This window comes from Polyodon spathula, chromosome 25 (assembly GCF_017654505.1).
Source record: "Polyodon spathula isolate WHYD16114869_AA chromosome 25, ASM1765450v1, whole genome shotgun sequence".
NCBI lineage: Eukaryota > Metazoa > Chordata > Actinopteri > Acipenseriformes > Polyodontidae > Polyodon > Polyodon spathula.
The window spans coordinates 22,126,916-22,269,430 of record NC_054558.1 but is presented as its reverse complement, the minus strand read 5'-3'; the positions used below and the strand labels follow the sequence as shown (position 1 = coordinate 22,269,430).

The window sequence follows — 142,515 nt, the reverse complement described above, 5'->3', positions numbered from 1 at the left end:
TTTTCAGATACTCTGCTGAGGAGTTGCATGCTAAAAAAAACCCATCATCTTTTCATTAAGATTTGCTCCGAGAAATGAAGCTGACTGTAGCTAAAGAAATGTATGTCACAGCAGGGGACTGAAGAGTGAATTGAGGTACCGACTAAACCATTGCTGTAATAATCCAACCTTCTGAAGCGCTTTTTAAAAGGTCACTTGAAACATGCTTTTTAATGCCTGTCTTATTTTCGGGTGAATATTTGCTTCATTTTCTTTTTTTTTTTTTTTCAGGTTGTGAATTTTATATATTGTTTTTTTCAGTTATATTTGAACTCCTTTTGTTTCTTCAGCTAATACCTGGGTGCTAGGCATTTAAAGAGATTCCCTTCTGATTAAAATTCAGAGAGATTTGCCACATTGCTGTGTTTCTGTGTATGATCTGCTCTCTTCCTAATTTTACTATCAGGTATGCCCATGCACCTGGGGGATGTTTCCTAATTCTGCAGTTTCACGCTTGAATTATATGCAGTGCAGTACATGGATTTATGCAGATTTCAAAACTAGGATTTTGTGTGTCTGTGTGTTGGACAAAACCTGTGTCTACCCCTTCTGTTAAGCCCCCTGTTTCTGTGATATCTCTGTAGTCACACCAATTTGACACCTGTACTGCGGTATAAACTAAATTTTAATAAGGATCTTAGCATGCAGTGCCACAGCGCCCCCTATTGAGTGAAATGTACCGTGTTGCTCTATATTAGTAGGTCCATCTATATGTTATAGGGCATTACAGTCTATCAGTATTTCATGAGCTGTTTTGTGTAGGAGGCATTGCTAATCACGGACTAGTAATCAGAACAGCACCTGACTGCAAATCTGTCATGTTTAAAACACCCTGAACTGCAAAGCATGCAACTTGTTTTGAACATCTATATCAATGTAATGCAGAAGAGAGAGAGAGAGAGAGAGAGAGAGAGAGAGAGAGAGAGAGACTCATTTATTATCATCTACAGGTAGAGTAAGTGGTGTGGTTAATGTTTGACACATATACACCTTTAATCTTACGCATTTTCATTACTTTTTCTCCATGGAAATGTTGCTGATTTCCAATATACACTGTTTATTGTCACTGAGTTATACATGCAGTAATCTAATTCTGTGTGGTTACCGGATCCAAATGTCACAGTGTCAGCAGGGCAAGCTCCAGATATCATATTTGAGACGTACCTCCTTTAATGTATTCTTGCATTTGACATTCAGTAGCTGCAGAGGTCCTTTTGGTGTGCTCTGAACCAAATATTGGTACTGCATGAATAGAATAGCTCATACCTGCTCACAACACATCTGTCTCCTTCTGTCAGTCTTTGCATGTGTGTGGTCTTTGCAAAGCTTTTAAAGATGGATAGGAATTACAGCACGTTGTCAGCAGAACAGCTCCTCAGTGCAGTGTTTTACAATCGGTGCTAAACGGAAACAGGACTCAATAACCAGTGATTGACCCAGATATCGCAAAGAAGCAGATTATTGTAGATAATGTTAATGTGCTCCAGCGCTATGTAAGCACAGGTCATTAAAAACAAGGCTGCTTTTATGAAGATAGTAATGCAGAAAATCTTCACAAGGCACTGTATTATTAATGGAACCTGTAGCTTATCTGTAGGACAAGCGCAACCACCAATAATCTGCAATACCTTGCAAATCCCCATTGAGAATGAAGCATTAGGTTGTAATGCTCCACATCAAATTTACAAAGCATGAAACATGAAGTCATGGAAACACTTTAATGTTTGATGTGGTATTTCTTACCACTGCATGTCTTGCATCCAGTGTTGCAGGCAGGTGAATGATTGCACTGTGGTGTACCAGCTGTACTTAGAGATTAGGCATAGGTTGAGAACTCAAAACACAGAGGTGCTTCCCACACTCACCAGGATGAGAAACACAAGAGAAAGAAGAACAGGAATGCATGTGTTAAGAGAAGTGACCTGCACAGAGGTGAGACCCTCCTACAATACAGCGTGTGATTCCTACACTGTACACACTGAAGGGGTGCTTACACTGAGAATCAGCCATTGTCTCCCAGAACTTGACTCTCTCCACAAGCCCTGTGAAGGGCAGAACGAGAAATCCAAGACCCTGGGCACACCCTCCATGAGAAGAAGCCCACCACTGATTAAAGGGAAGTTTCTAATCAAAGCTGACAATGCTGTGGCATTGTGATTACTGACTGGCACAGGGACCCTTTCACCCTCTCCATTGTGCTGTAGGCTTCTTTGCATCTAAATTGAAATTTCACATCAAAGGGCTGAGCGCACATGGATTTGGATCCACTTCAAACGTGTCTATCTGTTCAAAAAAGAAATTCACTTTTAAACTTTTACTCTCCTATGACTTGAATACTTAATGTTTTATTTTCCTGTAAATGGGTTGTTCTCTCTCTCTCTCTGTCTCTCTCTGTAGCAGCTTATTATTTGCTTTTTCCATTTTTTTAAATTCTTGCAACATTCATTTTTAGGGCAAGACGCTGAATATAACGCATTGCAGGACAAGTAAATGATGGAATGGTGAATCACGATCTCAGCGGAAACAACAGCAGAGAATGATGGAGAACCCATGTAATGCAAAATTAAACAGGAGAAACCATCCACTGAAAAACAGACGGGTAATGTTACAGAACTAGCAAGAAACAACTGAGGTGTCAATCACAGTCCTGGAGGGCCATTCCACTCCAGGTTTAACTCCAGGTCTAGATGGAGGTTTCATTGGTTCAATTAAACAATGTAGGGTTGGAACAAAGACCAGGAGAGCAGTACCTTGAGTGAAAAACCAATTGGGCATTCTAAATTTAAAAAACTATTGTGTCAAGCTAGCAAGCTTTGTGAAGATGGCCCCACATATTCTGAAAATGCAGATGACATCCTTCTAAGGCAGTGGTACTCAACTCCGGACCTCGAGATCTATTCCAGTCCTGGTCTTTATTCCATCCAGCTCCTAAATGAGTTAATTGACTCTTAAACAGCTTCAATTAACTACATTAGATCATGTAAAGACCTGGACTGGATTTGATCTTGAGGGTCAGAGTTGAGTTCCACTGTTCTAAGGCAGGACTTCCCAGCCCTGGTCCTGGAGACCCCCCCTGTGGCTGCTGGTTTTCATTGTCAGCTCTCAATTACTAATTATTTTCTTAATGACATCTTTTTACTTGCTTTCAGCTCTTAAACAATTACAGATGTCAAGTTAGCTATAACATTTTATAAGTAAGTTGAGCTCTAAGGGTTACTCCTGGCACAGAGCTGAGCACAGATTTTAGATGCCTCTTCCTATCATGGCATGCTTTGTCTGGCACTGGGGGTGTTAGATGTTATTGAGTTAAGGAGGGTCTCACTAATCCTCTCTGAGCTCTGGGTTGGGGGGTGGGGGGGATGTAGTCCTACTACAACTTTGTGATAGAAAAACAACAACAGCAAACCAATTGGGATTGTGTCTTGAATAATCTCATCCCAGCACAGGCTCAAAAATTGACAATTTCACTGAAATGTGATGCTTGCGATCAAAAGCCGGACAACAAATGAATATATTTACGGTTTAAATGTAATTCCTTTCTCATCTATTGAATGCTCAAGGTCGTAATAACAGAGTGACCACATGCTATAGCAGGATCAACTATTAAGCTAACAGCACTTCATATAATAGGCTTGAAATACATTCCCTGCTGTCTAGAATGCATCAATCGCAAATGGGTTCACTTTTAGGTGGGCTGGACAGTTTAGTAGGCAGCTGACATCTTGGAAGCCATTTCCCTTAATTGTCTTCACTTTAATTGCTACTTTTCTTAATGCAGTATTTCTGTACCTGCAGTGCTTTGTAACATCGCTTTCCATCTTTAACTATTGATTTGTCCAGCCCCGGTGGGAATCAATTCAGCATTCTTTTCAGTTTCTCTCTCTCTCTCTTTTTTTTTAAAATGTTATCCAAAATGCCAATCAGCATTTAAAAAAAAAAAAAGATAAATTCCAGAATGGTTAATGTCCTGCAAGCCTTTTATGAAAACCACACGCATAAACAAAGGCTCTTGAGCCTGAACTCTGGAAATTAAAGAAAAGGCTCTCTCCGATTAAAGCTGCTTCTTTCTAGATCTCAGACTGTAAAAGAGTTGGCCTCTGGAATTGTTCAGACAGATACAAATTGTAAGTGACGCTCATGCTGTGTTCAAGAGGAGTGATTGTGAGAAGGTTGCGATCATTCCTTAGTGAGTTAAGGCAGTAGAGTGTGAAATGGTATAGTCCATTATTAATTCCCCCGCCCCCCCCCCCCCCCCAGGTACAAGAGGCTCCATTGGGCTACTGCAGCTCTGGCTTTGTTTCTAATAGTGTTAATAAGAATTCTTTTGACCTGTTGCATGGTGAGTAAACGCCCATTGGGTGCAGTAGCTGAGGGCATGCACAATGCCAGCCCTCGAGCCCCAGAGCCCTCCTGCTCTGTGCTCCGCCTGTACCCTAAATCAATGAACTGAACCAATTGTACTGGCTTGCAGGTCTTATACAGGTCATTGCTTAATGACAGCTCTGAGTTTGTGCCCCCCTGCAGCAGACAGGAAGAGAACACTTTACATGGTGTCTCTAATCACTGTGCATTTACACAGTAGTTTCAATGAACTTAATGTGCACTTTTTTTTTTCCATGATATATCTAAGTACACAATTGTGACAGAAAAGGGTTAGGGTAACATTGTGCAAAACTATTTACACATCAAGCACATTGAAACTCTGCACAATAACATTGTGACTATGTGTAAGTACACCTGTATTTACTAAGTAACTACACAGTGATTAGAGACACTTCATGTAAAGTGTTACTGAAAGGAATAACACTGTACTGCACCCCCTCACACACACACACACTCGTCCCCTAGGAGGATTAAAACATATCTCCAGAATAATATTGACTTGATTTTTTGCTGGGTAACGCAGTAATTAGAGGCTGCTTGTGACCTTGCCAGTGTGTAAACAGGAATTTCTCAGGGTGCACTGGTATGAAACTGAGTCGGTTTTCAAAGTAATTAGGTGAAGAGGGGCTTCTGCAAAACAGCATCAACACAGTGCTAAGTCCAAGCAATTAAAAATAAGAAGACTAAGGATATGCCGCGGTACCAGGATGCAGCCTTTTACCTTCTGCATTGCTCTGTAATTTAAATAATTCAATATCCTGAATGCATGTGCAGAACCAATTGCCACTTTACCCCAGGAGCTCGAGAGTGGCTGTCGTGAGGACCAGGGCCAGCCGTGCAGGTATCCCTCGGTTGCCATCAGGTTCCGCTCAATCACAGTTCAGAGAAACAGCCCCTGCTGATTTGGCCTCCTTTACCTGTGATTATATGAGCTTGGACACCACGTGACTGTATCTTTAACAGTGGAGCGCTATGAGGGCTGTGACCAGCACTCCTTTAACACAAATAAAATACAGCTAATTACAAGACAAAAAACGAAGAATTGTACAGATCACGCACAAGTAAGAAATCAAATTCTGAAGTCAAGTCTTACTGGCTAGATTGCTGCAGGTACAGTCAGGTGCTTTATATTAGCCACATGGCTGGACACCTAGCTTAATGACAAGAACTGAGCTGCAAATCCTGTTTACGTAAGACACATCGCCTCCTAGCAGCAGTGGCTTCCCATAATCCCTCACAGCTAACCCAGGAGCGTGAGTCAGGGGGAAAGATTCACATTCATAGTTTTCTGGAAGAGCTGGTTTAGAAAGGATGGATGTCCAAGGTCACTGAGTCGTTCACCTGAGCTGGCTGGCTCGCTCTGAGCTCGGCAACTTTAGAAAAGAGGAGGAAAAATGAATTTAGAATTAAATGAACTTCCTAGTCAAGCGTAAACCATCCAAATTTATTTTTTTATTTTTTTTATCAGTCAACAATTTTTTTTTTTTCTAACTCCAAATTACTTCTGTAAAAAATCTGAGATATTAACACGAGCAATCAGAATGTATTATTCGATTAGCTGAGCTGTGTGAACTGTGGAGTCAATTATCACCTGGTTGTTTGGATTTGCAAACACCTCAGAATAAATAACCAAATAACCAATATATATATATATATATATATATATATATATATATATATATATATATATATATAATCATTAACAGTATCTGGCTAGTTGGAATAAATATACACAGATCACATGCAAATACTGTTATAACAAAAACCCAAACTCTTCTTTATTTAAATGTACAAACAGTGAAATGCACTAAGCTGGCACTATTAATGAGGATGTAGATTTATGCTGAACAATCCTGAATTGCAGGAAGGATCTGAAAGAGCAGCTCATAGCCACGTTCTCAGCACACCATTAGAGCTGACATTCATTTACAATAAGGTGAAGACACAAGTAAAACTGCATGGCGTCTCTTGTTAATTACTGATCCGATCCCTGTGCTCGATGTTTTACAGGGGCAAGAGTACCTTGTGTAACGAAGATTTGACTCGGGTCATGTAATGGAAGCTGCGATTCTGAATCTGCCTCTCTGCGCCCCTCTTCTATAAAGAGTGACCTGGTAAAGGCACGGCCGCGTGGCGTGCAGGGTGAGGCATGCAGTCAGGTAATGGAAGCTGCGATTCTGAATCTGCCTCTCTGCGCCCCTCTTCTATAAAGAGTGACCTGGTAAAGGCACGGCCGCGTGGCATGCAGGGTGAGGCATGCAGTCAGGTAATGGAAGCTGCGATTCTGAATCTGCCTCTCTACGCCCCTCTTCTATAAAGAGTGACGTGGTAAAGGCACGGCCGCGTGGCGTGCAGGGTGAGGCATGCAGTCAAGAGGGACTGGTGTGTGAATGAAGAGGATGGTCTTCGCTGGGGATTTCACACTGAGCGTTGTTTATGGAGATTCGAGGTAATGAAACAAGTCCTCGTTTTGCTGCTCTGCTTGAGGCTGTGTGTGTGGAGGTGGGAGGAAAGAGGGAAAGAGCTGCCACCTTCTTATCATTTCATCTCCTTATCAGGGACATGAAATGAATTCATTTATTAACGTCAGGCAGCAGCGTGTGGAGAGGAGAACGAGATGCTGCAGTCTGTGAATCATGGCTGCTGAATCCTGATGAGAAGGTGGCAGCTCTTCTCTCCCGTCACCACCACACGCAACCGCAAGCAGAGCAGCAAAACAAGGACTTGTTTTATTACCTCGAATCGCCATGAAAAGAGCTCACTAAGTCTTAAAGGGTCTGCTTTACAGACAAGCCTTCTGATCTGGATGTATTTCAAGCCATTTTTTTTCACAGTGAAAGGTTTAGGATTATTTCCTGACATTGCCAAGCCTTATAGCTAGAAAGAGAATTTTAGTTTCTATTACTTGTTTGAGATCCAGTCCCAAATCCCTGCTAAATGTAGGCTATAAAACTATTACAGAACTCCTGGCTACATGCCTGGAAGCAGCAACGAAATATGCAATCTGCTATTAGGTTTCATTACAAGCCGACCAACACAAAATATTGAAAGCATGGAATGGATCAGGTTTGAAGAGCTAGGAATAAAATTCAAATCTCAGTGCTCTGCTGGGTACAGGGGGATCAGAGTCAGGAAAAGCAATGACGCCTGTTTTGGCAGAAGCTGTTTACTGGTCTTTTTACAAGTAAATCATAAAAACCTGGGAGCATTCCAAGAAAAACCAGCACTTTTATATGATATTCATAGTAATCTTGACAAGAGGTCTCTGTGTAACCTTTTTATCCTTGGTGGCTGCATAGAGAAGGCTTCCGAAATACTACTAAATATGGACTACCTTACTTTTTTTCTTGTTAGAAACAAAACAGAAAAAAGACTTGAGACAGTTATTGTGCTGTGTTAACATAAACTTCCAATGAAAAACCGCTTCCATCCAGGGCTCAGATTTATTTCTTTACAGCCGTATTGTAAGCATTTTAAATGGCCCTTGTGGAGCTGTTGAGATGCAAGAGATGCAAAATATCTCTACATAAACCAACTCATAAAAGCTGTGGGAAAATCAATACAAGAGCTCATATTAATGATTCAAAAGCTTTGCTCGAGGAATCCGACTCCAGGTAATGAAGACCTCAAGGGTGCAATTTAATATTTCAAACACATAAAGAAGAAATGTTCTCATTTTAATATCAATGCCGTTTTGATTATCCCTTAGCTTTTCTGACTGCTTTGCTGCAAAAACAATATTGGGTTTTAAATGTACTTTGATAACAGTTCCACAGGCTCCAGTTTTGAAGCAGCATGTTGTAACCCACTGACCTCAGAGATACGGCTGGTCATTTAATAAGCAACAGCTGCGAGTTAGTGAAAATGTACGCCTGTCTTAACTACCCAGAAAAAAAACAACTAAAAATACCCTGCTTCTTACCCAGATCCATTAGAGAGCAGCAAATAGTTACACTTCATTTTGAACCGAGATTTGAAGCGGAATTGGAGAGATTGGTCGTGCAGGGATGTTACAGAGGGGATCATCTGTGTTACCTTGCAGAAAAACTAAAAGCATTTATAGGAGCTTTCATGACATGATCAATACTAGAAGAGGCCAGTCTTGGAAGTGGGTTTAGTGAAAGGAGTCTGTGTGTCACTGCATGCCATGAAGTGTCGCCAGCGCTTCAGTATTGTCACCATCAATCTTATTAAGATGCAGAAATGAAACACTGTTCTGTTAAGAAGGGAACTCATATATTGCTATTTGAAAAGTGGTCCTGGTGTAATGTAAAGCACCCAATAACAGTTTGTTTGTTTGTTTGTTTATATGAGATTTTGTTTTCAATCCCCAAACCATAAAAACATTACACACTCATAAGAGCAAACCGCTGGTCTCTAAGGTGTCAGAATTTGAATTTGTTCCTTGCTCTCACAAGCTGTGCCGGTGAAAAGCTTCCAAACCTCTTTCAATCTACCCTTGCCACAGTTTGTACTGTGCCTAGCCAATCCCTGCTCAGACCAAATGACTGGAAAGTGCTCTGTAAGTGTGTTGCAGTGCTGGGTATTTCAATTAGGTCTCCATGTTTACAAGCAAAGCTGACACCCAGCCTTGAATATTCATGGGAAGCTGTTCTGCTTGTGGTTCAGAGCCCAAGATAGGAGGCAGATTGGTATGCAAACAGAAGCCAGTGGAATCAGGCTGAGTAGGGTCTTTAGAGCCGTTAGTCAGACTGCAGCTAAAGCCAACAGACATTATAACTGAGTACTCTTTAAATTCTAAGTTTCAGAGACGCATTTGGCAGATTGTGCCAGCTTATTTCACAAACTATAATGGCTTAACAGTTTCTCAAGTCTTAGCTGGGCAAGCTGTGATGTGAGTTCGGACACCCTTAACAGGAACATTTCAGAAGTGATCTCTCTCTCTCTCTCTCTCTCTCTCTCTCTCTCTCTCTCTCTCTCTCTATCAAATTCAAATTCAAATGAGATTTATTGGCATGACACTCTAGTGAAGCCAAAGCTTTTAAAATATTGCAAACAGAAATGATCAAATAAGTAAGCAATATTACAAACTATCTCTATCTCCCTCTCTCATTCTCTCTCCCTCTCTCTCTCCCTCTGTATCTCCCTCTCTCCTTCTCTCTGTCTCTCTCTGCCACACACCTTTTTTCCTCTGCCAGTTTTACAGTCTTCAATCAATTTAGGGCCTGTTTATGTGTGCATTTACCTTGGTGGTTTAGGTATTAAATGTGACAAACGATTATGACTTCAAGACATGCTGAGCATAATCAGTGTTTGGAACTGAGCCGAAAACAATGTTGGGAACAGCACTTGTGATCCTGGCTCTGTAAGTTTGGTTAGGTTAATCAAGAGATGCTAGGTCTGGGGGATGTATTAACGTTTAATGTGCTGGCAGTATTATTCATGGTTGATCTAGAGCACTGAACTGTCTGGAAATACACCAGCTTGTCTAAGAAAGAGATCAGGTCTGTCTGCCTGCCTTGAGGTTTTTTTTTTATGGTGCATTTTGACTGGGAAATATTGTTTAATTAATGTAACACCTCAGTTTAACTGTTTGCAAATTGAAGATAGCACACGACACTTAGAAACACGATTAGATATCACAATATTTTAATTCACAAGTCTCAGTGTTAAGGTAAAGACTTTAATAATTTGACTAGCTTAATAACACATGCGTTTGGGTCCACACATTAGTCCTGCTGATGTGTTGTTCCAGACCAGAGCATCTTAGACAATGTAAGATACATTTCCAAGGGAACCCCAGTGGCTCACCTTATAAAAGGGTTTGGATTGCAGAGTGAATCATGCAGACCGGAGCTTGCTGGATTGAATCCTGGTCACGCCAAGTTGCATGCATTGACAGCAAACACCTGCCTTTTCCCTTGCATATTAAATGTGTAGCAGCTACTGACACAAACTCACCTGGGTCAAAGGTCAAAGACAAATGTGGTGGTGGCAGTGTTTGTGGAAGACTTGCATCCAGATGCCAGCGGTGCTTGGTGCTGGAGGGGTGTCTGGGAAGAGGTTCAATAGAAGCGTGTTGCAGAGGAATGCAGATTCAACACTTCCATACCCCAGCAATGGAAAAGCTTTCTTTTTTTCATATAGAACTGAATTGTTTGGGGGAATAAAAGGTTTTTCAGAGTTGTGGGAAGCAGTCAAGGTCTTTCTTGTTGTTTTTCTGATTTGAAGAAGGCTGTTCGAGACTCAGTGGGCAGGGTGGCACTGGAGTTGATCAGCTCCCTATGCCCCTGAGGAATACTCCTCTAGTGGGGTCTGTGATACCTGGAGCCCTTTAGGAGTGTGCATTTTCTGGCTGCTCCAGAGAAACTGGAATTAGACTTAAAGGGGTACATCATATTATCTGATTTTCCCTAATCTTTCATTTCTTAACTGCTTAAACTAATAACCCTAATAACCCTTCCTAAAACAGTTGAACAAGGGTTTCGTCAACTGCAAGCTTGACTGAATTAATTAACCGTTCTTTACAAAATGTTTCTTAAAACGGTCTTTAAAATGTAGTGAGTATTTGTAATTGTGTCAAAAAAGTATTAAAAAAAACTGGGCATCTCTATACATTAAGTGTTTTTGATTAGTGGGTATTTACATAATAGTTACTTAGTGAATATATGTGTTCTTACACATAATCACAATGTTATTATTATGCATAGTTACAATGTGCTTAATGTGTAAATCTTCGTGGCATGATATATGTAAGTATATAATTGTATCAGAAAAGGGAAGGGTTAGGGTTTGGGTTTGGGTTAGGAATAGGGTTAGAGCATACCATGCACAAAATGTACATATTAAGTACATTTTAACTATGCATAACAACATTGTAATTACTTACACACAATTACAATGTTATTGTGCAGAGTTTCAATGTATTTAATGTGTAAATCTTTTTGCACAATATTACACTTACCCTTTTCTGACACAATTATGTGCTTACATGTATCATGCAAAAGAATTACACATTAGGCACATTACAGCTATGCATAATAACATTGCAACCCTGCACAGAGTACACATGCATTTACTAAGTAACTACTATGTAAAAGCACAGTAATTAGAGACACTTGATGTAAAGTGTTACCATAAGCGATTATAAAACTGAAAAAACAGTGTGCTTAAGAAAATCAGCAAGCGCAACCTTTCCCATGCCTCCTCAGAGCTTCCAATTCTCTTCAGAGTGGGGTGCTGAAAACTGCTGTGTGAGAAAAACAGTGAAGACAAAATGGTGCACACAACCAATACCATACAAACACCAGCGGGATCAGAGTGGCGCTCAGGAAACAGAATTGGTTCAGCATTTGTATTTGAAAGCCACAGTGCTGGCAATTTCACGCTCCTTGAAATTGGAGCGGGACGAGTGACAGCACATCGAATCAGCCATAACCGGTGCGCTCCAGCCACGGGAGAGACTCCTATTGGGATGGTTTGGCAAATAGGGAAGTTTTAGGATTAACACAGAGAAAAGGGAGGTTGTTTCTCAGTGAAAGATTTAAATGAGAGCTCTCTCTCGTTCAGAAAAAGTTATGTTTTAACACATCAATAACCATTTCACTGGTAGGAAATAATCTAAATGATATTGTAATAAACTGCTACCCCTCCCGGGAAAGCTGTTGTAATCCGTATCATACTGTATTTGCAATCTGAATTACTGTTTCTGTTTGTAACCTTTCCAGAACTAAATCCACAGGCTACTGTCTGTTGACTCTCAAAACACTGAACGCTAAAAATTGAGGGAACAAAATAAATACCACTTATTAGAAAATCATGACTAATACTGTACCTACTTTTAACAAAGTGTGTTATTATTAGACAGGACTGTAGCGCTTTGATTCATTTACTGCAAAGATTCCTGCAAGGTCTTAAAAGTACATGTACCCTCAGTCCTGATCATAAATTGTTAGGCTGCCTGCCATATCCTGGACTGTGCACTGTAGGAAGAACCTGCATGAACACATTCTGGGGAAAGAGATTTTAATGGAAGAGCAAGTCATACTGACAGTAACAACTTCCATCAGACAATGAATCTGTAAAGATACCCAGGGTCCCTCAACAAGATCGCTTTCTTTAAAATGGAAAACTATTGATTCAGAAACGCTCCATGTGACGACCCTTTGCTGTGAGATTCATTTTCATGACTTCGTTGGCTCTAGCAGACGCACTGATTGTTTTCACTCACTGTTGTGTTCTGGGGCTCAACGTGTTTTCATGCTGAATGTTTTGCATGCTCAGTATTGACTGTGTAATTCCTCAGATATTATAGGTGATATACAGTGTGTGTGCAAATGTATCAGAACATCTGAAAATGTGTCATTTCTATCCTTTATATACCTCCCTGCATGAAAACCTCTGGGGTGAGAACTGTCCAAGATTTTCAGGTCCTGTCTTTTGATTTTATATGCACAACAAATCAAATCAACAGAAGCAATGGGGTGTTGTAATAAATGTGTACAGTACTCAGGCTGATGTGAACGTGTGTTGCACATATAGTGAGGCCGTAGTCCACGTCTCTAACTAAATGAGCATGTGGTTATTTTCCTCCTGCAATTCTTCAATGTTTCAATAATCCAGATAGGCCACTCCGCTCACCTACTGTTTTTGTGGAGTACACACGGAAATGTTCTGTAACAGTTTTCAGAATCTTCTTGCACAGATACCCGACATGTTATAGTCTTTGGCCGTTTGTTATCATTTCCAGTTAATTCATAAATTAAGCCTGGCTATGCTTGATGTTGGATAACTGAGACTCAAAATTGCTTTGAGTGCCCTCACACACTGTGTTTGCATGCATAATACTCCCTCCCACTGCCTCCTCAGCGCCAGCCTGGGGTGGGTACGTAGCCTGCTGACTACCCCTGCTCAGACACCCAGTTAATAGTTACTTTAACAGCCACCATCTGCCCGTGTGCTGGGATAGAGACACAGCTCCAGATGGCACCGCCAGCAACAGCTGATCGCTCAGCGAGTTCGTGAATACAAAGCTCGTTCCCCACTAATGATGGCGCTCTGTAAAGTGAACATCTGGATGGGATGGAGGTGTCTTGTTAGCAGTGTGCTCTGTGCGCAATGCCTATGGTTCCCTCACACTCCTGTCAGCGGCTCACAGTTGCCTAGCATTTGGAGCTCGGGACTGGGTGCCAGGAGAGCCTGGTGTAAGATGCCAAGAAAAGTCGCCTTGGCCTTGTGTTAATGAGCACCTTGCTGTCCAGAAATAATACTCTAAAGCTGAGACTAGCAGACCCGTTCAGGAGGTCCCACGGTCCTTTAAAAGCTCTCTGCCTTTACTGTTACAAAATGAATCAAGGTTAAAGGAGACGTGGAGATCTGGAGGACTTTAATTGCTTATTTTAATACATTTTTATTAAGGGGCCTTTTCGTCAATGCCCATTGCTTTCTAAAGTCTAAAATCCATCAGTTTCTTTTAATGACAGATGGAAAGCAAGCACCTGATAAACTGGAGGAACTCCAGTGAAATAATGTGGATCTCAGGGAGAGCGGGCAGCACATTCATACTCATCAGAGGGTGAGGGAAGCACTCTGTTTAAAAAATCCACAAGAGTTGAGCGTCCGGCTCTTTAACTTCAAAGTTTTCTTGGATTATAGTTGTAAAAGCTTGTAAAGACCCACTTTTATTTCAATAAATCAGGTCCCAGAATCGTGTCTAGTGAGAGGTCAGCGTTTCTTGTCTCTGCAGCAGTTCCTAGTCTCATATCTTGCTGGAACTTCATTCCCACTTGAATCGGTGACAAAGACTCTCTAATGGGTGCAACTTTCTTTTGCCACTGGAGGTCTGCGGGTTTCAGAACTCATTATCGAAACACGCACTCTTTCCAAATGCTTTTGATGAGTAATTCCTGGCTTTTTTGCTCGTCTCGTTTAATGCGTTTTTACACGCTTTTCGGTAGTTTTCACAGGGGGTTCAAAGGGCACGTCATAAGACACAGCTGTAGATAATTACTTGACTACCTTACCTGGAATGTGCAGTGGCTGTGATCATTAGACATTGCATTGCTTTTATTGGATCATTTTACAGCACTGTGGAAACACCCTGGATTGCATAACAGCGACCCCCCCCCCCCCCCCCCCCCCCCCCCCCCCCCCGGAAAAGTGACAGAGAGTAAAGGGGAGCTTCTGAGTTCTGTTTTTAAAGTATAGCCTATTCTTTTGTTGTTTGTTTTTCCCTGCCTGATCGCTCAGACACAGGTTTCTTTGAAGTGTAAACAAACTCTTTCTGAAGATAATTCTTACACATTAGCTGCTATTGTGTTTATATTTCAAAAGACTGACCGGCTGTCAGACACACTGGGGGGTGGGAGGGATTCTTTTAAATGTTAATACTTACATTTAAACGCGCACGCACACACGCACACGCACACGCACACGCACACGCACACGTACAAGCACATTGCAGATTAGGGCACTACTTAATAGTTCTACTATCGAAAGAAAGATATTTTTAAAAGCTTGTTGTGGGTTTTGTGCGAATGTGCCAACTTTTATCCATTTCAAAAGCAAAAAAAAAAAAAATCGGATTTCAACCTTTCATTTCCCCCTGTTCTTTGCTCAGTGAAGCTCTGTTGTTGAAGTGAATATGCAGACATGTGATTTGTAATTTATTTTAGTTTCAGGGCTTGACATATACTCAACATAAATTAGCCAGCTTTTAAAACAAGGTGTGAAAATGGGCGTTTAACAAATACATGCATTAACACTGTTAATAACAGTGCTGTCAAACTGCACCAAATTCAGCAACTGTAATCCTTTCTTATATAGTATAGTACGTAAATATAAAGAGAGATCTGCACCGGCACATTTACAGAAATGCTCAGAAAGAAGCAGGTTACTTGCGCTGCAACGGTTTTCGATACTTTTGAGGATTTTGCTGTTAACAGATAAGCTCTAATACAGTACGTGTTTGATTAGGTGCTGTGCTGTCAAGTCAATTATCCTGAAATGTAACTACGCGAGGCAGCCCTTCAACTAGACACAGCTGTACCTTCAATTACAATGAAAAACAAATTGCTGTTTAATTACAGAACATGGTTTTTTTCGGTTGAGGTGCCAGTGCAACGTGATCTTTACTGCACCGCTGAGCAAGAACAAAAGGTTAGAATAATTGCGTGTGTTATTAGGAAATCTCATTTATTTCTACTGTATGTATAAACTATCACTGAATTATGCACGGCAACACTCGTCTTGAGGGAATCAGATCATCTCAATGACAAAAAACAATTATTCTTCATCAGTTTTATTAAAGGGTTCGGCATCCAGTAACCCAATTAAGCGTCTTACTACACAGCAGAATGACACTTTTGCTTTTAGGAAGATAAAAACACCCTTTTGCTTTTAGGAAGACGGGCCACCAGACCAGCTCGGTGAGTCATGAGAGTCCGGCTGAAACATTTTACTCCAAAACCATTGATGTAATTTTAAATGTGGCTCTGAGTCCCCCTCGGTTAAAGCTTGAGTCGTCGTGATTGTTTCCCCCTATAGATGTATAGCACTGTGATATAGTAATATAATATTAGTAGAGGAGCTGTAGCTCAGGTCATGGATGGCTAAGGTCTCATGTATTATTCTTCACTCTCCAGACAGTTTTCTGTTGTGGGGGTTGGTGCTGGTAGAAGTCATATTGTAAATATCTGGTGGTGCGATCTGTGATTTTAAACAAAGGTCTTGTGTGTGTGTAAAGCCACAAGGGCAGCTGATGTAGTCACTTTTAAGTCTGCTATCTAATTAGAGCAGTCCAGTCCCTGTGCCAATGCAATTAGCCTAATTCACTGTGTTTTATTATCCGCTACATGAACACAGCACGAAGGCTCTGGAGTTTCAATCACTGCATGGCAGGCTGAGCCGTGGTCGCGCGTCCAAGTGTGTTCAAGTCGAGAAATTTAAGCTGATATGCAAACAACCACAGTTACGCCTCCCTCATTTGGCAAAACAAGATCTCAGTGAATATTTGTATCTATCATAATGACAATCTCTGATCTTTATGCAGACAACGTGGTCATGTCATCACCCCCCTGGGTAATTTAATTGCAAAGAGGATGTTTGTTTGGTTACCTGTTGCTTGAGAAATGTGCTGCATTATTATTTCATGTTGTTTATACAGCACACATAAGGACCCGGACAAAGCAAGTACAGGGACATTGATTTAATGGAAAGAGTAGTCTCTTGTTTCAGTAGTTTGGATTAGTCCATTCATTTTTCATATTTTACCTTAATTAAATGAATCCATCCATCCTACAGTACCTCCTATAGAAACACCACTGTTGCAAACCACAGCAACACTACAGCACTTCCACTGTAGTTTAGCATCTTCTTTCCAGCACTCCCTTGCACGTGTTTCCTGAGGCTAACTGCATCCTCAGTGTGTTACAGTCAGGATTGGGCCACAGTAACGACTGGCAGGCAATAGGATGGGAGAGGGATGTGTGGGTGCAGAGATGGGATTAATATTGCAGTTTCATGTGTGCATCAAATATGAAGCTGCATTCTTGCTACTGGGACTATTCACTTAAATTAAAGCTGTACTTTTTCTCTGTTGTTGGGGCCACCACCACAAGTCCATTTTGTATGGAATTATGTACAAGAAAATAGCTATTTTGTATTGCATTGTATTGTATTGCAGAACTTTGAATGCTTAAATCAGATCACTGCATCGTCTTCTTTGTTCAAGACTGAATAGATTAAATTATTTTAGCCTGTCTGCATATGACATGACATCAGGGAAATAAAGACTGAAAAGTCTCATGCAGTGGGAAAGGGCATTACTCTACCTGTCTTCATATACCATGTCTAAATGAGCTCTTCATTGGTTCTACTGCAATTCCACCCTAACCCTTTGCACTTTGAACCCCGGAGGGCATTGTAAGCCCTTTTGACTGTAGTTCAAAATATATTTGAATGTTTTTGACCATTTGTAATTGTCAATGCATTCAAACATATATTGATATAATATTGATATATTGCCCAAACTTCTTTCACCCCCTTGACCTGCATAAGCAATGCTCTCCAGCACTGAAGTTTCACAGAGCTCAGGCAGAGCGGTTGTTCTTTAGTTGTCCGCATTTTCCCTTCTAACAGTGCTACAAAGAAAAGGTCAATACAGTGTATTCAGGACAGGGATGAGGTGTCAGAATAATTAGTCCTGTTTTTGACTCCATTTGATTTAAATTCATGGGGTCCTAACTCCTGCTCCTATCCATTGTGTGGCTGTGTCATCTGCCAGCAGGACTGAGGGTGAGGGTGCATTTGGTTGCCAGCTTAGTGACTCCAGAGTAGGGCAGAGTTTCCTTGGAAAAAGAAGATACCAAATCTGGAATCTGAGTTGAGTTGACATGCAAATGTAATGGAGCACAGTAAACAATACGGTGCTTTGAAAATTAAGGCACTGGACACATCTTAGAAAAGCAGACCCTTTTCTATATTTGTATTGGAAGGTACTGCAAAACTGACTGTGTCCATTTGCAACGTTAAGGTAACATACTTGCAGGTGCATTTATTACACTGGAGTTACTCTGTACTTACACTGTTGTTACTTGATTTAATAGTAGTACAAACAACACAGTTATATGAGTAGGACAATCACATCCTCACAAACACAGATTTTGCAAACTAATCATGACTAGAGCATGCAATGAACTTACTAGATGGTAACTACAGTGTAACTATGTGCAGTTAATTGAAGTGTGTCCCGTATCCTTTTTGATGCATGTGTGCAGGGTGTCATTGTTATAGGAGGGCTGGTCTGGTAGGGAAGCTGCTCCATACATGCGATGCCATGAAATGTGTAGAACCATTTGAACACATTCTTAACGATGACTGGTTGATTTCTCATACCTTGATTTATAACACACAAAGTTTGTCAAGAACCGTATGTGAGAGACATTTGAATCCTCTTTCTGCCCTTTTAGTAAAGGAAATGAACCAAACCTTTCTCCCAAATCCCAGAGGCAAGCTGCTGAATTAAAGGGAAAAGAAGGCACGGCAGGGGTCTGGGATTGAAGACAGCTATTGTAGTGACTGGAGGAGAAGCAATGAGATTAGTTCTACCCCCTGCTTCTGAAGTAAATAACAGGATATGCGACAGCTGGGGACTGCTGAACCTCGCAGCTCCAGAGGGGTAGCGAGACACAGCACCATGCTGGCAATATTAAAACCATGCCCTTTATTATCAAAGGGAGTGGCTTCTCTCCTCCAGTACATTTTCATTTTACCAGATATAATTTATCACAGTCATGTTACTGTTCATTTTTTATAGAAAAGTTTCACTTCTTAACATGATGCATATTAGACCAAATAAATCCATCCTGCCAAGAGGCATGTGCGTGTTGTACCTGTCAGTGAACGATAACCACAGCGTACAGTAACTACATGACTACTGCATAAGTGCACCAAGAGTTCTTTGAAGCAATCATGGCATCATACAGAAATTTAGTGTACAAAAGCTCTATTACTTTATGATGGAAAGGGCAGGTAAACACATAGTGCCAGGCTCAGACAATGTGGAAATCTAATTCCGTACTGGAGATGTAAGAATTATAGCCCTTTGCACTGCTGTGCCATTTGTGAAATATACTCCGTTTGGAATTCATTAGATAGGTTCAGGTCAAGGCCAAATAGATATCAAATGACTTAAATTAGCCCCACTAGTGCCCATTGATTTATACTCAACAGTAAATTGCATCTGCAGAGTTGAAGCCTTGAACAATGGCTTTGGAGTGTAATGGAACGTCACTTCTGCACCATCATTAAGACAGCGTGGGCCACAGAGGGAAATATGGTGGTTATCAGAACAATGAGGTTTTCCAGAAGAAAAAGAAAGAAAAGAGGGTTTAATAAAATGACTCCACATGGGTCCGATCACTTGAGAACCCTTCACTGGGCTGTTTGCAGTGACAGCCCCTCACAGCCACAGCAACAGCAGTTCTGCTCTCAATAGCAACGGCAGCTCTGCTCTCAACAGCAATGGCAGCTCTGCTCTCAATAGCAACGGCAGCTCTGCTCTCAACAGCAACGGCAGCTCTGCTCTCAACAGCGGCAGCTCTGCTCTCTATAGCAACGGCAGCTCTGCTCTCAACAGCAACGGCAGCTCTGCTCTCAACAGCAACGGCAGCTCTGCTCTCTATAGCAACGGCAGCTCTGCTCTCAACAGCAACGGCAGCTCTGCTCTCAACAGCAACGGCAGCTCTGCTCTCAACAGCAACGGCAGCTCTGCTCTCAACAGCAACGGCAGCTCTGCTCTCAACAGCAACGGCAGCTCTGCTCTCAACAGCAACGGCAGCTCTGCTCTCAACAGCAACGGCAGCTCTGCTCTCAATAGCAACGGCAGCTCTGCTCTCAACAGCAACGGCAGCTCTGCTCTCAACAGCAACGGCAGCTCTGCTCTCAACAGCAACGGCAGCTCTGCTCTCAACAGCAACGGCAGCTCTGCTCTCCATAGCAACGGCAGCTCTGCTCTCAATAGCAACGGCAGCTCTGCTCTCAACAGCAACGGCAGCTCTGCTCTCAACAGCAACGGCAGCTCTGCTCTCAACAGCAACGGCAGCTCTGCTCTCAACAGCAACGGCAGCTCTGCTCTCAACAGCAACGGCAGCTCTGCTCTCTATAGCAACGGCAGCTCTGCTCTCAATAGCAACGGCAGCTCTGCTCTCAATAGCAACGGCAGCTCTGCTCTCAACAGCAACGGCAGCTCTGCTCTCAACAGCAACGGCAGCTCTGCTCTCAACAGCAATGGCTTGTTTTCTATCCAGCCAGTTGAACAGACTGAACATACAGATTGGTGTGAAGAAGGAGATCTTTGACAGCCTCCCCCCAGAGCAGGTCTACGGTTTCCCGGTGTGGCCGGCTGACTTCATTTAAAAACAATAGGATCTATTCAACTGATCCTGGTAGCAGAGATCTGAATACCTTCTGGAGAGTCAAACATTTAACAGTAACAGATATCATACAGAATGTGCATTACTCCCATCCGCAGTGTTGCGGGGGGACAGGTTAATGGATACCTTGTGGGGTACCTTCTGGACCTAGAGAGAAGACATGTTTGGGAGCTCTTTTGAGACCGCAGGGTAGATTTAAAGGGTACATAAGGCCCTTTTTATTTTATTGTGTTCCCATGTGCCGCTACAACTGTTTACATAAGGTGTGTGTATTGTTTAAATTATTATTATTATTATTATTATTATTATTATTATTATTATTATTATTATTATTATTATTTTTTTACATTTTGACCACTTTTTTAAACTTTTAAATTACATTCCCTGCCTCAAGATGGCTTCACATGTACCTGTATGGACCTCTCAGAACTACATTTCCCATCACCCTCCTGCTCACTGGGAAATCCATGTGTTACATACAGTATATGCGAGAGAGTAGAATACTTAAGATAACAGTGAGAGTTTAGTGGCTCTTTGTAGGACTTTATATAGCGCATCAAGATTTGGAAACGGAAAAAGTTGAAATCAAGACCTGACATTGACCGGCTTCAGAGGAAGGACATTTCTCAGCGGTGTCCTGTGACAAAGCTCTTTACGGTATAAATTTCATTCCATCCGGTTTTTCAGAACCCTTGACTTTATAAAGTGACGGTTCCCGGATCCCTTTATATTAAACTATTTTTATGCCAGCTATAGCAACTGGATAAAGTCAGTAGCGTTTAGAAGACTGATTTTAAAGAAAGATCCTATAATACGTCCTATGCCTTTTTAATATTGAAACCCGTACGCACACTCTGTATTTGCACTGTTTAAATGCCATGTATTCCTGAGATGGCACCTAACTGGATTGATGTTTATTTTATATTGTATCAGATTAGCGTCTCTCTCTCTTCGGATCACAGCAGGACATCTACACTGAAGAACACTGTGCGCACACAGAGACAAGCGGGATTCAATGACTCTAGACGTCTCAGCAAACACTGCTGACTGTCTGTACAGGCTGCGGCTCTGCACCGTGCAATGCGTGTGATCTGTGCGACTTTGAATGCTACTTACAGAACAGTAATGAAACCCAAAGAGTGTCCAAGCATTCACCTCCATGTTACCGAAGTCTGAATTTGGGAGCATCATGCTTTTAAAATGGTTTTATTTTAAAAATATATATATTTTAGCTTTTTTTTTTTTTTTTTTTTTTTTTTAGCATTTTTTTAAATAATTTTAAATAGTTCATCCAACAATAACTTATTCAACAAAAATACACAGTGAGTGTGTGTGCGCAAGAAACAAATGAAACCGCAAACATATAGACCTGTGTAAAGCTGAGGGAACACGAAGCCTCTGTGGTTTGGAGGGGAAGGGGAGACCTGGGCTTTGATGCCGCACCTGCTTCAAACCCAGCTCTGGAATTATACACAAACCTTATGCAACATAGCAGAACTTCGTTTAAGAATTCATATACTGTACTGTAATGCTTGCCTTGGTTAATACTTGGTGTACTCGTGTGAGTCTAAAGCATAGGCTAAAATAATTCAAATTAACACCGTTTAGAATCCTTACACATTTTATTTCTAAGCAAAAAATGACAACAGCAAGCCCAGCTCTAGACCAGCTATTACTTCCACCAGTTTACACCAGACTAAATGACGTAATTAACCCTTAATCCCGATCTTAACCGAGTTAATTACAGAACCTATCAAACGTGCAGCGAGATGGCCCTGGAACGCCTTTGCCCGTCTTTATTGCTAGACGTCTTGAATCTGTTCAGCTCGGACACCGTCACTTTTCATAATGGGAAGCGGCTCAGTAGAGCACACGGCCCTAGAGACAGGGGAACTCGGGTGGTTCATTTGTATAACCCTCTTGAAGTGTAGCATTTTCCACTGAAACAGGCACGGATTAGCTCTGAGTTGTAACAGGCAGCCTACATTCTCCCAGCGGTAATGCTGCTTAAAACGACCCCGCCATTCAAATCAGAGAAAGAAAAGGCAGATTTTTATTTCTTTCTTTCTTTATTTTACACCCACTATATTTTCGTTTCAAACAATCCTTACAGTTCGTGTTGCTTTATTAACAATTTCAGAATCTGTCTTTTAATGCTCTTCGGAGGCTTGAAAATGTGCCATTTCCGCTAATGGCCACTAGGGGACACTAGCAAACTGTGAAGTTGTTTCATTATACATTAAATCAAAATTCCAGAGAGGTTTTTTTAAGATTGAATGCTTTACAATTGAATATCGGGTTTTATGTGGTCAGGGAGTAATAAAAATGACAAGTCCAATACATTCTAAGTATAAATATGTGAAACAATAACTTTCTGTTGTCCATTTCTGAATACGAATAACTCAATAGTTGTAATAGTTCAACATGGTTATAAAAAACAAAACAAAACAAAACAAAACAAAAAAAAACACGCATGCATGCACACACACAGCGGCTGGTATTACTGAAAAACTGGACATCTGTTGACATGACGTCACTGAGGACGTCACCGAGGAATTCCTCCCTTCATATCGTTGCAATAATGCTTTCCTACAAACGGGCAAGCTGAGGAGGTTGTCGTGGCTGTGAGGGGCTACCCCACTGCAAACATCCTTAATCATAACTAGAGTGAACAGTTTACCTGAGCCCACCTTGCAGCTTCACTGCACACTGTTTACCTTCAGGAACCGCGTGTAGCCAGGCAGGACCGTTGCCTGCTCCAGTGAGAGTCAAAGTGGTTAGAGGTAATTAGATTAGGAAGGTTATGTTAACAGCGCATTAACCTCAAGGGATGAGCAAACAGTGCAATCAACAGCCAGTCCTTAACAAGACTCGTGACGCGCAGCACTAAAACCAGGCTACAGTAATCACAGGTGGAAACGCAATACACCCTAACCCTAATCACAGCTAGAGTGAACACTGGCCTGAACGCTGCTAGCGGCTGAGGGTTTGTTTTGTATCGGCGAGGCAGTACTCTTCCTCAATAAAAAACCTGCTTTACCTTTTGATTGGCTGCTATTATTTAACCCCTCCATGAAAGATCAAAAACTAAAAACGCCCCCAGCCCTCCTTGTATATTTTCGATTGGTCTTTTGACACGTCAACATAGCCCTCCTCCGCTGCTTTTTTTTTTTTCTCATCGAGAAGTCCTTGCCTAAATTTGTACTCGGAATCAGATATCTGAGATAAAACAGCGCTGGGAGTTGGAGTGGAGGAGCGGTGCTGATGCGACTGGAGAAAGTGACAGCTTCTGCGCTCGTCTCGGTGCGGTTATTCATTCCAGACGGGGCTGCTTAATTTACTGGTGTGCACAGACTACTGATGATGGAGTAATTGATTACAGTTTAAGACGACAACTGGACACGAACTGCACTAGACATTTATTCTGCATTCAACTTTGGTTAGTCGGAGAAGGACGGGCACTCGGGTGACTACCCTGCCAGAGTCTGCCGGCTCCTCACTTCACAATGTTCGCATTTGGAATAGAACTCCACACACGGGGTACTGCACTGTAGAGGGGTTCCAAACAGCACCGATGAGCGATTTTGCTCAGAGTTGGATTATGTAACGCAAGTTCGATATTGCCAGCTTTAAAGTAAGCCCATACAGCTCCAGACAGTAGTTTCCTTGTCGTGTGCTGGTTGAAGATGATCACGGTACGGTTTGCAAACAGGGTCCAGCAGCAGCAGCACCCCTGTCCTGCTTGGAGACTGATCCTCGTAGCGGTGCTCTGGGAAGGTAAGAAGCAAACTCAGTACTGCCTGGATGCAGAATGATACATCTCCTAGTGTACAGGGCGACTTGTTGCGCGAACTCCGGGAAGAGTGAGCAAAACGTTTCGCAATTTGACTTTAACATAAAACGCATGTATGCATAATGGGAAAATACTTTAACTTTTAATTACAAGTTATAATTTTACCAATACTTTTAAGAAACTATCTATCTATCTATCTATCTATCTATCTATCTATCTATCTATCTATCTATCTATCTATCTGTATGTATGTATATGTGTGTCAAACAGCAACCTCTGCATTCATATTAACATTGCTTCCTTGAGTATTTAATCGCTCTGTTAGTTCATTATCCGCGGCATCACAATACATTTTAAATGCACAAGACGCGTTCCCGTCTCCTCTGGCCGGTTAACTCAGTGCACGGGTTAGTATGGCGAAGCCGGGGTAACTGGGTATTCCAGTACGCCTCATGCAGCAGCTTCGTCCATGCCTTCCTGGAAGGGTGTGCTGTTATTCAAACTCAAAAGCGCTCCGGCAAGCAGCTATATAAGAGGCGGAGTAACCTTTTAAACTGGCTCATTTAATACAAGACACTTAAACTGCTGATTTCAGTAATACAAAAAAGATATTGTATTTTAAATAACTTTTATTATTATTATTATTATTATTATTATTATTATTATTATTATTATTATTATTATTATTATTATTATTATTATTATTGTTGTTGTTGTTCTTTGTCTTCTTCTTCTTCTTCTTCTTCTTCTTCTTATTATTATTATCAGATGCCCTTATTCAGGATGACTTACAGTGATATAATATAATAATAATAATAATAATAATAATAATAATAATAATAAATAATAATAGTAATAATAATGATGTAATGGTCCATTGTAAAACTATTCATTGCATTTCGTGTTCTACACTGTACTACATGTGGGTGTCACATGAATAGATAAATTGTTCTCTGTTTCAATCAAGGCTATAGGATGATAGAGAGCTGTGTGCTTCACACTGGATGTTAAAAGCTAATACAATGATAAATGATCTGGTGATTAAACTGAAGCAAGCTTTAAGGTTTGTGCTAAAAAGAACCGGACGGCAATTTTTATAAATCAATAATGTGCAATTAATTATATTGAAAGCCTATAAATCTACAGGGATACTAATGCTTTATGAATACAGAGCTTTGTTGTTTCATTTGCAGCTGGGAGTATGTCTGTTAATGAGTATAAAATGGACATGCTGAGATGGTCTGTGGTTTACACGTCATTCTTGTGTAGTTTTTACATTGATGGGCACCAGCTCCTTTTTGTGTTCACATATTTCCTTTCAACGCATGTGTGCTTCTAAAATAGCCAGAGTGACCTCAGCAGTGTGCACTCTTATTAAAATAGCTGGCATAATGATACCGCTGCCATGTCAACAAAGCCCACTCCTTCACCCTCGGCGCTCAGGAATACGAAGGACCGCATCTGTTCATCAATTAAAACATGCAAGAATTCTTCACTGATTGTGGTCTTACAGGAAGACCATTAAGCAATGGAGAAAAAAACAAACAATTAGCATGTAACAAAAACAAGCTGTTTTAACCATTAAACACCCAATTACTGTACCAGTCAGACCTGTCAAGTAGCAAGCTGGCACACAGTGTCGCTGAAGCGCTGGAGACGAGGCTGACAGCCATGTCAGCAACCGACTTTTCACACAGGCTGCAACTGCCTGCAAAGCTCTGAAAGCAGCTGATAAACAATCCTCAACAGTAGTCTATTTTAAATGATCACAGGTTGACTCCTCATGATAGCGTCGAAGGCGTACTTATTGGGGTGCATGTGATTGCAGAGGTGACAGGTGTAATTATTGGGATGCATATGATTGCAGAGGTGACAGGTGTACTTACTGGGGTCCATGTGATTGCAGAGGTGACAGGTGTACTTACTGGGGTGCATGTGATTGCAGAGGTGACAGGTGTAATTATTGGGGTGCATGTGATTGCAGAGGTGACAGGTGTAATTATTGGGGTGCATGTGATTGCAGAGGTGACAGGTGTAATTATTGGGGTGCATGTGATTGCAGAGGTGACAGGTGTAATTACTGGGGTCCATGTGATTGCAGAGGTGACAGGTGTAATTATTGGGGTGCATGTGATTGCAGAGGTGACAGGTGTAATTATTGGGGTCCATGTGATTGCAGAGGTGACAGGTGTAATTATTGGGGTTCATGTGATTGCAGAGGTGACAGGTGTAATTACTGGGGTGCATGTGATTGCAGAGGTGACAGGTGTAATTATTGGGGTGCATGTGATTGCAGAGGTGACAGGTGTAATTATTGGGGTGCATGTGATTGCAGAGGTGACAGGTGTAATTATTGGGGTTCATGTGATTGCAGAGGTGACAGGTGTAATTATTGGGGTTCATGTGATTGCAGAGGTGACAGGTGTAATTATTGGGGTTCATGTGATTGCAGAGGTGACAGGTGTAATTATTGGGGTGCATGTGATTGCAGAGGTGACAGGTGTAATTATTGGGGTCCATGTGATTGCAGAGGTGACAGGTGTAATTATTGGGGTTCATGTGATTGCAGAGGTGACAGGTGTAATTATTGGGGTCCATGTGATTGCAGAGGTGACAGGTGTAATTATTGGGGTGCATGTGATTGCAGAGGTGACAGGTGTAATTATTGGGGTCCATGTGATTGCAGAGGTGACAGGTGTAATTATTGGGGTTCATGTGATTGCAGAGGTGACAGGTGTAATTATTGGGGTCCATGTGATTGCAAAGGTGACAGGTGTAATTATTGGGGTCCATGTGATTGCAGAGGTGACAGGTGTAATTATTGGGGTGCATGTGATTGCAGAGGTGACAGGTGTAATTATTGGGGTGCATGTGATTGCAGAAGTGACAGGTGTAATTACTGGGGTGCATGTGATTGCAGAGGTGACAGATGTCACAATAGGAACGTTCCTCTCGGATTGTGTTTGGAAGTGTTTCATATCCAGGTAATTATAAAGAGAATGAAAATCATGAAGGGTATTCCAGTCCCCACTCTGCACCCCATGATAAATCACCTTCCAGTAATAACCAGCTTCTTGCTAGAGATGCTGTTTTCATATGTGGATCCTATATATCGAATGGAATAATGTGATACTCATATCTACTCATACAGTATGTGATAGTCAGAAACTCGGAGCACTGTTTGACGAGGGCTCTGCTGCAGTGATCATGTTGGTATGTCATATAAACACTGACGCCTGGGCTCGCTAGGGTCTCATAATGAGGGATTCAGTACAGGGGACCGCTGCATTGGGGTAGGACCTTAATGTGTGTGGAAGAAAGCAGCTTATTTCTGTGATATAAAGAAGGGTGTTTCAGTACATTGTATTGAATGGGGTATCAGAAAGGTACGAGTTCATTGCAAGCTTTTTATTTGCTTTTAGTATTTACAGCCTTTTTTTTAATAAACGTGGAGTCAGACTCTTTATTACGTTATTGCTTCATTCCCAGGCTCTGAGAATTGTCTGCCTCTATTCCCAGTGACAATATAACCCAGATTCAGACACAGCAGGTGCTTTTAATAGTTTAGCTTTAAAGACCCTGTGCTTCATTTAAAATTGAATTTAAAGAGCATTTTAATCCAGGCTTTAATTAACTCCTATTTTTTGAAAGCAGAGCATTCACATTATTGGAACAACTTAGGGTTATTAAAAAAAAACAATGCAAGTGGATTCTGAGGAGACTCCCTCACTTCTATTGTTTTTCTTCTCTATTCGTTTGTATTGTGATTTGCATGTGTTTTTCTTGTCAGTTAAAACATGTTGTTGGAGTAATTGATATCAAAACAGGATTGGCCTGTTTCATAGTCCTATTAATTGAAAACGTTTTATTTCGTTTTTGTAAAATGAGCAGGCGGAGTGTTTTTCTCTATTTCTCCCGTAACACTGCATTCGAAAGATGAGTCAACGCTATTGATTATGTGGACAAAGATTTCAACAGTTATCAAGAGATATCTCATCACCACCGCCTCTTTCACTCACCTGACAGAACAGATCAATTTGCAGGTTATCAGAGAGCTGATTGCAAGTGATGCCCCCATCATGTTAAACAGTGTTGAGCGTGATTGTGGGACCGTGATGACACTGCCTGTGTTCGGGGTTCATGGAGAGGTTTTACGCACCCCTGAGTTTCACATTTTTACCAGATGATCTACAGTACCTCCAGTGACAAGCTGAAATCTCCGAATGTCTTCTGTGATCAATGGGCCTGATTATCACCCCATCCATAGCTGTGGTTAAATAGACAGGCTAAGGTGAAATTTGGGACCAAAGTGTGTAGAAAGAGAGGTGGGTCGGTGGGGGAATAATCATATACATTCGTGTCCAGATATTGTTACAAGAGCAATCAGCAACCTCCAATATATGGTATTTTTCAGCTGTATTTTGTTTCAATTTGAAAAACCAATCAGTATAACTGAATGCCTGTAATACAAAGCATTTCACTTACATCCATCCAAGTTCAAAATGACAGCTGTAGTTATGATGACTATAACAAATATCAGCAACATGTGCACCATATTGAAGGCATTGAAAAAGACTTCCAGTCAAAACATTTGTAAATTGAATTCTAGTTTGTTTGATTGTTTATTATAACAGATGAGAATAGGAAATGGAAGGTGGTGTGCTAAGTGAAAGTTGTCCTGAAACACCTTTTGTGTAGAAGATGTAAAAATTTGGTTAGGATGGATACAATAGGCCACCACACCTTGAGATGTGATGCGCCTGCCAGTTTCACGCCTTCATTGTGCATCTGCATGTGCGGTTCCATTTATTAAAATTCCACAACTTAGACAAAGCAGGGAGTGCCCAAGCTTTCCATGTATTAATATCTTTCAGGGTACTGCCTATGAAGGAAGCTGTGCCTTTTTACTGTGCATGCTCCTGGAAATCTGGTGATTTTAAGCAGCTTAGACAGACTGAATTTCCTTCCTAAAGTTGGTCCATTCATGGAGAAATAATCATGTCCCAGTTTCCCCCGTTGCACTGCCAAAACATTTTACATGCCACGCATACGAACTGAACTGGGCGCTATTGATAAACGATTGTGACATTCTATGGCTCTGGGAATGGCAGATACTCTTGAATATTTAAAAATAATTACTCTAAAAGACTGTACCATGTGCTGTTTTACTAGAGTTATATTTACTGTACAGTATTGTGAATTATCTGGAAAATCATACCATATTTCAGTAAAATAAATCTCTGAGGAGAAGCCTCTTCTATGAATAAAAGAAACGACCCCCTGACCAGTAGACATCATTTATACATTATGTTATATGAACAATGTCGGTTTTAGTCAGAGAATGCATTTGAAGCAGTGTGCGTTCGAATGCTCGCTCCAGGGCCAGTGCTGTGTAAGTTCCTGGCTGTGCTTGTCCTGGTACTCCAGTTCATGTAAGGGGCTGTTTGTTTCTGCAGCCCTCGTTTCCTGACCCTCTCATTGCAGTTCATGTTAATTCACAGCAGGGTTTAGATTTCAGTACGTTTTTTCAGCTCTGCTGCTCGGTTGCCTGGGAGTTCTCAGACATCCCAATCCTCTAACTATAGAGGGTGGTCTTGTATAAATACTGGGGCTGAATCCTCCCAATCCCACAGGGCACTGCATGGGTGCATAATTCCTACAAGGCATTTGTTTTGGCAGACAACGTGAGCTGAGAGCACCAAGGTTAGCTGATCACAGGCTTATCATTTAAGGGCTGTTGAGACTGATAAAAATAAATAAATAAATAGTGAATACATAGCAGAGTGTAAATTAATTTAAATTTGTCGGCCGTTCACAGCTCACAAAACCAAAGAGTATTAAGCCTGTGGTGGAGAAGCTGGTTCTAGTGGGGCGTGACTAAGCCAGGATTGTTAGCTTCAAACTCAGGCGGATTTATTTGAGTTTGGGTACCTCTTCAGCTGCCCCCCAGGAATATTACTGTGCAGTAAATTTGCTCCCATTTTTATTCACAGGTGCACTTGCAAAGGGGGAATAAAAATGTTTTATCAGCGTCTCTGCCGAAGGAGTCAAGGGGGCTCTGGAACTCCATGGTGCAGTCTCAGTCCTCTTCAGGGTTATGCTGCTGTAGTTTACAGAGGAGGCTTGCTACAGATTGCACACTCTGACTTCCAGGGGGTTTACAGTAAAGTACCATGCAGGTCTAAAAAAAAATGACAATAACAAAAAAGAAAATGTCCACTGCTTTTAAATATTTTGGTTCGTAAACATATTTGGATTTGGCAACTGTACTATTTGCATGCATGACACATTCACAAAGAAGTGAAATCGAGGGACCAGCCCACACAATGAAAACTTGACAAGGTTATTGCATAGGCAAATCAGTTGACTGCTTTTACAGGTTTGCGCTTTGCAAATGCTTTAGGTTACAGAACTCTAATCAATCCTCAGGCGATGTCTTTCATCTATAGATTGTTATATTTGGGTATTGATCTTTGGGAGTGACATGCACAGTGCTGGAGAGTGCAGTTCTCAGGGGGTTTGCAAAACTGACTCAAGTGCACTTAATCCTTTGTCAGCTGCTCAGCATAATGGATTACCATTGCTTTTTTATGAAGTGTGGTGATCAACCAATTATGTTGGTTTTTGAAACAATAACTGACTAGCCTGCTGTCAACAGGAACTCTATAGCCTTGTTTTGGCACCTTGTTTAGAATAGATGACTGTTCGCTTACTAAAAACTACAGTGGAATTTGTCATAGATACAGTAATTTTGATTCTTGCGTGCTGTAGTCGAAGCATTGAGTATCATATAAAAGATTCCTGTAGCCTGCAAATATAACTGGAGCAACTTTGAAACAGTTTCTGTTTTCTAATGTTGGTCTTTCAGCAGCAGTTCTGTCACTGTGTAGTAAAATAAATAGATGTTCTGTACAGTAATGCAGCGTGGCCCCACTGTATTCTGACTAGACCCTCGGAGACGCTGAAGCACACGAGAGTATAAAGAGACCATTGAGACCTCCTGTGCACCAAACACACTGGAGGACATGAAATACGTGTTACACTGAGGTTCTAATTCATTCACAGTTCAGCCAATGCATCTTTTTAATTCTACTTTTTGTCCTTTGTAAAATGTTGCTGTATTTTGTGCTTTCAACAGGATTGCTGTGCAAAAGGAGATGTTGCATCTCAAAGGCTTTCCTGTATGAATACGTTAAATACATTTGGTTTTATTTTGAGGACAGCTGGGGGTTGGCAATTACGGTTGGTTCTGTGAAATGGTAATTGTCTTCTGTGTTATTCTTTATCTGAGGGCTATATTATTTTGTTCTACTGTTAATGGGTGAGTTTCAGTTAAACACATCTCATTGTTTTTATGTTTAGAGTATTACAATGTAATATATTTAGATGATAACTAAGCACATTGTTGATTCTTAATTGCACTTAAAAGGGTCTCGTTAGATATGTCAAATAATGTAAATATGTGTGACAAACGCAATTGCAATATATCTTGTTTATTTTCCTTAATTTATTGGCAAACACCCTTAATATAAAATAGATTAATTTCAATCCTTGTTATTATTTGTACTTGTGTACTAAATAAAGTTAAAAAACTGTGTTTGTAAACTGCATTTTCCTTCTGAAAATCAAGACAGATAGTAATGGTCTTTCTGCTTTGTGTAGTGTGCTTGGTTTTGATCAGTAAGGGTTCACATGATCACTCTGCCCAATGTGTTTGTTCAAAACAAGTTCGTTATAACTTTAAACTATAGCCTGATGAATTTCAGATATTTGAAATAAAAACATGGCAAGTGTTATTTTTTGTTTTTTATTTTATTAGGAAAGGGTTATGTTGGACTATACAGAGTTAAATAAATCATTTGACCATACATTTTAGCCTGACTGTGAAACAGCGTTCAAAAGAAGTTACTATTTGCTGCCCTATTTATATCCATTGTAACTGTCAAACTTGTCAGTACCGATATAGTGATACTAATGAACTGGAGTTTAGACAGAATTCAGCTCTCCAGCTATACTGTATGTGTACAGCACAGTGGCTCAGCTACTTAATACAACCGTACGCTTACATCAAAGGTCTGCCTGCTTTATTGGTATTAACCACGTTAGGATTAGCGGCTGGTTCTTACTTCCATCATGCAACTGTAGCTGAGGACAGTTTCTCTTCTCTTTAGTCATACTACAGTATGGTGATCCAATCTCTTTTAGTCCTGCTTTGTTTACTTATTTTTCCTCAGGAGGCTTCTATCTTGGAAAAGGATAGGGCTCGTTTTTAAAAGCAGAATGCCAGTCCGAATTACCCAAAAAAAGGGAAGGGGGATTGGGTTGTTCCTGTCTCGTATGAAGGTTCACCTCAGTGAGACAGCAGTGCAGGGCATCGTAAAGGCTGTGTTTGAAATCCTGTGCAGGCGTGACCTGCTTCTCAGTCCAGCAGTACAGTATGAGACAGGCTTGCAAGTGCACAGCAGGGCACGTCATGTGCTGAATGCTTTGGGTTGTTATAGGCAGCCAATTAGAGGCAAGGCTTTCTTCTCACCTCAGCTTGCAGTGGCTTTCACCCCAGCGACAAAGCAGCTTGACTGCATTGAGAAAAACACTTACACTGTTCCTCCTGTGCCAGACAAACACAATAAGACCACAATGCTTCCAGAGCAACCCTTGTACATTTTTAAGGTACAGTACAGGGAGTCCTGTAAGTCAGGTAAAATGGTTAAGATTGACCGTCCCTGTTTCGTTCAGGAGTGAAATGTCTTTAAGGGATGAGGAATGGATTCAGATGATTTTAACGTGTGGTGCAGGTTATAAACTAAGACATGGCAAAAAGTACACCGGTCACCTGCACTATCCAACCACTAAACACCGGAAAGGATTTTCAAATAAACGGCAGTGCCGCCTTGAATAGGCCACACATGCTCTTTCCCTATTGGAGAGTTCACGGTACTGTGCAGACTGATGATGTGCTTTCTGTGCTTCGACCCAAATGTGTATTGTTGTACTCATTTTATATGAGAAATCTGACCTCTTTCTGGGTTTCGCAAAACAAGCTAGTTAATAGAGCAAATGGGGAGCTTCTTTTTTCACTTGTGCGTCCACCACGCTGTCCATGTGCTTTCACCACGCTGCCCATGTGCTTTCACCACGCTGCCCATGTGCGTCCACCACGCTGTCCATGTGCGTCCACCACGCTGTCCATGTGCGTCCACCACGCTGTCCATGTGCGTCCACCACGCTGTCCATGTGCGTCCACCACGCTGTCCATGTGCGTCCACCACGCTGTCCATGTGCGTCCACCACGCTGCCCATGTGCGTCCACCACGCTGCCCATGTGCGTCCACCACGCTGTCCATGTGCGTCCACCACGCTGCCCATGTGCGTCCACCACGCTGCCCATGTGCGTCCACCACGCTGTCCATGTGCGTCCACCACGCTGCCCATGTGCGTCCACCACGCTGTCCATGTGCGTCCACCACGCTGCCCATGTGCGTCCACCACGCTGCCCATGTGAGTCCACCACGCTGTCCATGTGCTTTGTGTTTCACAAGTTCAGTTTACTAGCTGACTTGAACAAGTGGATAAGTGGTTTGCCTCCCCGGTGGAGCCCATTCTTTCGTTTGAAATCTCGCCTGTCTGGTTGACCCTGATATAACGGCATCGGGCAGTTTTCTTGCTCGAGCTCTCTCTTGCAGGTTGCTGCTGTTGTTGCGTAGATGATTTAGACAGGGATGGAGGAGGTGATTATTCCTGTGATGGGAATCATCACGCCGGACTCCAGACACCTGCCAAATTCTGCAGATTTTACCAAGGTTCCCCGTGGCTTTCCATTGACCTTGCAGAGAAGCAGCCAGGGACAGCCTAGACATACACAGGCTGGCAGATAATCAGAGCCTTTTCTGTTATATGAGGAATTATGTTTCGAGAGAGTAGGTCCTCGGTAGAGCATGCTGTCCTTTGCCACTCCGACAAGCTTCTTGTTATTAAATCAGTTCTCGGGGGTAAAAGCACTGGCGCGTGGCATGCAGGGCGAGTTACACAACCAGAGATCGCAAGTTCCAATCCTACTTATGAGAGGCAGCCGGTCTTTGCTGGGTGGGGTGGGGTGGGGGGGGGGGGGGGGGGGGGGGGGTGGGGGGGGGGGTCATATTGGCTTTGGCTCTCCCAAGGTTGGGGAGATGAGATCTGGCTTAGACTGTTTCTTCTTACTGCTCTGCAGTGACCCCTACAGGCCAGGCGCTGAGTGAACATGTCGGGGGTGGAGATTTGCTGGGCTGGTCTTTGTCCTGCATAGGCCGGTAGCATGCAGACATCTGCTCTCAGTTTCCTGGGTTTAAGAAGACGCTGATTGGCTCATAGGATCGAAGGACGCCCACCGAGCCTCTGAGACTTTTTTTTCTTATCACAATATTAAACAATTTCATGAACATCAAACTGTATCAATTATAAAAACAAAGAATTTGAAAAAGCATGTTTTAAATAAAAGCTGGGCCTAGGGGTGTCTGTTATTCACTATCAAAAAAGGTTAACATTTTGAATTGGTTTGGAAGAATTCTAAGTGTGCAACAGCGTGACATTAGCTCTCTCCTTGCCTGTGATGTGCTGTAATGCATCCTGTCAGTCACTGAACATCATTCATATTCAGCAGCTTCCCATCGTGTACTCTGAATATCCCTTATTTAAAGGACCTTGGACCCACATCGATCGGCTGACGTGCTTAGGGATATGCGGGGAAATAAGCCCACTACAGCGTTGTAATAATGCTAATAAAAAGGCATACAGCTCCCTTTGTAAGTCCCTGCTTCAGATGAAAAGTTCCCCTGAGGGCCTGATAGATCACTGGAGGGATTGTTCTTATTGAACTGGACAGTTGCATCAATTTACCACACAGCTTCCATCCATTAGCATAATCCTTATCCTTAAAGCTTGTGTTTTCATTCAGCCTTCTCCCAAAGTGGCAGTCATAGAATTCATTACACTGAAGTCACCCACCCCCCCGGACCCTACCTCAACCCTACTCCAGCAAGGCTAGAGCCCATTGTGACTGTCCTAGTCGGGACTTTGTTAGCAAATCCACAGGCCACTGGTTTGTGTTGCAGGGACAGCATTCAAGGAATTAAGACCTGGATTGAGAAGAGTGATTAGCCCAAGACTTTCTTGTTTCTGTCTTTTTTTTGTCTATTTCAAGCTTGTAATTGCAGAGCCTGCATGATCTGGTGAAAGCCTTTTTTTTCCTCTTCCACATTTCAAATTCCCTGTAAGGAATAGTTCTGAGGGATTATTTCTGAATTGTATGTTGCAAAGTGATTAATCTTTTACAGGCTGGAATCCGTTTCAAAGACAATATTTTCGCTGTTGTGGTGAAAGTCACCTTCAGTATTCTAACCCAGTTCAGGAAAACACCATTCCTTCTCATTCCAAACGCAGGAGTGAACAGAGAAATAGATTTTCTGCTGCGCAGGTGGAAGATTTTGAAATGCACGCTGCTCCGTGCAGCAGTCCGTACTGTGTCTGGTTTTGTTTTCTTTACATGCCTGCTTTTTCTTTCAGAGTCTCTGTCCTTCTTTAGGTGTGTAGTCACTGTCTGGGGTATGCAAGCTGTTTCACAGGACAGTGCTCTGTAAAGCATGTGTGATTTTAGCCGCTGGCTGTCAGTGCCGATGTCTAAACACTGGCAATGAGCTGCGTGGGAGGCAATGCTCGAATTCCTTTTATATCTCTCACACACAAGGTCAGCACGGAGTATAGAAACCCAGCAAGGCTTTCAGGACCTGGCTGGCATCCTCTGGAGGAGCTCTCCAGGTGTTCTGTCACTCCATCTGGATTTGGAAGTGCAGGAATTCTGAAATGGAGAGGAGGATCTAACCAGCTCTCCTCTATTGAGGGATATCACTGACAGCAGAAGTGCAGTGTTTCAATGCACAAGGGATTTGCTGGGGTTTATTTGTATATATATATATATATATATATATATATTATATATATATATAATATATTATATATATAGCCTGAATGCTCCAAAACTCTGTAATCTCTGCAGTAGGTGTTAGAACAGTAGGTGTTAGAAATGTACTCACAACAACACGGTTGCATGTCTTTTTTTTATTCATGTATCCATTTTCTGCAGGTGTGCACACTATTTGATTAGATGTGCCATTCACCTGCTTTGATTTTTGTTCTTAAAAAAAACGCAATTGTAATATTATGAGTTTGTTATTGTTATAGCTCAGATTTAAAAACGAATTGACACTAAATGTTTTTATTACAGGGGACACTTAACCATGTGGGTTCAGGCATCAGTATTCATGGGGACTTAATAAATGACAAACATGCAAAACCAACATCATGCCAAATGCAAAAGAATCTAGATTAACTTTATATCCAAACGTGTGTCTAACAATCTATAATCCACTAACTGCTGAAACTTTAACCAATGGCAAATTAAAAAAAACAAACATTTTCTTTTGTAACTCACGAGGAAGCTCCACCTTTGTGTTAACGAGCCAGGCGCTGCAGACTCTCCTCTTCTTTAGTAACTGTTTGCATGTTGATTACTGCGCTGTTGAAAGCACTCTGCTCACAGAGGCTGTGTAAGACTAAGAGTTCAAAAATGAAACTGCAAGAAGCGTTTTGAGTTTTACTGTAACCACCGGGTCTGTATGGGTATCTGAACGTGTCAGATCATGTGAATGTTAAGTCTTTCCTGAGACGGTGCTTTGGCTGGTAAAAGCCAATGAACTCTCCTGGAATTTGTTCTTGTTCTTGAAGCACTGCAGCAGTTATTCACCTGCGCTTCCGGTTGTTTTCATCAGCTTGAGAGAAAAACCAAACCACTTACTGCGCTGGCAGCTGCACCATTTTACAAGCAAGCCACAGAATACAGTACCCGTTCAATTGGAACAAACATGCAAACCAGAACACCCCATTCAACACAAGCCTGAATTAATTAGCAAGGCAAGGCTGGCGGAAAGGCTACACTCGTCCTTTTTTGGAGGTTTATTTTATGCTGGCTGGGTTTTAATTGTGTGTTTTCAGCCTCTTGTTATTCTTGGCCTTACTAAATGCGTCACCGGAAACAATTGTTGTATTGTTCGGCCGCTGGCTTGTTTTTCTACCATAATGAGCAGTGTCTTCTGTGAACTTGTATATTATTAACACCCCCCCATAGAGAATATATCGAGTGAAAGACCCCTCCTCAGAAGGAACAGCTGTTAAGTTGTGTGATTGCAGAGATTCATCAGAGGCTGTTTCATCAGCTATCACTCTCCCTAAATGATGGTTGAAGGATCTTTGTTGCAATGGCTTTCTTATTTATTTTGTACTTTCTTCTTTTATTAATTAATTTTATAGATAAATCCATGTTCTGTAGGAAAGGGTTACCAAATGTTTTTTTTTGTTTTTATTCTAATAATCTGAGTGAGGCTGCCTGTTTTGAAGAGATCTATGCTTTTTCCATAAGTTGCTGGACTAAACAGTAATGCTATTTATTTTTTATTTTTTTTTGGTTTGCCAGTGGATCAGATTAAGTCTAGTATTACACATATGGTAGCTGTTATTAAACGCTTAAATACCTCAGGATTTAATTCTGAACACGTGACTATACATAGAGTTCATAATTTAAGGCTGACAAACACATTTTTTTTTCTGGCAAACTAATGGAGCTTCAAACTGAATTAAGAAGAATTATTGGATTTAACCTTAGATCTATATATATATATATATATATATATATATATATATATATATATATATATATATATATATATATATATATATATGTATCCAGGGATCCAGGGATCTGCTGGAGAGCATATATCAGATAAGGGCTTTGCTGGGAGTGGCTACAGCTTGTTCAAACGCTCTGTGCTGCTCCGTTATTCGTGTTCATGTTCGTCTTTGTCTTGAAAGGTCCCGGAGGCTTTGCAATCCATTCCCTTCATTTGTGTTAGCTTCATGTGTCACTTCCGCTTCTTCCCCTATCCCCTGATGAGCAGTGCAGGGTTTATTAGAGAGGAAAAGCTCATTTAAATGATAAGGAAGTTAGGTATTGCTGTGTCTTATTTAGCAGCAGTAACAGTCTGAAGAGCAGGATGAGTCCCACTGGTAGTCTCAGTAGTTAGTAGTAGTAGTAATTGTAGTTATAATTGTATTATTACTGTTAATATTACCTGTGTTGCCTGCATGTCCATTCATTCCTTAGTCTGTCAACTTTCAAAAACACTGAACTTACAGGAATGTAGCAGTTTGCCATGTGCTCCTAGTAATTGAACCATGTATTTCCCGTGTTTTCCCATGCTTAACAATGTTTTTGTTCTCTTGCTTTACCATACTCGGAGGTAAATTGCCGTGCTTCCTTGTGTTTCATCACGATTTCACCATGCTTTTAAACATGTATAATGGTTTATCGAAGAGGGGCAATGCCGCTGTGCTAGCCCACTGAGCCGCCTTGCCTGCCAACCTCCTACAGCATGGCCATCCCTGCCAATTGCTTGGGTGACCTTGGGCTCCCAGTGTTGAATCCTGCCAGGAGGAAGGCGACCAGGAGGTGTTCCAAAATCAAATGGTATTAAAGCCTCGTGTCAGGTAAAGCCTGATCTCCTCTGCCTTGTCTGTAATATCAGGGAATTGCACAGCACACATTCTCTTTTTTGACACCTTTTAAAATACCCTTAACCCGTCTTTATTGGTTTTCTTGGAAGCCTGCGCCTTTCTGCTGTTTATGTTGAATGATAGTTTTTTTTTTTTTCTCGAGGCAAGGAGAAATCCTCTCCCTCTAAACACCGTGAAGTATTTCTAATCAGATGTCATCGCCTGCAGCCAGAGGTTTAATACCACTGCTGGTAAAAAAAAAAACCCAAAAAACAAGATTTTCCCAGGAACTTCTCAAAAAACCAAATGATGAGGTTGATTTTGTTTCAGTAATCCAACTAGAAGAGTTGCTATCTCGTAGAGCTATTTCTAACGTAGTTTGTATTTAGTGACATTAAGATGGTCTATACATCACCCATTGGGGGGGGGGGGGCACATTAGCAGGATTAAAGGATGATTTAGAAAAGACCCAGGTGTCATGACTGCAAGTGGAGCTGTATTACACATATAATCACGAGGACCGTGCAGTCATATCCCAGATAAAGAAGGGATAGCTGGGTGGGAATTAGGTCTGGGGGAGTGTGAGCCCCAGTTTAATAAATCTTGGTTTATTTAAAGTTTGTTTGGAGCCACTTTCAGAGAGCTAATCAAGATTAGTCTGCATTTAACAGATAGATTTAGGATTTGGGGGATCAGGAATACTTAGAGCACAGGGCAGGGCCTGTGAAAAGCTAAAAGCAACCTCCCCAGTCTACGTGTTGCACTGGGAATGTACTGGGTCAGAAGAACGAAGCCAACATAGGCGGGTATTGTAGATGAAATTGGGGGGGGGGGGGGGGTTGTTCACAGGGGAACCACTGGCTTGAGAACAATGGCAGTGTTAGCACACAGGTCTGCACAGAGAATCAAACTGTGCAGGACAATACAAGGGGTTATACTAGAATAAACAAAGCTGCTGGGCTGGCCTGCAGCGAAGGACACAGGCGTTACTGCATGTCGAGCCATTCAGCTATTTCAATACCTGCTTTCTAAAGGCTGAACAATAGGCCATGATATTGCTCTGCAGGTTTTAAAAAACAACGATTTATTTCAAATAACAAAGCATGAAAATATGCACTGTGCTTCCCCTTCATCCATTACAGTGGAGAGATAGGCAGGCACACACACACACACACACACACACACACACACACACACGCACACACACACACACAGGAATGCAGGAAACTGGCCCACGAGATTGAAATGGATGGACTATGTAAGGAGTGTTATTGATTGGCTATGTAAGGAGTATCAGCAAATAAATGAGAAGGCAATAATATTAAAAGAATATAAACCAACTGACTGCCTAGAGCAGTTGTATTAGCAGTTGGTTAGTTTTGCATATATTCTGTGCACATAAATAAATATTAAATATAACACTGTGAGGGATCTGTTTATTTAGTGGAAGCAGTGTTGATAGTATTTGGATGCAGCACTGTTTCTAGTAAGTAAGTAGTTCGTAGTGTGTTGGGTAAAGATGTGTATTGACCACGGGCACCGACTCCTTGGTGCTGCGGGGATCGAGCAGTCATGGGGTATGAGAAGCAGCTGCTCCGCACCCACCCCACCGCAGTGTTTGTTTCATGCGTTAAAGGTGATTAATGCTCTCCTGTCAAACTTTTAAAAAATGGCTAAAATGAAAAGTTCCCACACAGTGCAAATACATTTCTCCATCCCGTCAGACTGTAGCGTGGAGGCTGCACGATCAGTACTGTACGTTTAAAGTAAAAAGCTAAAGTCGACCAAGTAATGGAGTTTTATGCAAAGGACTTCAATGTGCAGAGATTAAAACATCGCCGAGATAAGCTTCTGGATATAACACAGCAGAAAACAAAGCCCCCACTGGCAGAAGCAAAAGTCAGCACTTACGATATTGATAACGCAACCCTCTGTAGAATAGTTTCCAGCCTAGGGAAGATGGAAAACACTTATTAGGAGCAGTAGAGACTCCCAGGCTGGTTTTAATTCCTCTGCAAGAAAGTCCAAGAAGATGTAATGCGATTCAATGCATAAACCGCTTCTCAGATTGACGCGGATGGGACCGCATTGAACCCCTGCTGTGTACTGCTGTTCTGAAGACAATTAAAAGATCATGAATTCATTGTATAAATAAATGTTTGTTTGTTTTTCTTTTTTGTATGTGTTTTAGTTTTTAAGATACAGATAGCTGCTTTGTTTTTACAACAAAGCGTGTGCTGCGAACGGTGCAGCTTTGTGAAGAGTACTGTAGTGGAACTGTTGAAAGAAATTCCTGAAAGGGTTTTTAATATTATATTACAATATTGAAGGAGAGAGGGAAGGTAAATTATTTCAATTGAAAAGCTCTGAATATTTGCAGGCTCCTTTTGGGATTGTAAGTGTCTTGAAGCAATAACTAGTTCACCCGCAGTGGTTTTATATCACATGTTTGCAGTTGATTTGCGATTAAATACACCCTGTATCTGAATATTCAGACTTCAAAAACCATCTAGGTAAAATCCCTTAGCTAGTGCAGTATTACTGTGAGGCATAACAGTGTGAGAGAGTTCATAATAGCACTGTGCTACAGCGTCTTGCTATTTTATATTAATGTATGTGTATGGGTGATTAATCTCAGCTACATATCCTGTAATTATATACACACACACAAACACACACACTATTGACAGCTGCGGTCAGTTTTAGTCACAATGGGGTCAGATTGATTTAGGTAGGTCTTACTTAGACCACATGTGATGGACAGAAGCATTCCAGGGAAGGTGTCATGTGCCTGCAGCAGAAGAGCTGTGAAACTCACACAGCCTTGCATGGTGACAATGTGTCTAAGGAGACAATATTGATGAGCGCTTGACCTCATTTATTTTCCCCATGTGAGGGTGTAACCTGGACAAATAATTTTAGTTTCATTAAAAAAAAAAGAAGCTTGTAAGGCTTTCCAAAAATGAATTTACGTAGCTTGTTGGCAGAAGGGATTGATCGCTTGGGCTTTGACATAGGGCTGGTAGATGTTTGGTTGACAGATGCTTCCTTAATCCACGATGTCACACATAACCTCATGAGGAGCAGTCTCAAAAGTGATGGCTCTGTGGACCATTCTGCAGAACAGACTTCACTGCGGACTTCTATTAGACCCAATTTCCATGAAGGAATGAAGGTGTGTGTGGACAGGACCTCTAACGTGATTGCTCATGCTGCTCCTGCTATCTATTGACAGTGTTGTAACAGACGTTTGTAATTTCATTGCAGTGTTTTTAAACCATTACGTGTTGGTTTCTGGTGACATCAAATACTGATATATCCCAACCAGATATTTTCTTTTGCGTACTTTGCAAGGCGCAATGTCATTCGGTTTTGTCCAGAGAGCTGTTTCCAATTGCTATTCCCTCAGAACGAGTACTGCTGGTAGCTATGCAATTACTGCGCTTTCAAACTGAGATCAGATAAGCAGCCGGGAGAAATACCCACATGAGCCTCTAATTTGAAAAAGCTTGTTAGTCAGAACTAAGAGAATTGGAATTGTCTTGATCGTTTGTAGGAAAGGCAGCACCTAGCTCAAAGACACGCAACACGGCTGCTTTCTAATCTAATAGATGGATAAATCTCACTCTGGATACATTTGTATCTCTTGTTATACCTCGCAGATTGGCTCAGCCAGTGAAGCTGTCATTATCTTGGAAGATTTAGAATCTGGAAAACATGGGTGCAAGACTTTATTAGAAGTGCCCGCAGAAATACTTGTATGCTTTTTTTTTGTTATATATAGTTTGCTCCTTGACATAGATTGTCCTTCATTTAAGTTTCTGATTGCATCATAATTCAGTAACTACCTCTCTTGCGTTAGAGTATGTAAAAGTAAATGAGATAAGGTTTCCACATCTACCCCCAGATAGAGCAGTTCTCTAGATGTGTTGCAGACAGTATTGTAGAGACATGGACAGCCTCCCTAAAACCCCATTCTAACATTCTGAAAATGAGACTTAACATCTTGTAGTCTTTCAACACCACAGAACACAAGACAATTTACTAGGGTTACAACCTTACTGTATAGCTAGTTAGTGGTGGAAAAGACACAAGCTTAGCTGCATCCCATGGCTGTTAATCTTGACCTATTTATCATGCTTCCCTCACAGGCGGTTGGTTCATTTCTTAGTTTCCGTCTCTGAAACACATGATTTGAAAAGGATATTGTCAGTAAATTATATTGCTTCTGATTCCAAGCTGTCACCTGTTGCTGACCCTTGGAAATGCCTTGGACGACTGGAGGCATTTGTGGAGGATAAGTATATATAAGTGTATGATGTGAGCAGAGTTGGTAGCATGTGAGTGCTGAAGCCTTTCCTATATTAAGAAGGCAACATCTACGTGATCGTTCTAGATCTCAGTTGTAAGGTAATGGGAGACCTCTTACTGTTAATGGTTCATAAAGAATGTTTTCTGCAAATGAAATCATTTACACTACTGTTAAAGCCTGCGAGAGTCTAGAAGGGTTTCATGAAGCTGTGAAAACGGAATACGAAGTGCCTCATGAGTTAAAGCGTGGGTGTATAGAGCCCACTGTTTCAAGCGAAGTGCTCCGTGCTTAACAGAAATCTTATTGCAATGTTTCCAAAGGGTACTGTATCTGTTTGTGTTTGAAAAAAATAAAAACAAAAAAAAAACTTAAACACATGTAATGTGTATTTTAAATATTCATAATCTAAATATATTCTTGGTTTGAGAACCATGTGTTTGTTTTAATTAATCTCTTCTGTTGAACTGATATTTTTAGTATCTGGTAGTTATAGCTGGAGGGCAGCCCCCCCACCTGTCCAAAACTGTCCCCATGAGGAAGCTGCAAGGTTAATTATATTTACAGTTAATTCACAGTTCAACTAACAAGGCTTCTGGCCATTAGTAACTTGTGAATATAATTGCAGCTGGATTTGAAAACCGCTCCAGGAAGAATTGCTGAGACGGGAGAATAAAAGAATTACAATTCTTCGAAAAAATGGAAGAAGAAAGGCGCTGTGCGGTCCCATGATGTGCGGACAGCAAGCCCTGTGCTCTGCTAGGTGGGGGTTGGGGGGGTTGGGGGTGGGGAGTGTGCTGTCGAAATGTCAGAAATGTAATAGTAACTCATTTTATACCGGCATGTATTTTACTTGGACCTGCAGGTAACAATAATATGGTGTTAAAATAATGTACTCAATATTGCAGCTTAATAAGGGGGCCTCACAAGAGAGGGTTACTGCTCTCTCCTCTTTGAAATGCAGACCAGAACCGGGGATCGTGAGTATCTCCCCCCTGGCCGAGTGTCCTCACCTGTCGGCTTCCAGCTCGCGTACTTTAAGGCTTGTGAGATGGCAGCGTGCGGAGGAGACGTGTGCACCCCCACAGTACGACTCAACCAGACACAGCGGGCAGCAAGCTGCTGACAAGCTCAATAAGAATCAATCTGCGCAGAGCTGCAGGTGCTGTCTCAGCTTGCTTTCGTTTGCTGTCTGAAGGAATATGTTCCCCCTTGCATATTGTCTTGTGCGTGTTGTTCATGTTTTTTGCACAAGTGTTTTCCAAATTGCCAATGTATCATTCTAATGAAAACAGGCTCGTTAATAGCGCTGTATGTAAGAGCAATCTGACAGAACCCAGATATGTCTTTACAGCACACGCAGGGTCAGTGGTGTGTAAAGATGTTCTAAACAAAAACCCTCTTCACTTTTTAGAACAAGGTTTTTTTCTTATGAATCAATTGGCATTATTATAAATGTCCTAGGTTGAGACCGATCTGCTTTATCATTGCCCTCATTACAGCCAATCATCTGCCTCCCTGTCATGTTGTCTTAATTAATGTCTGCACTGGGCTCTTAGAGCTGTCTGTGTGAGTGATTGTTAACTCTGATAATATTGGGTGAGGGTCACACTGTTTTTAGAAACAGCAGCGACCAGTGCAGTGTGTCGGACGCTGATATAATATGTTTAATGGAAGACTTTAACCTGTGACCCACCTCCCAGCTTAAAAGTTCAATTCAGTTTTCCAACCTGAGTTTGCTTCCAAAGCACTCCTCTCCCGTGTCTTTTGAAGGTCTGCACTGTGCTCATCCTATGATCTGTATATTGTTAGCCCAGTGCCTGCTTTCTAGAACTCCTAATGCTATTCTAGAGTTTTAATATTCAGCAGTTCTATTCCAACTCAGGAGTTTATTAATAGAAGTAAGACACACTGTGTATTAATTCTCTGTTTTTTGCGGGCATTTCATAAAATGGCAGATAATGAATCTTTATTCCGCTACTCCTGCAGAGAAAAAGTGGAATGACACTTACAATCGACTTGCCCCAATTAAAATGATTATTATAATTTTGGTTTGTCAAGTGTGCGAGACAGAAAGGCTGAGCATAGCAATTTGTGCTCCAAAAATAAGTTGGGGTGGAAGCAGGGGTGATTCCACAGATATTTTCAATGAAAAGGAATGCAGATCCGACAACATCACCAACGTGCCACAGCAATGCATTCTCCGTAGATTGGCAAGCTCTGGGGCTATTTAAACCCCCTGTCTACATCACAAGCAGCTGAAAACAAAGTACTCTTTTTTTTTTTTTTGCACAAAGATACAATTCTTCTCCCAAACTACGGGAGAACAAAAGCAGCCAGCTTGAAATTCTCCTGTTAGACGCTTCTTTTTTTTGTCCTGAAAATGTAAAAATTCAGATAGGCATTTCTTCTGATCTCTGAAACATTCTATGCAAATGCAATATCCCTGGTGCATTAATAATGCATCTTATGTATTTGAGAAGCAAACCTTTTGTTGCACAAACTGTGGCTGTTGTATTTTACTAGCTCTTGTTTAAAAGTTTTACCAAGGTGTATGTTCAAATGAAATGTTCCGATTTAGCCAGCTTTGTCATGCTATGTACTGAATGATGGTTTACTATGCTTTAACTCTTTGTCAAATTCGGAAAAATGCCCGAACGTTACTACAGTACAGGAGATGCCAGCCCCATTGAGGAGTGAAGTTCAAAACAGTTCATTTCAGTTTAGAGTGTCAAACTGAATATTCTTCAGCATTTAAAAGGAGTTCATGTGGTAGCCTTGGACAAAAACAGGAGGCAGGCAGGGAGACAATCACCTGGCATATTGTTAAAAACCTGCACTTTACAGATCACTGCATGAGTAAAAAATGAAGTGAAAGCTAGCGGTTAACAACAGTTAACGTGGCTCAGACAATGTGTTAATCCTGATAAAGGAAACAGGACATGCACAATACACTGTGCTGTACTGCAATATCATTTGATTCTGTCAGTCACTACTGTTTCTTTACTGCTGCATTACAGACTCACAGATCCTGATACACAAGCACTGTACTCACCACACATCACAGGGTGATTTAAACAATACATATAGAACCATCTCACACATTGCTTATACTTTATAATTAGCTGAACGTAAAACTGGGACCTGATTCGGGCCATTCAGACTGGAGTAAAGATAGCAGGCGCTGTGTTTCTTGGATTGTGGATGCAGTCTTGAGTAAAGATAGCAGGCGCTGTGTTTCTTGGATTGTGGATGCAGTCTTGAGTAAAGATAGCAGGCGCTGTGTTTCTTGGATTGTGGATGCAGTCTTGAGTAAAGATAGCAGGCGCTGTGTTTCTTGGATTGTGGATGCAGTCTTGAGTAAAGATAGCAGACACAGTGTTTCTTGGATTGTGGATGCAGTCTTGAGTAAAGATAGCAGGCGCTGTGTTTCTTGGATTGTGGATGCAGTCTTGAGTAAAGATAGCAGACACAGTGTTTCTTGGATTGTGGATGCAGTCTTGAGTAAAGATAGCAGGCGCTTGGAGTGTTTCTTGGATTGTGGATGCAGTCTTGAGTAAAGATAGCAGGCACAGTGTTTCTTGGATTGTGGATGCAGTCTTGAGTAAAGATAGCAGGCGCTGTGTTTCTTGGATTGTGGATGCAGTCTTGAGTAAAGATAGCAGGCGCTGTGTTTCTTGGATTGTGGATGCAGTCTTGAGTAAAGATAGCAGGCGCTGTGTTTCTTGGATTGTGGATGCAGTCTTGAGTAAAGATAGCAGGCAGTGTTTCTTGGATTGTGTTTCTTGGATTGTGGATGCAGTCTTGAGTAAAGATAGCAGGCGCTGTGTTTCTTGGATTGTGGATGCAGTCTTGAGTAAAGATAGCAGACACAGTGTTTCTTGGATTGTGGATGCAGTCTTGAGTAAAGATTGCAGGCGAGTGTTTCTTGGATTGTGGATGCAGTCTTGAGTAAAGATAGCAGACGCTGTGTTTCTTGGATTGTGGGTGTAGTCTTGAGTAAAGATAGCAGGCGCTGTGTTTCTTGGATTGTGGATGCAGTCTTGAGTAAAGATTGCAGGCGAGTGTTTCTTGGATTGTGGATGCAGTCTTGAGTAAAGATAGCAGGCGCAGTGTTTCTTGGATTGTGGATGCAGTCTTGAGTAAAGATAGCAGGCGCTGTGTTTCTTGGATTGTGGGTGTAGTCTTGAGTAAAGATAGCAGGCGCTGTGTTTCTTGGATTGTGGATGCAGTCTTGAGTAAAGAGGCGAGTGTTTCTTTGTAGCAGTAAAGCGCAGTGTTTCTTGGATTGTGAGGATGCAGGCGCTGTCTTGAGTAAAGATAGCAGGCGCAGTGTTTCTTGGATTGTGGATGCAGTCTTGAGTAAAGATAGCAGGCGCAGTGTTTCTTGGATTGTGGATGCAGTCTTGAGTAAAGATAGCAGGCGCAGTGTTTCTTGGATTGTGGGTGCAGTCTTGAGTAAAGATAGCAGGCACTGTGTTTCTTGGATTGTAGGTGCAATCTTGAGTAAAGATAGCAGGCGCAGTGTTTCTTGGATTGTGGCAGGCGCAGTGATGCAGTCTTGAGTAAAGATAGCAGGCGCTGTGTTTCTTGGATTGTGGATGCAGTCTTGAGTAAAGATTGCAGGCGAGTGTTTCTTGGATTGTGGATGCAGTCTTGAGTAAAGATAGCAGGCGCTGTGTTTCTTGGATTGTGGATGCAGTCTTGAGTAAAGATAGCAGACACAGTGTTTCTTGGATTATGGGTGCAATCTTGCTAGCACCAAAGAGGCACTGTACCACATTATAATGATGCATCACAGCTCTACGTTCCTCCAGACCCCAGAGGAGCATCCAGGCACTTTTATTTAATGTGTGTTTATTTTAATAACAGACAAACAGATCTAATGTCCCTGAGCCGAATGCACAGCACAGATGCAAAGACCCAGAAATGAATATGACGTGCGTTTTTGTGATTGCTATGGGGACAGAAACCTGAATGCGGTTGCCAGTGCTTTTATGCAAACTGTTCCAAAGGGATTCGGTGCAGCTGTTCTGTAGTATTGCAGTATTAGCTGAATCTGGCGCTGATGGGCTTTCACTATGATCAGGATGTTGGGGCGAGGAGTCAATTATTTCATTTTTTTTTCTGTAATTTGTAAGCTAGTGATATTACAACAGGGGGCAGGGGTCTAAAACCATGGCAGCAGTACAGGAGAACTGCAGGCAATCTCAGAAGAGAGACCAGGTATTAAAGGGGAATGGAAACTGAACTGCACCACCATCCCCTATGAGGGTGACCCCTCCAGCTCTCCCACTGCCGCTGTCTGAGCGATCCCTGTTCTGTGCATATCTCAATCTAACCCCAAGATCCACTGCAGTTTCGAGGAGATGATAAAGAGTCAGCAGATCAAGTTAAGATCCCTTGCTGTCAGACCATTTAGACCATGCAGGTTGCTGCTATGTTGAGTGAGCTGTGGCCTCATGGTAATCCCCCCTCATTCTTCTTCTTCTTCTGATGATGATGATAATGATGATCATTATTGCTGCTGTTGTTCACTCTGATCACATTTTTCTGCAATGAGAAGCTCTGGAATGAGGTCCTGGTATGCTGAGATGAAGGCAGCAGACAGACTCGTGCTGCTCGCACCGCTGCCACCAACATGGCCCTTTACAGATCAGAGGTGGCACCTCGGCAAGGAAGGGGGACGATCTTCTCTGTCTGTCACTCTCGGGTGCTGTAGGATTATTACATGGTACATTTGTTTCTTACTAATTCGAATATGACTTTCTGAAAGCTGGCGTCTGTGGATTTGGCATTGGATGGGTTAAGAAATAGCCTGCTCTCTCCATCCTGTCCCGGTGATCCACTTGTCATTGTTGAGTTAGTCATCCTTATCTTCTCACTGACTCAAGGATGTGGAAACCATCAATTTGGCTGGCTGACAGCTACAAGGGTCCCAGGCTCCAGAAAAGCTTAGCTCAGCAGTGAGGCAGCTCAGCTGGCACGATAGTGGACAGTGTTCGTTAAAATAATCAAGGAAGGATTTCTGACAGTGTTGCAGGGAACCCAATTTGGCTGAACATGGTTACAAGGTTTTGGAAATGTTTGCTCTTTTCAACCTTAGCCAAGAAGCCTCATGCCACTTCTCTTGTCTCTATCTGGTTATATATGGTGTACTAATAGGCAATGATTTCTGATGCTCTCTTGCCCTTTCTTCTTCAGTTCAACACCTCCCCCTTCGCATCCCTGCAGTGCAAGTAAGGGGTTTTGTGTTGGCCTCTAGTGGGCATATGTGGAGCTGCAGGATCAAGTGCCTCTTTAAACAGAACACAAAGCATGGCATATGGTGCAACGTTAGCATCACATTCAGTATTCTGCTGTCATTTCAGTGGTATCATTTTTTATTAAAGTCCTATTTATCAATCTCATGTGTATTCATCAGACGCTAACAGATGCTTTGTCAAATACAAAACATATGCCTTATATACACAATGAATATGAACCTAATTGAAGTGATTTAACATTAACAAGCATGTTATTACTGACTGATTTATGCATTCTAACTTTTTTAAAAGAGATACAAATTATATTGAAAGGTGGCAATGGTTAAAATGTTTTTTTTTCTGCAGTGCAACCTTTATTTGCCCACATAAACGGAGAATAAAGCAGCAGCCAGATAGTATTGAACAGCAAAGGGCGCTGTCACTTTTCAGATTTCTTTGACAAAGTGGTCATAAGTGGACATAAATCACCCTGTGTCATCCGTCAGAGCCCCAGACCGACATTAAATCAATGTTTTGACATTGAGCCCCATGTTTGTGAGCGGTCCCACTGTGTAACGAGGGCTGCACCCACCTGCTATTCTCTCCCTAGAATACCTAATGTCTTTTCCTTTTGAGTGCTGAATTTAAATAACGCTTGACCTTTTGCTGGTTTTGTTTCTGCATTTATCAAGATGAGCCTTTTTCTCCAAGAAAGGGCTCCAGCAACACAGTGCTTTTCATTCTTCTGTGAGTGCTGGGTGAGTGGAGGTGAGGGCCGTCTTCAGTGCACTATTAATACAATATTGTGATTAACCAGTAGTGTCTTTGCCCTTTTTACAAGGGCTTTGTTTTACACGTGCAGTTCAAGCTTTTTTGTGTGTATTTTTTAAGAGAGAAAGTGCATCACCTTGCGTTTATCACAAGCAGTGCTTTCACTTTGCAACTCTTTGCTGTGCTTTTAAAAGTACTGCAGTAACTCTGTGGTACAAGCAAAGTGTTGTATGTAACCCTTTGTGAAATCACAGGCAAGCATGGCAAATCTCTATGAGTTAAGTACTAGAAGGATGGGAATGAATGGGAAACATATGATTGCATATGGAAACTTGCATTACTTGAATACCTGCACAGTATGATCCCGGTTCACTTCAAGTTTTAAAGGCACAGTTTAGTCAATCTGGTCCGTTCATTGCCTACAGGGAGCTGTCATCCTTTTTTTGTCCATTTGCAGTTATGTTAAACTTGCTGTAATAACACTATGTAACACAATTTTTGTTCCTGGGTAGTAAGTGTTATTTCCTAATTGCTTATGCCTCAAAAGTATAGAAAATGGCTATTATTCCCAACAAACTTTGCTTTTGTGACCAGGACAGTGATATTTCAAAATATCACTATTTCCAATGGGAAAATGGGCAAATGTGTGTCTTTTCGTTCACATAAAGTCAGAAAAAAACAGCATATGAATCCAAATTAACACGTATTTATACTAAAGTAATACAAAGATGACTGCAAAAGATTTAGAAGTGAGTAGTTTCTCGAGATTTACAATTAACATGTATTTACAGTATAATTGTAAATCTCGAAAAACTACTCAATTCTAAATCTTTTGTAGTCATCTTTGTATTACTTTAGTATAAATACATGTTAATTTGGATTCATATGTTGTTTTTTTCTGACTTTATGTGAACAAAAAGACACACATTTGCCCATTTTCCCATTGGAAATAGTGATATTTTGAAATATCACTGTCCTGGTCACAAAAGCAAAGTTTGTGGAGAATAATAACCATTTTCTGTACTTTTGAGGCATAAGCAATTAGGAAATAACATTTACTACCCAGGAACAAAAAAAAATGTTTTTTTTCTTACACAGTGTAATTATTCATCCATTTCCCCCCTCCCCACTGAACCATCCATCCATCTATGCATGCCTGTGTAATAGTATGTTAGAGTACATTTATAAGATGATGGACAGATTTCAAAGGGTTCCAACGCCTAGCTGCCAGTCAACCCCCTGGATTTAAAGGTTAACCCTTTGTGCCCTGACCATCTTTCCAAGTCGCTGCAGAAAATCCAGCACATACTGTAGGTGCCAAACTTCAACATCTAGTAAGTGAATGTTTTTCACTTGACAAAAACCATTGACATTGAGAGAGACCATTATGAGCTGTAGTGTAACCACACCCCATGAAGACCAGTACAGAGATTACTCTGTGATAAATGTTCCCTCTCACTTACTGTACAGTAGTGTGAACAATACCAAAATACATCCCCAGTGCAGGAGCCAGTCCTTTGTAGTGGTAACCCGTGCACACAGCAAGCTCTTTCCTAAGGCTGCAACACGTTAGATTTCTTTTCAGTGGTCACTTAGTTCAAGGATCCCATTTACATGCTGTGCGGCTCTTTGTGGGTTTAAAATGTAAACACATGCAGTTATAATGAACGCCATTATTTGCCACTCAGTTACACCCTTTTCATTATAGTAAATTGATCATGTGCTTCATCTCTTTTCCACTTTAGAGATCCATATTGCCCTCTGGGGACATTGGCTTTCATTGTCCGACACAGAACTGTTTCTGCAGAGACTGCCAGTAGCTAGCTTTAGGAGATGCGAAAGGAGGCTGAGCTGTCAGACGTTTTAATCCAGTAGACAGAAACTCCTACAGGATTTAGAAACAGCAGGACTCTTACTTCACCGTGCCACAGAGCCGTATTCAAATCTAAGCACTGTGGGTGGATTCAATTAAAAGAATATGACAAAGCTTTATTTCGTTTTTTTTTCTTCTCGATTGCACTATTCAATCAAACTGTGTGATGTAACTTCAGTGTATGAAATAGAAAGAATGTTTTAAATCATTCTGAATTCAGAGCGTTACAGTACTTTCCTCAGATCAGACTCGGAGTCTGCAAACAGTAGCAATGCAGCGTGGTTTGGAGCAGCGCGATTGTCCCGGACATTCTTTCAGATTGAGGTTCAGTTACATGAACAGTCACTCGGGTGCATTTGAAAAAAAAACTGAGACAAGCACTGTGCCTGTGAATGATCCAGAGGTTTGCTTCATGTGTCAGCAGCTGGGCTGATCAGAGCCAATCCTTAGATCATGCTGGGATTACCAGTCAGTGGAGCACCTCTCTTTAACCACTGCATTCAGAGGGGCAATAGTGTTTCAATACCAGCGATGGCTCTCATTGCAGGCGTGTTTGTGTGAGGGATGGGTTAGAGTAATTGTCGATGTATTGTGAATGTAATTTTATTGATTTTTTTTTCTCCAGGTTAAGTTAATTAGATTAAAGTCTTTGGTGATCTGCACTTAGCAAAACTACTTAAATGGAATAAAATGATGTTTGCACTAGTATTAAAATGGTCCAAGGTCCTGGGAGAGTTAAGATTAGATAAATCACTGCTGGTGTGCTGTGACAAGCTTCCTCTGTTGATGAATGTTTGTGATGAGTTGGGTACTGTATAGCTGCGTATTAAATATAAAGTTTATTTATTATTATATATTAATTGTTAAGTGTAGGATAAAATGGAGTCCAATTTCATTGTGGATGCTGACCTATGCCAGAATCCAGCACAGTATCTATCTGCCCTGTTCCATCATGACAGCAGACTGTCAATGCACACAGTATCTATCTGCCCTGTTCCATCATGACAGCAGACTGTCAATGCACACAGTATCTATGTGCCCTGTTCCATCATGACAGCAGACTGTCAATGCACACAGTATCTATCTGCCCTGTTCCATCATGACAGCAGACTGTCAATGCACACAGTATCTATCTGCCCTGTTCCATCATGACAGCAGACTGTCAATGCACACAGTATCTATCTGCCCTGTTCCATCATGACAGCAGACTGTCAATGCACACAGTATCTATCTGCCCTGTTCCATCATGACAGCAGACTGTCAATGCACACAGTATCTATGTGCCCTGTTCCATCATGACAGCAGACTGTCAATGCACACAGTATCTATCTGCCCGGCTCCATCATGACAGCAGACTGTCAATGCACACAGTATCTATCTGCCCGGCTCCATCATGACAGCAGACTGTCAATGCACACAGTATCTATCTGCCCTGTACCGTCATGACAGCAGACCGTCAATGCACACAGTGTCTATCTGCCCGGTTCCATCATGACAGCAGACTGTCAATGCAAACAGAATCTATCTGCCCTGTTCCATCATGCTCTTTGTGTGCGGTTTCTCTTCTCATGTAAAAGTGCTCACTGATGCCATTAAAATCGTGCACAATGGACCTGACATTGTTTGCCCTTTACAGTATAATAGCCATGTTAAAGGATGTGGGAACTCAATGCCAGCACCCCCATGTGATGAGATGCATCGTTATCATTGCAATCAGTCTTATAGGGGTAGCTCTAGTTCGTGGCTCTTTGCTTAGCTTTGAATGCTTTTAGAAACAGAACCTTTCTTGATGGTATTTAAGTGTATGCCAGGCTGTTTTGCCATCAAGCTAATGAGGTCTTGAATAACATTAGGAGCTCCCTATTCAATACAAAAATGACATGAATGTTAATGTGTTAATTATAATAAGATCTATCTGCTCCTTAACAGCCTGTTTTTTTTCTGACAGGTCCGCAGTTTAAATCCAAAGTGGCCATTTCCAAGATGCATGGAAAGCATTGTTGAAAAAAAAACACTGAATAACGATTTTTCATTCTGATTTTAAACACAGTCTACAGCCCCCCCCCCCTTCCATTATTTAACTTTCTGACACTTTCGAAAAACAGCTAACTATTCAAACCAATGAATTAGCAAGGGGCCCTTGTACAGTGCTTGTAGAATTTAGTGTCAGCCTGGCCTAACCATGAATTACCATCATGTTGTGAAATATCGAGGGAGCACTAGAATCATGTATTATAAATAATAATTGAGTTGCATCGTCTATTAAGAGAACAGTAAGAAAGCTTGGAGGTTCAGGTGATTGTAGTCCACAAACTTCAATCTTTCAGTTCAAGATGCCTCTAAAGCTCCAGTTTATTAAGCTCCTCACTGTACTTCATCTCACTTTTTAGACACAATTTGCATAGGTCTGGCCAATGAATTCTGGAATGCACAACTGTGCACCTTTTTTTAAATGAGCAAGCCTCTAAGTGGCGTACATCGCAGATCACGTCTTTCTCCTTATTCAGATGTTCTCTGAATCTCATTGCTGTATCCCTGGATCTGCACAGGTGGTGTGGGGGAAGTCAGAGAGAAAGGGCACGGAGCCCCTGAAGAAGGACAGACCTCGCCTGGGCTTCCTGCTGCTCATCAGCTCAAAGTTTCTTTATGATCTGATCTCCTATCAGCAGGATCTAATCCTTTTTAAATTGCTTTTTTTCACACTTGTGTGGTTAAAACCGTTTTCACCCTGCTTAGAAGACCCTGAGCAGTACCCAGTCGTGTCAGACCAGTTGGTTTCCTCTTCTGGGCTGTACGCATTAATACGAAACATCAAGAAAACAGATAGCACTGAAGAAACTCTTGTAACCCTGTCAGCGACTGCTTATAACGCTCTCCATGCGCCACAGTGGATTAGCATTACACAGTTTTATTTTATATTTTTAATAAGATGCATTTTTTGTAATGACATCGACCATATAAATCAATAAGATATATGGACTAACTAACAGGAAACTGCCACTTAGGCAGGTTAACTTTTTATTGTTATAGAGCTGCATCTCATTAAATATACAATATAATACGACGGCAACAACCAAACTGAACAGCAACCTAAAGAAACAATGATCAAGAACATCCAGTTGAAAGAGTCCAATGCTATGATATACAGGAGAGACTGGGATGAAAGAAGGCTGATCTCCTGGAATGGCAGCTCTTCCGTTCACGCTTGTAAATTTCAGCTGATGCCCGGATAGATTTGGTTTTAAGTGTGTTTGCACAGCAGTTTATAAACGATGCTTAAAATGTTAAATTAGCCTAGAATCAATTTGTGTTACCGGCTAATCAAAACAATGATTTTTGTGGTTTAGTTTATGTTAATTAACCTTTGGAACGTGCAGATGGGTTCTACACGCATTCTTGCATCTGTGTGATTTGGCTGCACCCTGACATGCTATGTTAAGGCCAGACATAGTATGCATTTTTTTTGCATGTGTAAGCGCACACACGACAGAGACCAGAGGTTTGCACATTTCCCACCCCCCTTTGAAGATTGAATGAATCACCTTTGTTTGTTGAACGGTGCTTCTGCATCCAAGAGGGAACGCAAAGCCATTTTATCAGGAACAGCAGCTTGAAACCTGGTACCGGGAGACCTAGTTTAAGGCAGCTTTGCTGTATCAAAAGTCTCTCCTAGTGTGCCGTGCAGTGGCCTGAAACCTCGTCTCCTGAAACAGCAGCGGCTTTTTGTCCGAAAACAACGGAGTGAATTTTACTACAATTATCCGTGCCCCGCACGTTAAATAACTGTCACAATACCATTATTCATTGTAACAAAACAAGTCGAGAAGTCATACATGTAGTATTATTATTATTATTATTATTATTATTATTATTATTATTATTATTAGTTATTATTATTATTACTAAGCAGTCAATGAGAAGTAATCTGCAACATGCAGATAACACTGTTTTTTTCTATTTCCTTTAGATTATTGTCTAATTGAATGTTCCTGATGGTTGAACTTAAATAGCTATGGTATGATTTATCCAGGCTTCATTCTCTCAGTGGGATGTTGCTGAAATAACGATTTCCAGCACATTCAAGCATGGGAGCGCTATTTTAATTGTGCACTGCGAGCCGACTATTCAATCATCAATATTCAATGACATCATCAAAGGACTGAAACCCAAACAGCTCTTTATAAAATAAAGAAAAAACAAAGAGATACACCCCCCCTCCCCTCTGCACACACATTCGAAAAGACCTTTACTCAGACAAACACCCCCCGGTGGGGGGGGGGGGGAAACACACACATTCGAAAAGTCCTTTACTCAGACAAGTACATCCCCCCACCCCTCCCCTCCGCACACACATTCGAAAAGTCTTTACTCATAGACAGAATTATGTAAAGCAGCTCTTGCTTGGTGTCTAGCTGCACTGTAAGATACACACACTGCTCCCACCAGCCTAGCTGGCAGACTCTGTTTATTTTTCCATGCCATTTTCCAGGTGACACAGTTTGTACCTGCTGTAGGTGTAGGTCACTCTTTCTCGTGGTACTGGAAGCTCTGATTTTCACAGTCACGGCGGGGGATGTGTGGTACTGACCTGCTTGTTTATTTAGATGTAGATAAGGGCCCTTCGGAGGTCACTTCATCCTGCACTATCTCTGAATCATTGGGGAATCCTGACAGCACTGGCTTAGCACGGATGGAATGCTTGAGACGTTCATGCAGGTGCAAAGAACCAAACTGTGCATGGCGTGATTCAGAGCCTCCACCATAATAGAACCAGAACCCTTGTACCATCTGCAGCTCAAGAGGCCACGGGGCAGTTCTTTATGTGATGTATCAATCTGATTCCCCTCAATACATTGAAACGAACAGATGCAAATCTGTATCTGGCACAGGAGAGGTCATCGGTCGTAACTAACCGGTGACGAATTATTGTGGAAAAAAACACAGGACTCTGTTACAGAAAAGGTCAAAGGCTTTTTCTGGCTGCATTCTCTGGGGGGAAATTAGAATTTTCTTTTATTCAGCATGGATCATCAATCTGTGATGCATCTCTTTGACTGGAATGGAGGATTTTAAAATGTGTGTCGGGCTGTAACTGGATCTAAGAAGACAGCAAGCAGGGCAACTGAAGAGAATTCAGATTTGTATTATTTTGGTAAAATGAATGATGGCGACCAGGTTTAACCTACTTTATTATTTTGTTTTGTAGTGCTGCAATGCAATGTTTGATGACAGCAGATCTGTGTGGATGGATTCCCTTTACAGAATGTGACGAGTTGTTTGGAAAAATGAAAAAGAAAGTCTGCTTGTTTGAATGTGTCCAATGTGTGTTAAAACCCTGTCCACTGAATCCTATATTAAACCCATGTTGTTTGCATAGATAAACTATCTTGGTAACTGTGTTAATGTTTATTGCCTTCATGTTTTGGCTGCACAGTATTATTAGACTGGGTCTGGTATAACTGGTGCCTGTGTTATCCACACTAGTGAAAGAGCATTGTGTTTATCTACAGTGGCATGGCTGTGGTCATGCTTCTGAACAGACTGTGCCTTTCTAATAGCATCCTTAGTTGTCTCAGTTTACATTTTAATTGTGGCTCTAATTGCCAGTTGGGATTCGGGGTCCTCTAGGCTTGCTGTAGGGTGTTTGCTTGTGTCTGGAGCAGATAGAGCAGGATAGTGCAGTTTGTGGGAGTCTGTTAGGCAATATGATGACTCTGCTGTGAGGTTATGTGTGATTCTAAATATATTGTACTGAAATGCTCATGGTATGGAACGTAAACGTCTCATAAACGCAAACCTATCCTGCTGCTGCCGTTTTTTCTATTGGAGTGTTTACAGTGAGCATAAATATTTTTTTAACCGTAGGATTGGAGATCCCTTTGACAGCCTGTCATGATCACGTTTGTCTCTCTTAACTGGCAGCTCTTGTCAGTTACCCCGTGGCCTTTTGCTGTGTACGTTTCCCAGGACCGTCTATAAGCAGCTCCAAACAAATGGCTTGTAGGCAAGCATTAATGATTTAGGATTATATGGATGATGGAGGCTTGATCCTTTGAATCCCTTTAGTCCTGACTTTTATACCATACACTGTCAGAAATCTTCTAAAGCCCTAGCTTTGTATTCCGAAGGTCGGGAGTACAGTCCCCAGTTTCCAAGCTGTGTTCTCTTTTCTCTCCTTGTTTTGCAGCTGTGGACTGCAGAGGAGCCTTGGACACCCAGCAGAGGTTCTCGTCGCCTACCTACCTGCCCGTAACCTCCCAGATCCAGAACTCAGTGTCTTCCTTCTTCTTGAAGGAGGCCGGCCAGGAGTTCATGAGGAATTCCAGCCTGCAGTCCCGCACCGAGCCCTTCTTCATCCACCTGGCCAAAGGCGTCCCAGTGCTCAACTCCAGCTACGCCAACCTCTCTGTGGAGTGCCCCATCCCCCTGGAACTGCTGCAGGCCACCCCCCGACTCGTAAGAGACACCAACCAGCTGACCTTGAACTGGAAAATCAGGGCGCACATTGTCAATGAGAAGGTGCTGTTCAGCAGGCCCAGAGTCAAGACCTTGTTCTATCTGGCTGGGAGGAGCTGGGGGGATTCTGCCCCCCCGGAGAGGCTGCCCTGCGTTAAAGTGTTTGCCTTTCAGGAATCCCGGGAAGTCATGGCGGGCTGCAGGCTGGTGGGTGATCTGGGGATGTGCATGGCCGAACTGGAACTCTTGCCCAGCTGGTTCGGCCCTCCCCCGGAGGTACCAGGACAGAAGAAAACAACGGAGCAGGTGGAGGGCACCAGCGTGGAGCTCTATTACACCGTGCAGCCCCTGGATAGGAGTGGAGACTGCAGCGCCGAGGACCCCAGGAAGGGCAATGCCATTCGTCCAGGGCAGGAAGAGGCCACACCATCCATGCAGAGGATTGGTTCGGTCTACCTTTATCATGCTCAGGAAAGCCCAAGGTTCACGGAGCTCAGGCTGGATAATAACATCATGATTCAGGTGCCGCCCAGTCCAGTCAAACAGGGGGATATCATCTCCTTTCGGATAGGGACTGGGAGCAGCGCGAAGGTGGAGCAGTTCACGTTAAGGTGAGTGAACTTTGTTCATTAAGGTGATGTTTAAAGCATGATAACAGAGTCTTATATCCTCCCGTTGTGCTGTAGTGGGAATTGAGTTTTTAAATGTTTTACTTATGCCAAACAGATACCAGGCACACATTCTCACAGAACATTCAGATACACGGGGGCAGGGAGTCATTTTAACCCTAGGAAAGAGGGGAACACGATACTGTAGAAGAACTTTGTTGGGCTGTTCTCAACACTAGCTGACCTTGAGAGTGTTCCCCTCTTTCCAAGGACTGTCATCCCTGCAACCTAATGAGAACGAAATGCAGCAACGAATTAATATGAAGAATAAAAAAAAAACGCCTCTGCGAGGTGACGCTATTCCAACTTTAATTACCCTGTAACTCCCCTCTCAGCTTCTGTGGATTTTAAGAGAAATGGAGACTCAGGTACCAGCTGTCACCTGAGTCCTCAGCTACCCCTTTAATTAGACAGAACCCTGCCTCCCCGTTTCTCAGAGGATCTGTCCCAAGCTTCAGGTGTAGAGTTAGGCCCCCGCTGGGAACGGCAGCTCTCAAACCAAGCATCTCCTGCCTGCCTGGCACACAACTGCAGCACTAATGATTTATGGAGCTGGGCGGATTCTTCAGTGGGATTATGTGACACCAGGTCCTCTGCGGATTTGTGGTGTGATGCTAGTCTTCTGAGCTCATTGATCTAAGCTGCTGCTTGATGTCAGTCAGGGCCAGGTGTGTCAAGCCTCTTGAATAACCGGATAATGCAGTGGTTGTTTGTTGGGCAAACAGACAAAAGAAGTGCTGTGTTTGCTTTTTCAAAAGAGCGGGATCGTTTTCTTATCCCCTGTAAATCCCTTTAATCCATGTGCACACACCGTCACGTACCTCTGTCGCTGGGAGATGTTGGTTTAGGGACAGGGAAGCTCGGATCTGAAGCCTGTAGGCTCAGTTCCTCCTGGCATTCATTATCCACATTGGTAATTCATGTTTTATAAATGTTTTATAAAAATGTAATAGATGCTTAATAACTATGTTATAGAGTGTTAATAAAGCATCATATATGGTTTATAACCAGAAACAGAATTACGTTTTTATAAATGGGGCAGTTTTAGCCATCTATTGTACTTTGGTTGTTTAAATGGAATTCTGTCTATGGCTATTGCATGGTTATAATCCATTTATAATGCTTTATTAACACTCTGTAACCTAGTTATTACGCATCTATTATACATTTATAAAACATTGATAAGCAGCACCTTAATATAAAGTGTTACGTCTACATCTGTCTACCAGCAGTTAAACTTGGCGAGGGCACTGCTTTTCATTGATGTGAGATAATAAAGAAGGTCCTGTGGGGTTTGATTGAGAAGAGGCGTGTGTATGGTCCTTCGATTGCGGACACGCTGTAGCTGCACAATGGGCTGCCCGCTCTGATCTTCTGTTATTGTTGTCCTGTCATTTTATCTGTCTCAACCCAGACTGATTAATAAACTGATACCTCTGGAGCTACTTTCTTTCCTTCTGTTCCCCTACACACACTGGACACACAGCCAGGGACACAAACAAACAGTGGGTCTGAGAAATGGATCCTGGAAGTAAATCTAGTGTGCTACTTTAGGAGTTATTTTTACCCCAGCATTCCAGAGTGTGTCCTGTTCTTTGTGCAGTGAGCACCAGGGGGTGCGGTTCTGTTCTAACCCTAGCTTTCCAGAGTGTGTCCTGTTCTTTGTGCAGTGAGCACTAGGGGGTGGGGTTCTGTTCTAACCCCAGCGTTCCAGAGTGTGTCCTGTTCTTTGTGCAGTGAGCACCAGGGGGTGCGGTTCTGTTCTAACCCCAGCTTTCCAGAGTGTGTCCTGTTCTTTGTGCAGTGAGCACTAGGGGGTGGGGTTCTGTTCTAACCCCAGCGTTCCAGAGTGTGTCCTGTTCTTTGTGCAGTGAGCACCAGGGGCTGGGGTTCTGTTCTAACTCCAGCATTCCAGAGTGTGTCCTGTTCTTTGTGCAGTGAGCACTAGGGGGTGGGGTTCTGTTCTAACTCCAGCATTCCAGAGTGTGTCCTGTTCTTTGTGCAGTGAGCACCAGGGGCTGGGGTTCTGTTCTAACTCCAGCATTCCAGAGTGTGTCCTGTTCTTTGTGCAGTGAGCACCAGGGGCTGGGGTTCTGTTCTAACTCCAGCATTCCAGAGTGTGTCCTGTTCTTTGTGCAGTGAGCACTAGGGGGTGCAGTTCTGTGTCAGGAAGGACATGCATGCACAGTATTCACATGCTTGGTTGTAAAACTCAAAGCAGGACTCTGTGAATTTCATTTGTGCTAAGGGCTTCAAACCCAGTTATTCTGTTGTGAAAGTCTAGCTTGTGTGGCGTTGTTGTACATTCTGTTAAAACTGCTTTGCTTTCACCCCGTGTTCTTTTTAACATTAAACACTAACAAGCTTTTTAAACTGAAACACTAACTAGCTTTTTAGACTTAAACACTAACTAGCTTTGAGTGTTATTCAAGTTGTCATTCAAGTTTTTTTTTAGTATGCCGTTATTGAGTGTTTTCTGGATGAAGGTTGTAGGCTGCATCAGTTTTATTAAATTTGCTTTTATCTTGGCACGGCCCCTGTCCCAGAAACACTGACACGAGAAGAGCTGTCTGGACAGTGATGAGAGAGCAATGCCGACTCTGTCTTTGATAAAAGCTCTGCTAACACCGTTTACAGACATTATCAACACTAAAAGCACTGCTGCCGGGTTTTAATGTCATCACTGGGAATCACCTTGCATGAATAAACTATTGTCTGAAAGTCACTTCTGTGTTGTTCACAAAATGACTGCCAGTTGAGCTGGCAGCTGAGCTGAGATGGAACTTAATTTGTCTTTGGTCTGAATCGATTCAGCAACCCATCAGCGTGATAGTGGGGACAGGGAGATGCCTTCTGCACCAAGCACAGCAGCTCTGGCCTCATTAAGAGTCATGGGGCACTTTGCTAAGCTTTTGCACCAGTTCAAAGTGTGCACCACTGCTGTCAATTTCTTTGTCATCTCAGTGCCATTTTAATACAATTTAGAGTGGGGTTTGCCCATGTGCTATATCCATTTTAACGCTGTCCTGTTTCACTTCAGTACTGTGCTTTGGGAGCTAGTCAAAGGCTGTTCACTGTCCTTGTTGTTATGCCATTTACTTAACCATGTCTGATGTGATACTAGGGGGATTGTAAATACATGTGTAATGCTCTTGGGGTAACCTTGAAGATAAATCTCATTCAAGCATATAAAGCTCTGCAATTCACTTTACTAGATTTACTCTTAGAACTGATTATTTTGAGGACATTGTGGATTAAAATAAATACAAAGAAATCAAAATAACTTTTAAGCCTATATTTCTTAAGAATAACAAAATGAATAGGTCCTGGTCTCCTTCTCATATCTAGATTTATTAGAGACATGAAATAAGCTTAAATAAAACCAAAACTCATTCTGTGACTGCCCCTGGCACGCCGAGTCTAGCATACAGATTTAGACGGTGTGATGGAATGGGTACTGTGCATCCTCTTTGTGTTGCTGCAATGCTTATGAGCGCATATTAATAGATTATGGTTTTACAGTTGTGTGATAATTGCAAACTTTTCTCAGTACGTTTTCAATGAACTTGTCTGTATTCTCGATCTACGTGTGCACTGAAATGGTGTTCTATTATTATTCGTATTGTTAGTATTATTATGCAGAGCCCTATACACTTATCCATAATGCAGCATTGTTTGTGTATTTTCCATGTAGATTAAATGTGCAGCTGTAGTAGCTTTGAGGAAGTTAGATTTGAAGGCTTATGAATCTAAATTGAGAATTGTTTTTGTGTGTGTGTTTTTTTTTTACATGCAGATGTGTAAGTAAAGGTAATTTGTTTTTTGGGCCAAATATTACATGATGACTTGGCATAAAACCAAACAGCACGAGCAGTATTGTTTAAGTATTTGCTTCAGCCTTCGAGCACCTGTCCTCAATACGCGCTTGGACTCATTGTGACCTCTTGCGGGAGGGCGATGCAGGACTCATCAGAATCTGCTGTAGCAAGACGATCCCATTGCTGTCCAGCTTAGAGAAAGCACCATTGCATTCCATACCATCGAGCCAGCGCAGCCACTAAGCATGGAAGGGTCAAGGCTGGCTGGCGACGGGACTACCAGAGGCTGGAGTCGGGAGACGCGGTTAAGCGCTTGGCTGCACACATTTATTTAACAAAAAACAAACAAAAAGACGAGCAAAAGGAACACGCAAGCAGAGCTCTCTGTGAATGGGATGAAGAACGCAAGAACCTGCTACTCTTGAATCCCTAATATGTCTCCCAGCTCCTCTGTCATGTTATGTGGTCAGGCTAAATTGGCAATTAATTACCCTATTTAGCCTGACCACATTCTCACACAATTTTAAGTTTCCTTCTGTTGGGTCAGACTAACCAATCCACCCGCATTGTCACATGGCTGGCTATTATACAAACACCCGCCGAAACATAAATAAGCATATTATTATAACTGCACCGCACAAGTACATACAAGTGCCACAAGATAAAAAATTTTAACTCACAGCCTGCTTGAAACCTGTAATACATTGCCAAGCTTTCTTGCCCTCTGCAAACTGCTTTGGTATTGTCACTGCATTGGAGATCTATGTGCTATGATCTATTGCTCTGTCTTAATGGTTTAGGGAGAAGCTTTGATTGTTGAAACTGCTGCTTAAAAGGTCCCTGGGGTGAGTTTACCCGGGCTTGCTTTTGTTTTGCCTTGTCAATAAGCAGGTTAACAGTACACAAGTACGGCAGGGGGGGTTTGCTGTGTCCTGCTTGATTACAGCATAGAGTGTGCCACGCAAACGGACAGAACTGCAATGGCAAGCACATGAAGAACAGACCAGGAAAGGCACGCTGTCACTTCTCGTGGCTTGGAGGGTGCCGCTGCGGGTGTCAGCGGAGATGCAGACCGCTGCTCGCTTGGAGTGAGGTCTTTCTCAAGCAGAAAAAGACGACGATCATTGCATAGCAGGTTGTGGCATTCCAGGGCTTACTATGAGAGTACTAGAGGTCAGCTGGGCTTACAAGGAATGGCTCATACACACGGAAAATGCATTGTGGCTAGTGGCTTAGGGGCCTTAAGGTGAGGAATACAGACCCTGGAGTGTATCCAATTGGTCTTACCAGCGTCTGATTTGAATACCGCCAGCACTGCAATCATTGACACAGTGCAAGGCAGTACCTCTAGTATATTTCTTTCTTTATGCAACCACATTTATTAAATTTTTTATTGATTTTTAAATGGTGGTGGAATTAAGAACCTAAGATCTTCCACTGTTAAAATTAATAGATTAGTGTAATGAACCCCTGGCCCCCATCAGGTGACACGGTGGCTGTGCATTGGGGCCTCCCCTGCTGACTCAAACTCCTCGGAAAGTTGCCACCCGAACTGACCTGCTGTTCCTTTTAGTTTTTGACCTGCAATGCAATGTTTCTGAACATGAGCCTTTTGACACTGTTCCCCCACAAACAGTTCCACTACTCAGATAAAAGCCTCCTTCAAACAAGGAGGAGACTCTTTAATATCCACTCCATGGCCGAGCGAGCTGTCTCGTTAGCGCGTGTGGCTCGGCTCTTTCAGCTGTTTTATTTGGTCGGGGTCCAGCTTTATGAATATTCATTGTGACACTCTGCTGCGTGCAGAAGAAGAAGTGGAAAGCATGCTCTTTTGGGGAGTGGATGAGGGCAGCAGATTGGGAATGCGTGCTGTGATTTGTGAAATACAGGAACTAGCTCTACTATTTAAGCCCTGGGATGATCCTTATGTCTGCATTTCTTTTCTTCTGTCCCCGACTCCCCTCCAGCACTTCTGCAAGTGTGTATTCCACCTGGGTATTTTAGAATAACTATTAAAATAACCTTTATCTGTTATATGCCAGTACCCTACTTATAATACTGTTTGCAGGCTCCCAAACGCTCCTGTCTACTCCATCCCTGCAGCATGTTAACTGACAGCTCCTTCTATAGCACCACATCGCTGGCCAGCGATACCCTGAATGGTTATCCCACAGTCCTGTTCAGTCTTCCCAGATTAGGGTTAGCCTTCCATGTGTTCTCATTCCAAAACCTTAAAGGTCTGTGCACTTTTTTTTTTAATCCCCTAACACAACCCTATATTTAATTTCACATCCTGTTGTGTGTTGTCACCACTTGCTCTTCTGTACTATCTTCAACCATCGGTTCGGTTCCAAAAAGACTCTTAAAAGCTGCATTTTCTGCAGTAAGGCAGCTTGTGAATTGGCTGCAGTGCCACTGTCTTCTTTTTCGCCTCAGTGCTGTCTGTTGTGCTGGGATGCATCAGCAGGTGAGGTTTGTCCATTCATGCCACTGATTCGCAGTGACTGTGCTGGTAATGTAAGTCACTGGGTTGTTCAGGTAAATGTCTTTCTGTGTAATCTGTTTGAACATTACATCAGGTACCGCGGATTGCGGAACGATAAGGCCGAGCCCTTGACTTGACATTCCAGGACGGAGCCCCGCTGGCTTGCCGGTGAGTGCTGGCAGTCTTTTTGTGGCAGATATTGAACCGTCTTGAAAGGAGCTGTTTACGACTGGCCTCTCAAGCTCTATTAGCGATGTCTGATTCCCAGTTTACTACTCCTCTTTGTTGACAGAACTGAGCTTTAGCTAAACATGTAAAAATCGAAGTTCTCTGCAGTTTTATAACACAAAAGAGATAATTTACACATGCACTGTACTCAGAAAATATGTATTTGTGCTAAGGGTAGGTCATCTGGTAATTTGCACCTTTCTACAGTATTTCTGTATCTAAACAATTACACAGACATTGCTCTTAGAAAAACAGCATTAGGATCCAATTATAATCCCAGTTTATTACCCACTCTCAGCATCACACAATTTGTCATAGCAAAAGGAGATGCCATTATCTGAGATTTTACCAGCAACCGGAGCACAATGGAAACAAACTTGAGGCATGTATACCATCCTACCTACAGAGAATGCCATTATAGCTGCCACTTTACTGTAGAACCATTGTATTGCAGTTGATGGCAATTTGGTAAGGATGGTGTAATCTGACAATAAAAAAAACCTCTTAGCCTAATGCTGTCATCACAGTAGTAAATATGATAGTGTTGTGTTTACCTATTGAAGCGGAAGCCAGTGCATTTCCAGTTCAAACTAGAAGCAATTCTGTCAGGGGAGTGCTTAGTAAAGCTCGCTGGAGTATTTCCACACCTAAATTAATTATTCTACACATTTATTTATTTATTTATGTTTTATCACTTCCCTTAAACCTTGCAACCTCCTTTTTTAATATCTAGCTGCTGCCCAGCCCTGCACATGAACCTTGCACAACATTTCACATTCCAGTCCCAGTTACCTGCTCAAAGTAATTAACATGTGCATACTGGACTACACCATGCTAATCAGCTAATTAAGTAAGACAGGGTTTAATTGCACATAATTAACACTGCCTCTGAGCTAGGCGCTGAATGTTTGCAGAGACGCTGCAATCACATTCAGTAAGTGCGTTGTAGATAAACTGCTGCAGGAATTAGCTGACACACTTCATGTTTAGCACGTTGATAAAGTTTAGACAGTTTATAAGGAGTGGAACAGCTGTTGTGTTGGACCTTCGAATGCACAGCCTCCCCACTGTGGCACTGGAACTAGTTCAGTTGCCTCTGGCAGTGATTTCTGTTGAGAGTCACACATCTGCAGAATGGAAACTATCACTGTGCTCATTGATTAGAGTAATTCCTGTTTGTGTGCCGCCTCGAAAACATATTTTAACAATGAAGCAGCTTGCTTTCAAACAGAAATTGTACAGCTGAAATACTGAGGTGAAAATGTGATACAAACTTTTAAGTACAGTAGGAAATTAGGAAAATGACTCTTTAGAAAACCTTTTAAGAAACCGTGTAATTAATTCTGAACACGTCCTCCTCGTTGTATTGTGAAACAATGAGGAGAGAAGCTCTTTTAATATCATTTACAGTATTATCAGTGGATCCTTAAACTGACTGGCAATGCACTGGCAGAAAACACGTGTGTGCGTGTGCGTGTGCTCTTGCTGTGGTATCACAGTGCAGTGTAAGGTAGTATCTGCTCCACACTGAGTCAGAATAGGGTGTATTTTCCAGTATTTTCTCGTCTCTCAGTCTACTTTTCAGTTTTGAGGCTCCTGACCAGAACTCGGAATGCAAACGTATATGGAACTTGGAACACAGAATAAAACAAAGCAGATTATTATGCTCAACGTTCCCAATCCATATAGTGTTGGGATTATGTAACATAACTCTGAACCAGATGCTCCTGCCCCCTGCTGGTAGGATGCTCACTGAAAGAGGTTTGATCCTTTTGAACAGCAGTTAAGGGGCTTGTTTTTGGAAGTTTTATAGATTATTTTTGCTGATATAAAAGTCATGTTTTAACTGAACATTAAAAATAATAATGTTCCATTGATAGACAGTTTTAGAAAATTGTATCCTCAAGCAATCTGAGCCTTACAGTAGGAGCTGCCTGGCACATTGAAGTGGATCTCTTTAAGAGTATAACAGCAGTATCCAAGGGTGCAATACTGTGTGGCACACATTACACACACACACACGCACACACACACACACACACACACACACACACACACACACACACACACACACACACACACACACACACACACACACACACACACACACCCGTATCCCCATATCTTCAAACAGCATGCTCACTACATGATGGCAGTTGCATTTGTGTGACACTTTTGAAGCTGGGATTGTTGATAACAGCAGCCAGAGCCATGACATTTACACTAAAGGATGTCTGACTGAAAGAAGCTCAGGGGCAGGGCACTCTCCAAACACGGGGGTGACGGCCGCAGTATGTTTTGTGTCAGTCGTGAAGATGGCTGATGCTCTGTTGCAGCACAAGTTATTCCTGAGACCACGGCAGTGAGACAGCTAAAACCTGAGAGCTGTCATTTCCTCTAATCCAGCTCCCCTGGCAGGACAGAGCTACCCAGGAAATGAAGCAATGTGCCGGGGAGGACAGGGCAGTGAAGATAGCTTGAATGAGGGATGGGTTTGCAAAGCCTCCTTTTCACGGGATGCTGTTGCCGCTGATGGTCAGGAAATGGCTTCTTTGAAGACATCCATCAGTGCCTGGTGTTTGACACAAGGGGCGTTCTTCTCTTATTGATTTGCAAGGAGCTTTGTTCACTCACTGAGCATATTGTGTAGAGATAAGCAGTCAAGGACAGCGCGCCACTTCTGTGGGAGGCTAAATGAGAGGGAGATTAGAGATAAGTCCCATTGACGTGCTGCGAATGGGCTCTGAGTGCTTTTGAATAGCGATATGTACCATATCAAGTATAAATGTTTCAACTGAAAAAGAAGGAATCATTTCCCTTAAAGTGGGGAAACTTGACAAGCTAGTTGTTGGAGCGAAAGCTGCTGTTCCGTAAATCAAAATAGTATTTAATTACAATGTTACAAACAAACAAAAAAAAACTGAATGTAGGCATTGGTCCTGTCATTCACTACGGTGCTACAAAATATGAAAGTTTTATGAAAAACCAAAGTGCACTGATTTACCAGTTTATGAGAGGCTAACATCAGCCCCTGAATATCTAAATCAGTGTACTATAATACACTAGACAAAGGCATTCTCCCCCAGAACATTAGTCGTATTTTAATACTTAAATTCCACTACTAACTGAAGAAAAGGGGCACGGTCTGGTAACTTTCCCTTTAGTTTTTTGCGTGCTGGATTAAGAGCAGAGCTCCTGCTTGACACTGGAGCGTTTTCATTCCCTTCAGTGACTTGCTGTCAATGTCAGCACTTTTAATCACGGCGAAGGGGCGGGGCATTCGGCGATTCACTTCTACTGCAGCCCAGCCTCCCCTGAGACCACTTTTACCTCCACAATGGAATACAATTAGAGATAAAACAAGAGGCTGCTACACACAATGCATTTACCCTCATTGTTATTAAACAGGAGTGTTCTTTAGGTCACCTTGGAACGAGTGCTTTTAATAAAGTTGGCCATCATTAAATAAGTCTTTAGCTTGTTCTCGTGGTGTGCTGGGCAATGTTCAAGCATGGGGGTGCTGTAAACACACATGGGGTTTCTCTGGGTATCGTCCCCTGATAACAATACATACTGCTTTCACTAAGATCTCTAGTTTTACAATACAGAAGTATATATTTACGGGTGCTTTGCATGTTTTCATAATGTACAATTTGAATAATATTGTAGGATTTGTGTTTTCTGCCATTTCTTTATTGTTGCGTTATTTGTCATGCTTAATGTCTACTCCACTGGTCTGCTTTCAGGTCTCCACTTCTGAAAGTGTTTGTTTGAAAAATCACAATTAGGAGTGTGCACCGGTAATCCCCCCCCCCCCCCCCCCCCCCCCCCCCCCCCCCCACCCCCCCCCCCCCTTCCCCCCCCTGCCATTTTTTTCTTTGTCTTTAATTGGGCGTTTATTTGTGTCCCCAATCATATCTTTAATTGTCTACCTCCAACTGGTCCTGCTTTTAGGCCTTGTTCGAAATCGAAAAAAATGCGACCGTAATTCTGAAAGTGTTTGTTTTGAAAAAATCACACACTAGGAGTGTTGTTGTGCTCACCCCCCCCCCCCCCCCCCCCCCCCACCCCCCCTGCTCCAGTCCTGCTGTACAAGTCATTTCTAAAACCTGCCAAGTCCAGCTTTAGAAGCAGCTTACCTGTGGTATAAAGGGCATGTCAATCAGTAAGCGTGGTAGATGATAATTCGAGAAAGGAAACAGAAACACAGAGTATTGAGCAATGATAAAAAAAAATCACCTTTGCTTTGAATTGTGAGGTGTGACCTCACCCCCACCCCCACCCCCCAAAAAAGTTCACTGTAAATTACATTTTTAGATGTCTAGTTTTAAACATCTTCCAAGTGTAAAACAGAATGTTTCTTAATCATTCATCCAGTGTCACAATGTATCTACAGAGGTCACAGCTGTAGTGTTTATACAGTCGGAGGTGTGCAGAATACGGTTATCTCTCTCTTCCATGTTCTGTATCCGTGTTTCACACGCTTGCTGTCTCACTTCCACATTACTGTTGAAAACATAATATTTCTTTAACGGAGGACTTCTGGTGAAGTTTTGGAAATGAAAGTGAATCTCCTCTGTTTTATTAAAGCTGAAGTTTGATGAATCTACTAGATAACGACACTCAGTTATTGCTGGAATCTGATGTATAACGGATTGGGTAGCAGCATCTATATTACTTGGCATCACTTGAAAAAAAAAGAAGAAAAGAAGAAGAAGAAGAAATGACTAATCATTCCTAAGAGGGATGAAAGCCTAATGTATTTTTTATCTGATTGAGATTCAGAGATTTATGCTTGAAATACTGCCAGTAGATACTTGAAATGTACTAATGGCATGCAAGCACTTTACAGAATATCAACTATTAAATGTCACCACTCTGCATATACATCATATATATATATATATATATATATATATATATATATATATATATATATATATATATATATATATTCTACAATTTCAAAGATTTTACTGAGTTACAGTTCATATAAGGAAATCAGACAATTGAAATAAATTCATTAGGCCCTAATCTATGGATTTCACATGATTGGGAATACAGATATGCATCTGTTGGTCACAGATACCTTAAAGAAAAAAAGGTAGGGGCGTGGATCAGAAAACCAGTCAGTATCTGGTGTGATCACCATTTGCCTCATGCAGCGCGACACGTCTCCTTCGCATAGTTGATCTGTTGATCTGGCTGTTGATTGTGGCCTGTGGATTGTTGTCCCACTCCTCTTCAATGGCTGTGTGAAGTTGCTGGATATTGGCGGGAACTGGAACACACTGTCGTACACGTCGATCCAGAGCATCCCAAACATGCTCAGTGGGTTACATGTCTGGTGATTATGCAGGCCATGGAAGAACTGGGACATTTTCAGCTTCCAGGAGTTGCGTACAGATCCTTGTGACATGGGGCCGTGCATTATCATGCTGAAACATGAGGTGATGGCAGCGGATGAATGGCACGACAATGGGCCCCAGGATCTCGTCACGGTATCTCTGTGCATTCAAATTGCCATCGATAAAATTCAATTGTGTTCGTTGCCCGTAGCTTATGCCTGCCCACACCATAACCCCACCGCCACCATGGGGCACTCTGTTCACAACGTTGACATCAGCAAACCGCTCGCCCACATGACGCCATACACGCTGTCTGCCATCTGCCCGGTACAGCTGAAACCGAGATTCATCCATGAAGAGCACACTTCTCCAGCGTTCCAGTGGCCATCGAAGGTGAGCATTTGCCAACTGCAGTCAGGTCAAGACCCTGGTGAGGACGACGAGAAAGAAGATGAGCTTCCCTGAGATGGTTTCTGACAGTTTGTGCAGAAATTCTTCGGTTGTGCAAACCCACAGTTTCATCAGCTGTCCGGGTGGCTGGTCTCAGACGATCCCGCAGGTGAAGAGCTGGATGTGGAGATTCTAGGCTGGCGTGGTTACACGTGGTCTGCGGTTGTGAAGCCAGCTGGACGTACTGCCAAATTATACTAAACAACGTTGGAGGCGGCTTATGGTAGAGATATGAACTTTCAATTCTCTGGCAACATCTCTGGTGGACATTCTTGCAGTCAGCATGCCAATTGCACGCTACTTCAAAACTTGAGACATCAGTGGCATTGTGTTGTGTGACAAAACTGCACATTTTAGAGTGGCCTTTTATTGTCCCCAGCACAAGGTGCACCTGTGTAATGATCATGCTGTTTAATCAGCTTCTTGATATGTCACACTTGTCAGGTGGATGGATTATCTTGGAAAAGGAGAAATGCTTACTAACAGGGATGTAAACAAATTTGTTCACACAATTTGAGAGAAATAAGCTTTTTGTGCGTATGAAAAATTTCTGGGATCTTTTATTTCAGCTCATGAAACATGGGAGCAACACTTTACATGTTGCGTTTGTATTTTTGTTCAGTATAGATAAGAACGATTTCAAATAATGTGGGGCTGGTTACCTAACTGTGACTATCTAACATTTCTGGACCGTTTTAATTACTGTTTTATCGGATAAGGATTTTGTATTGCAATAAAAACTACTGAGTGGCTTCCTGTCCTTTGTAACTTTTCTTTCTGAAGAAAGAAGCCTCCTCTGTATTACATTTGATCCCACACCTTCTTTAGACCTTTTGGGTTGAATTTGGGTATATCCTTATCTTATAAACTTTGACACGTTTTTAACAGATTAGATTGAATACACACAGCGAACGTGTACGCAATGGTTTGGAGTCTTTATTGAGTGGCTGTTCTGGACATGTGATCTGGCTGTTATTCGTGGCTCAACTCATTGGAGCTACTGTTTACTGCTGGGCTGTTGGTCACCTTGTCTCGATGGGTCAGTCCCTGCATAATGAGTGAATGAATTAATAATAAATACATACATTAAATGCACTTGCAGGTCAGAGTAGAAATTGCATTTTTTTTCAAGTTGATGTGCAGAAATAGATAGATGGCTGTCTGCCACTGGCTGTAGCTGGCTGTACACTGCAAGGCCCATCTCCACCAGTGGATTATTCCATTGCTAAAGCCGGGATTGCAATTAATTACAATATAAACGTGGCGAGGGAGCGCCTGTCCTTGGGAGGATGTCTGTTAGCTGACTGGGAAAAGCAAGACAGATTTGCAGTCCCTCATTACAAAGCAGTTGTCAGGAGCCACTGTCGAAAGGGTTTTTTTTCTTCTTTATTTGGTGTATATTTGTATGACTTGATAAAGATCTTGCCCTGGGACACCACAAAAAAAAAAAAAAAAAAAAAAAAGCCAATCTGACAGTCTAGATCAAAGCAGTCTCTTTGCGTTGATTCATACCCTTCAACCCTGTCAGCTTGTCTTGTTTCTGCAGTGGTTCCTTCAACCTCAGACCCCCAGAAGCACTGCCTGTCCCTCGGTAATAGAGCTCAAAGCCCCAAATAGGAGAAATACGTTCTCACAGGAGAGAAACCAAGCAACGCTCTCCAAACAGCCTAACTATGGAGTCACTTCATCCCGAAGGCAGCGCATTTTATATTCTATAGCCTATTTAGAGCAGCCTTTTTTTTTATTAATATCAGGCTTGATTGTGTTTTCTACAGAACACAGAATCAAGAGAATATGTAATAGTCTGTGATACGACTCCCAAAATGTGTTCCGTGGCAGTATCATTATGAGCAGTGGCATCCTGCAGGCATGAAGATTGGTCATGGACAGTTCAATATCACAGCACACAACTTACTGCTTTACTGGAGAGCCCCCTGCTGGGTGCTGAAGCATGGGGGCTGGTTAACCTCTGCAGTGCAGTTGAGAGCGTATTTCTCGCGCACTCTGCTACGCCTGGTGACGAGAGTCGGGTCTGTCATACAAAGAGAGCAAGAGAGAATACACTCTCAAATGAATTGGAGGTAGCCACTGAACATTTATAAACATAAGTCATTAAAAATAAATAATAATACAAAAAATAAACAGGTGAAAAGCGTATGTTAACGTGTTTAATCTGTTCATGTCGGTTCTGTTGTGGTTTAAACAGATCTGCACTCTCAGCGACATTATAACTAGCTTCTAATAGGTGATCGAAGTTTCTAATAGGTATCCATATTATGTGTATATATATATATATATATATATATATATATATATATATATATATATATATATATATATATATATATATATATGCAATGAAGCCTTTACAATGTATAATTATTCATCATGCATTCCATGCTCATCACATTGGGTTACAGACTTTCAATAAGTTACTTTACAATCGTGTTAAAAAATAATAATAATCCGCTGGGTGTGTGGCATATGTCTCCCTGTCAAATTGTCTCTTTATCCTGTTGCAACTTCCAATATATAAATACCACAGCATGTAAGTGCATTAAACTGACAGCTCGAGCAATCCCTTTGGCAAAATACTGCTCTTAAATGATGCATTTAATGCTTTGTGGAGATTTCAATTACTTATGTATTTATTTGTGTTTGCTGTGGGTTTTCAGTTCAATGTGTGTATTCAATTTCACTAGCGTTGGGACAACAGAATAAACTGTTCAAAACCAGCCGGCAAAAAGCATTGAGTAACAGGCAGGGCTTGAGAACAGAAAATTGATTTAATGTAACAGTCCACTTTAATGAGGCAGCGGTGGCTTGTTCTGGAGGCTCAGTGCTTCCTTTCGGAAAGCTGCCTGGGGACCTCCGTGTCAATGCAAAGTGATCCTGCATCGCAAATCACAGCCTCTCTGAATCTGCTGATTCGAACCCTGAAATAAAAAAGCCAAATCTCCTGGCTCAAAAGTTTAGCAGCCATCACGCAAATGTGGGGGGACTTCAGGAGTGAGTCTGTTCCCTAATATATCACACCACTGCTCAGCCTGCACAGAAGAACAAAGAGAAATGCTAAGGACCCTAATCAAGCTTCGCATTCTTGGGAGACTGACACAGGCGGGGTCACAGTGACCCTATAAGAACTTCATTCTCCTTTAATGTTCAGATGATAGCTTTGTATCCTTCATTGCTGCCCAGATTTTCTTTCCTTTAGTTTCCTTAAGTAAGTAAGGAAAATGGTTAGGTGTGTAGAAGTTCAGTGCTTGCTGGGCCAGTGTACTTGAAGGCAGAACGGAGAGACTTGTTTTGATTCTGCTCTATCTTACCTGCTCTTTTGTTCTTCTTTGTCCTTCTTCCACAGAGCTCAGTTTAATCAAGGTATGACTTTTCTGAGCCTGAAGCCCAGCAAAGCCGGCACGTGGGATATTAGACAAGAATCAGGAATGGGAAAGTTCGCTATTTCTGTCCTCTGTCAAAGGAAAAGGACTTCTTCAGGAAAAAGGTATGGCAAACGCAAAGTGTTCTTCCCAGGGAGCGATGTCTGTGGTTTGGTAATGACCACTCCACTCCATGGGGTTCAGAATGTTTGTAGGAACGAGCCAGACCTTTTAAAATTGTATCATGTTACACTAGCAGAATGGCATGATCACCTGTTTAGAACTGGCACTGGATCAGTGTGCTTTTTTTTGTATAGTGACCCTGTGTTAAACTATCCTGCCATGGAGCAGCATGGTGCTGATGGGGTGGGGACAATATGAAGCAATCTTATTGGGATTATAGGTTAGAGTGAGGGTTAGGATTAAGGAAATCTGTACTGTCTTTCCATATGACATCATTAAGCATATATGTCATATGTGATAACCCCCAATGGTGCTTATTAGCCTCACAGTTGATCAGGTTTCTAAATGCTATATAAGTACAACAGTACCTTCACCACCAGTATTGTTTTTAAATAAAATCTAGCGGGGGGGTAAGAAATTTCACACTGTTAATTAACTTGAGATCTCCTGGCGTTGTTAACTGTAATGGTTTTCCAAGGATCAAGACACAGCGCTGATGGAGCCTAAGTTACTGTGACAGGTATAATTTCACGGATTAAGGAAACATCCGAACGCAAGGCAGTCACATTAACTGGGTTGCCTGTGGCTTTGTTATTTTGTGGTTTTCAGAAGTGCACTTTTAGTTTATACCAATATAAAGTTCCAGCTAGGAAAGTGCTGCAGTTGATTGGTGAAAAAAAAACATTGTAAAGCCCAGAGAGGTATGGTAAAGCATATCAAAAAGGCAAACCGTTGTAAATCATAGTCTAATCATGGCAAAAGCATGGAAAACTGCCAAATTACCATGCAAGTGTACCATGGTAGACCATAAGGGCCAAGCAGAGCTTAAATTATTTAATTGATCCTGGTGTGCAATTGGGCAATTAAGGACCAGGTGGGGATTTTGCCTGTGTTTGGAATATACTGAAAAGAGAGTAACACTGGATTATAGTAACAATGTCAAATCACACATAAAGGGATCTGACCTACATAATTTCTATGACATATTCAGGATTTAAAATTGCACAAGAAATTGAAGGATTGCTTGACTTGATGGCCAAGGTGTCAAGCAGTCTACTTTGAGTGCCTAACGAAGACATTTAGCACATTTTGCATCCTGTGCTTTTCAAGTGACTTGAACTCTATCCTTCTCCATTCCCCATGTGCTCACAGTGGGGCTGTTATTTCTTAAAAAGAATATTCGATATTGCTCAAACAGGCACAATGGGAGCGTCTGTCAGCTGGAGGCTTAGAGAATAATTTACTCCTCATTGGGTGTTCACTCGGATTGAAGAAAATGAAGTTTGATCTTTATAGCAGATTCCTGTCTTATATAGGATTAGTCCGGGCATCTCCCAGAAAGTAAATCCACTGCTTTCTAGGGCATCTCCGGTCATTTACGATTAAGTCAACCACTTTACACCACCTGTTTCTGTTTCCACTGTATCGGAGCTAAGACACCGCTCAATGCAATTGAGATATAAGAATAAGAAATTGAACTGAAGCTTGGTTTTCTAAGAAACCCCTCTCCGAACTGTGGATGCTCACTCAATGCTGTGGGTAGGGGTTTGTTTGAAGGGCATGGGTCGAACTCACTGACTCTGATGCCATTAATGAAAGACTGCCTGCCCGTTTGGAAGAGGGAGAAATCCTACTTGTGCAGCACTTAAAATGACAGTGGTGAGTACAGAGACACTGACAGCAGAGTGAGCTCACTGACCCTCAGCACATTGATCAGGCCTCAGCTGGAAATATTATTGAGACTCCATTGAAAAGAGAAGAAAAAAAAAGAAAAGTTGGGGTTGAGCTGCCGTTTTCATTATGCACTGCTGGAAAAAAAACAACAACGGCTAAACTAAATCAATCTGTATTCCAAAGCATTCCTGTGCAATTTAACCAGCCAGTCCCCTTCTCTGAAACCTCTTTAAAAGAGGAGCGTAGCAGAGTTGATTTGGTCGTTACCTTCAGAGAGATTCATAGCCAAGTCTGTCCCAGCGACTCGGCTTAAACACTCTCTGAGACACTCTCGGAGAAAAGCTTCAGCTCTCTGTGTGCAGCCTCCTAATTCAGTAACACAGCCAAACAAAGCAAATCATTCTCCCATTAAGATTATGCTGACCTTTTTCCTGTTCAGTGCAGTTGTGCTTCTTTGAGCTTCAGATTGTGAAGCACATTTAGATCCATTGATCAGCTGTGAAGATCAGCATGCGATCGCGCCAGGTGGGTGAAGCAGGAATGTCTTCACCACATCAGCTGGGATTTTCTGTTTGTCTCATCCGCTGGGATTCGGCTGCTGCGTGTTTGTGAAATAAAGCATTGGCTGGCAATGTCGGGGAAGAGATATGCATAACCACATGTTGGGTAATAGTTGAGTTCCCATTATCTGTATCAGAGGAAGTGAATTTAGATGCGAAGTAGGGCGATCTTGGCTGGGGACTCTGAAGGGAGGGTCACAGGCGATCAGGTAGTTTAGAGAGGTAAAACCTCCAGGGACTGTTTCTAATCATCGCTCTACAGTGAACTCAGCTGGCCAGACGGCCAGTGTGCTCAGAGCGGACACCTACAGGGCTTGCCTTTGTTGTTAGGGTTGGGGTTGGGGTTGGGGTTGAGTTTAAAGTTAGGGTTAGTGACAGAATCGAACAGAATTAACAATAATAATACCACTGCAGCAACATTCCTTTTCAATATCCTCAATATATTTTATTCATGTAAATCTACATAACTGAAATTGATTTTCAATTCTTTCAGTCGTACAATATGATCCAACCTTTGTATTATTATTATTATTATTATTATTATTATTATTTATTATTATTATGATTTTTTAAAAAAAAGTGAGTATTAGGTATTATTTAAACACTGAGATATACATTCTGGTGGCAATTATGGAAACACAATATAATTTTCCTTATTTTAATATTAGGAACAGTACAATAAAATGCAGTTATTTCTAAAATAAATAAACCGTGAAGTCTATTTTGCCTCCATAAAATAAGCTGAAATGAGCACTTTCGCTAGTTTTTGAAAGCTGTAATCTGAGATGCTCAATAGGGATGCACGGCAATAGAGAGGAGCCACTATCTGAATGGATTCATTATTTATATAGTTTTGAGACAGCTGTCCCCAGGTAGGCATTTTTCTTCTAAGACAAGTGAAAGCTACATTTCCACTTCCTCAGGAGAAAACAGCTCTGCAGGTAATTAGGGCACTTTCTTCGCTTGTTCTTCCAGCTAGTATTCTCCGCTGAATGTGTGTTTAATTTTTATGCAGGTGATGTCAAAACCCAGCAGGCATTCTTCTGCTAATCCAGCACTCTCCTGAGTTACTGGCTTCAGAGTTAGTGCCATCTCTGCACAGGCGAGAAGGCTCAGGTAATTGGACATCAGACAAACGTCTGATGTTTATAGGAAAATGTTTCCATCTACAGTGTGAGAGCTTGCATCAATGTATGAGTGAGCTAACAGATTTTAAAAACTTTTGTTAGAATATTTGTGTGCGAGCCAAATTGCGCTCATGTTTATTGTAAGCAAAACGGTATCTCAGTACTGCTTCCATTCCAATCCAAGGAAATGTTTTAGAATAATGTATGCAGTGCTTTTGGTGTTTCAAAAGAATAGCTCAAAATGTATACTTAACTTTGAGATTTGAATGCATTAAGCTGCTATCTTGTGTACAGAAGCATCGTTGTTTTATTCACATGAAAATAGATTTCAAATTGTCATGATGATGCATGCTTTGTACATTGTGGGTTTCTCCATTTTAAGACACGTCACTGTTTAGACCATTAGAATAGCCTCCCTTGTTTTTAGGGGGTGGATGGGTGCAGAAGGCTGCATTTAATGTACATGCATTTATCAAGACACAGTCTCAGTGATGTGTTATTAATGTGCTTCAGTTTTGCAGGTTTGAGGTGCTAGGCTTTCCAGCACAATTCAGCTGTTTGCATTTACCTCTTACTTTAGGGATGTCAAAGTTCACACTTGATTGTGATTAAATAATCCTTTGAACAGCACAGACCCCCTCGATACTCTAAATGCATCTTGGAAGATATTCTGCCATCAGGGCGAGCTGTCAAACATCAGACTAGCCAGGGAGGGAGAGAAAACCATGAATCAAATGTGATAAGTGACCCAGAGAAGAGATTGTTTCTGACAGCTCGTAATATCTCGCTGGATAAGAAGCCTGGTCTAACCCTTGGTAAAAAGCTTCATGAGACTTCAAATACACAAGCCAATGTGCTTTTATACAGTAACTTTATATCCTTTTAAGAAAACACAAAATGATTATTGTGCTTCCAGGTGTGAAGAGCCTGTAGCCCCACTGAGACTCCACTGAGATATTATACAGGAGAATAACCTGGACAGCAATTTGTGTCTCTGTGTATGTGTTAATTGTGCATTAACAAAGCTTTTGAGGACGCTAATCACATTTAATCTATTTTCACCTGTTTGCATTACCTGACTAAGGTCCTATTATATAGCTGTTTCTTGCCATGCTAACTCTCTCAGCATGTCCCCAGGCTCATTGTGTGGGGTGGGGTGAGGCGAGGCTACATTAGCATTGTGCTGTGATGCAGGCAGGTAAAGGCATGAATTAAAAGGGAGACCCTTCAGTAATTCAAGTCAGTTTTTTTGCCCCATCCTCTGTTGTTTCAATGCTACTGGAATGGAAAGTGTTTCCTAGCATTGTGTCATTTGATTCTGACCTAGGCATAGTGTTTTGAGAAAGGTAACACGGGTAACACAACAGAGGAAATAAGCACGAGGACACGGAACTGGACTGGAAGCGTTTTTCCACGTTCTACTTCCCTTTGGAAGATTTTGACCTTTAAAACATTTGTATTGGTTCCTCATTCTTTTTACTTAAATAGTAAAATAAATCTCTTTCTGTCTATGCATACGACTGTACTGTTTATACACCACAATGTCCCCAAAGTAGAATCGTTTGCCAAGTTGCTCACATTTCAAAAACCTGTATGATTTCTCATTCTAGAACAGCCTATCTTTACAAAACAATAAAAACATTTTTTTAAAAAAATCACATGTTTGTTGTGAACTGAAAAAAGAAAAAATCTGCATATTAATATATACTGGAATGAGTTTGAACACATTTTTGCAGCATGCCCACGCTGAATTTGTTAGCAGGAAGCTTGTCACTCTCCACTTGATGCCACCAGTAAGAGTCATGCATTTTTTATTATCATATCATTTTTATTATGAAATGACTGATGCATGAAATTAGGATCCAAATAAATTCTAATCCAAAGTAAAATGTAATCTGCATTGGTAAAACAACCAGAGCCATTAAAAGAGCTGGGTTGCAATAAGAGCGTCCCTTAGTTATAGCTGGGATCACGAGTCTCATTTATTAATGATCATCAGGCTATGTTCAATTTATTCACCAAGTTACATCGAACAGAGCTGATAAATACAAGCCAGGGTTTACAGTTACTTTTTTAAATAAGCCCTTTTTCTGTGATCCAAATGCACATAGTCTTGATTGACTGAAAGCCATTTAAACTAGATGCAGCAGAGGAAGGTCTTGTGATGTCTGTTAGTCTAGCAGGTAAAGTGTGGAACACAGCAGGGCTCCTGGTCACACTGGTGTTAACACTCACTGCTTCTTTCCAGATCTCAAAGCAGTATTTTCCTCTACATTGTGTTTTTTTTTTTTGCAGAAAAATGTATCTTTTTTGACTCAATGTACGTACTTGTCTGCTAGCAGAACAGGTCTTTGTTCAGGCGTTTGTCTTGCTGCCTGGAGACCGGTGAACAGGCAGACACTACAGGATTCATTTTGGGGTCTAACCAATTGATATAAACTGGGCGGATCTAAATGCCTCCTCACTTTAGTTTATTAAATGAGGGTCTTTTGTTTGCTATGATGCCCACACACCAAACAGAGCATCATGCGAGTCTATTTGGTTGTGCTTTTAAAACTGAGTGAAAGGATTTAAACGACAGTGCTTTAGAACCGCAGCCATTCAGATCAATTAATTAGACTTGAATGAAAGCCTTGGGCTGCTTCTGATCAGGACGTTTCTGAAGTGCTGGAATGTACCGCGCCAGAATTAGCAGGACGCATTAAAAGCAGCGTTCTTAAATAAACCACATTGATATCACAGTTGACAGAGGTCAAGAGCAAAACAGAAAACAACCTTCAGAGGGGAAGTACTGAACTCTGTGGCCTTATTCAGTGTTCCTAATCTCCAATCCAGTTGTGAGCGAGTGCGGTTCGGCCAGCTCATACAAACTATATAAAGTACTGAACAGTTTCAAGATTATACACTTGAATACATACCATAAATGACTTTTTTTTTTGCTTCAAAGTCGCATTTACTTCTGAATGAATCCTGTCATAAATGTTGATGTCAAGCCAGTTTAATTAGGGTTATAGACACCGCTGCTCCTCTCAAATGAGAAACACAATATTTAAACTGTGCTTTCTGTTGTTTTTTTTAAATTTAGGGTGACAGGTGTTAATTACTTTTTTTTTTTTCAGTATACCGCAAAATAACGCGCTGACATCCAATGTCAATGTTTTGGTCTATTTTAGAATAAGAATTATCTTGACATGAATATTGAATATCACAGCATTGGTTTCCATTTCTATCTCCTAGGCAAATAAGATGTTCCTAATTGTTTAATGCACATTAATATAAAAATATAACAATTGCTGTCTGGCTTGCAGTTACAACAGGTGGCACTATGTGCTATGAAAATATCCTCATTAGATCTGAAAAAAAGAGTTACCTTTCCCCCTTGATATAAAATAAAAAAAACTGCAGAAAAATATGAGTGTCTTTCTAGTAAAAACTATTCTTAAGACGCACATGGCTGCTGAACTTTGCTTTTGTTCATAACCAGCACTGGGTACCGAACGTTTAATAAAATCAGCCCTGTCGTTGAATTTTATGAAATAAAATAATTACTTTTTAAGTAATAAAAATAAACCTCATTCCGAATTCAGCCTCTAATTTTAAAGATGTATTTTTTAAATCTTGCCTGGAATTAATGCCCTGCAGTTAGTTTTTTTTCTTCTTCTTTTTCCCCATTAATAGCGCTGCACTAAATTCTGTTGGCGTTGAAATCAATAAGCTCTAGGAGTGAGACAGAAATGCACAGCTCACACCCGAGAGCGGTCAGTCCTGTTATTTCCACATCTCCCCCAGGCACTGTAGATCACTGAAGCACTGCCGCCCGCAACGATCCGACCTCCTCAATTAGAATGGGACGAGAGCCTAATTGAAGTGTTTCAAGGTTGAATGTTGAATGAATGAATAAATTGGCAGTTACTAATGCATAGCCCCTTTTTATCCCTCCTTTCTTCCTGGTGTGAGCAAAGACCACTCGAGCTGTTCAGAATGGCTGAACCCAAAAGCTGGGGGAGCCACATCAGGACATGAATACATTGAATTAAACCTTCTGTCTTTTACAAACAAGAGGGCTACAGGATGCAAGCCCACAGCAGTGTACAGCGTTTTCATTTGATAATAGGGTTTAGTGATGAGCCAAGTGAAGCAGCAAGTCCACTTTCTGTGTCCCAGCTGTGGGAAGGTACCTGGTGATATGATAGACGTCGAAGGAGCATGTGTGTAAAATGCAGCTCATTTTGCATATATTATACAATAGGGACTAGCTCTCTGTGAGTTATTTTAAGGCCATTTATGTGCTGTATCTAATTTTGGCTCCTTCTTGCATTCATTCAAATCCAGTGACTGGGTGACCGGGTGAGCCACAGTGTTCCAAAAGATACTGCGTTTCTAAGCAGCGCAATCTAAAGAAAAGCGACTCCACTCCGAGGGTCTCGTCCAGGGCTCTCGAGTCCCCATTCAGAGATAGGGATCCCAGGCAAGATAGCCCCGCCGCATGGTGGGCTACCAACTGTGCATTTCATATTTGTATTTCAGACCAGACGCACAACCATTTTCCTGGTTGCGGTCGCCCTGCGTCTCCACATCAGGAGCTTAGAGCTTTGACGGGGTATAGCGGAGGAGCCTGTACAAGGGGTAACATTGACCTTGTTTTTCCTGCATTCCTACTGAAGGCACTTTAATGTATGGTACTGTCCCATCACCTTGATCCTTCCGATAAAGACTTTCATTCCCTTGGACAGGTGGCCGATTTGAACCCACACCTTTTGAGCGAAGCCCTGCAGCTCTGATCAGAGGAGAAGCGCACTGAGCCACCCCGCTTGAAATGCTTTAATTTCTTCACTAACGGAACGGGACTCTGCACTACACTGAGTTAACAATTTTGCCTCAGGGAGATGGGCTTTTTAATTAGCCTGAACATTAAACGGATGCAAATTAAGTTTGATCTCGGCGGGGTTGATGAGCCTCTTTGAAGCCGCCCTGGATGATAACAGGTCTGCAGTTTGGGTGGAGGACTCGTTAAGGGTACAGCGGTGGGCTCTTCTCATGTTAAACGCTGGACCAAACGATATACACAGTAGGGACTGTTAGGATGCAGAGTAGGAGAATCCGCAAGCGGGAGTACTGTCTGTGCAGGATCCGCTCTGCAATCAGTAGAAGGGGCTTGGCAATTGCTTTCCCTTTAGTGTTGCTCACCGGCTGTTGCGTGTTTGATTGCCACCCCAATGTACCTCTTTCCTGCCTTGCAGAGGTCGGAAATCAAGCGAGGATCTCTGTTTTGTTCACCACTGCAACAGCTAAAAGAACGAAGTAGAAAGAGGTGTGCTGTTGCTGAATTAATGTCCAATTACATTCGCAAATTCTATGATTTCAAATTCTACTCCAGTTAGAAATCTCTCTTTTTTTAAGACAGTGTTTGTTTCTTTTCTTCTCGGCAGTCACTGTGGTTTTTCATGGGCTGCTCTTTTGTAGCTGATGTCTTGACCGTCAGGTTTAATGCTGTTGAAGCTGACAATGTTTTTGAAGCTGACACCCTGGGATCCTTCAAGAAGCTGCTTGATGAGATTCTGGGATCAATAAGCTACTGACAACCCAACGAGCAAGATGGGCCGAATGGCCTCCTCTCGTTTTGTAAACTTTCTTAAATGCGGGAAACAGAAAGGAAGCGAAAGCTTTTTTGGTTCTGAGAGCACGCCGTGCCGTCACCCAGATGCACCGTGACATTTCAACTGACACATGCTCCCATTCTTCAGCTAGACTGGGATTTTATTTTGTACACGTTGTACCAGTCCTAATAGGATAAACCTTTTATTTGCACTGGAGTGTGAAAACAAATAAAGAAATAAGATGACATCCTGCTTTGATCCAACAATGCAGCAGTGTACTTTAACCAGAAGACAGTCTGGTCTTTTGAGCACAAAGTTATAAAAAAAAGCATGTGAAAGAATGTAGAATGCAAAAACCCCACTGTAATAGAATAAATTAGGTAGAAGGAAAGCAAACTTTTGGGTTTAATATTGTCTAATGCAACTCGTTTCCCTGTGTTTACTACTAAGGGGAAATGTGAGGCAGCCAGAGAGGACTAATTGTATTTCAAATATGGAAATCAAGAACATAAACTTAATTACAATATCGAGTGTATTACAGATCCTGTACTGAATTTCTGAATTGATTTTTTTTTCTTACCCAAAGATTAAAATAATATGTTTAAAGAATGATTTTACTGAATCGGCATTCCTCCAACAATATATTCCAAGGCAGGTAAACGTTGTTGTTGTTGTGTGTGTTTTTTTGTTTGTTTTTTCTTCGTTCCCTGTGATGAGAAAAAGTGCTTCAAACGACCAGGCTAGGTCTACCTTTTTAGATGCAGGTATTAATTGCTGGTCTAGTACAGTAGCCCTTGGTCAGCTATTTTGGTAATTCCTGATTAAAAAAAAAAATTGCTGCTTTACGAACACAGCCCAGAGTGAGGTGCTTCCTATGAAGCAAAGTGTTTCTTGGAAAGCCGTGCATTTCTTGTAAAATAAAGCCTTTCATGGTGTTCTCAAAACTTACCTTACTCCTCCCACGTTAGCAGTCCTGCAAATGTGCACCTAAATCTGAAGCAATTTCAACACCCCGGACTGGTTAATGGTCACCCTGCTGTAACAGCGTCAAGCTTTCTAGTTCTGGCAGAAAGCGTTGGGCTGTGTCTCGGCTTCTTTCGCTCGCACAGAAGAAATGATTTGATCCTCCGCCCTAAATCAATATATCTTTTTTTCAAATAAATAACCAGGTTAGGCATCCTATTTGGTGGTGCTAGCTGGAAGAGTAGGAGGATGGGTGAAGTGACAGATCTGTCACGCATTTATCTTGGAGATAATTTCACTGAGGGTGGGGTTTTTTTCAGCGTGAGGCATGGCACTTCTTATTTCTTGACAACAGTTATTACACGCTGCCTGTTTTGCGGCTCAAATTCAATAGTTTCTTTTAGCTCGATAGTAAAAGTGGGGCAGATAAATGGTACAGAAGACCCTTAATAAATCAAAGCGCCAGGTTGGTGCCTTGGAGGAAATGAGTGGGTCTGGAAGCAGCAAAAACAAAGGCTGCAAGGCTCGCCGACACACACTCGCAGCCTTTATTGTAAGATTCTACTTTTTTATTAAATTATCATAATTCGTACTGCAATTTGTTTTAATTACTAAAAGCTTTTTTTTATATTCTTGTCTTCTTTTTGTATCTTTTGTTCTCCCTGTAAGCAGCTTTATATGTCATTTGAATTGATTATTTCCATTCCCTTCACTCCTTCTCTGATATTTCCACTCGGAACGAGTGGTTCAGGGTTCTATCCATTCCTTTCACTTCCTCTTTGATATTTCCACTCATTGCGAGTGGTTCAGGGTTCTGTCCATTCCCTTCACTCCTTCTCTGATATTTCCACTCGGAAGGAGTGGTTCAGGGTTCTGTCCATTCCCTTCACTCCCTCCCTGATATTTCCACTCATTGCGAGTGGTTCAGGGTTCTGTCCATTCCCTTCACTCCTTCTCTGATATTTCCACTCGGAAGGAGTGGTTCAGGGTTCTGTCCATTCCCTTCACTCTCTCTCTGATATTTCCACTCGGAACGAGTGGTTCAGGATTCTCTTGCTTCAGTGTTAAGCGATCATGCTTTTCTCTCTATACCTGACTGTTGCCTGGACATTCTGTACACCCATCAGACAGACTCCTTCATTCCGCTGGCTCTCAATGCATATGTACAGCATGTGGGGCCAGCAGCGTTAAAGGGTCACACGATCACATGACTTGCAATGGGATGAGGAAGTCTGTTCCATGCCAGCAGTTTGGATCTGCAGGTACCGACAAATAGAGGGAACAGAACTCATTATTGGAGGAGCAGAACTCAGTCAGAATGATTCCATTCACCTTAAAAAAAAAAAAAAAAACAATAGCCATGTAACAAGTCAACTATAAGACATTGCATCTCCGACAGCCTACAGGTGTTTGTATCACCATCAGAAGACTGCAGGTTTATTTAGTAATATTCAACCTTTGTTGCCTCTTGGATCCATTAGCATGTACAAGAATGTGTCCCAAGTATAGCACTGTAGCACAGTGTATTGTGCTGTGGCTGAAGACTACCCTTTCATGGATCTCACAGTAATACTGCGGTGGACAGAGAGCCTGTTGCGGAGTAGTAGATATTCTGAGCAGCTGCCAGTGTGATATTGACTGTTAGCAGCAGGGCACAAGCTTCTCAAACAGCCACGCTGCCACACTCCTGTTTGGTCTTGTCTGATGTAAGATTGGTTTTCTGTTTACCAAGACTAGGAATAGATTGTGATACAGGATCCCCGTATAAAATATTCATAAAGAAAAGTAGTGTTGCAACCTTTAGTTAGCTTTGTAATGGTTTTCCTAACTTAAGCTGCTGTTGAACTCAGTAGCATTCAAGCCCCTCTGAGGGAAGTGTTTTGCTGGAAAGTTTTCTTTTTCGCACCTCTGAATCTCACAGTATCTGACACGGCGGTGTGTAATTGACGAACCTCAGGAGTTTGAGCTCCTCAGCCGGGTCCTGTTTATTTTCTTATATGTGCAATTAGATTAATCTTCCAGATTCGGCAGCAGGTAATGTGTTTATCAACCAGGGACCAGTGTTTGGTTTGGTTTATCCAGCCAGCTTGAGTAGGAATCTCTGTCATTCCCTGCACTGCTGCTTCAGCAGCCAGACAGCTCCTGGACACAAAAACAACTGTGTGCCGCACAGCAAGCACATCTGTATGAGCAACGCAGATCCCAGCAAGATCCAGGTGCCCTGTATGTGTGATTTATAGTTCCACCTTTGATATTACTATTTGATATTACTATTGACTAAAGCTAAGGTTTACAATTTTAGAAAAGCAAACTATGAAGGTATGAAACAGAGACTAACAGAAGTAGACTGGAGTAAAATAGAGAAAACACCCACAGAAGAAGGATGGTTGTTCTTCAAAAATGTAGTACTAGAGGCACAAAACAATTACATCCCTAAAGTAGACAAATCTAAATGTAAAACTAAATTGCCAAAATGGTTTAATAGATCAATTAAAAAAAATATTCAGCTGAAAAAGGCACTTTACAGAGCATTAAAAAAGGGCCAAAAAGAAAGTAAGCAGAAAGAGTACACAGAACTGCAAACGCAAGTCAAAAAGGAAGTTAGAAAGGCCAAGAGAGAAATAGAAATGAACATTGCTAAGGGAGCTAAAACCAATTCCAAAATGTTTTTCCAATATTACAACAGCAAGCAAACATTCAAAGAGGAGATTAAATGTTTAAGAGATACAAATGGCAAAATCGTAGATGAAGAAAAAAAAATAGCAAATATATTAAATGATTACTTTTCACAAGTTTTTACAAAGGAAGATACGGACAACATGCCCCACATGTCATCCAGTTCCTATCCAGTTTTAAATAACTTTAGCATAACTGAGGCAGAAGTGTTAAAGGGACTAGGAGCTCTTAAAATAAACAAATCCCCTGGGCCGGATGAGATCCTCCCAGTAGTACTCAAAGAAATGAAAGAAGTAATTTACAAACCGCTAACCAAGATCATGCAGCAGTCTCTTGACACAGGGGTGGTACCGACAGACTGGAAAATTGCAAACGTAATACCGATCCACAAAAAGGGAAACAAAACTGAACCAGGTAACTACAGACCAGTAAGCCTGACTTCTATTATATGCAAACTTATGGAAACTATAATAAGATCCAAAATGGAAAATTACCTATATGGTAACAGGGTCCTGGGAGACAGTCAATATGGTTTTAGGAAAGGGAGATCATGTCTAACTAACTTGCTTGATTTTTTTGAGGATGCAACATCGATAATGGATAATTGCAAAGCATATGACATGGTTTATTTAGATTTCCAGAAAGCTTTTGACAAAGTCCTGCACAAAAGATTAATTCTCAAACTGAACGCAGTTGGGATTCAAGGAAACACATGTACATGGATTAGGGAGTGGTTAACGTAGAAAACAGAAAGTACTTATTAGAGGAAAAACCTCAGAATGGAGTGTGGTAACCAGTGGTGTACCACAGGGATCAGTATTAGGTCCTCTGCTATTCCTAATCTACATTAATGATTTAGATTCTGGTATAGTAAGCAAACTTGTTAAATTTGCAGACGACACAAAAGTAGGAGGAGTGGCAAACACTGTTGCAGCAGCAAAGGTCATTCAAAATGATCTAGACAAGATTCAGAACTGGGCAGACACATGGCAAATGACATTTAATAGAGAAAAGTGTAAGGTACTGCACGCAGGAAATAAAAATGTACATTATAAATATCATATGGGAGATACTAAAATTGGAGAAGGAATCTATGAAAAAGACCTAGGAGTTTTTGTTGACTCAGAAATGTCTAACAAGATGCTCGGATACATTGTGAAAAGTGTTGAATTTAAATCAAGGGAAGTAATGTTAAAACTGTACAATGCATTAGTAAGACCTCATCTTGAATATTGTGTGCAGTTCTGGTCATCTCGCTATAAAAAAGATATTGCTGCTCTAGAAAGAGTGCAAAGAAGAGCGACCAGAATTATTCCGGGCTTAAAAGGCATGTCATATGCAGACAGGCTAAAATAATTGAATCTGTTCAGTCTTGAACAAAGCAGACTACGTGGCGACCTAATTCAAGCATTCAAAATTCTAAAAGGTATTGATAGTGTCGACCCAAGGGACTTTTTCAGCCTGAAAAAAGAAACAAGGACCAGGGGTCACAAATGGAGATTAGACAAAGGGGCATTCAGAACAGAAAATAGGAGGCACTTTATTACACAGAGAATTGTGAGGGTCTGGAATCAACTCCCCAGTAATGTTATTGAAGCTGACACCCTGGGATCCTTCAAGAAGCTGCTTGATGAGATTTTGGGATCAATAAGCTACTAACAACCAAACGAGCAAGATGGGCCAAATGGCCTCCTCTCGTTTGTAAACTTTCTTATGTTCTTATGTTCTTATATTAATTCACCTCAATCTTGACCTGAAGCTCAAATGGACTGATTTTGAAATCGCTTACCAGTTGATCTCAGTGACAGATGAATTTGTGGTATTATTTTTCAGTTCTGTTCTGAGTTATTATTTCTGTGAAACAATAGGAGTCTGCAGTTTGAAGAACCAGTAGTTGTCTCCCTATAATATGGTTGTTAAATATTTCTGTTATTCAACCTAGATTAATCAGAGCACACTTCACACAAGAGCTGCAGCTGTACTCTGCTGATCCTCCACAACCAGTTTGCAATGAAAATCTTTAAATCTGCTTCTGGCGAACATTTGGCTAACCTTTTTAAGCTCATTTTTGTCCTGTAGTTTGGAAATTGCGCTAGAAAATGTCAAAATACAGGCAACGGCAGGCTTTGACATTTCACTAAGTGTTTATGCTGCCTTCCCTTCACTTTACTTTGTGAACTTTAAATTGATCTTCAAGGCGGTAGGAAGCTGTTCAAACTGAGATCAGTGGAGTGTTTGTCTGAATTGATTCTGAAACTGACCTCCCGGACCATGTCAGCCTAATTTAATCTTGCACATTATAGCCACTGGCTATTTCATGAATTTCTTACACTTGATCAGAGTAAGCATTTAACCATAATGTGAGCACAAAGCGTCAGGGTACATGAACAGGGATTGATGACAGGCTTTTCAGCATGTCATTTATCAGAAATTATTGGCCACAGCGCTGGAACTCCATAGGAAATTGCATTTTAGTTGCATTCGTTAATTGCATTAAACCTGGCTCTCTTGATTTGTAACCAGGTTGAGTGCTGCAGTAAAGATTTATTTCAGCAAGGACTTGTGAATCACAGGGTGAATCACAAGGTGTCCCCAGACATTTGAATAGAAATAATAAAGATAATATAGGTGTCATCTCTGTCATGATTCTATTGTCTCACCTGTGATGCTGTTACTTCGTCTTTGTGCGCTGGCACTGCTAATGATGTCCTTTCTTGGAGTGGTTTATTACAGAAGTTACTGGAGAGCTTCAGTATAATTCTCAGTGTTCTGAAAAGAACATTTCAGATGGCAAGCCAGCTTTTCCTTGGTCCCCCGCTACTTCCCACTAATCCTATTAAACGCCTTCATTAAACTGTGCGTTTTGTCATGAGACGCTGAAATTCATGCTTCCAGCTGACATTTTTTCTTAATCCGGATTGACAGCATGCTGTGATATTTTCTTCCTTTTTTAAAAATTCAATGCATTAATTTCTTATTTATGTATTATTTGCCTAATGTCCGATGAGATACACTGTGCACACAGTCAACCCCCTCACTGCCTTTTAGGATGTCAGGGTCACACAGGCAGGACAGTTTTACTACAATGCGTGGGAAAGAAACACAAAGACCAGCCAGTAGATAAGGCTTTTATTTCTGCAAGTAATAAAAAAAATATATAGTCTAGAAAAAAACGACATCCCCATTTTGTAATGGAGAATGCCTGCTCTTGATGTTATAGCTTACCTGTGCTTTACCATGCTTTCACTCAGCTTTATTACACTTTGCAATGCCCTTTTACTGTGGGAGACTTGTATAAGGGTTGTCCTGTCTCTTTCCGAGTGAACCCACAGCAAGGTTCATTGGAGGTGGAATGCAATGCCCAGTGTTCCTGATGTGACCGCAGCATTACAGGAGGGTCCACTCGTACAGCTGGGTCCAGCTTGTGTAGTGAGAATGGTGCATGCCAAGGTGACCACCCCAGAGTGGACCAACACATGGCTTCAGTGTGTGAAGTCATGCACAGTTCAGCGAGTCCAAATATTTTACACTGATTAAGTACTTGCTGTGCCTTGCCAGGCCAGATGCCTTAAAGCCTGAGGGTTATTTCCTATTTGCAATTTCTTTCATCCACCCATCAGGAATTTAGAACTAATGAAAGAACCCTAATAAAATCAATGACTCATGATTTAGACTAGGAAGCACTAAAAGCTCCATTTCAGGGAATTACTTAAATAGAATGTCTAGCTTTTAAAAGATTTTTTGTAAAACCACCACTTTTTCGAATTTTACAGTAGCAGCAAAGTTTAAAAAAACAAACAAAAAAAAACTAAAACCAAGGTACTTTCTGAAAGCTGCCAAAACATGACAGTGGACCCCAGACGCAGCAGTCTTTTGGGTTTTCCGTTTCAGGTTTTTGTTTGCTTTTGCCAGTGATTCAGTGGAACGAAAGTATGTTTTATGTGACAAGCTTCTTAGTCACGGAGGTTGGACTCCAAGACAGCTTTGCGTCTACCCTCATGGTCCAGTGAGTAACACCTCACAGCATTAAGCTGATGCCTGTCTGAAACTGTCCTAGTGCATCATCCTAGTGATCAGAATGTCAAGTGATCTCCGGGACAAGAAGAACGATGGCTCTCGCTGTTTGGAGCAGCTTTTTGGTTGTTTTATTGGATTTTTTTTCCTTCTCCCTGCCAGCCATCCATCCCGAAGGAGTCCTTCCATGAATTTCAATGGGAGCATTTTGCTTCAGTTCCCGGGAGAATGAAGCACAGCCAATAGCGTTTTGTTTTCTTTCAATCGGAGTGTCTACTGATAGAACGCCGGAACCAGCCTTGACTTGGCGACCTCTCGTTCAACCCAGCCTGTCTCGCAACTCAATCCTCCTGGGGCGGGGCAAGGCATTCAGGAGGTGGGGCAGCCCTGGAGATATTCAGGAGGACAGCAAAGCAACACAAGCAAGTCCACATGAGTGTACAGGGGAAGAAAAAGGTCAATAAAATAACTCCATTACATGGACTATAAAACAACTGTAGCTAAGTTGTTTTGACTCTCAGTATGTATTTTAGAAGAAATACAATCAGATAATGTACAATATAGAAGAGTAAAGAAACATACATGGATACATAGATTCAATGCCAGGATGCCCGAAGGGTTAAATAGATAGGAACAGTTGATTGTTACATCATTAACTGCACACACTCATTAATAGATTTAAATAGAAATACATGGGTGTAGTTACCATGGCATCCAAAGCCTATTAGTACCTCCACTGTTTTCAAACACACCTTAGCTGACCATCTCAAACACTGGCAGGGCCATTAGATAAGGCTGGCTGTACCGATGTGACCAGTGGGTACTCTGGGTCCGTGGTTTATTATGTACACAACTGACAGTGAAAACAGTGGAGGTTGAACATTTCTTCAGGGCAAAATGAAACATTTAGCTTTGATTATCTTTGTATTTCAGATCTGCTTAGGTCTTTAAGTGAACACGATGTACAGAATTGAATTTTTTTTTTTCTTGTTTTTTTTTCTTCTTCTGTAACTCATCCACTGCACATCTTTTCAATTAAAAGTTTTCAGTCAGCACCTGTTGAAGAATATGACTAATTTATCACAGAGTGTGTTCTCTCAGGTATTCGGGTACAAAAGCATCTGTTGCACTGCAGAACTCAATTACTGCAAACATTAACTGATCCTTAATGCGCTTTTAAATTGCTTTTTTAAATATATAAAACATTCAGAGGACAAAAAAAAGCAGACAGAATTAAAGCAGTTGCATTCAATAAAACCAGGTTATTCTTAACCACCTATATTTATAAAATGCAGTTTCCAAAAACCATGTACTTGATGTTCTTCAGCTTGGCTGTTTATTTTGCTAAATAATAGGTTTGAAATTCATTCTGTATTTGGAAGCTTTCTCATTAACACAGGTTGAAAGTTGTTTTCAGTCTGGCGTTTTCTTTCAATTCCCCATCAAGTGGTTGAGCGAGGGCTTCTCACTAATGAATGAGTGGTGCTAATAGAATCTGTCTCAGGGCATGGCTCCTTCTGCACACCTCTGCTCACTGTGAAATGATGGGGAGGCTGGTTTGATGTTAACCCAAACCAGTATGAATCCAGACACAGATTGTGGGTACAAGCACAGGGCTCATTGATCTTAGCAGTGAAATGCTTCAGGCTGCACATAGCCTAGTTCCACAGCACCATTCTATAACATACATGTCACAGAGTCCGGTACTTCTGTTGTTTAGCCCTGCTAGTTAACCCTCATTACTCCAGATGCACCCGAGGCACGTCTGCACAGCTCTCCGCCCTCCTCACAGCTGAGAGAGGAGTCTTTTAAAAGGTGTTTAAGCTGCTCTGGAAGCGCCCGTGACCATCCCTCAATGATAACTGGAATGAAGTCTGTAGACTCGTCACATTTGAGTTTCAGATACACTACAATACTCTTTGAATGTGCATCCTCTATATAGACTTGAAAAGCATTGCTAATGTGGTAGAATACACAGTAGAAGGAAGCATCATTCAGGTACTAATCAAGCTAAGCATAGAGTTTATATTGAAGGCACAGCACCTTATCTTCTCAAACATATGCAAACTGTGCTTAATCCTCTGAATCACCAGCCCAGTTTGTAAGCTTGTAAGTCAGCCCTTACTTCCGTCACAGCTCCTGTTATATGTTCCCTAACGCTAAATAACTTTTTCTAAATCTGTAGCGGCAAGGTAATCGTCTTTAGAACACATTAGAACACATTTCTCCTCCTGATTCTGCATCTCCAACCTTTTTAACAGGGTTCAATGCAGTGTGTTAGGCATTCCTTTTGACACAGACAGACCGAGTCAGCAGGCTGTCTGCAGTAATCTCATATGGTAGGAGACCACATAAATTATCAGTGTGTAATAAGTGGAGATACAATGACTCACTGGGTTATGTGTCTAATAAGAAATTTGAAGTGTGTAAGAATGCAGTGTAGAAACCTGGGATGCCCAAACCAGTTTTTATATCTTGCATGTAATGGTGGTGGGATTCAGAAATGTGCATTCAAAATAAACTGTACAGACCAGCGACCTCACACGCCCCAAGCAAGCGCCTTAACCGCTGTGCAAAAGAGCCAGGCTAGTGTGTCTGTGCCATTATAGAGCGTCTCTTAGAACAGTTTGCCATGGTAAATCTGCCCAGTGCATGGTTTGACGTGATTTTTAATATGCTTACTATACCTTACCTGTGCTTTACCATGCTTTCACTATGCTTTATTACAATTTGCTATGCTTTTACTATGTAGCATTTGAGCCCAGTTTAACACATTGGTCACAGTCCTATACTTTACATGTTGACAAACAAACCTTACAAGATAGAGGTGATGTACTGCAAACCTCGCTGAGAAGAATTTATCAATAGGAGCCAATGTGCTGCTGGAGAGTATACTACACTCACAGCTCAGTTGAATAGGTCCTGCTGCCTTTACTGACACCAGTCAAGCTATTATCCTCCCAGCCCACTGTTGTTATGGCATAACAGCCAGCATATTCGGCTGCAAAAGGTGGTAAAGCTGAGGGGGGTCAAGCTATGCTGGACACGAATCTTTATGTAAAAGGAATTGGATTAGACCAGAGCAGACCCCCTCCCTGGTCTGGATATCAGGGCAAGCCTGAGAGCACTGTGTGAACCTCACATCATCTCACTGAGGCAACACTGGGGTTGTAAATGCGACACATGAACTGGAATCAAAGGCTGCTTAAATCTCAAGATCCGGGTGATTAAGTGACAGGCAGTACCTCCGAACTGATTGTTCCCTGGGGGACTGCAGGTGATTGACAGAAGCACACAAACCCAGAGCCCTGCTCCGCTGCTTACAGACCACAGTGAAGCTGTCTAACCCTGCAGTACAGTGCGTGCAGCACAACCAGCAACACTCCGGAGTGTCTCTCACTACGTTTGCACACTTTTATTTTATTGGCGTCTACAGTAGTTTATAAGAAACAATTACTGTACTAAAACCTTCATGTTCTGCCAAACATGTTCCGGATGAAATTATTCTGGGCCGAGCAGGTCAGAGGTCTTGACATCTATCAAATAACCAATTGAGATGCTCTAATGAAACCCTGTAAAACCCCGGCCAGGCATCTGGGTGATCAGTCTGGGCCAAACAGCGAGGAGAGTCAGTGCTCCAGAGTTCAAGGATCGCTGAGACACTATTTATATGAGTGGGCTGTAAAAGGGCATGAAATTAAACATCCCTGCCTCACTTGGGTGTTTCGCTGGGGCTCAATTTCAGTCAAGCCTTCATTGTCAAGGGAGGGGTCCTTGCTGACCTCAGTTATATCCGTCAATCCAATCCGTTGTGTGACCAGCTGGGAACAGGTTCTCAGTTATTGTGTTGACCTGGGGAACAGAGGAGAGGAACTGGAGATAAGTCAAGACAGCATCAGCACTCTATACTGTAAAGCCATGCTGGGGGACTGCTTGAGATCTGGCTGTTGTGGGAAACGCTCCCCAAACAGAACCCCCATGCAAGTACTGACTTGGCCCAACGTAGCAGCTGTTGCTTTTGAGAGTTGCCAAGGTCAGACTCCAAGGTGGACTGGCTGCATTCAGAGTTATAATCGATACAGTTTAGTTTTCTTTTTGTTTAAATAAAATATAGGCCACGACAGACACAAATACAATAGTGGACTTCAATTGGCCATGGCTTTAACTCTATAGATCATATATGTGTATATATATAAAGCTGTTTTCGTAATTGGAACTGCGTTATTTCTAATCCCATTTTTTGATACTTTGTTTTCCAGAGAGGAGGTCCCATTCTATGAGATCATGAAGGTGGACTTTGAAATAGACAGCTTCAGCGGCCTGTTGGCCACTCAGACGGTCACGTGGCGGGTGGAGTACCCTGGAGAGCGCGTGGCTTGGGAGGCAGTGGACGTGGTTTCCACGCTGTACGTCAGTCAGAAGGAGCTGGCAGGGATCGTGCCCCTGGCCGAGGTAAGAGATCCCTGCTGTTTCCACTATGTTATCTTTGAACTGTTTATTAACACAAGCTGTTATGTTATCCTGTCATGCACATGCACACGGGCTGGTAAAGTAAACTCATGAACTTCCGAACGGTCCCGGTATGACTTATTGTAGACCTGTAATAATATGCTGCTGGTTCTTGCCATCAAAATAAGTTTGGTGCTGCTGGAATTAGACGATTTTCCAAAAACAAAGAATAAATTTATCTGTGCAATGGATAAAAGGTTGTGTGGTCCAGTGGTTAAAGAGAAGGGCTTGTAACCAGCAGGTCCCCGGTTCAAAATCCTAGCTCAGCCACTGACTCACTGTGTGACCCTGAGCAAGTCACCTAAATTCCAACAAATAATAATAATCCATTGAAGGACAGCCTCAGGGGTAACTGTCCTGCTTTATTTAATTACATGGTGCCCTCTAAGTGGATAATGCCTCCCCTTGTGTTCTTCTCTGGCTATTGCAAGATATTAGCATTGTGTTCCATCCCAATGCTGTATGTGTGCTGTTAATTACAATTAAGTGTAGGGTGATTGAAATATAAAGGGAGATGTGAAAAATGACATTAATTTAAAAAACATAATCAATGTACTTCTACGAGTTCTTAATTCAAGAGAGCTAGACTCTAATCAGTTTATTGCAAATAGTGAAAAAAGGCAGACAGTACAATCAAACATAATTACACTTGAAACGCCTGCAGATTTTATATATATATATATAGCACTTGCCAGCTTAGTTTTATGATGGGTTTGAGGTATTAACCTCACAAGTAAGGAGTCAGCTGGTCATTTGTTTTATATGTAAAACGTGTGGTGTGTACAGCACAATAATACAAGACTAGGCTGTCTCCTGTTTATCGTTGAACACAGATCCAAAGACACTCTCTGCTCTACTTGAAGTGCATTTATTGTCTTCACTCAAAGTGGATTTTTGGTTTTTCCAAAAATGGATTGGCTTTTTTTAATGGCAGATGGACTGGAAAGTACTTGAGTGACGGAGTGACTGTTTATGATGTCGTTTCTGTTGAAATTGGGAAAATTGCTTAAGATATTTAGTAGTTTATTTGTATAGAGTTCCTGTCTTGGATGTATTGCACATGGCACTATAAAGTGTAACATTCATTGCTCCCGGTATATAAATGAAATGAATGTGTCCCAATGAGATCTAATATTGATGCGGTGTAGATCCAGTGGAGTCCAGTGCACTGCAATGTAATTAAATGTGTCTCGCCTTTCTGTAGATCTGGGACCTTGGCAGTGGAGCGTTTAACAAATAATTATGAGGATTTTATCGAGCCTGTCTTTTTAACTTGGGAGCCAGCTGCGGGTTGAGCCGCTCTGAGCATTAATCTCTGCAGCAGTCAGTTACAGGCTGACAAGCCCGTCTCACCCCATCTTCAGCTGTGTGGAGAGACAAGTAAACACAGTGCAGTAAATAGCAAATTAATTCTTTTTTGAAAAATAACAAGTTTACTTAACTGTGTTTACTTTTCTTGGACGGTTCCCTGGTTTGCTCCCAGGCGTTTTGTGCTGTGCGGTTAATAGAGGTTTCGAATCCTTATACAGATGAGAATGTACCCATTATTGTTCCTGCAGGTTAAGGCAAGGGAAAAGCAATTTGACAATAATCAGGCAAGTAGCTTAAGTTGAATTGGCAGAAGTGGAAATGAAAAGCCTGGTGCAATTCTCAGACCTCTCACTAATAGGTCACTTAATGTAGTTAGTGACACTCAATGGAAAGAGAACTGGATGTATAGTGTCACGATAAGCTAGTGGCGTAATGGATGTCTCACTTCTCTAAAAGACATAATGTTTACAAAATGACATTACATTACACAACATAATTACTAAATGTTAACATTACATCGTAATATATTTACATATTATAATATATATATATATATATATATATATATATATATATATATATATATATATATATATATATATATATATATATATATATATATATAATATATATATATATAAAGATCCATTCAAAACCATTAAATGCAACATTTGTAATTTGTAGCTTTTAAAGAAAACCATCATTGTGTTTTTAATGGAGGGTTGAAAGACTTGAAATTGAATTGCCTTATTACAAAGGTTGAGCTGTGTTGGACTGTCTTTTGGCTTTTTAAAGTTTATGTTCCTCTTTGGACCCTCAATCCAGTCCCTACCAGTCTGCTGTATAACATGCTGTGAATGTGCAGTGCTGTAACGGGCTGCTCTTTCAGCAGGAACTACAGGGTAGTATGTCACGTGGTCACCGAGGTGTGCATTGTGACTACCAGCGCTCATGACATCTCATGATCCACCAAGTGGCTCTCCAGTGATGAATTCATGTGATTTATAGTTGGGTCAATACATGCTTCACTTATGATTTAACTTTTGCCTTCAAAAAATCAAAACCCGTCATTAATCTTATTAACATCAATGCACATACATGTCCAAAAACGGTACTTCACTAATAAGTTTTTAAGGGCTGCTTTTCTGTCGTTGAGCGACACAGTAAGCTGATGTGCTAACGAAGCCCTGCTCCTGAAAATAATTACACTGACCTTGTAAAAACGCTTTGCAGCTCTGCATGACACGCTCGTCTCATTAATGGAGTTCCCTTAATGTCTGGACTTTCTCGCTACCAAATGAGGTTTCCAGGACAATGATTGACACCGCCATTAGCAGTTTACAAATAAATTATTTTGTAGCGAAACAAAACCATCATTAGGCCTACACACTCACATGATGCCTCTGGTGGCTAGATGTTACATTTAGTTGTCTGGCTAAATCTGGAGTGAAGTTTTGGGAAAATATTTTCTTTGTGTCAGTAAAATAAAACAAGAAAAAGAAAAGAAAATAACGGTAAATAAACTGTCATTTTTTATTAATGTGCTGCTCAAAGCCTTTTAAAGACCCATATGTAGGTTAAGCATGAATGAATAGTGTTTGTAGTTGTAGTCATGGTAATTCTCTTATCGGCGTTTACTAGTCATGTTGCAGTCTTTTCCCATCATGCTTTTCCCATGGTTACATCATAGCCTGGTTTGCCATGTTTTTCCATATGTTTTCCCATACCTCTCCTGTCATTACAATGCTTACCGATGCTTTATTACACTTTGCTATGCTTTTACAAGGGCTGTTGTTGTGTCTATGGTATCCTCATGAGCTAGCGATACTCTGTATATCAGTATTACTATTGGCATTTCATGTTATATAAGCTTACATAACTGCAGTTGAATGCAAATCTGTTAACTCATCTACTTAAGTGTGACTTGCAGCCGGATGCAACATTTTGAATGCCCTGAATACATGAATAAACCCTCTCATACCTTGGCCTTTTGATGTTAAATCACTATGATGCTCAACTCTTATTAGCACAGTAGGATGTAACTTCTTTTTTCCTTTCCCAGCAGGGTTATATCTGCATGAAAACGAATGGTTCCATTACCAGCCTACTAATAGATGAAGTGTAATTAACATTGTCATGTGGATCATTTTCATTTTTTTCTCCTGCCATTACTCTTTTAGCTCTGTGTCGTCTGCTTCCAGCAAAAGCCTGCTTGATTATAATGGATTGGCACTACTGAAGCTCACCGCCTCACCGTATAGATACAAAAAGAATGTAATGCAGCATGGTGTGAATTTGTATAAGTTTTGCTATTAACTCGTTTTAATTTACAATATAAAACGGGCTGCCATCTATGGGCTATATTCAAGCATATTTCTGTCTGTAAAAATAGGACAAAAAAACAGGAAGATTGTATTTTAGATCTGTGTGTAATGACTGTTATACTGTAAAATATACAAAAGTAGTTTATATATCTTATTTGACAAGTTCTATTTATAAAGACATGATGTTTGATGCTGCCATCTAGTGGAATCCAAGGGAAGCACACCTGTGCATGCAACAGGTATCGGTTGATCAGATGATGTATGATATTGATAGGGGGAAATAAACGCTCCTGAAGGATGTGCAGATCAGTAAAATGCTTTTTATTTCATATGCAGATAGTGCACAATGGTAGTTCAATTTAAATCCAGGACAGTCTCACTGTAAATGTGTTTAATGGATTTTCTGCAAATCATTCCTCCATGCCTTTACCACCTACTCCCCTAACCGCCTTCAGCTTAGGAATATGAAAGAGGAGGAAGAAACAAAACCATGGGGCTTGACAATAGCCTTTCTGTCTGGAGTCCTTGGGAAACGCAGTGCTTAATGAAAGGGAATTAACCACAGTACTTAAAAGTTCTCATGTACCTACTGCAAGCTTTTCCAAATCTTTCATATAGTCACTTCCAGTAGGACGCAGGATGGAGCACAAGGAGGTTAAGTGACTTGCTCAGGGTCACACAGCGAGTCAGTGGCGGGATTTGAACCGACCGATTTGAGCCCCGGACTTTAACCACTGGACCACACTGCCTCCTTAGATAACCAAGATAACTAAGTCAGATGTGACAGGCCCCTGATAATATCACTCTAGTTATTATCACATGGGTGTTATCACTGCAATTATCACGAAACTGATTTCCACCCCCCTTAATGTCACTTCAAATAAAATAGTAGGACTGATGTCAGTAAGTCGCTGTGGAGTATTGAAAGGTTCCCGGTATAAAGTAGGGTAGCACAGTGTACCATCCAGAGCATTGCAGTGTGCATGCATGCACATTCGTATGTTTTAATGTATGCAATGCGTAGTACATGTACAGCACAGCACACTTTACAAATACATGACTGTGAGTCTGTATTTTAATAGTACAAAAACTGCCTTTTCCTCTGTGAGTTTATCTGCCAAAATAAATGATTAAAGCGAGCATGCGTAAAGATTTGGCTTTTTTTTCTTAAAATGATGTTTAAATGCATGCCTTTTGTTTGGTGCGCATCTTTAGAAGAAAGGGGTCTGATTCCCACGTTGAACACTTTTCATAAGTGCGATGGCTTTAAATTATTAAAAACGTTATGCTTAATATTATTGTAGGAGGTTGTGTAGATTTGTGTTTCATTTTCTGTCTGCTTGAGATTAAATTAAAATTTAAACAACAAGAAAGAGGAGATGGTTTATACATCGTCATTTTTTAATGACAACGGCTGTACTGTATTGAAAAATAACTGCATTTCTATCCAGTTATGTGGTCCCTTGGCTTTAATGCTGGAAACGCAGCTTGTAGAGTTACAGTTAATAGATTAGGATCTGCTTATGCCATTGTGTTTTCAATTTAGTTTTTGTTAGGAAAAATAGATCCATTCTCTTCAATCCATCAACTACAATGCTTTTATTTAAACACTGATATTTCCTTAACAAAAGGTAATTTATTCAGTAGGAAAATAAAATCTAACACGCATGTGGCATGTACAGTATATTCTAAAACAATAGGGAGCCTAATTTAGAATCCGTCTCCCGTTTAAATATATTTGGGGTAGCACTTTACATTATGTCTCTAATTACCGTGTATTTACATAGCAGTTACACAGTAAATACATGTGTGCATACACGCAATTACAATGATATTATGCAGTTACAATGTACTTGATGTGTACATCTTTTTAGCACGTTACATGTAAGTACATACTTGTATCAGAAAAGGGTGATATCGTACATTAAGTCAATGTAACTATGCATAATAACATTACCATTGCATTGGTGGTATAACGTGGCGAATTGAAGCGAAATTGACCACCATAACTTCGCGCTCCTACTGAGAACACCCAGCAATGTACATGTAGCTGAGCAAACCAAACTTTCATTTGTGTAGGTTTCCCTATATATATATATATATATATATATATATATATATATATATATATATATATATATATATATATATACACACACATATATATCACACCTAACCTTGACGAAAAAATCCTGAATGGATTCGCTTCGGACCTCAGGCTGACTCAGAAGGTTACACCCTCAGGCAAAAAGGATGACAAATTCCCAGAGTGCACCAAAAGAACTACCAGCTGAGCGCTCACCCTCCCCGGGCTGCTTCCTAAGCAGCTTCTCATGCTTGAGTTAACTGTACTCTAGACATAATCTAATGGGCAGTAATATTTTATCATGATCCGTGAATTCTTTACACTACATTCTGCAAAATCACTCAAGACTTTATATCTAAATGACTCACTCCCTGTGGAAGTTGGAGGCATTTATTCCCTCACACAGAGGCTGTAAAGGAGCTGCGTGGATATGTTATACACTTTGTTCACTGGTACATTTTCACATGACAAGCCTTTGCTGTTTGGGGAGTTTAGCACGTTTCCCGGTGAGAAGCTAGCACTGTTTTCATGGAACTAAAAGGGATCTTTACAACACACCTGTATTCACCATTCAAGAAGCAGTTGGCAGACCTACATTGTGTGCTTTTTGTCCTGAACCTCTTTCTCTCATGAGTACGCAGCACATTGCTTTAGCATTACCAGCAAACCAACGAGCAGCCCAGGTAGGCTATGGAACCTCTTTGCCCCCAGCTGATTTTGCCACTGCAGTCTCCTACAATCATGATTCATTTTGTATTAAACCATGAAGTGCTGTTGTACATCCCTCCATCATTTCTTCATCTGTGCCCTTTGTTTAGCAGAGAGCAGCCCTTGTTCTGTTTGTGTGCAAACACAGGCTCCATCACCCCTTGATCTAGTTTAATACCATGTCACTGTGTGAACCAAGCAGCACGCATCTAATCTGTGCAAGCTCCCACACAGTAAAGTACCCCACTAATAAAATAACTCGATTTCTGATGACGCCAGAAAAATGCCCATCAATATGACCTTAAGACTGTCACCTGGAAACACTTCCTCATGTTTTCCATTCCCACTGACATATTTGCATCATTACACACATGTCCACTCATGCGATGCATCATTAAGCAATGCATGTTTTGAAGGAAATCCAATATGATCATGGTCAGATGGGTACTTCAAAGAATGGGGTTAGATAGAAAGAGATGTATTTTCTGAAAGGGAAATGTGAAATAATGGCATTATACACAGCAATCTGTGCAGCAATATGTGACCGCAGTATCAAGGATTTCCCCGGGGAGTGATACTGGTCGATGCCTTTTCTTTATTGCTGGCGCGGTTAGTGTTACTGGAGGTGGAGTTCAGCAGAGAGAAACCGTTCAGTCTCATCAACATTATATATTTAACCCCTGGAGAAGAAGGCTCTCAAAGTTACTATAACAGTGGATGAGTAAGGCAGCATGGGAGCTGTGTGGTTCAGATCTGCACTGCATGTCTGGAATGGCATTTTTAAGTGAACCGCTCCCTCACCCTCTCAAAGGGTGGTCCCTCCCGGGCAGCCTTAAGGCATGCCCAAGGGGCAATATGGGGGAAGATACAATGACAACCGCTCCTGCAACCCATGCTCTGTGGATAAATGAAGAACGCTCTGCAACCACACACACAAAAGAAGCAAGGAAAATGTATTTGCATGTGTTTTGCATGGTTTACTGCAAGCCTACTTTTCAAACTCCCATGGTTTAAAAGTGGATAATATGAAAAGCGGTTTTCTTCATATCCGAATGGTGTACCATTTGGATGCATATAATTCAAATCATGATCACATCTTTTCAGTGTGTCCTTAATTGACTGGGACTGATCTTCTGCAGAACAGACAATTACAGCTGCAGGTCTCGTTGGGATTGAGATTGCCACTGTCACATGACTGAAGTCTCCTTACGTAACCCCAGGACTCCACACACAGCTGCACTCTAGCTATGATGTTGGCCACCTGGTGCCCAGCTGAGCTATGGAGCTTAAACCCACTTCACCCTGCCAGCCGATCACACACCATGAACCTGGATAATAGCAGCAGTGATTGTCACATGGCAGGGCAGACTGCGGTCTCATGCCAGGACCCTGATGATCGATAAGATTAATCTTAAAGGATCTGATCTAAACTGGAATGGGAGATGCATGCTCACTCTTTGTTCTCTGGCTCATACGTCTCATGTTAATATATGTTGGCGCACAGTATTTTACAGAGCAGTAAACGTCCCATAGATCACATTGCTTATTACAAATGCAACGCACCAGTGTTATTTTGCATGTGTGCCTCTCTGGATTTATTTTGTTCCTTTACTCTCCTCCTACCAAGTACATTTTCTACACATTAGTTCCTGATTATGAGTGTCTCAACATCTCCAATTCGGAAACTTCTTTCCTGTGCCTTTCATTCATATCCTGTACATGTCCAGTGCGGTCTAGCAGCAGGTCTAATATCTATGTGCCCAGGGCTGTAAGCTCCAGTGTTAAACGTATTGCTTTTTGCTCAGAGGCAAAAGAAAAGAAAGCAAATAAACATCTTTGCTGTTTTGTTAGTTCATATGTCAGCTATGCATCAATTCTGTCTCTTTTGTGACGCCAGCCTGGAAAGGGAACTAGAAAGAACATTTTCTATTTCATACAAATAGACTTTCTACTCAGTCTATTTTTAGAAAGTACAGCACAGGCTGATAAACAGGTTGAAGGGAAGATTTCAATTGCAGTACTTGGCACAAAAACTGCTTCTTCTCAAGCTACACTCTCTCTGTGCAGATGCATCAGTAACACATACAAAATGCCAGGGTTTGCAAGCTTCTCTCAGCACAAATCAATAGAAATGGCTGTATGCTGTGCTGCAAAGTGCTCTCTTTTGGAAGCCACACGTCCCTCATGCACTGCTGGGGAAGAAGGAATTCTGGGGCTGTTGAAGTACAAAATGAAATATTGTAAAGTGGTTCTACAACTAGGTTTGGTTTGTGCCAGAGGTTTTTAAGCTGCAGGAGGAAGCCATGCTTGAGATCTGCTTGTTGCTAGCGTCATTCGTTCTAATGCCCAGTTTGAGTGAACGCTGGCGATGGAGGGCGTTTCATAGCAGCACTAGGTCATGTATACATTTCACAACATTGTAACTGAGGCAGTGAATGCACACATCAGAACTGTCTTGGTGTTACAATGGTAAGTCATTGCTCACTCCCTCACTCAACAAAAGACATTTCCGTTTCTGTCTTCACATTAGGTTGCTACTTTATTCTACAGTTCTGCTAAAATATGCATAGCTGTCAAAAAATTACAATACATTTAATGAACAATGGCTTCAAACCCTTTTCAAAAAATTGTCATCGTACACACTTCTAAAAGTTGGCTGCTATAATGAGTATTGTGATAAACATTGTGTAAAGTATAGCAAAAACCTAGAAAAATGATAGTTAACTATAAAAAATATGCATGCCTACCATACATAAGATATTACTGAAAATCAGTGTACAAGACAGCATGAACCCTTTAATTTCCTATGCACTGTATTCACTGATCTAAACACAGCCCCTCATCTATTCAAACAGTATTCAACTTTGGGAATTCTGTAATATAAAAAGTGTGGGATGATTGAATTACTGGGAATCTGCGAAATACAGAAAATGTTACAGCATCCAAACAGGATTTCATTCCTGAAAGCTCCGGAGCCAACATTAACATAAATTGTTCTGTAATCTTGCAGAGGGGATTAAGCTCTCTTTGAATTGCTTTCAAAGGCTGCAGGATATGCTGTTTCAATGATGACACTCTGACATATTTATAAAGCTGTGTATTAGACCTCAGTAAATGTTAATAATACATGATTTGCCATGACTTCACAAATGAAGCTTTGTATTTATAATGATTATCGGCTCCAGGACATGCTGTTCTCATGCAACATCTGAACGTATTTATATACCACATAGCATCCTTGCACCCTGGTCTGTGTGTGTGTGTGTGTGTGTGTGTGTGTGTGAATGTATATATATAAAACAGCTGGCCGACTACAAGTCAAGTTTTTAAATTTTTTTTTTTTTTAGAGAAATGAATTCGCTTATCAAAAAAAAGTTACAGATTTGTTAAAAATATATATTTTTTTCATTTGAAAGCAGATGAAAGAAAGTCAGGTGCCATGAAGCCTCTGCTGTTTGTTTTCTAGGTATTTTCTACAGTGGATTGGAAAATGGCTTGAGGAGATGTTCAGGTTGCTTAAATAATCACTTGTATTGATTGCTGATGCAGATTCAATGTTTTGAAGACACTCTGCAGAGTAGATATTATTCATTTGTGGAAAAGCAGCCTCAGGATGGTTGCTGGCCTTGTTGACTAAACAAAGCCTAGTTCTCTAGCTGCATTAAGCACAGCCTTTCAAACGCCATGCTGTGATTAATCTGTGGAGCACAAAGTAACTAACCCTTAGGCCCCCAGTTGCTCATATGGGGCAGCTAGTATTTTCATCTAGTTAATTCTCTTATAATGGATGGCTTTAACTCTGTTTTATTTTATTGTTTGGCAGAAGAAAACAAAACATTTCTGTCTAAAAGTTCTTTGATTTGTTTCACTCCTCCACTAATTGTACTCAAGAGTTCCCGCTGGCAGATCTCTCTAATGTTAACACGGAGGATGCCTAGACAACATCATCAGATACCCTGAGATTAAGAATAAACGGAGATCTTCACTGTTCACATGTTTATATACTGTATATGTAAAAAAAAAAAAAAATAATAATAATCATAATAATAAAGAGCCCGGAGACATTTATGTGAAGTATTTGTGTAATAACGTCAATGTTGCCACTAGCCTTCTAGCTTGACCCTGTGTTGTGTCAGACATTAGCAATGCTTATCATGACTCACGCTAAGTTTGCATTTTCAATTTGTCAAAACACCAAGGAGCCAAATCACTTATTACCTTGTTTCTGTGGGTCTGATATCAATCCTCCGAGGCATAGAAGGCAGTTTTGTTTTTTTAAATTCCCTGCTCTGGTAACTTTTCCCCAGTGCAGGCAACCAATCAGCTTTGGATTTTAATTAACCCACTCTCAACAGACTTTCATATTTACTTGCGGCTTAACATAGAGAATTGTTTGTAGGTTCCAGTGACATGCGTTCCACTGTTCTTTCTTAAAGGAAACTGGCAGTGCGGTGGGATTGTGTTCTGATTGGTACAGGCAGATATATCATTGCTCACACAAGGCCCTGATAATAACAGTAAAGGAGAATCGATTAAGCTCTGGCGTGTCCGTGGGGACACGTTGCACAACATGGTCCTGTTTACCAGGCGGATTGTGGATGCTTCTTTCAACCATTGTTTTTTTTTTCTGTCTCCATAAGAAGCAGTGGCAGAAGCGCACAGCAATGTGAGATTCACAAGGCAAACAAAGCTTGATTAGTGGGGCAATCCCAGTGGCTCTGGTAGCAATCCCCTAGTTGATGAATGAACCAGTTGATTTCCATGTGCAGGTCTTGTACGATTGATTGCCATTGCAGCTGTTAAGAGTACAGAGACTTGGCTGCACTGCTGGGCATGCTGGTTTTAATAACACTGGTGCACAAAAGGCCCTGATGTAAACAACCAGGTCAGATGAAGAGGATCACATGAGGGACCAACTTTTTTGCAATTAACCTAACATTGTCTTTTTAAATAATTTGCAAGAGTACAGATCAGCCTGTGGCTACTTAATCAATACAGTAATTTACTTGTGAATTAAGAGGAGTAATAGGCATAGGCATTCCTAACATCTCATCCTCTAATATTATAATAGCGCTCCAGATCTCAGCCCAATTCACTTAATAGCCATGTAGCAATTTTTGCAAGATTAACATATTAGCATTTTCTTCAGACCATAGCTAATGGTGGAAAAGCAGACAAGTCAATTGTGGAATCTCTCAGTGTTTCCTAATTATTTCCAATGGAGGAATTGGCGCTATATGATAAAGTCCACAATATGGTTGTCATGCAGCTAGTCACAAAGGGAGAGTTCAGTGTATACACAGGTTCATTTGGGAAGGCTGCCTAGTGTTAGCACACTTGCTTATTCTCTCTTAGCCAGCCTCTTTAGAGTCAAGCCTATGCACCTTTCTTTGCATCACCTTCTGCTTCACTGATACAAAAGTCTTGATAAACACATTTTATTTCCTTTTCCCATTCCATGTTCTTGGTCAACCCAACAATAAAGTGTGCCCCCCACCCTCCCTCCTTCTCACCTCTCCAGCTCCTCCCTCTCCAGATCCTTCCTCTGCAGCTCCTCTCTGCAGCTCTCCCTTTCCAGCACCCCCATTTCCTCCCCTCTCCAGCTCCCCTCCTCTCCAGCCCCTTCCTCTCCAGCTTCCTCCCTCCAGCTCCTCCCTCTCCAGCCCCTTCCTCTCCAGTTCCTCCCCCTCCAGGTCCTCCCTATCCAGCGAGAAGAATGAGAATGATCAAGCTATTTGGTGAGCACGATGGTAGCCCTACTTAATAAACGTACAGGAGGCTAATAAGGGCAACCTGTAGAGCTTGACCAAGAACAAGTTCAGTTTTCAGTGAAAAGCACTGCACTGCTCTTAATAATACTAAGAGTATTAAAATTGCTGGCTGCAAGATTATTCACCCCTGGTTAGAAAATCCTATACGGCAGACATGCAGTGGAGACACGTGCACGCCTGTGCAAGAGTGTGCGTGCGTGTGTGAGTGTTTGTGTGTGTGTGCGTGCCTGTGCAAGAGTGTGCGTGCGTGCGTGCGTGCGTGCGTGTGTGAGTGTTTGTGTGTGTGCATTTATGTGTGTGCAGAGTGTGATATTCCCATGTTAACCCTTTTGTGTGAGGTGTGTTGTTGGCCTCAGCATATTTAAAAACTTGACCACATGCAATAAACCAAGCAGATATTGATTTGAATGGATTCTCTACCAGCAGTAGTACATTTTGAAATTCAGACATTGCTGTAAACAGGCTGGGCAGCTATCCACCGACATGCTGGTGGGTAAAACATTGAAGCTGAAAAACGTTCAACTGTTGCCAGCAGAACAATGTAGCAAACAAAGTATTAATAGGCTTTGGCACGTCTCCAGCTGCTGAAGTTGTGCACCAGCTAGCCAGATCTCAGCTTGCATGTCTCAGAACCCTTGGTCTACATGCTCAGCACAGCTTCACTGCACAGATCAGCTCTTAAAACAGTCCATATCTACAGTGCGCTTATTTCAAAAGCTTTCCTTTGAACTGGGAGGAAAAAAATAATAATTGCAACAACATAATCAATGGGAGGGGTGTGACTTGGTCTTTACCTTGTTTAATCATAACTAAACCAAAAAAGTGGTGTTCAGCAGTACTGTGGTTTAATCCCAGGTCACTGTGCTGCGCTCATTAGATCAGATTTCTTTATACGGATGAAGACACAGCCCTGCTTGTACTCCAGTAGTGCGGAGGTCTATTCAAAGATTCCTGCTTTAATGTCTCCTGGTGGTCATCTCAAGAGATAGCCTAAGCTGGGGAGCACCATTTGAAGAGAACCAGCTGCATTGCAGAAATGTCAATACGCTGGATACTAAGCTGATTATGCCATGCAGGGATCTACAATGTGAAATGCCGGCTGTGACAGTGCTTACTAAGGACTTACAGCACTGAACGATAATTCATTTCTTAGAAAAGTATGACATCCTTTTTTTCGTATCACAGTTTCGTGCGGTTACTGCTGTGTCCAGTGTTTAAGAGACTGCTATTGACGCAGGGCTCTGTTTAGAGGTATGAGAGTGTGGGGTTATGGTAAATTGCTGGCATTACACCTGTTTAGTTTGTATTGGTTTAAGACGGAGCAGCTACTAGTCTTAATTGACACTATACATGTACTCTGCTGTATTTGTTTCAAATCCATTGTGCTGCTGGAGTTGGTCATGCTCTGGTGTGCTTTTGCCGGGTTACTTACAGCTTACAGTTATACTGTACACTAGTATTGTAATTTCCCAATAATGCATCTGTTATTTTATTAAACAGTTCACAGCCTGTATTCAGTCTTCATGCATGCCCCAGCTCAGCCCTTGTCTCTTCAGATATTTCTAAAGGGAACATGGTACTCTGGTTGTTTTGTATGGAGTGCAGCATTGCGATTCTCCTGCTGTGTTTTTAAACAATGTCTCATGCTTGTTTATAATGTCAAAATAAATTGGTACGTTCTCTTGAGAGAATTAGCCTCAGAAACAAATGCATGTAAAACAAAAAATGTCAGCAATGAAACAACCAGGTCTTGAGACACGTGCATCTGTCATTTTAAGATGAAGTTGAGAACTCAAAGCCTTGCTGACAGAGTCGTGTGGTGCTTACTTACTGTGTCACATGAAGTGTAAAGTTAATAATCATTTAAAAAAAAAAAATTAAACTGTTACAGCCAGACTTTTATCAAAGCACCAATGTGCACCCATGCAAATAAAATGACATTGTTTTAAAATCAAGATGAATAATGCAGTGTTAGTGCATACATTAGCACTTTGATAGCATGTTCACCAGCCTGCATCATGCTTCACTCCTAATTAATAAAGTAGATGATTAGGGTCTGAGTTTAGGTCCGTCGTGGTAGTATATATTATTGAACTTACCAATGAAGTGGTCATTGCAATATATTTGATGACAATTGACATATCTGAAGATAATGTGTAATGATTGCTCTCTCTCCCTCTTTATGTTTTTTCCAGGACTCTGAAATTCTGAACACGGCCATATTAACAGGGAAGCCAGTAACTGTCCCTGTAAAGATCGTCACGGTGGAAGAGGATGGCACAGTGACGGAGGTGGAGCAGGTCACAGGGTGTCAGTCAGCAGATGAAGATGTAGTGAAGGTAGGTACAGCCTCGCTGCCTGTAGGGGGCAGGAGTGAGATGTACAGTGGTTCAGGTAGGTACAGCCTTGCTGCCTGTAGGGGGAAGGAGTGAGATGTTGAAGAGGTAGGTAGAGCCGCACAGCTCGTGGGAGAATTACTAGAAACACTAGAAGAATACTAAAGTTCAGTGGTAAATGTTTCGACTAGAAGTCTTTCTCAGGGTGTTGAAATTAGTTTGGACTCTCTCCACCCCCCAATTGATAGTGTGATCAATCTCCTAATGCTCACACTATCAACTGGGAATGCACGTGTGTTGATTTTACATGTAGTTGACAAGAGCCTTGCAGAGATGTTGCAGCAGGACAAACACCCAGACAAGTCTAGGTTAAGGTCCCAAACCGTGTTGAGATGAGATGGGAAAATAATGTTCATACCACAAAGGGGTTGGAGCTTTACTGAAAAGGTGATTAACTCATAATCAATGATGTGCCACTTCCACCCAAGTAAACATTCTTCTTCATTCCGTGGATTATTACACTTCTTATTTTGTCCACTTTATTTCACAGCTAAAAATGTAATTGAACTGGGCCTAGAGTGTTTCCGAGGCAGTGCACAGGCTAAAGACTTTCTATACATTTCAGTAAAATCAGGTGCAGATGGTCATGTAGCAATGGCTTCAGGAGGCCTAGCAGTGGGGGGCAGTCATATTTTTGAATATTCTGCGTTATTACTACATTTGCCCTCTTTACCAGCGCATGCTGAAAGTGATATCTTAATACCTTAACAAAGCATATTTACAAGAACACACTGGGTCTGTAACATTCTAGAACCGTACCCAGCAACACTGAGAGTGCTTATCAATTTATCAAATTCTAGAACCGTACCCAGCAACACTGAGAGTGCTTATCAATTTATCAAATTCTAGAACCGTACCCAGCAACACTGACATTGCTTATCAATTTATCAAATTCTAGAACCGTACCCAGCAACACTGAGAGTGCTTATCTATTTATCAAATTCTAGAACCGTACCCAGCAACACTGACATTGCTTATCAATTTATCAAATTCTAGAACCGTATCCAGCAACACTGAGAGTGCTTATCAATTTATCAAATTCTAGAACCGTACCCAGCAACACTGACATTGCTTACCTTATCTGTTTTTGTTTTTGTAAACTGGAAATGAGTTAGCCCACACTACCCAATTGCGAACTGAAATTGCAATCCAAGATTTCCATAATTTCATTTCTGTCTTTTCTCTTAATAAATTGAAGACAATAACTTGTAGAAACCAAACATTATTTTGATCTCAGTGACTCTCTTAAGTGAATTTTCCATTACAAAAAGCAGTTATCTGTGAATGAATATCTGCAATGCTGTCCTTTGTGATGAAGAATTAAAGGCATAAGCTGCCATTCATGTACTGTTAGAAAATGCTTATTGCCCAGCAGGGTGTATTGTTTCATTTCCAATAGGGGTCATAGCTGGTTTGGGTCTGAAGCACAAAACACCAAAATTAATTAAATTAGTAATGATTGAAATTCCATTAGCAACAATATAATTACATACCATAGTATCTACGTCTTAATTAACATACTGTTAAACCCAATGTTACAGTAATTTACCATAAGCATACACACTGGTAAATTGATGTGACTTAGGAGTTCAATATATTCAATAATAATAGCATGTTAATTACATGTTAATTAACTAAGAAAGTGCTCCTTTAAATAATACATTTTAAGTCAATTTTGCCATTCAGGTTAAAGTCTTATGAGTATGGTGGCAGTTCTTTACGTGTCCCTTGATCTGCAGTTCTGTGAGACCAGTTTCTCTGCCACATCTTTCTCTGCAGTACCGATCCTATTCATTAGATTGGGCATTTGAGGCTTGATAAGTGGATAAACTTTTTAAAAGTCCTGCATGCAGAAAAAGATGTGTTTAACCTGAATATCTTGAGCTGTTCACACTGTGTATCACTGTTCTGTGTGGTGGTGAAGAAGAAGAATATAAACATGTGTCTTAATTACAATGGATTCATTGGTTTAATTACAGTGATTATAACTAGTAGCAACATCTCTTCCAAACCAAGCAGCTTCAGCACTGAACAGTGGCCTCCAGCTGTATACATTATGAAAGCCCTCCTCACCACAGTAATGACCTGTTTGACTGGCCACATTGCTCTTCTAAAATGCTTTACCTGCTGCTTCTTGAGGACTTGGCATGCATTCAATCAATCACTCAGTCAATCAATCAATCAATCTAACAATCAGCCATTTAAAAAACACAGATTTGCACAAAGGGAATTTTCTCCACTTCAAGGGATGACACTGATCTCTGTGTGTCTCACGGTTCAAAGGGGACCTGCTTGGAAAATCAATAAGTGCTGCATCCAGCTAGCAGAAGCTTCATTTTACAAGAGCTGTTTAACAAAAATGTATGGATTTTTAGCTTGCATGTCACAGCTGCTTGGTACCCTCCCGTTGTGTTTTGTTTTTGACAGCTTCTAAAACTTCTAAACCTTTTTTTGTATTTTCTGATGTGTTAAAAAGCAGTGGGGGTAAACCATCGCGATTGCATTTTTTTTTAAGGCACAGAGGATTTTAAAAAGCAAATACGGGTTTTCTGACCAGTGTGGTGACTGAAACAGAAAATGATTAGTCAATCTAAACAGGAAGAAGATTGCATTCGTTAATATGACCCTGATATACCATGACCGCACCAAGCTGTTTTCAACGTTCATACGTAGAAATTGTTTTGTAGCTTTGTACCTTTACATATTGCCTGCCTGTGATAATGCAAGGCAGCCCCTATGTATTATACAATAACCCTCTACACCTACTAAAAAAACATTAAACATTCCAGAGGATGCAGGATATATTATCTTACTGGTCATAACTATAAAATGATTCGGTAAACTATTGCATAACCTTACATAATAAGGTTGTGTGCAGCAGCTGTGTAGGCTGTCAGTGTGGATTAGTCAAAGGTTTTAGTTCACAAACATATTTTTAGCTCAAAGAGCATCCTGCAAAGAAAAAAAAAAAATCATTCTGCAACGTGAACCATAAAAGCAATAATTTTACAAATACATGATGAATGCAGAAATGACAGCTGTAAGGTGTGGTGTTGTGGGTTACATTGCCCTTGTGGATTCAATCCTGTCCTTTCGGTGAGATGAGATGAGGTTAAAAGCTCTAAAAACATGGATGCATGCAAACCTGTCTCTCTTGCATTGTGGGTAAGATGCTCGCTTGCGGTGCGCCCAGCCTTCACCCTGTTACATTCTGGCTTTGGGACAGAAAAGCTAATTCTGAGATCACCTTATCGGATCACATTAGCAAACAATGAAAACAAAAAAAAATCATTCCAGAGATTAGTGATTAACAAATTGGGTTGCGTGGTCTGAACAATTCTTATGTGTTGAGAAAAGCTTTCTAATTTCTTTGTTTTAAAGAAAGAAAAAACCCTAAACCAAAAAAGTGTATAATCTACACAGCTGCAACTGATAAACTAAAAGGCTACAATCAGCAAATCAGTCAGTTGTCACAGAAGTGTCCGCTTCATAAATAAGTGCTCTAAGTTCTTTAAAAGGAGCCGTAATTGCAGATTGTGTGAATTGAATTTGCATTGTAAACCCTGCAATGAAAGCGGAGTGTAATGAACTGCCCTGTGTCAGCTGGGGCTCCTCTTGGGATCCGGGTTTATGAAGCAGATGATGCTCTGATGATGTTTCTCATAAAAAGAAAAGGCGACTCAAAGCCTTTCAGTTCTGTGGCATAATAACAGGCCTCCTCAGACACAACACTTCCAGTGTGACGGTATTATTTGGTGGCCGAGGCGTTTAATGAACTATCGTTGCTGTGTTCTTCAGAGGAATGGACTCCCCTCACTGGAGTGGAGAAGCTGCTGATCTGATGCTACTGCACTTGTACTGGGCTCACAGTATCTCTCAAATGCCTGGGCTCTGAGGTTAGCTAAGGGGTGTTGTTTGGGTCTTTTTGAGGCAAGAACGTGCATGAAAAACTAAACAACAAACATGCTTTGTTTATCCCCCCCCTAACCCTTTCAATTCTTAAGTTGTTTTTCCTTTGTTGAGAATGGGCCAATAGAAACATACCCAATTGTATTCAGAGTCTCTTCTTAGATTATAGAGGCACATGTACGTGATCTATCTGGCTGCGAGCTTGCTAGGAGAATCCTTGCATGTATGTGATCTATCTGGCTGTGAGCTTGCTAGGAGAATCCTTGCATGTATGTGATCTATCTGGCTGTGAGCTTGCTAGGAGAATCCTTGCATGTATGTGATCTATCTGGCTGTGAGCTTGCTAGGAGAATCCTTGCTCTTTGGTCATTGCCTGTACATCTTGATTCCAGTGTTAAAATAATGTAAAGTCTTCCAATCATAAAGATAGCAGGCATTGTACGATGGTGTGAGAAATGTGGAACAATGGAATGCTGTTCAAAGCTACTATTCCATTGAAGTTCTGTGGTTTAGTTCTGATTTAAGAATGGTGTATTAAATAGGCCACGCAATCAATCACCCTGGTTTCTCGCAAATGAACTGAAACGGCTAAGGGATCTGTCGGAAACCACATCGTGGGTCTGTGATAAAGACAAATGATATTTCACCATACAAGGAATATTGCAATCTCAACAGCTAGGTCTGCATAATTAATTCCTGACCAGACAGCTACCATATTCTGTCTGTATAGAGCATCTTATCTTACTACTGCACTAGTTAGGTTTTCAAGTATTTGAACAGTGTCAAAACTAGTTAGGGCTGAACCTCTGTACCTTATTTCAAAAGGTCACAGAAGCATGATAGTGGAAACCTTTTGTCCTTGGCTCGTAAAATACTGAGAATACAAATGGTCTGAGACCTGCCCGGGGTATTCATGCGGCTGTCCCAATGTTCTAACCTTAGCAGCACAGTCATAAGTGTTAGAGCCGCTAATTGATAATTAATTACTTTGCAATTACCTTCTAATTCATAACGTATGCTATATTACAGGAAAGACAGAAAGAGTGCAGGACTGTGCATGTGTAGTTGGTGCTGTAGATCTGTATATAAGTATACTATAGTGTGTGTGTGTGTGTGTGTGTGTGTGTGTGTGTGTGTGTGTGTGTGTGTGTGTGTGTGTGTGTATGTATATATATATATATATATATATATATATATATATATATATATATATATATATAATGTGTATATATGTGTCAATTCTACTTCTGAACAGATCTTTTGTATTCAGGTTACCTGCAGACCGGGCATTACTTTGTGCCCATTTGCTGACACAACAATCTGAAAGACATTTCGTTCCCAGTCTCAAGCCTACAGAGAGCCATTAGTGGGCTCCCTGATGTTATTACCATGTCATTACCTTTACTGACAAGGTGCTCAAGGATATGGCGGTTAACATTTAAAGGTATTGTGTATTTTACATGTCTTGAGGAACCCGTTGGTATAGGTGTGAGATACCTCACCTATCTAATATGTTTTTCTTCTTTTCAAGATTCACTTTGAATTGTGGATCAATTTCTTTATCAGTCATCTCAGCCTGGGGGCATTTTGACCCTCAGAAGTTAAAAGCACCCCTGCTGGTACACCAGAGTGTAACCGTTAACCTGTCCCCCCTGCAACAATGTACCCCACTAGATGTAAGAAAGACGTCAGTAAGAAACACCACATAGAACCAAGGTGCTGTTTCCTGCATCCCCTGGGTAAGTGTTGCTGGGGGAGGGGAGGTTTGTGGTTACAATCTGGTGTAGCAAAGCTTTAAAAAGTTACCAGGATGCGATAACTGAAAATGATACACAAAGGGAATCTAAACAAGAAGACAATTTGTACCAAAACCATTTTTAAGGAACAAAAAAGAAGTGTGCGTGTTTGTCAAATGAATATTAACGTACGTTAAACTGGGATAGAGAAACAGTTCCTTTGCATAGTGGATTTGTGTCTATCTGTTCTCTTTACGATTCAAATGAACGCCTACCCTACTTTAGTCACTGAGTGTTATACTGCAGTACTGGGAACCCGGCTGTGGTTGATCTTTAGTCTGTATACCTGGCATTAAAAACAACAGGAGCTTCTTCACCCCCTCCCTTTGGTTAGCAGCCTGAGTGCATGCCCTAGGTAGTACTGTACTAATACTTCACATCTGCCAGGCATTGAAATATCTCCTCTTTAAATGAATGAACTGCCTTGGGATTTATTCATTGGCCTCTTAGTTAGCATAATATTCTGATCCTGAACTGTGTTATTGAGTGTTCCTTTCTGCCGTGGAGAGAAGCATGGGAATCTGCATCTCAGTACTGGGTGATTTAATGGTATCAATGCTGCAGCTGGAGGTATTGTCATAAAGATGAGCATTAGGGAGCATTTCTATTCTAGTTCATAAATGTAAGGTGACAGGCTATGCGATTAACTCCCTGGATTTATAAAGAAATGTTATTTCCATAACAAAATACAAATAATAGAGGAAATTGAGAAAGCAGGGGGAAGTTTGTAATAGAATTGGGCATTGACATACATATAAATCAGAAGAGGAAACTGGTGTTATGAAAGCTACCAGCTAACGGTCTTAAACAGATCAACAGCTGCTAGTCTTCGAGACCCCAGAGAGGAGCTCTATGTCTGTGCTTCGAAGTTCACAGGACTGAGGTGAAGTACAAACAGTAAAACAAGAAGACGCTGTTAAACACACAATACACTGCATGTAACTGCTGCAGTTTGAGAGTCCCGCCTCCCCCAGTCCCCGTCCCCCGTCCCCACCCCCAGACTGTTGACACATCTGTCACGGTAGAACCTGTTTTATCTTTTGCCTTTTCTCCACCCTGTTGCTAAGGCAGAGAGAGTGACGATTGTTCCAGGTAATTTGACGCCCCGGTCTAGGAAATGATTGGTCTTTCTCAGCCATTGAAGACATTTTGCATTGTCAGCTGAACAATTTGTGATTTATCATGGAGAAAGAAAAAAGTGTGGGCCTGCTTCAGCCTGCATTGTACAGAGGAGAGGGAATCGGTTAGGCCTTGAAGATGCTGATTCGTTGAGTGAGTAAATGTGTGCTTTTGTCTTTGCTGGAGTGGTGCATGAGGGCTATAAGAGTCTGGCTTTTGCCATCATGCAAAATTCATATTTATTCATACGAGGTACAGAAGATGACTTAACTGGGTTATCATTTACATTACCAGAACCTGTGTGAGGAGTCTTGATGTAATCCCACCTTCCTCCTATTGGTGTCAGCATTGTAGTAAGCTGGTGCTTTTGATAGCTTCCCCAACACAGTTCAAACTTGCTAGCGGAGTAAGATCTGTCCAGATAGACATTCTGTACAGCTGCTGTATTGCGCTACACAATGTTAACAAAAGGAAGCTCTTATTGTTTGATAAAGAAAAAGCCTATATCGTTGAGGAAGCCAATTCCATTATTTCTGCAGAGCTATGGGAACTTTCCCCTGCTTTTTATTGCAGAATAATTTTTCGTTTTTCCTAGACAATATTGTCAGTGTTGCTTGCCAGAAGGTTGCTTTTAAAGTGTGAAAGTGCGAGGAGGAGGCTTGGTCGAGCGCAGCTTACTTTGCTGTTTAACCATGAGCTAAAACAGTAACAGTGGTGACAGGTTAACATTAAAAGGACTACAATATATAATATATATATATATATATATATATATATATATATATATATATAGTATCATTCAGAGCAAACTGATTTGGAGAGCAAATGTTTTTGTTTAGAATTTCTCATTGCTCAAAAGAAAGATGACAATGTGTTTGTTATTTATGAAAAGACGCAAGCTCTGTTTCTCTAAAGCTTACCTGTTGTCCAACTAAAAGAGCCTGGTTTTGAAATTCACATATTAGTGAAGGGAAGTCGACAGTGTGTTCCTATACACAGGAGGAGCTTATGGTTTGTTCTGTATCCCAAAGAAACACACACACATGCATACGCAGTGGCCAGTGGTAGTGTGGCATTCCTTTCGATACTTTAGATGCATTACACACAGCCCTAAACTGTTTTCTTGTGCCTTCTCACACTCTTGCCCACCCCGAAGTGCTAATGACAAAAAAGCGGGTTCAGAGATTCAGGTTGGCATGCCACTGGGTAATGGGGCTATCTTTGAGTGTATAGAAAATAAACAGCAGTAGGGTTGGCTTTCAATGGGTTTGGAATACCTCGGAGATTTTATTAAAAGCAGCTTGTAAAGTGCATTGTACAATGCGACTGAGCACAAAAGAAAGACAAGCAAAGGATTACGCAGAGCTGTACAAGTTTATTTAAGCAGGGCAGGGGCAGCCTTTATCATCACAATGCCGGTCTGACTCCGAGACACCAGGGGCCTGTAGGTTTGCTCGTTGGCACATGCGGCGTCAGACGTATTAAATAGGAAGGCTGCCACACAACACAAGTGAATCAGTTCATTCCAGTCAAGTTTCTATGGAACCGACATTGACTTTAAAAGGCTCTGAGTATCACATGAACTTAAACTAACTAAAGTAGCCTACTACTATAAACATGTTCCTATTGATTGCGGAGACCCATAATAAATGTTCAGAATGCTGGTAACCAGGGTTACACTTCACCTGCAGCTTTGTGTCGGCACTTAGTAATTCAGTTTGCATTAGGACTGAGGTACTGATAAACACCACACCTAAAGTAAAGAGTTGTCTTCAGAGCAACACCAATACTTACAACCCTTCGTTCTTTCTTCAGTGATCTAAATGAGTGTCACGACTTAATTAAATGCATTCAAGTTGCACAGCCTTTCCAGTGCAAATTTGCAAAGTCTCATCCCCTCAAGAAGTTCCATGGCTGGTTTGACAGAGCTCAATGTCTTGTCTCGCCTGCCCAAATCATTTAGGAATCATAAACGTCTTGAAGAATCCTGCATCACATTAATCAAGCACATTAGGAGCCCAGCTAGCGAGCAGTTACCTTACTAAATCACATCAGCTGATACCCCTGGGTGGGCACGCTTGACATCAATGCCACTGCGGACAGCTAGAATGAATAGATGATCCGAGAGAGAATGATAAAGCATTATGACAGGTCTGGCTGTGTATTAAATACTGATAAGCAATGTTGTGCGTGTGACATGTTGTGCACACTTTGTGAAAGTGGAGCTGCTGTGAACCACTATAGCACTGTACTGTCATTTAGCTTGTGTGGTGTTGGAATGATCCTGTCGACAGGACTGAATTCATAAGAGCAGGAGCCCACCCAGTGGTTGTAATGATCGTTTCCAGGCCTCCGTGTGCAAGTATAAGTTTACATGTGGGAGGGCTGAGTCCTTGCATGTTAAAATCTATGCATTGCGTGTGCTTTTTTTTTGTTGTTGAAATTAGTTTGATATATTTTTTGTGTAATCTTGGCAGGGATGGGGTTAAAATCCCATTCCTGCCAAATCCATGTGCAGAATGTGGCTGGGTCTTAATCCATGTGCAGAATGTGGCTGGGTCTTAATTGAGGAGCAATGCTGCCCAGCCACACGGTTTAAAGGAGGTTTAAAGGAGGAGCCAGATGCATTGCTGTTTGAGTTAGTTTAGGGAAAGGACTGGAAGCAGCATGTTGTGCTCCCTGCCACTGCACCATGATAGCTCTGCTTGGGTGTGGGGTTCTTGATTTGGATATTGGATATGTTTGTTTGTTTAAATCTTTTGTTAAAGTGAGACAGCCGATCTGAGCTGCAGTCTTCCACCTCTACGTTTGCTATTCCTACCGCTGGCCAGCCTTGACCATAGCGCTACCCTACCACAATACAGGACCAAACATAAAGAAACCCCATACACTGTATTTACAGAAATAGCGTAAAATCTGTTTAGTGAAGTGTATGCCACTGTGCTGTAAGGAACGCTGCTTGCAAATCTTGCTGTGGCGAGTCTTCCTACAGCTAGCTGAGGACATTTAGGAAAATAATCACAGTCATCGTAGGAGGTTGATGTTTTCATTTTTCACCATTATTGTTTTGTTTTGTTGTTCAGATTGCTTGTTGGGAAGTCTGTGCAAAAACTGAATTGTGAATGAGGAGCAATATATATTGAGATTTAAATGAAATCGTGAATTAGTTCATTTAAGCAGTTGAAAATTCCACAGAGACCAAGTTCTCACCACAAAAGTGAATTGACTTGTGATTAATTTGACACACAGCAAAGCGCTCCGTTAGTCAAGAAACAAATGAGCCTGAGTCTCTGGTTTGTCACTTCCATTCGTTTTCTGTACTTTGTTTGGCTGACACTGGGATTCTTGATATCTACTGGGTTAATTTTTCTGTTGTTCAAAAGCTGCGTGCTGACAGCAGCTGTGGACTGAATATAGACGATTTGGTTTCCGTCTCTGTCTGTGTCTAGACAGGGTTTTGCAGCCTGGATCTTTAGACATCGAAGGCTCTTATTATAGAAAAAAACCTTTGCCAGCCCGTTGTGATGGAATATGCACAAGCCAAAGGTTTTAACTTACACCAGCAATGTTAAATAACAGCTTTCTGTCTCCCTCACTCATAGGTGTCGGAGACATGCGACTTTGTCCTGGTGAACGGCAAAGAAATGAAAGGGAAGCTGAACGTTCAGGTGAGCTTCACCTACCTGTACCTGAGCGCTCAGCTGCAAATGACCGTGTGGGTTCCCAGGCTGCCTCTGCAGATCGAGGTCTCGGACACAGAGCTCAGTCAGATCAAAGGCTGGAGAGTGCCCATCGTCTCCAGCAAAAGGTGAGCTTCGTTGCATACTTTTCTGACAGACTCAGCAGGGTCCTCAAGCCAGGGGTCTCCAGAACTGCAGCTTCAATAAATCCTGTGTGTGGTTTTGATTGAAGGGAGCTGTCCTGGGAAAAATGGTAATATCTTCTGCACCTGTCAGTAAATACAAGCTTAAAATGCACTTCACTTAAAACGTGGAAGCGACTGTTAAATGCAGTGTTGTGTGCAGGCCAACCCGTGACAGTGATGACGAGGAGGATGATGAGAAGAGGGGCAAGGGCTGCACCCTTCAGTACCAGCATGCCGTGGTGCGGGTCCTGACGCACTTCGTGGCTGAGCCCTCGGACCCGGCTGGAGAGCTTCGCTACATGCTGGGCTCCGACTGGCAGGCAGACATCACGGAGCTGGTGCTGGACTTCTTCAAGGTGGAGGAGCCACGCATCGCAAAGCTGCAGGACGGCAGGCTGCTGATTGGAAGGGAGCTTGGCATCACCACCATTCAGGTATCGCCCGCGATTATAAAACGTTCAGCGGTGCAGAGTTGAGAAATACTGAGAGAGACTTGAATAAATTCAATGCCATGTGCTCCACGAGAAGTCTTTGTGTTCAATCACTTCAAGCACAGAAGACGTTGAAAAAGACTTGTAATGGGGAATGTCAGAGGTCCTAATCAATTGATCTATTTCATACAGGGCGAGATGCCCTCGATTGAAAAATAAAATCTAATATTTATAACCCACCCTACATCAGCTGTTCTATTTCCCATTCCCAATCTGTTGGAGCTCTGAGAGCTCAGCTCAGATTTTTGGACGAAACATTAAAAAAAGAAAACGGTGCTGTGGCTCTCTTTCTCAGGTCCTGTCCCCTCTCTCCGATTCCATTTTGGCTGAGAAGACCGTGACCGTCCTGGATGACCGGGTCACGATCACGGACTTGGGAGTCCAGCTGGTCGCTGGGCTCTCTCTGTCCCTGCAGCCAAGCGGAGGGAGCAACCGAGCCATCATTGCAACCACCACTGCACTGGAGCTGCTGCAGACACCCCGACAGGTACTGGAGAGCGTGATCCACAGGAACGCCTGCAGCCGGAGAGATACAGGGGAAGAACTAGCTTAGAGCTTGAGGTTACTGGCAGCCTATCGAAACAATCTTTTTATTTTATTACATATTAATAGCTATGGATTAAAAAAAAACACATTCTTACAGTAGCTGTCATTATTGTATGATGCTGTTCTACATGTTACAGACAGATCTACTTGCTTATTGATATCAGTGGCTGTTGTAATGGCAGGAAACAGTGGTGACGCAGTAAGTAGGGTTATTCATACAGACTGCAGGCTATGATACAGCAGAGACTTGAAATGCCCCTTCCAAAGTGTACTGTTTTGTACACACGTCCACACTCTCTCATACAGTACACATGGGTCCCATGCAGCCGTTTGAAAATACAGGTGCAGAAGAACCTGACAAAGCTTTTAAAAGCATTGTTCTTTTTTTCAAGTTTCTATGGGAGAGAGATGCATGTATAAAGGCAAAGCTTCTGTTGCTGTGTTCTGATCTGATAGACCTGTCTGTGTGCTGGGTTACAAGTGTGCAGGCAGGGAAACGAGTGAAAAGATCACCGAACTCAGGGCTCCTTAAACCTGAATTGTCAGGAAAGTGAGACATGGAGAAAAACTCCAGTGACATCAACACTGTCTTTGTTAAGATGAGTCCCGACAGGAGCAAATCCCAGCCTGGTTTAGTAACATGCCCTCTATTGTGAATCCGAGTCATCAGAACCATCAGAGGGCTGTTATGGTATTGGCCTTGACGATTCTGAAGTATCTCTTCAACTTCTAGGTGAAGGGCAACAGTGTATCTGAGGAATTGTACAGTGGATACATATTGCAGCATATGTATCTTATTCAGTCTTTAATCAATCTGCGAGTGGGGCAGGAAGATACTAGCACAGCGAGTGGGAAAGAGAACACGCATACAACTGCATTAAAGAGAAAACGAATCAAGGGCAACCCCAGTCAAGCAGCAGGAGAATACAGCAATTAATAATCATTAACCAGGAGCAGAAGGTGAGATCAGCAGAGACAGGTCAGGCTTATTAAGTCAGTCAGTACCCCCTTTTTTTCCTTATTATAAGTTTGGGAGGCGAGCCTGATCGCCTGTTTTTGAATACAGTTATAACAGAGTAAAGAAGATTGTTCCCGTTCTGGATATTTATTGGATCTAAACATTGAATCTGTTTTGTTTTCCACAGGATGCCATCATTAGTGCCTGGATCCAGTTCAGCGATGGCTCGGTTACACCGCTGAATATTTATGACCCCAAAGACTTTACTGTCACCGCAACATCCTTGGACGAGGCGGTCGTTTCCACCTATCAAGACTCTCCCATGAAATGGCCCGTTATAATTGCCGAGGGGGAAGGCCAGGGTGCTTTGGTCAAGGTGGAGATGGTGATCTGTGAAGCCTGTCAGAAGTCGAAGAGAAAGAGCATCCTGGCGGTGGGGAATGGAAGCATCAAGGTCAAGTTCGGCCAAAAAGATGCCGATCAGCTGGGAGGCCAGGGCGAGGGCACCCTGGAAAACAGTGCCAGCGATCGCAGGCAGAAAGCAGAAGACAAAGCAGGGCAGGAAGGCTGGAAGTACAACAGCGCCTCTTCCGATCGGGAGGAAGGAGCCATGAGGAAAGTCAGCACCACCACCAAGACCACGATCACCAGCAGAGCGGACGGGGGCAAACTCTCCGGCGGTAGAGGGCAAGTCCAGAACATCCCAATAGACTTCACCAATTTCCCGGCTCAGGTTGACCTGCCGGGAAGAGGAGGGGAAAACGACTTGTCACAGACCCCACGGGGCCTGAGCGACCTAGAGATCGGAATGTACGCTTTGCTCGGCGTCTTCTGCCTGGCTATCCTGGTCTTCCTCATCAACTGTGTGACCTTCGCTTTGAAGTACAGCCACAAGCAGGTGCCGGAGGTGGAGCAAGGCAACATGAACCATGCCCATGACTGGGTGTGGCTGGGGAACGAGGCCGAGCTCCTGCAGCACCACCACTTGGACAATACTGCCCAGCAGGACGAGTGCACCACCATCATCGACAAGGAAGAGGGGCAAGAGGAGAGCAAGTACCTTCTCAACGGAGGCTGCCAGAAGAGTATCCAGGGCCAGGTTCACAGGCCTGCCGATCCGGGATGCAATGGGAAAGACCTTCGAAAGGACCCCGTGAACTCCTCCACCTCCAAGCGGAAGCAGGTGAAGTTCACCTCTTTCGCCACTGTTCTTCCAGACGAAGGCAGTGGCCCGTACAGCAGCTCCGTGTTAATAGGCAACGAGGATAACATCAAGTGGGTGTGTCAGGACATGGACCTGGGACAGTCGACAGAAATCAGAACCTATATGGAGAGGCTACAAGACAATCTGTAAAACTAAAAAAAAAAAAAAAAAACAGGAGGAGACTGCTTGTGTTTTAAATTCACCTTTATGCCTTCATTTCTGAACCGGGAGGAGGGGGGTGGGGGGTGTGGAGGAGCGATGCATTGAGTCAGCAATAGAAGTTCTGCATGAACAATGCACAGACTGACAGACTCTGAGTAAAAGGAGTGGCAGTTATAAGTTTTTATGGAAATACATTGAAGGGACTGGTGAACATTTATTGTAGTGCCGAGGGGACAGCTGAAGATACAGAGCAGCAGATGAAGAAGCTTACAGAGACACTGAATGGAAAGGCATACACTGTACTGTACAAGCAGGCATAGTCACCATGGACTGGCAAAGACCGGGAGGAAGGCCAAATTAAGTCAAAAACACTCTTAAGGCTTGGATTGGAACTTTGGACTGCTTAAGGTTTTTGCCACTTAAAAGCACCCATAATAAAATGGCAACTCCTTACCACAGACAAGAGAAACATTGTTACAGTTAATTCCAAGGAGCTCATCTTCAGATCCCATTGTTATTGTTTTAAAGGCCAAAATAAATTTTATATCATATATATATATATATATATATATATATATATATATATATATATATATATATATATATATATATATATATTATCGTTAAGTTATTATAGCTTTTATATGTCCTTTTTTTGTCCATATCATTTTCATTATATGCACCAAAAAAAACAAAAATGGTTCTCAAGTTCTCTTTGAAGAACCATGCACTTTCCTTTAGAAAAGGTTCAGGTTTCATGTTAGTGTGAAAGCTGAGTGAGATTGATGAAAGCAAAGTGTTGCTCTGCTGCCTCTAATGGGTCCAGAGACTTGCATTACCTGGCTGAGGTTTTTGTTCTCCTATTAGAATGGGAGATGCTGGATTGAAACTTCGCTCAAGGGACAGGCATTGAAGGTAATAGCGAAGATTTCCTTTTAGCTGGTGCTCTTGAAAAGGCAATCCTACACACTTAGCAGATAGATGGGCCACCCATGTACTTTATAGGTCAGATAAAAGTTTTCACAAAGGTTTTATAATCAATTACATGATCAGTTTTTCACTGTTTATTATGCAGTCAAACACTTCATGTGTAATTCTTTCAAAGTGAAAAGGTTTGATGTTGCTGAAGTATAGAATCGCCTTCCCTGTTGATCCCACCTATTTGTATACATTGCTGTGGCTTTCAGCTTCACTGGAACTGTAAACCAGATGAATCAACACAGGGAACACTTCCTCTCAGAGAAGCAGAGGAACACTTCCTGTGAGAGGGGACAGCACAGGGAGAAGAGAAACACTTCCTCTGAGAGGGGCAGCACAGGAAGCAGAGGAACACTTCCTCTGAGAGGGGCAGCACAGGGAGCAGAGGAACACTTCCTCTGAGAGGGGACAGCACAGAGAGCAGAGAAACACTTCCTCTGAGAGGGGCAGCACAGGGAGCAGAGGAACACTTCCTCTGAGAGGGGACAGCACAGGAAGCAGAGAAACACTTCCTCTGAGAGGGGACAGCACAGGGAGAAGAGGAACACTTCCTCTGAGAGAGGACAGCACAGAGAGCAGGGGAACACTTCCTGTGAGAGGGGCAGCACAGGGAGAAGAGGAACACTTCCTCTGAGAGAGGACAGCACAGAGAGCAGGGGAACACTTCCTGTGAGAGGGGCAGCACAGGGAGAAGAGGAACACTTCCTCTGAGAGGGGCAGCACAGGGAGCAGAGGAACACTTCCTCTGAGAGGGGCAGCACATGGAGCAGAGAAACACTTCCTCTGAGAGAGGACAGCACAGGGAGAAGAGAAACACTTCCTCTGAGAGGGGCAGCACAGGAAGCAGAGGAACACTTCCTCTGAGAGGGGCAGCACAGGGAGCAGAGGAACACTTCCTCTGAGAGGGGACAGCACAGAGAGCAGAGGAACACTTCCTCTGAGAGGGGCAGCACAGGGAGCAGAGGAACACTTCCTCTGAGAGGGGCAGCACAGGGAGAAGAGGAACACTTCCTCTGAGAGGGGCAGCACAGGGAACAGAGCTGGATATCTATGGACCAACACGGACAGGAGGCTTCCCTAAAGTGTTGTACCTTCAGAGGCATTTTGGAAGCCAAGAAAACAAATTAGCTAAGAACAGTAAATAACAATTGGGGAGGGAATGACAATTTTAGTAATAAACCCAAATGGAGCATGACAAGTGTAAAAGGAATAATTTGAAATAAATAATAACACAATGCTGTAGAATGCTGTAAACAGGAACACCGCGGACAGAAAACTAATTCCACATACAGCTGCGTTTTTATTCTTCTTGTTATTTTATTGTTTTACAGTATGGTGTACCTTTTTATTGTTTCGTGGCAATTTCTTCATCTTTGCTTTAAATCCTGTTTTTTATATATATATATATATATATATATACACACACACACACACGCACACACACACACAACACACACACACACACACATTTAATTCGGTAAGATATGTTATGTGGTAAGATGACAACCTCCTACCCACCTTACAACTCAGGTGACTGCTTTACCAGAATATACATAGTATGCATTGTAGATTGTATGAATGTAATATTTATTTATAAATAATATTATACACACACCCACAAAAAAGTTGTAAATAAAACTTGCTTCAAGAGGCTGTTAATGAACCAATTCCAGATTTGGATTCGATTCTTTTCCCCCTCTGATTCCAAGGACCGTATTCACAAATGTTTAAGGACTTTTTAAGGTTACGTTGTGCTTTGAAAAACAAGAGTAAACATCTAACCCTCTCAGTTCAGAGGATTTTCTGAAGTACAAACTTGATTAATCAAAATGGTCTTTATAAAACAGTCCTTAACAAAGCACTCCTTATAACAGCCCTTAAAGTTTTGTGAATGAATATACAGTGTTGCTCCCCTTCGGTAGTTTCCACTTTCAGTATCAATGAGGTCACCTCCTCAGTATAAGAACCACTTCAGCTACAGGAAATGCAGGGTAAGAAAAGGTTCAAAGGACCCAATAGCCTTTCATGTGGATTGCACTAATGACCTCAGCAACACTGTCCCCTGAACAAAAGTGTTTGTCGTGCAAACCTCCCTGAGACCTGGGAGAAGCTGCAGTGAATGAGATTCAGAGATGGATGAATGGACAAGCAGGTCCTGCACTTCCACAGCCAAGGCTCACCCGTTGAAACCCATCTGCCTCGGGGAGGGTCAATCTAAGAGCGGTCGGCACCTTGAAGTCACCATGTTGTTCAAGTCAGATGTGTTACAGATGAACTATTGAGTTGGAGATGAATGAAAAAGGGAGGGGGAAAGTTCCATTGCTAGCAACGTCCTCACATAGGAACACATCGCTGGCTGAATGCAAGAACGTTATAAAGTAACTATCCACAATGGTTTTGAGACGTGAGCTTTTAAAGTTTTACTATAAAAGTCTGCTGGATCTTCATTCTGGGGAGTTTTTGCTGTAGCCATGCTCCTGCTGTCAGCCAGACTCATCGAACAATGACAGATTCAACGGGTATTCATGTTGAGAGCCCAGAGCAGGGGGTATTAAAACAGCTGTGGAATGCAGATTTAATTATTGGATGGTTTTTACTAGGGGGTGTGCCCAAACTATTCCGAGTAATTACCTTAAAGGAATTTGAAGTTGTTGGGATAATTACATGGAATGAAACGTGTTAATAACTGAACACAAAACAACGTGGCCCCTTGGTTTCCATTGTTTACACAATCAGGAGTGTGAATCAATGCCAGTCTGACAGTGTGATTTAATATAGAACCTGTAGTGCTCAAGCAAACTCAAACTTAGATTTTTAGAAGCAATTATTTGTCTTGCCTTTCTTTTAGCTTTATATGAAATTCAGTTTCCTTAGTTTCCTTAGAATTGTGTCAGCTTGGCAGTGAATTGTGGGATTGTAGTCCTGGGCAAGGTCTTATCTGTGATTAAACTCGAAAAATAAGTACATATCCCAGTTTCTATAGATGAGAAAAAAATTTGCTTCCAATCGCCCTTTAAACAATTTGGAAGTTAATTGCCATTGATTGGTAATCAATTGTAAAGGTGAGGGAAGGACAGTTTTTTGTTTGTTTTGAAATCAACACACTAATACATGGTTGTATTTAATACCTGTCGATTTAAATATTTCTTAAAGGCTATTACCAATACAAGTATCAGCGCACCCCTCATGTGTGTTTTATTAAAAAATAATTTAAAATACAATACAGCTAACCTGTTTGTACAGGTGTATGCTAGACATTATGCTACCATGGTGTTTTATGAACTTGATCAGGCATCATAATAATTGTAACAGTCTTTAGTCAAGAACCACGTCATGGGCAGAAACCTGCAGCTCGATTTTGATTGAAAGGAATGTTTGTCTGTCCTGTCACACATCAAAAAGAAATCAAAGCAACCAGAAGCTTTATATATATATATGTATGTATGTATTTGAGTTACACAAGTCGAAGTATTCCACATTGCTGTTCAGCTCATCGGTGATATATTACCCCAGTAAATAGAGTTTGCAAGAGATGCTTCCAGGTGTCACTGAAGCGACTGGCAGGAACAGCGCTGGCGGAGTGTTAGGGGTATATGCATGTAAATGATGATTCAAGAGTTTTGCTGTCTAACTTTTCGCCTTCTATTTTGCCATTCCTGCCAGGGTGAGGCAGGCAGCCGTGGATGTGCTCAGGGTGGTGACAGTCCTATTATCATATAAAAGGACCAGCAGCACATGTGAATCACCCTGGCTACTGTAGCATGAGCTGGATAATAAGCTGTCATTCTCACACACAAATCAAGAACAAACTAAGCGGATTCAAAATGCATTTACTCTCAAACAAAAATAAAAAAAAAAAAGCTGCAGCTCAGGGCTCTGCATCACATCCATTGCACTCAGGGTTAAATGATGAACTATTGCTAATAAATTCCAGGTGTCACTGAAGCGACTGGCAGGAACAGCGCTGGCGGAGTGTTAGGGGTGAAGGTGATTAGTTCTGCAATGCATGTAAATGATGATTCAAGAGTTTTGCTGTCTAACTTTTCGCCTGATGCTATGGAGAGACTCCATTCCTGCCAGGGTGAGAGACGCAGGCAGCCGTGGATGTGCTCAGGGTGGTGACAGTCCTATTCATCATGCAGCGCCTCAGGACCAGCAGCACATCTGTGAATCACCCTGGCTACTGTAGCATGAGCTGGATAATAAGCTGTCAGGTTGGAGAGACTCAGGCAAATCAAGGGTGATGCTGGAGAGTCAGGCTGTTGGATGATGCAGGTTGGAGAGACTCAGGCAGGTGTTGGGTGATGCAGGTTGGAGAGACTCAGGCAGGTGTTGGGTGATGCAGGTTGGAGAGACTCAATGTTGGGTGATGCAGGTTGGAGAGACTCAGGCAGGTGTTGGGTAATAGGTTGGAGAGACTCAGGCAGGTGTTGGGTGATTCAGGTTGGAGAGACTCAGGCAGGTGTTGGGTGATGCAGGTTGGAGAGACTCAGGCAGGTGTTGGGTGATGCAGGTTGGAGAGACTCAGGCAGGGTTGGGTGATGCAGGTTGGAGAGACTCAGGCAGGGTTGGGTGATGCAGGTTGGAGAGACTCAGGCAGGAGTTGGGTGATGCAGGTTGGAGAGACTCAGGCAGGTGTTGGGTGATCCAACAGGTTGGAGAGACTCAGGCAGGTGTTGGGTGATGCAGGTTGGAGAGACTAATTGAGCAGGTGTTGTGTGATGCAGGTTGGAGAGACTCAGGCAGGTGTTGGGTGATGCAGGTTGGAGAGACTCAGGCAGGAGTTGGGTGATGCAGGTTGGAGAGACTCAGGCAGGTGTTGGGTGATGCAGGTTGGAGAGACTCAGGCAGGTGTTGGGTGATGCAGGTTGGAGAGACTCAGGCAGGTGTTGGGTGATGCAGGTTGGAGAGACTCAGGCAGGTGTTGGGTGATGCAGGTTGGAGAGACTCAGGCAGGTGTTGGGTGATGCAGGTTGGAGAGACTCAGGCAGGTGTTGGGTGATGCAGGTTGGAGAGACTCAGGCAGGTGTTGGGTGATGCAGGTTGGAGAGACTCAGGCAGGTGTTGGGTGATGCAGGTTGGAGAGACTCAGGCAGGTGTTGGGTGATGCAGGTTGGAGAGACTCAGGCAGGTGTTGGGTGATGCAGGTTGGAGAGACTCAGGCAGGTGTTGGGTGATGCAGGTTGGAGAGACTCAGGCAGGTGTTGGGTGATGCAGGTTGGAGAGACTCAGGCAGGTGTTGGGTGATGCAGGTTGGAGAGACTCAGGCAGGTGTTGGGTGATGCAGGTTGGAGAGACTCAGGCAGGTGTTGGGTGATGCAGGTTGGAGAGACTCAGGCAGGTGTTGGGTGATGCAGGTTGGAGAGACTCAGGCAGGTGTTGGGTGATGCAGGTTGGAGAGACTCAGGCAGGTGTTGGGTGATGCAGGTTGGAGAGACTCAGGCAGGTGTTGGGTGATGCAGGTTGGAGAGACTCAGGCAGGTGTTGGGTGATGCAGGTTGGAGAGACTCAGGCAGGTGTTGGGTGATGCAGGTTGGAGAGACTCAGGCAGGTGTTGGGTGATGCAGGTTGGAGAGACTCAGGCAGGTGTTGGGTGATGCAGGTTGGAGAGACTCAGGCAGGTGTTGGGTGATGCAGGTTGGAGAGACTCAGGCAGGTGTTGGGTGATGCAGGTTGGAGAGACTCAGGCAGGTGTTGGGTGATGCAGGTTGGAGAGACTCAGGCAGGTGTTGGGTGATGCAGGTTGGAGAGACTCAGGCAGGTGTTGGGTGATGCAGGTTGGAGAGACTCAGGCAGGTGTTGGGTGATGCAGGTTGGAGAGACTCAGGCAGGTGTTGGGTGATGCAGGTTGGAGAGACTCAGGCAGGTGTTGGGTGATGCAGGTTGGAGAGACTCAGGCAGGTGTTGGGTGATGCAGGTTGGAGAGACTCAGGCAGGTGTTGGGTGATGCAGGTTGGAGAGACTCAGGCAGGTGTTGGGTGATGCAGGTTGGAGAGACTCAGGCAGGTGTTGGGTGATGCAGGTTGGAGAGACTCAGGCAGGTGTTGGGTGATGCAGGTTGGAGAGACTCAGGCAGGTGTTGGGTGATGCAGGTTGGAGAGACTCAGGCAGGTGTTGGGTGATGCAGGTTGGAGAGACTCAGGCAGGTGTTGGGTGATGCAGGTTGGAGAGACTCAGGTAGGTGGTGCAATTAAGATTATTTTTTTAATTTGAGGGAACTGGATAATCCTTTTCTGTAGTAACGGCACATGCGGAAGTAGTTTAGTTGACCTGTTATTAAGTATACTACTGTTTGGGGTGAGGTGCTGCATACCTGTGGGATATCGCTGTCACAAACTGTACCATACCTTGGATCAGAGCGCTGAAGACAATTCTCATATTCCAACAAAAGTTCACCCAGAGTGAGTGTGCATATGATTGGAATAGGGAACATTCACAGCCAGACTGTGTGTACGACACAATACAAAGATACTGCATTGCTCTTCACACCAGTCTATTCAAAAGCACTTCAAACCGTCACAATGATGGGGTGCTATGGAAAGGGTTAGTTCAGGCAGAAAATTCTCTTTCCTCTTTTAATATGTTTTCTTTTCCAGTGAAAAAAATAAATATGTCCCTGTTTTTTTTTTTCACACGCAGTGTTTTTCTTTCAAACAAATTCCATTCCAATTTAGTAGGTTCTATTAACATGCGTTTGCCAGGCGTGTTGATTTACTGCAGTTATCAAATACATATTGCGAACGAAGTGAGACGTGCAACCTTTCATTTTCAAACCATCACCTTCCAAATTCGATGGGGTACATTAGCAAGAAAAATGACGAAGCTGACGAAGCAAAGAAACGCTCTGTATCTCCAAATGAGATTCCGCTTTCATTTCACTTGCATTACAAATTGTGTCTTGGTTAACGCTACAGGCTTCTGCAAGGGCAACACTCAGAGTCACTGGTTCTTTCCGGACAGCAGCATATTTAGATGATAAATACAAGGTTGTTTACGTTGCAATGAATCTGTGCATCTTTAATACACGGCAATATAATATACAGTGTGGGTCAAGGACGCTGGAACTAGGGGTGCCGGGGCTGTGGTAGCACCCCCTGGTTTTGCATGGCTTCCATCATATACAGGGGTTACAGTTTTGTTCAATGGCTTTCAGCACCCCCTCTTTAAAAAATTTTCCAGTGCCACTGGTGTGGGTGTGTGTCAGTCTATCTTATAGATATATATATATATATATATCTATATTATTATATATATATATATATATATATATATATATATGCCCCCTGGGCATGGAGGTAGGGATCAGGGCTGGTAGGTTATGTAATATACACATGCAGTCATAAGCCCGATATTTGCTCCTGTAACCTGATTCTTTCGTACAGTGGTATTGAAGCTATGCTTCAAAGCGAGAGGTCTCTGGTTCGCGTCCGACCTCCTCCTGTGAAAAGCGCCCGCCTCCAGGAACCGAGGTTCGTCACAGTGTTAATGTGTCTACAGAGTTCAAAAAGAGGTACCAGCAATGACATGTAAACCATGCAGGCTATAGTTTGCTCCCCTTGTTGAGGAGAGGTTGGTCGCACACTCAGAAATCTATTTTATTTTAGACTTGACCGCTAATAATTATATGCATCAGATTCTTACATTTTGTAATTATATGCATCAGATTCTTACATTTTGTTTTTAAAACTATGTATCATTTATTGAAACAAAACAAGAAACAAACAACGCGTTTCCACACATAATGTGTCTTCATTAGGTGTTGTAGCGATTGCCATTTAAAAAACATAGCATTATCATATATAGAGGGCACCTATCAATTCAATAGCTAATCATTAACTGCATAATAGCTATAGACATTATTTAAAGTTACAGGTGACAATTTTCACCTATCACAGCATTCACTCATTGAAAATAGTTTTAGAATCAATTGTTAATCCATACATAGAGTAATTATACAATAATTACACTCAAACACTGATATATTAAAACACATTAAAACACAGCCATATATTCTGCTATATGTTACAGATCATATTACACAGTTAACTTAAACACAGTTATAACAATACATTTAAATACAGTTATACACAATACTAAAGACTGGAGGACATTAAAAAGTGATTCTCAACCCCGGACACCTGAAGATTCAAGTTGGCATACAAAGATTAATTATCTAATTTTTAAAACATTTACAATGTTTAGAAATATGGATTGAAATCTAATGTTTCATTAAGTCAGTGTGGTTCCATAGATTTAAGTATAAATCCAGAATGACTCTCTCCTCATTAGCAGATTAATTGCATTACCACCGCTCTCAGAGACGGAGACTTTTTCGAGTCTTTTAAATTTAAGACTGAAATGGCTAGACTGGTTCATGGCTGTATAGTGTCTCGTTGTTGCATAATCCATATTGTTATTTCGGATGGCAGCCTTATGTTCTGCTATACAAATTTTTAAATATATTTCTGTTTGTCCTACATAAACTAAGCCACAGGGACATTTAAGCATATATACCACATGGGTTGTGTTCCAATTGAGAAAACCTTGTATCATGCATTTACGACCAGAGTGTGGATGATTCAAACATTTGGCATTGTCAAGAGACTAGATTGCCACGCCGCTTGTGAATTGTAAAGAAAGCTTTATAAGCAAATAAAACCTTTTTTTTGATAAGTCTTTGGCCAAGTTGTGTCTTTCTGTTTCAGGTGTGTGGGTCTATACAGCAGGCATGTAAACAAGTGGGTCTCTGAGTGTCATTGCACAAAGATATTTATCAGGATATGTAGTAGAGTGAAGAACCAACATGATGATCCTGCAGCTAGACGCGGGCGATCCCATTCCAACTCTGGACAGGTACTCTATGCCCCATCTTACCCCTGCCTACCTCAAGTGTAAATATGCCAGTATGCTTTTTATAACATCAAGAGACATACTCATTAGTTTCAGAAATGTGCTGAGCGACATCTTGTTCTTTTAGAAACTGCAGGAGTGTCCATATGCACGTCCTTCGATCCAGTCCTCTTATCCACATAACCCAGTTACAGAGTGGTTGAAAAACCCATTTGAGGTTGCCCTCGTGTTAACTGATCAGAGATTTAGGTGCAGATAAAGTGAATCTTAATGAGGAAATCTGAGATTTGCGTTTTCTTCTTGATGCGTCTCAATGCATTTACTGTAGCATCCCATATACCCCTCCACATGCATCATCTCTGGGACGCAAATCACGCGAGTTAGAGATTTGCTTCCTCGCTTCTGAGAGAGATGGAAAATCACCGGACTCAGATGCAGAAACAAACTAGAAATATTTTTCAGCAAGCAAGCAACTTAATCAGAAGAGCAGGCTGCAGCAGCTTTCTTAAACTTTGCAATGTCCCTTCCTGGTGTGAAATATTGCAGTTTTAATGATGTGTGCCTGTGCTCAGCCCACTTCATCTTCCTAAATTACTCCCCAGCCATTTGTCCTCACAACGACTTATTTAATGATGGCTTTATATTTTTAGTCAGACAGCCAGGGGCTGGTATGCTAGGGATGAGTTATGGATGGCATCCACCATGTGAATGTTTAAATGAAGCACAATCAGTTATGAAAGTAAGGGGGAAGCAGTATAGTGAGCAGTGTTATGATGCTCTGCCGTTACGGATTCTGTCCCCTGTCGGTGAGATGAGGTTAAAAGATGTAAAACCACAACAGCAGACAAGAGCAGCTCTTTTGCATAGTAGTTAAGAAGGCCCTCTCTTGCGGTGTGCAGGGTCGCCGGTTCGCTCCCAGCCTCCTTCATTACAACTATATGGCTTTTATACAGATCTCCCCCCCCCAAAAAAAATTGTGAACAGACTTACACGGTGGATGGTCATAGTTCTTCATGTCCTGTGTTAATTAGGGTCTCTCAATGACAGCGCATCAATGTTGGGTTACTTGCTGATTCATAATACCATCTGTTACATATGGAGGTAGTTACAGGAGCAGGGCTACCTGCTCCATATACTGAGATAACGTCAAGCGTGCCTGTGTCCCTAGTTAAAACGAATAGACTGAGATGACATGAAGCATGCCTGTGTCCCTAGTTAAAACGAATAGACTGAGATAACGTCAAGCGTGCCTGTGTCCCTAGTTAAAACGAATAGACTGAGATAACGTCAAGCGTGCCTGTGTCCCTAGTTAAAACGAATAGACTGAGATAACGTCAAGCGTGCCTGTGTCCCTAGTTAAAACGAATAGACTGAGATAACGTCAAGCTTGCCTGTGTCCCTAGTTAAAACGAATAGACTGAGATGACATCAAGCATTCCTGTGTCCCTAGTTAAAATGAATAGACTGAGATGACATCAAGCATGCCTGTGTCCCTAGTTAAAATGAATAGACTGAGATAACGTCAAGCTTGCCTGTTTCCCTAGTTAAAACAAATAGACTGAGATAACGTCAACCATGCCTGTGTCCCTAGTTAAAATGAATATACTGAGATAATGTCAAGCTTGCCTGTGTCCCTAGTTAAAACGAATATACTGAGATAATGTCAAGCGTGCCTGTTTCCCTAGTTAAAATGAATATACTGAGATAATGTCAAGCTTGCCTGTGTCCCTAGTTAAAACGAATATACTGAGATAACGTCAAGCGTGCCTGTGTCCCTAGTTAAAACGAATAGACTGAGATAACGTCAAGCGTGCCTGTTTCCCTAGTTAAAACGAATAGACTGAGATAACGTCAAGCGTGCCTGTTTCCCTAGTTAAAACGAATAGACTGAGAAAACGTCAAGCGTGCCTGTTTCCCTAGTTAAAATGAATAGACTGAGATAATGTCAAGCGTGCCTGTGTCCCTAGTTAAAATGAATATACTGAGATAATGTCAAGCGTCCCTAGTTAAAACTACCACTGCACACACAATGAGCACACAGGAAGCTAAACTAGTGTAACCTCTTAATCAGTGAAAGAAAACAACTTCTACAGATCAAAGCAATCCAGGTCACCTTTACTCTCGTGTATATCCGGGAGACAGTAACTTGAATATGCCTTTTCCAGTTATAAAAAACAGGAATATGAACTGACGCGTTTGTGAGTTTGAGGCTGTCAAAGTAACGCACACACTGTAGTAAACTACACGCCTGTACTACAACCAGGACTCCACCGCCCCTGCAAGCACTTCGGCACACACCATCACTCCCTGACAGCTGCAGCAGCTCCATTATAAATCAGTAATACGGGTATAACATAAACAGTGTTTTAATGATTACATTTTTAATGCAGCTTTGAGATTGAATGTAACTTCTACCAGTGAAGATTGCACTGAAAAAAAGAACAGCAAGGAATTCCATGCCAGTGTAAAACCGAACATGTGGCCTTAACCCGAGAAGCAAAACCGATCTCCCCGGTGTGTTGATAAAGACCTCCCTGCTCTCATTCTGTTGGCAGGAAGCAGATTGCCTGCTTCACAAGCCCAGTATGATGTATTGCTGGCTTTCATGCACAGAGGCTTTTTTTTTTTTTTAATCCTAGTGATACAAGAGATATTCGAAATAGCTCAGCACCTTCCTCCACCCCCATCCCCTCCTCTGCCCAGCCAGTGTGAAAATGACTTTTCTGTGCTTAACTGAATACTCATAAGAGCATTCTGTTTTTGGGGCCATTAGTTAAGAACCTTATTTACATTTTTCACGGCGCTGCAGTCACAATTTATTTGTATCCATCGTAGATCTGTTTCTAACTCCTGTTCAGTCCCTTCCCTCGAACAGACACGAAAAAAAACACCAAGTAATACAGAGTCCCAGTCTGCAGTTTGAGTCCCAGTCCTGGCTAGAAAACAGAGGTCTGGAAGTTAAATAAGTGATCCGCCTTCACCACGTCTAGGTGAGCATGAGCTAGGAACCCAGTGTAACTGAGGGGAGGCTGGATGTGAACCGGGGACCTCGCACACCGCAAACACACTTCTTAACCGCTATGCAAAAGACCCAACGAGACAGGACAGAGTCCATAACGACAATGCATCACATGTTACACCAGCAACCAGTGAAAGGAGTAGCTAAAGTATCCACTTAAAATGAAACACAAGGCGCATGGGCAGTTAAAACAGAAGACACTTCTTAAACTTAAACAAATCTAAATATATCCGCACAAACACACCCACACAAAAGGTTACCTCAGTTTTTGCATGGCATTTTTTACTATGCATGTTGCATAGTTTAAGCACTGTGAGATGCCCAGCATCCCTTTGCTGTAAACAGCTTTATTTATTTTCCTTAGTTTGTATCTAGAGGATTAGCTTTTATTTCAAAGTGTCCTATTGATAAACCAGTAAACCGGTCTTTTATAGTCCTGTTATTAGCGGGAGCTCCTGCCTTTTATACTTAAACTAATTAAATGAAGAAAGAGAAAGAGGACGCGTAAAATGAATAAACCCTGTGGTAAGAGCCTCTTCAGAGGTAAAGAAGAAATTCAATCTTTAAAGTGCCACCGTGCTTGTAAATCTGTACAAGTCTTAGTCATGATTTACTGTGGCATTTCAAAGATTTCTGCAGTGATTCGTAGTATATTTTCTTTCAGGGATTTAAATCGCCCTGTGTTTTTACCGGCTCGGATATAATGTGGTTTAATATTTTGTTAAAACACATCAATTTGGAGGCTGGGAATTATACATTATATATCTCAACTTTATGACTATATTGTTGCCTCAGTCATTCAACTGTAAATAAGCAGGAAGACACTGACAGTAGTCATTAAAGCAAGACGTTGTGCCCATTCAGTCCCTTAGCCTGCTAATTGCCATTGTGAACGACATTATTACTATTAGAGGCAAAAGATAATCCTGTTTGTATTCAGTGTGTCTCCTCCTTCTGCCTCTCTGCTAGTCCCAGTCTTATGCAGCCCCCCCTCCACCCCCCACACAACACCCACATTGTTCTATTTACGGTCCTGAACCATCTTAGAATGCATGCAGCATCTGGAAACATATATTTCCTCAAGATTGTTTGTTATTGAGATCCAATATAAGTAGGTGCTGTAACTATAGGTAGAGGTTAGTAACAGAACCCGTGCTTGTGTCAACCAAACCAGCCTTTGCAGCCAATGGATCTGCATTTCCTGTACAGACTCTTTCATTCAATTCATCATTTGTTCATATTTCAGTAGCTTTGTTTTTGCAACCCTTTCCATGCAGCAGTATGGAATAAGTCAGAGGTGCAGGCATCATGCGTGCCGCCCTACACTGCTCCGATGCTTTGTGGTAACGTTAAAGCCAAGCAGATGCTTCTGCTCAAATCCACTCCCTGATCCACAGCGAGGGAGGTTTCTGTGTGAAGCAGGCTTTGTTTCTTCTGTTCTTTGGGTGTGACTAATGCTGACTAGAACAATGCGTTTCTGAAGGTGTATCGAACAGGGGGAGAGAGCAGTTCGTTGCATGTTCAATACCCAGCTAAAGGCCCTCGCGTTCCTTGTGTGAATTAAGGAGTCAGCATCTCTTAACACTTTAATCAATGCTTGATTAATATTTATTCATTTGCCTCTTCCAGGAAGGGCATTGTAATAGAACCAGTCCAGTGTTTCCTATATGGATTGATTCGCTTTGCAGGGCTCACACATTTAGCAGCAGTCAGACACCCCTCCCGGGACCACCCTTTGTCTCCACTTTGTTATAACTGACTAACATACAGTAGAATAATAAATACTTTCAGGACTCATGCATTACTAATGACAAGGGTCTCTAATTAAAGCTTAAAGTAATGTTTCCTCTAATGTGAAACATGAGACTTCTTTACACTACAAAGAAAGTAGCTGTGTGTGTGTGTTATTAGTTTGCCAAGTGCTGTAATTACTGGTCTAGTTTCACTGTCGCGCTCTGTGAGAAAGTGGTTATACATCCTCCAAGGTCTTTATTATTATTATTATTATTATTATTATTATTATTATTATTATTATTTAAGTAGAATTAAAAAACATTTTGACTTGCTATCAATTTAAACTTTTGCTAGCTGATTTTTTATTTTATTTTATTTTATTTTGTAATCACTTAGTTTAAGTAATAGCTGCAACTCTAGTACTTTTTCACAGCTGTGAAAAATATCCTTAACCTAGAATTTGTTTTGGCTGTAAATATGCCTGTCAGTTTCGCGGTATTACAGGTACCCTTTGACTCATTTTGTATAGAATGTACAGGTGGGTGCACATGCACATGAAGTACAGAGTAAAGCAGGTATACCATGATGTTTTGCTAGATTAAGATACAAGGATATACGCTCTTCCTAAAGCAGCTTAGATGTGTGTCACCCACACAGGATTAATGCTATACCTTCTGCAGTCTGTTTTAATTTGTCTAGCAGCACTTTCAGCAGGGGCTAGTGAAACACCTCATGAAAGTCACTATATACAGTAATACCCCCCCCCCCACACCCATTCAAACACCTTGCATGTAAACCACTCATCTTCTAGTTAGGCCCTTCACTTTCATATTCCTCAACAGCTTGTCGTTTTGATTAATAAATCGCTGAGGTCCGGTGATAAATCAATGGCATGCCACGGTACCTTTCTAAAGAATCATTTCAATATGTTTGACTGGAAGAAAAATAGCAGTAAGAAACCAGATTCTCAAAGCGAAACTCTGCATAAAATCATAGGCAGACGACGTGCATAATACATTATTTGCTGATGGGTGTCGGAACTATTGCAAAGCCTTTTGGCGCCGCGGCAAAGAATTGACTATCCAAAAAAGGCTCAGGAGGAACTAAATAAAAGGTGTAAAAAGGTGACACATAGACAGGGGAGAAAAATATATTCAGGTGCAAATCTTTAATAAAAGAAACTGCATGCTTGCTGAAGGAAGGCATGGCTGTTTCAATTTGTTAAAACATTAATCAACACCTACAGAGTGAATGCAAGCGCATGCAGGAATTTTCATTTGGCAATTTTGCCAGCATGTTCATTAGAGAATAGGAAAGTACTTAAACCTCATACTAATGTTCTGTGAAAATGCAAATCAAACCGTTAACAATTTAGAAACGTTTTATCAAACTGTGATAGATCCTGCTTTTTCAGATATTAACCCTTTATGAAAGGCTTTGCAAAAAATGACCACCTCCCCAGAAAAAAAAAAAACTCCCTCAGGAAACAGCATAGGCTATACTCAGGAAACAGCATTGGCAATGCTGCAGTAGGGCAGGATTTAATCCTTGGTTGGTTTAGAAAATCAACTGGCAATTCTAGCTTTGAACTGAAACTTTGTAGTTAAAAAAAAATAAGGATACAAAATGAACCAAGATCTTAAGCCGTCCTGTAACAGTGAGTCTGGTCTGGAGCTCGGCCTGACTGGCAAGGTGATTTATGGCTTTACGGTCTCAGCTAACGAATAATTTTCAGGTTGACCCAGCGCCTAAATGCAATCAATGCTTCAGCTCTCCAGCCCCTCTGTAGCCTTCCAGAGCTTAAACACAAATAAAATGGCAGCTAACCCTTCAATCTGAAATGTACAGGCGCTGGAACATCCCAGCCTGGGCACTCTTTGAAGAACACATAGTTTGCAGATTAATATGAAAATATGAATCTGCAATGCTTGAATTACCTCTCCACCCACCAGCAGCTAAATAGAGCTGATGAGCTCTCTGTTTAAAAGGGGTGAAGGGTTCTAGCAGTTAAAACACAGCTACAGATAACAAGATTAAACACTCTGGGCCATTTTTTCAAAATGTTTACTAGAGTCTTTAATGAAAAAGCATATTTAATTTACTAAACTTGAACCGAACAACTCTGCATACCAACTAAAATCTCCAAGCAGTGTCTCTCTTAAGCTGTGTATCTAGCTGTTCTGCAATGCTGCAATGGAAATAATGGTGTTAATTGAAAGACTGCAGTAAACGCTTTGAAAATGTGGCCCTCACATGTAGAGGCAGTCCAAGTCTGTGGGTAAAGTAATTCCTCGGAAAATCGCAGAATTCCCAGTTTTCCATAGTTTTGCTATATTCTGCAGCTACATTATCGTCAAAATGATCAGAAACAGACTAGCAAAGGGACCTGAAATATAGAACTTAGTTGTTCAGTTCTAGTTTTGTGAAATTAACAGATGTTTGCTCCCCATCAAAAAGTAGGAATCACACACTGAAGTTAAGGCTTTAAGAACATGGCCCAATAAGAAATCTCATGTAATGTTTTTGTTTGACGGTTTTTAAAGATTCTACTGTCAAATAAACATGATGTATTAGATTGGAAGCACTTAACCCAGACACTGTTTGAGAGGATGATGTTTACTTGATTTATAAGCTATTAATGCAAACACTAGACACACGCAGAATGCTCCTCAGCTATCTTCTTCAAATTTACTGAAGTTTTATGCAGGCTGTCCTGCAGATTTAGACTGCCTCTACTCATAAGCACTATGCAAGTTGCTTTTGTAATGCGGGGAAAATATGCAACAACAAAAAAAATTGCTTGTTCTGCTGCTTTTATTCTTCACGCAAAAACAACAACTCATTGTAGGAATGCTAATTGCTGTAGATGAAAGGAGAATCGATTCAGAAAAGACTATACAGGGAGAAGAATGCCTTCAAAGGTTACGATTACGGACAAATGAAAGCAATGGGGCTGCATCCCAAGCAGTGAACAGCAAACAAAGTACTCTGCAATGTCAGTACATCAGTCATGCATTGTTCCCCTCTCAACATATTTTGAACTAAATGGATGTTTTATGAGTGGCAATATTTCTTCTTCTAAATTTAAAAGCATGTTAGGAAAAAGCCATTGGCACCCAAGTCTTGTGTTGAGTCTGGAAGCCTGATGTTATCAAACTGCTCAGTAGAATTTTTGGAACCATGCTAATTGTTGTTGTAGCAACTGTTTTTAAAAAAAATGTAACACAGGAATTAATTAGCAGACATGAGGGGGCTGAAGAGGCGAGTTCCTT

At 41.7% G+C, this 142,515-nt stretch overlaps 1 protein-coding gene across 1 annotated transcript; it reads left to right on the top strand.

The window, feature by feature from the left end:
• Positions 1 to 23,526: 23,526 nt before the first annotated feature.
• LOC121299588 (transmembrane protein 132C-like) lies at positions 23,527 to 125,190 on the top strand. Its single transcript, XM_041227401.1, has 9 exons — positions 23,527 to 24,092; positions 58,071 to 58,950; positions 74,698 to 74,838; positions 95,767 to 95,959; positions 110,412 to 110,555; positions 121,039 to 121,244; positions 121,462 to 121,735; positions 122,088 to 122,279; positions 123,484 to 125,190. The coding sequence occupies exons 1-9, from the start codon at positions 24,002 to 24,004 to the stop codon at positions 124,648 to 124,650; spliced, it is 3,288 nt and encodes a 1,095-aa protein (XP_041083335.1). The 5' UTR covers positions 23,527 to 24,001; the 3' UTR covers positions 124,651 to 125,190.
• The last annotated feature ends 17,325 nt before the right edge of the window (positions 125,191 to 142,515 follow it).

Coding starts and splice junctions, on each gene's coding strand:
- LOC121299588 (XM_041227401.1), top strand. CDS start 24,002: ATGATCACGGTACGGTTTGCAAACAGGGTCCAGCAGCAGCAGCACCCC. Junction 95,960..110,411: donor GGATCGTGCCCCTGGCCGAG/GTAAGAGATCCC, acceptor TGTTTTTTCCAG/GACTCTGAAATTCTGAACAC. Junction 121,245..121,461: donor CCCATCGTCTCCAGCAAAAG/GTGAGCTTCGTT, acceptor TGTTGTGTGCAG/GCCAACCCGTGACAGTGATG.